This window comes from Mixophyes fleayi, chromosome 3 (assembly GCF_038048845.1).
Source record: "Mixophyes fleayi isolate aMixFle1 chromosome 3, aMixFle1.hap1, whole genome shotgun sequence".
NCBI lineage: Eukaryota > Metazoa > Chordata > Amphibia > Anura > Limnodynastidae > Mixophyes > Mixophyes fleayi.
In genome coordinates this window covers 23,867,364-24,011,542 of record NC_134404.1, presented here as the reverse complement: position 1 = coordinate 24,011,542, position 144,179 = coordinate 23,867,364, and the positions used below count along the sequence as shown (strand labels likewise).

General features: G+C 42.1%; 1 protein-coding gene and 1 long non-coding RNA gene across 2 annotated transcripts; one reads left to right on the top strand and one right to left on the bottom strand.

The window, feature by feature from the left end:
* Positions 1-59,550: 59,550 nt before the first annotated feature.
* Positions 59,551-94,110, bottom strand: LOC142143085 (fibrocystin-like). The gene is made up of 14 exons (XM_075200800.1): positions 94,035-94,110; positions 90,674-90,751; positions 89,676-89,820; positions 88,851-88,935; positions 86,322-86,379; positions 84,507-84,585; positions 79,575-79,649; positions 74,122-74,186; positions 67,367-67,406; positions 64,851-64,921; positions 62,151-62,252; positions 61,044-61,133; positions 59,668-59,809; positions 59,551-59,563 (listed from the first exon to the last, which is right to left on the bottom strand). The coding sequence occupies exons 1-14, from the start codon at positions 94,108-94,110 to the stop codon at positions 59,551-59,553; spliced, it is 1,119 nt and encodes a 372-aa protein (XP_075056901.1).
* Positions 94,111-106,090: 11,980 nt separating this feature from the next.
* LOC142142611 (uncharacterized) lies at positions 106,091-127,005 on the top strand. Its single transcript, XR_012689239.1, has 5 exons — positions 106,091-106,175; positions 116,665-116,725; positions 125,518-125,658; positions 126,485-126,582; positions 126,685-127,005. It is a non-coding gene; the product is annotated as an uncharacterized LOC142142611 (long non-coding RNA).
* Positions 127,006-144,179: the final 17,174 nt, after the last annotated feature.

Below are 144,179 nucleotides of genomic sequence, written 5' to 3'. Positions count from 1 at the left end.
GTTACATTATAGTAACATGATGCGAAATGTTAACACAAACTGCACTATACTATATAATCTCACTTATACTATATAATTTCACTTCCAGCAATAAGCAACATCTGACACAGCCTATTTCTGCATTACTTGTCTTTCTATTTGGAACACTGCAAAGAGGTAATTCTTTAAAATCCCCTAAGTTTTTGACTTTAACTCCTTTTATCACAATGTGGAACAAATTGCTTTTCTTGGTCTCTTTTCATGGCATGATCTTTGGAACTGTGTAATCTTTCACCCCTCCACCAACACAAACATTTGTTCATATTGCACCTGCATTACTCCACTCACCTCTAGTGAACACCCATGAACTGCTGTCCTATTTATTTTCTCTAACAAGCACAACCTCCACTTGTCGCCAGAAAATAAAAAGTCACACATCTTACAATCACCTTGCCTATCTTTCTCTCACTCTGCTTCTATTAGCTGGTGATATATCACCTAATCCAGGTCCCCCACACTCCTCACACACACATACATCAGAGCACTACCGTTCTATAGCAAACCTCAAACACATCACCTGTCTCCCCTCTCTTCCATAGTCCTTTAAATGTACCCTTTGGAATGCACGCTCTGTTTGTAACAAACTTACCTCTATTCATGATCTCTTCCTCTCAAAAAACCTCAACCTTCTGGCAATAACAGAAACATGGCTCATGCAATCAGACACTGCCTCACCTGCAGCACTTTCACATGGTGGCCTCCATCTCACCCACACCTCCAGACCTGAAGGCAGTCAAGGAGGTGGGGTTGGACTACTTCTCTCCCCACAGTGCACGTTTACAGTTCTACCAAATGTCCCATCACTCACGTTCATATCTTTTGAAGTACATGCTATTCGCATCTTTAATCCACTCTCTCTACGTGTTGCGGTGATCTATTGTCCCCCTGGAGCACACCAACAATTTATTGAGGATTTCTCTGCATGGTTCCCTCACTTCTTATCTTCAGACATCCCCACCATCATCATGGGTGATTTCAACATCCCCATTGATAACCCACCTTCCAAAGCTGCTTCCAAACTACTCTCTCTAACCTCCTCACTTGATCTCTCCCAGTGGATTGAATCTGCTACTCATAAGGATGGCCACTGCCTTGATCTTGTTTTCGCTAGACTATGCTCAGTTTCTAATTTTCTTAACACACCCTTCCCCCTCTCGGATCATCACCTTATCAGCTACTCACTCACCCCCACTGCTCTAACCTCTCTACTGTCTAACTCTACCAAGCCTCTTCATACCCGCAGAAAACTGAATTCTATTGATCTTCAACAATTTTCCACCTCTCTCCAACACCTTCTATCCCCTATCTCTACATTCTCATCCCCTGAGATGGCAGTAGACCATTTTCACCAAACCTTAGCAACGGCCCTTGATAAAGTGGCTCCAGCTACACTACATACTAAACGTCGACTTCGATGTCAGCCGTGGCACACTAAAGCAACACGAAATCTTCAAAAACTGTCCCGTAAAGCAGAACATCACTGGCGTAAATCTCGCACCTCTAATGACTTCTTCACATATACTTCTGTCTACCACTCCTATTGAAATGCTCTGGACACTGCAAAACAAACATACTTCCAATCTCTTATCTATGCTCAGGCTTCTAACCCCAAACGCCTTTTCAATACATTTAAATATCTTCTCAATCCTCCCACCCCGAACCCTCCATCTACTATCAGTGCTCAGGATCTTGCTTCCTACTTCAAGGACAAGATTGACAAGATCAGACTAGAAATGATATTCTCTTCCTCGACAAGCAATCAGATCAATTCCTTCCCACTACCCTCTGACACCCTCTCTTCATTTGACCCCACAAATGAAGAGGAAATTTCTACGCTCTTCTTATCTTCCTACTCTACCTCCTGTCCTCTTGATCCTATTCCCTCGCAAATTGGTAGATCCCTGTCTTCTGTGCTTATTTCACCTCTAACTCAAATCTGTAATCTCTCGCTCTCTACTGGCATCTTTCCATCACTATACAAGCATGCAGTGATTACTCCTATTCTAAAAAAACAAGATTCCGACCCAAACTCTCTATCAAATTACCGTCCCATCTCTCAGCTGCCGTGCCCCTCCAAGCTTCTAGAGAGACTTGCCTACACTCGCCTCACATGCTTCCTTTCCGCTAAAAACCTGTTGGATCCTGTTCAGTCTAGCTTTCGTTCTCAACACTCCACAGAGACTGCTTTGACCAAGGTTGTCAATGATCTGATCACTGCTAAAACTGAACACCATTACTCTCTCCTAATTCTCCTGGATCTCTCGGCTGCATTTGACACTGTTGACCACTCTCTTCTCCTACAAACGCTGCAATCCCTAGGTCTTCAAGACACTGTTCTATCCTGGTTCTCATCCTACCTTTCTAATCGCTCTTTCACTGTTAGTTTCTCTGGAGCCACCTCTGCTCCGCTTCCCCTATCAGTTGGAGTACCACAAGGCTTGGTGCTAGGTCCTCTGCTGTTCTCTATCTATACCGCTTCTCTTGGAAATCTAATAAGTTCCTTTGGCTTTCAGTATCATCTCTATGCGGATGATACCCAAATCTATCTATCCTCTCCTGATCTCTCGACATCTGTGTTGTCCAGTGTAACTGACTGTCTTTCTGCCATTTCATCTTGGATGTCCTCTCGCCAACTCAAATTTAATCTTTCTAAAACAGAGTTAATAATATTCCCACCCACCAACAAGAGCATACCTGACATTTCTATCTCTGTTGATAACATGACCATAAATCCCACCCCACAAGCTCGCTGCCTAGGTGTAATCCTTGACACACACCTATCCTTTGTTCCCCACATTGACTCTATATCTAAATCCTGCCACTTACATCTAAAGAACATTTCCAGAATTCGCACATATTTCACGCAAGACACTGCAAAAACCTTAATTCATGCACTCATCATCTCCCGCATTGACTATTGCAATTCCCTCCTTACTGGTCTTCCCAAGAACAGGCTCAAACCTCTATAATCTATTTTGCACGCTGCGGCAAGACTGATCTTCCTTGCAAATCGTTCTTCCTCTGTTGAATCACTCTGTATGACTCTACACTGGCTGCCTGTTTTGTACTGAATCCAATATAAAATACTTTTACTAACCTACAAGGCCATCAACAAAGCTGCACCAACATACATCTCCTCTCTTGTCTCAAAATATCTCCCAACTCGGCAAATCCGTTCTACACAAGATCTGCGTCTCTCATCCACCCTCATTACATCCTCCCATTCCCGGTTACAGGACTTTTTTCGGCCTGCACCCACTCTATGGAATGCTCTCCCTCGCACAGTAAGACTCTCCTCTGGTCTACAAACTTTCAAGCGTTCTCTGAAAACCTACCTCTTCAGACAAGCTTATAATATTCCTCAGCCACCCTCTTAACCTCGCTACCTTTAGCCTGTTACACAATATCACACAAGACAACTATCCCCTGACCAACATTGTTGTGTGACGGGATCATTTAGCTTATGAGTCACTTTTACCTTTGTAGTCTGGCTGGGCCAAAATGCATAATGTAGACTTAACCTCATGTGCCAATCTCCCATTGTCCCATAGATTGTAAGCTTGCGAGCAGGGCCTTCTCACCTCTTTGTCTGTTTTACCCAGTTTGTTTATTAGTTTATTATGTTTGTCCCCAATTGTAAAGCGCTGCGGAATATGTTGGCGCTATATAAATAAATGATGATGATGATGATGATGATGATAATCTAATATATATAAGCCTAGCGGCGTGTGTTAGTGTGTGTGTGTGTGTGTGTGTGTGTGTAAAAAACTATTTTCTCAGAAAGGGCTCATCCAATTGACCTGAAATTTGGTATACTGACATTATTTGACAAAAAAATTATAATAGTGAAGTCAGTTAACTTCCATCATCCCCCCTTCCCCCTGTGGGAGGGGTAGTAAAGGCTAAATTTACCAGTTGAGGGCTCAAACTCTTGACCGTGTGGGTATTTATTTACCAGAGCCTGTGTTTGGTCATGGACAATTGTATGTCGCATTTTCACGAGTACGGAGAAGCAGTGATGTGAAAGTGCAGGTTATGAATACTGCCCTTCAAGGAAGACTGATTGAGCACAGCGATAAAGTGTTTAGCAGAAACGTTGTATATCGAGAGGATTTAGAACAGTAAGACAATGGAGATTAAGGATGTGGCGATGAAGATGAAGAGGTGATGGAGAAGAATGATGAGGTGGTGACATGTGGACAAAACCACGTTAAAAAAGGGCGCTTACGTTGGGAAGTAACGCTCTTCCCCTGAGGAGGCCTGGCCTAGCCCCAAATGCATGACAAGAACCTTTTTAATACCTTAAGTAGCTTGATTTGACTAGAATGCATGAGTATCATGCACTGGTTAACTTGTGTAAGATATTTATATATACTGTAAGATTATAAACTACATGACAAACATTTACTCACCAATGTTATTCCTCAAAGAAGTGATGGTAAGTTGAAATGCAATGGTGATATTAGACATGGCCCATCCCCTTTCAATATCAAGACATTTGATCTCATAGTTCCCAACTGGTAGTTGAGGGACAGAGCATTGTACCACCGAGGTGTTTCCAGAAACAATTGTACAATTGTAATCTCCAACTGTGATGTGCACATAGTCTACAGCTGTGATTCCAGACACATCAATCACTAACATAGAATCTCTTTGAAGGACAGAATGCACCACAGGTGTATATAGTCCTCCTAAATAAACATTACCAGCAGTATAGTTGTAATTATCCACTTGTATTGTTACACTCAGTGTTCCATTTCCTGGTGGGACAATACATTTGATCATGGTGTAATTAGCACCGGTCATAGCACAGTGGTGGAGATTTCCGACTAGGACTAAGGTAGAGTTGAGGCCTACTAGACCTGTCCCCTCTATTTTTAAACAACCACCTCCATTAATACCAAAATACAGAGGATACAACTCTGTTATTTGTGGCTCTATGAAAAATCTGAACGGTTTAAGCGATAGACATATATGTCCATCTCCTGCAGTTGGAAAAGTCACTGTATGATTCCCAGGAAGAATCGTGTCTTCAAGGTGACATTCTGCCATTGTTTCATTCCAAGAGGTCACACTGCATTCTAGGTTACTGTCCACCACAATATGGAGCTTCTTATTTAACCATTGCCCAAGAATGTAGAGAACAAAGTTTGCCCCTTTTAGTTTTGGAAGTATTTCACTAACCACAGGAACCTGTTCTGGAATCATGTGGAAAGTGCAGTTTGTTTTGCAGATTCCAGGAACTCCATTAATAATGACTGCAACATGGACATAAGCAGGACATGAGATATTTAGGTTGCTCCCAACCTTGAGAACACATGTAATTGTGGTACTATTAACACTTACAACAGGGCAAGCATAATCACTTGTTAGTGTTACAATTGTCTTATTTTCAGTGGATTTATAAAAAGATCCAGATATTGTCAGAAGGGTTCCACCACACGATGGACCTTCTACTGGAGATAAGGAGAACACATATGGTACAATCTCAAATATCTGCTTCTCTGATGTGATGTTAGCAAATCCAAGTTTCTCATTGTAGACCTTTATCTTGTATTTCCCGACATTAAAATTAGAAAGAGGTATTTCAAAGACAGAGTTATGCAGTTCTGTATCGTACTTTTCATACTCAACTTCTTTCTGAACATTTTCAAAGAGAATTACGGAGTTTGTTAAATTGAATCCTGTAAGGAGTAACCAAAAGCTTCCATTTTCTATATACCAAGATAGATTTGAGACAGTTGGTGTGAAGTCTTTATGGTATGTAAAGATAAGGCCAGTGGTGTTTGCGTAATCTGGGATTACATTCTCAGTTGTTATATTTCCAATCAAAACCTTAAGTGGAATGGTGACGTTTTCGTCCTCTGTGCTCAGAGAGGGATAGGGTGGTGTTTGGCACGTAATTATGTCTTCAGTTGATGATAGAAGTGTACAGGATTGTCCTCCAATAATTACTGATATTAGTGATGTATTGGTGCTAAATCCTCTACCAAATATGTTTATAATAGTCCCACCTAAAAACAAATACAAATGATAAACATTACTTTTGTACATGAATGGACTGGGTCAGTTTTTAAGCTTCCTGTACTACAAACTACATGAGTCTGACTGATGACTTTAGAAGAAAGGAATGACATATGGTAGATTATAAAGGTTACTTTTGAACCATAAAATATGGGGACTCCCAATGTTTCTTATATGAGCCTGGCCTGGGGTAGCACGGTGGCGTAGTGGTTAGCACTTCTGCCTTACAGCACTGGGGTCGTGAGTTCAATTCCCGACCATGGCCTTATCTGTAAGGAGTTTGTATGTTCTCCCCGTGTTTGCGTGGGTTTCCTCCGGGTGCTTCGGTTTCCTCCCACACTTCAAAAAAACATACTGGTAGGTTAATTAGTTGCTAACAAATTGACCCTAGTCTGTATGTGTGTGTTAGGGAATTTAGACTGTAAGCTCCAATGGGGCAGGGACTGATGTGATTGAGTTCTCTGTACAGCGCTGCGGAATTAGTAGCGCTATATAAATAAATGGTGATGATGATGATGGCCTGGTTGACAGTCTTTGAAAACAGCCTTATTAAATAATTCTCCATCTAGTTTTGCGGGTTTGAAATGCGTTGGGTGGAAACCAAAAACTTCAAGGTTTGTCCTACTATTACTTTAGGAGCACTCACTTTATTCATTTACACTATTCAGTTTTCCTCCCGAAATCCTTCTCGGTTTTGCCTAATTTTATAAATTAGGAGAATGAAGAGAAATCGGGACTGTTACATGTGTCAGTTTTGGGTTTGTGAAGGTTTTTATTTTACATTGGTCGAAGAGCGCGTAGAAACGTACGTGGCAGCAAAAGCGCAAATGTCCAAAGTGTGTCCAATTCAGGGGCAGCCTGAGCTGGGAGGCCGGTCCCATAGAGGGCTATCTTGGGCTGGGTCAATGGGCCACCAGCATTTTTTGTCCTATAGGCTGCTGAGTTTAGTCTTGCTCCCTGGGCTGAACTTTGCCAGTCCTCCCCTGGTCCAATTATAAGTACAGGCACAAGACCTTCTCTCTGGGAACTCAGAGGTGGCAGGAAATTCAATTCCAAATGTTTTGCCTCCTGTAAATGCCTCATCTAAACTCCATCTGGCTTAAATAATCACATCTGAATGGAATCTCATCTCTGCACTTCAGTGCAAAATCAGGTGCACTACTGTCTTTGATCTCCACTTAGCAAGGGATATACTTATTCCATTAATGGGCTGGGGCAAACTTTTGCACCTCCGCATATGCCACCATATTGGCCCATAACTCTAGATGTGCCTAGGCATATGTGTATAAGAGTATTATAGTATCAACGGCATCATAATGGACACTACCGTGGAGGAAAGGGATCTAGGAGTCACTATTTCAGGTGACATAAAGGCAGGTAAGCAATGTAACAAAGCAATGAGGAAGGCAAGTCAGATGCTGGTTGTATAGGGAGAGGAATCAGTAGCAGTAAGAAAGAAGTAATAATACCACTGTATAAGTCATTGGTACGGCCTCATCTAGAATACTGTGTTCAATTCTGGAGGCCATATCTCCAGAAGAATATTAAAACATTAGAGACTGTATAATGAAGGGCAACTAAAATGGTGCACGGCCTACAGCACAAAACTTACCCGGAAAGACTAAAAGATCTGAATATGTATAGTTTGGAGCAGAGAAGGGAAAGGGGGACATGGCATGACATGACTGAAACTTTGAAATATATCAAGGGTTTTAACAAGGTACAGGAGGGAAACACTCTACAAAGGAAGAGAAGTATTAGAACACAAGGACATGTACTGACACTGGGGGGAAGTAGGTTCAGAGGAAATCTGAGGAAAGACTACTTCACATAAAAAGTAGTTTATAAATGGAATAGCCTCCCATCAGAGGTGGTAGAGGCTAATACAGTAGAGCCATTTAAATATATAAGGATATCCTTACAAATAACTAATGGGGGTTTGGGGTTAGCATAGGTTAAAAAATGCGCAGACTAAATGGGCCAAGTCATTTTTATCTGCTGTCAATTTTTTCTTGCTAAGAGCAGACACTTGCAGTACGTTTTTTCACTTTGCGGTTTCTAAATGACCCTTCAAAAAAAGAAAAAATCTCCATAGTGTATCAGGGGTATTAATAGCATTCAGGTAGGCAGTATAACACAGGAAGATTGCTAGGACAATAGGACCTGCAATCAGAATGGAAGACCAAAGGTTAACATTTTTATTTTACAGAATAAGCATTATATTCATAAAATATTGATGGGAATTCACAAAGTTAGCATATTCAAGTATGACGGGACAATCATAAGGCAAAAGTAAATAGAATACATGTAAGATGACATATTAGGATTAAACATACAGTAAAAACAAAAGTCAAAAGTATACAAGAAAAGGAAGACATTGCAATATGAAATAATAATAATAATAATAATAATAATAATAATAATAATAAATAATATGGATCTGTAGGTTCTTTGCAGCAGTTAAATGAACTGTTTTGCTCAGGTAAGTGTCGTTGTTGAATTAAACACTGTGTAATTACCCAGGAATGAGCCACAGCAAGGTTCCAAGTTGTATGTGTCCAGGATGTACTGGATAATTGGCTGAGACCTGTAAAACAATCAATCAGAGAACACGTGAAAGAAACTTCTCTCCGCTAACTTTGTTGGCTTCCTGTGAATGATAATTGTATCTGGAAATATGATGTCACTTATCTCCGGGACACGTTGCTCCTTGCAGAAACAGCGCCCTTGCCAACAGCTACAATGCTAGTAGCATACCACGGGATACTCTTTTCATCGTAGACTCAAACAGCTTTTCAAAGCTGATTAATTCCAACAATTATTCGAATAACGTTACAGAGGATAATTAAGAGCATGAAAGTGTTACGACAGCACTGGGTCCACATGATAAAGCAAAGTGATCTATGCCATAGTGAAGAGACTGCGGCTTTTGTATTTTAATGGCCTCATGGTGCTTTGAAAACAAAACATAACAGGCAATAATAAACCATTGCCAAATAACAAAGATTGCTTCTCCGAGGACAATGTACAGAAGCATGGTAAAGGTTATGTAAAGCAAGGCCATGATGTGTTTTGGAAGAACGTGCCATACAAGGGTATCCTAACTATTATAGTTTATTTATAAGGCACCACAAAACTGTGCAGCGTAATACAGTGGGTAAGGACATAGGAGACCAACAGGCAAAGGGATGGACATACACAAAGCATAATTATGTGCACAAGATATAATACGCAAGGTATATAACAGTTGTCGTAAAGAGCAGGAGGCAAGAGACAAGGACAGGTGGACGAGGTGGGAACAGACAAGAAGACAACAAAGGAAGTCCCTGGTCATGAGAGCTTACAATCTAAACTACATATAATATACACAGCTCTTATCGCTGATGGGCTCATCTATTCATGTTATACTATATAGATCATGGCTCAGTTGGTCTATCATGCTGGTCACAAACAGTCTGACAATACAATGCATGTGGAGTGAAAATATTCACCTAGCTCCGATAATAACCCAAACTACTAACGGGCATGTAGGTAAATGTGGATGGAAGACGACCACAATTGGAGGCAACTTCCAATCACACTAATAGGCACTAACGATGCTGCAATTAATACAACAGCTTGGCTCTATAGGCTGAATGGCCAGATCTTGTCCATGTTGCCCACCTCCGCGTGGATTGGAAGATTGGTCCAATTTAAACTTTGGAACTGTGCTTGAGCTGAACAACGTCCATTGCAGATTTTGCACTTGGGTTCCAAATACTGCTCATCATCATCGGGGGCTAAATATAGAAATAGGTACACCTAAATTATAGGACAGCTAAATATCTGGGCATGTGACAGCTGTTACAGCCAATACCGTGTGGGGAACTAGACAAGATCCAAGGTTTAAAATGCTAATTAAAAAGGGGAGTATGCTCACAAATTTATTTCAGCAAAATATTATCCTTGGTGCAATGTTTTGGTACACGCCAGACCCAAGATTGCTCTACATTTCTCTAGGCCGCCACCTGGTGGCAGCAGCTGTTGGTTATTAAAGAGAACTTCTTGGATTGTTAGAAGCAGGTTCCAGGTAATAGGCTGACTTCCCTACTGCAACCTCCTGCCAGAGACTGCCCCAATGTAACATCACAGGGAAGAAAAAGTTTATTGTCCCATTAACTGCTTAACCCTTTCCTGCCACTTTCTAAACATTCGTTGTCCCCATTCCCCATGTCCTCATTTGGATGTGTTTCAAGCTGTAGTTCAATTAAACTTAAAATTATAATGACACCTCGTTTGGGAGGTGAAATGGAGAAAACCTTCTGAGTAGTTTCCAGCACCGTGTGAGAGCCCCGGATGTGCACTATTAGCCTGGCCCAGGGACAACAGTTACAAAGCATCCATTTCCCCACATCCTGGCGAGCACCCGTTTGGTAAATACAGTATGTTGTTTGAGGATTCCCCAACTTTAATTATGTAGCGGCTACAGACTTTTTGCTTTATACAGGTAGACAGAGATTGTATTCTCAATGCCACAGATGAACATACATTGCAAGAAATATAGATCCGATGAGCGTGCATTCACATGTAGCTGCACCGGCAGAGTCTTCTAGAGCTGGAGAAATACAAGCATTACGTTACAGACCGTGTTCTGTAAAGACGGTGAAATTCATGTGACTATATGGCAAACAAAGATAAGTAAATGTAGCCTAGATCTTACACTGCTTACTTCTGAAAGCCTACAAAATAAACAGGGAACCTTTACTGCCACTTCACTTATTAATCAATTCTAATGCATAATCCATTAAAGAAATATTGTTATATATTTCAATAATCTGCCCCCATATATGTGCATTAGTGTATTTAGATAGTATGATTGATGTAAATGATTATGGCCTCACTTAGATTGGGCCACAAATAGAAGTACACATTTACAGCTGCAAAACTGTGACCTAACGTGTGCACATCTTCAGATACACTGTGAGCAAAGGTCCGCAACAGGATAAGCTCTAAGCCTGTGGAAGCCAAACTTTTTCAGTTCAAGGCACGCTTAGGGACTCCATAATTTTTTCAAGGCACCCCTAAGCCAAAATTATTACCAAGTAGTCCCCCGCCTTGCTTACCACTGGTCCTGGCCGAAGCCCCCCTGTGGGATCGCTGAGACACCCCAGGGAGCCTAGGTGCACAGTTTGGGAACCACTTCTCTAAGCAAAGAGAGTAAATTGATGCAGTTTATCCATTTAGGATCCCTTCAGAACAGAAGACTCCATACAAATTTAGGAGAATAATAAATGGTAAATGAGGCATTTGGTTGAAACAACAATTGGTGTCTGAGAGGTTTTTTACTATTAGGTATGTTTGTGGAGTTACAGGCTCCATTGGGCCTTGGCTTCCAGGGCATCCTGGTACTTGTAGTTCCACATTGGAAGCTATGGGCATGCTGGTATTTGTATGTGAGGGTCCAGATGTTTTTTTACCAGCCCAACTCCCGTAAGGAGTCCCACCCCACGCTGACCAGACTGGGCTGATATCTCATTATGGGGCCTGTTTATGAAGCACTAAAGGATGCTGAAACTGCTTTTTCTGCATAGTTTAGACATATATGTGCAAAATGTTTATTTAAGAACAGCCTAACGCAGGATATATCAGAGATATCTCCTGCATTAGGCAATTTACAGCATAAAATTGCAGTCCTCATAATACTTAATGGGAAATGCGGTCTTGGCATTGTTATGAAGCTCCTAAAGGTTGAGTGTTTTGGAACTTGACCCCGATGGCATTAACCAATTTATCCAATGGGGAGAACATCACGAGAGAGGGATCTCGGATCCCTTTAAGGCAGCGTTGCTGCTCTCTCCTGCGCTCTTTACTGCAAATGGTCGTGTAAAGACTCCAGGGGGTAAATGTATCAAGCTGCAATTTTCCAGCGGCGTTTGTAAAGTGGAGATGTTGCCTATAGCAACCAATCAGATACTAACTGTCATTTTGTAGAATGTACTAAATGATATCTAGAATTTGATTGGTTGCTATAGGAAACATCTCCACTTTACAAACCCCGCTGGAAACTCGCAGCTTGATACCTTTATTCCCAGGTCAGATCCCAGAGTCTTTATTAAGGCTATAGCACTACTGTTGGTCAGTTATTTTGGGTGAGGGGTTCATTGTTTATTTACTTATTTTTTATTGATCATTATCAGCATGTATCTTTACCGCAGAGCTTTGGAAGGCGCAAATGATACATCTCCCAACTGGAGATACAGCTTAATCGGCCCCTTTTCCAGGGGGGATGCTATATAAACTGCACTTTGCATTTGTTACTATGTATCACCTCTGTATAAAGTCTTGTGTTATTTATTCATATTTTGCCTGATGAAGCTGCAAAACCCCCAAAATGTTGTGTTGTTCTATCTGATCCACAATAAATATGCTCTGAACTACAGCATCAAAACACATCCAAATGTGCAGTTTATCCTCATTTCAATTTTGCACTGCTTCCTGCATAACGTAGAAACTTTTCCCCTTGCTGCATTGGGCCCTTATGTAACAAAACATAGTTCCTACATGTTGTACATTTTGGGGTGAGAAGAGGACTATCCGAAAGCAGGCTGCCACTGGGAGAGTCTCTTGTTTTAGCTGGAAACCGATTCAAGTAACCAGTATCCAGTTCTGCACACATAGCGTTCTATTACAGAAAACTGTATTATGTACTGTGTACTATGTTGTAACATGAGCTTAGTCAATGTTAGATTATGGATTACCATGCTGTAACCGAAGCTCAGTCAATGTTAGAATATGGGTTATAATGCTGTAACATGAGCTTAGTCAATGTTAGAGTATGGGTTACCATGTTGTAGCGTGAGCTTAGTCAATTTTAGAGTATGGGCTACCATGCTGTAACCTAAGCTTAAATGCCAGAAACTTCAATAAAGAAAAAGTTTGAAAAATAAAAAGTTGGAGTGATTTTGAAAGGTAGGATTCCTGTAAATGGGATTCACCGAAGGACAAGGCTTGGAGCAATTAGGAAGAGGATATAGGAGAAGAGGTGATCGTAACTGGAAAGCAGAAGACGTGCAGGAAAGTATTTAAGGCTCTAGTCAGTGATATAAGGTGTAGTCATAAAGGCCTTTGCGAATAAGGAACATCACAAAATTTAATCCTGAAAGAGATTTGTAGTTCATGGCACATAGCAGACAAAAGGAGAAGAGTCTTTCTACTAGAAAGGCCGGTGAACAGGGTGTTACAGTACTTAATGTTGGATATTATGAAAAAGTATATTGTGTGTAAGAAAGTGAAGTATACTGTATAGTTAAATATGAATCAGGGCTGATTCACATGTAGATGACCCTTTTGCGTAGCAATTTCACACTGCGTATGACCAGAAACCAAACTTACCTTCATGCAATTGTACAGAGATCATATCTGCACACATCTGACACTTATGACCCTTTACAACGTGAGAGACGGAACAGGGGAGGAAAGGGAAGGACGCATGTGGTCAATGTAGAGTAAGGGCATGCTAACGCTAGTATGCCTGTTCTCAGCTGTGTCTTCTGCACTTGCTACAGGGCAGGTGTACATGCCAGATGATTGTGATGACCGACGCGGCATTGTCTGTTGTTACCTTTCACGCATGCGTCTCAGTAGCTATCACAGAACAACTTTACACATTGAATAGTTGTTTATTTAGTCAGTTGTTTTAAAATATTTTATACAAATATTCTCAAGTACATGGATCATATAGAGAAACATTATAGTTAAATTTGTAAATTTCCACAAATGGCAGCATTTGGCTCAGCCCCCGGTGAGAAGTGAAGCAAATGCATCGCAACTTGCGGCAGGTGGGGGGGTCGTGGGCCAAAATGACACTATTCTCTGCTCCCCGCCCCACTCCTCATTTACACTTCACCTCTGGAATCTCTTGGAGGGGTAAAAAAAAATAATATCGCCAAGTATGCAGTACGTGTGCCTACACTTACAGAGAGCATGTGCTGTTTATACAGAGCGCACTTCTATCCAGACATGTAACTTAGCATAAGAAACGCTTTGAATTGATACAAGCGGAATTGGGCTTGTTCTTTTTTAGAGTTGCGGGGTCTTTCTGGTGGTCGTGGGTTGCAAGTTTTTGGGCTTCAAAACACTTCTTTTTTTTTTAAAACTTTATTGCCTTTTGTATAATAACGTTTCAGTGTAAGGACGCAGCTGGTCACTTAAGTGGGCGTGACCTCAGGTGTTAGTAGGTATACGAGAGATAATGGAAGCTGCCTCGAGTTTACAGCTGCAAGAAGACCAGCCTTCTGCCTAACTGCGCTGGTACTGCCTTGGGTACAATGACACTTTTATCATCTGTCTCTCATCCTGCACCTCCTTCTGAATCAGTGATATCCTCTGACCCATCCTTCTGTCTTAGAAGATTAAACCATCATTGCTTTCAGCAAACTTCAGCGTTGGCCCCTCCTGGGGGAACCTGTCTGTGTTGTATGCAGTAGATATGGAGAGTAGATGCATTTAGGCAGCATGGTGGCTCAGTGGTCTTCTGCCCACTGCTGTAAGGCACTTCTGCCTTACAGCACTGGGGTCATGAGCTCAATTCCTGTCCATGGCCTTATCTGTGAGGAGTTTGTATGTTCTCCCCGTGTTTGTGTGGGTTTCCTCCGGGTGCTCCGGTTTCCTCCCGCGCTCCAAAAACATACTGGTAGGGTAACTGGCTGCTAACAAATTGACCCTAGTCTGTGTCTGTGTCTGTGTGTATGTTAGGGAATTGAGACTGTAAGTCCCAATGGGGCAGGGACTGATGTGAGTTCTCTGTACAGCGCTGCAGAATTAGTGGCGCTATATAAATAAATGATGAAGATATATGTGACCAGACAGAACATGATGTGTGTAGTTATGAGTGTAAGGCTAGGAATATATTGTAGTGTACAAAGAAAACAAACCCCTACAGTGCAGCAATAACTCCTGAATCTTCATCTTTAGTTACTGTAACTGCAGAAAATACTACAGATCCCATTACTATTAATCTTGTCTTGATATTTGTATCCTAAATAAGAAATAATTAAAGTTTGGCTTTTTAGGATTGTTTGGGCTTGTTTTTCATTTCAGAGTTGGCAACCCTGACTGCATGCTGCACACACCTACTAACCAGCTCTATTGTTACACTGAACTCTAGAAACGGGCGCTCTCAGAGCTCTAAAACACGTCGTGCATTTTACATTTTCCCCTGTGGAACACAAGATGTCCAGAATTGTTAAAGAATTGTATTTTTCTCACACATGTCAGCACATAGAATACAGTAACGGTTATTTATGAACCATGAAACATCGGGGTCCCCACTGAGTGTGTCTTCAAACACTGCTATTTTCACACGTAATCATGGGCTGGCTGGCCTGGGGGACAGGGGAGCATATGCTCGGTTCCATAGTGGGCTACCTTGGGCTGGGTTAATGGGCTACTTGTATTTTTTTCCCCCTTAATATGTTGCTAATAGGCTGCTGAGTCTCACAACCCCGGGCTAAAATTTGCCAGCCAGCCCCTGCATGTAATACCATTGATTAAAATTGGGAACATTGGGACCCGCATTTTGTTCGTTTGTAAATGATCCTTAATATGTAGATGGGCTCAAAATTGGCTTACCCATTAGTTGTGAGCGGGATCCCATTAATTACAACGGAGACATTGTATAAACCAGCCGAGAGTTGGGGCAGAATCACTTCTATGCCTTGTGATGTTACACTTAGAATCTTGGCAACAGTTTTGTGTACTGCTACCTGTATCTCCAAGTGGGTATTGTTGTCAAAGTTTGACAGGTTAATAAAAGAGATCTGGTCACCTAAATGAAAAATAGAAGAATTTTGTTATTTACCATAAATCTCATAGACAACAAGTTCAACTGTTAAAGCGACTTACAATAAATCTAGACGGGCCTGATTCATTAAGGAATGCAATGTTAAGCAATTTGTGCTTTTTTACTTGGACCGTAATAGCATGAAGGTACTCCCATGTTCAAGTACAAGTGGATCTGAAGAAATGTTTCCTGTTGAATACGGGATAAGTACACTCTGCCTATATCACACTTGCCGTATGCAGACAGACACAACACACTGAGGACACACACAATGCATATGTATATAAAGTCCCATCATAACGCAGAGATAAAAAATAATTAAATACTTTAACACCTGTAAATAACATAACCATTAATAAAAATACATTGAACTACACGACCGTCATCACTAACAATCAGCACCTACACCTGTTCTGTAGCTGGTGCACTTGATGCGGCTAAAAACCATGTACTTCAGAGAAGCCCAGAGCTTGAATCGGATAAATGTGAGTGGACTCGACCTTAGCATGCCCTTACTGTACATTGCCTACATGCATACTCCCCCCCTTTCCTTCTCCGATCCGCCCTTGAAATCGTGCCATTTGCATTTGAAGATGAATTGCATGCACTTGCATTCACTGGCATAAGGTCCATTTCTGAACATATGCAGAGCAATTTTACACAAATTATGCCATGTATCGGGATTTACGTTCCTTAATGAATCAGGCCCAACATGTTTTTGTAACTAAAGGTCAAGTATTGTTGTTTTTGTTAAGTGGATATTTTTAAATGACAATTATAGAAAAATGTAAATCAAGCACTGAAGATCAAGTCCTTTTGCTAAACAAATCCTCCCCATCTATACACTCTATATTCTACACTCCTTAGGTGACGCTGGGTACACACTACACAGTTTTCGTCCAATAATCGGCTGAATCAGCCGACATACGACCGCTCATTCAGAAGTCGGGTCAGTGTGTGCAGTGACACAATGGTCGAAAGTCTGCCCAAATGGACGATTGTCGCCTCATTTGGTTGGTCGTACCGTTTAATATTTTCATTCCAATCTCGTTTCCGTTGTGTAGTGTGTATAAACTTCCGACCGATCCACAACAGTGAGTACGAAATTACAGTTATTGCTCACGACAACATGGCTGTTAAAAAGTAGCTAAAGGGACGTCCGCTTTTCCCTTTATAGTCCTAAACAAGGCTAGTGTGTATGCAGTCCATGGACCGAGCGATCGGACCATCGATCGCATGTAAAATCGATCGGCATAAAAAGTTGGTCGAAATTTCTGTAGTGTGTACCCAGCTTTAGTTCCTGCTTTATCAGCCTTCTATTTTAGGTCTTATTTCAGATCTAGAGATATATCAGAGGCATCTAGAGATATATCAGATGCATCCACTTTATGTTAGAATATCCAGTATACATAGGCAAAGTAAATATTTTGATTTCAGATTAACACATCCAAACAGAGGAACATAAAGGAGCATAACACAGGAACAAAATGCATAAAGCTGGGTTACATATAACACATTGATTACAGATTATCTAGCATCCATTTTCCCTACCTGCAGTAATACGTTATATGTAAAAATATCATAATCAATTGTTTTTCTTCTAAAGAAAATATTTTCAATTTTCAATTCTAATTTGTGTAAACATGATAAACTGTTCAATTGGTCATATATTTTATTTTTACATTTGTGGTAATTGTCCTTTAACGGCAAACGCCACAATTTAGAAAAAAAATCATCAACCACCTCAAAGCAGCTGGCTGATTGGCTGGTGTATGGGTAAACTGCTGTGATTAGCTGTTGCTGTATTGACTTCCAGGCCAATTAAGTTATATCATTTTGTTGTGGCTCCGCTTGGAGTATGTACTATCATTCTTTTATGTTTGTTTTTATTTTTAATAACTATGGACTACTTCAGGAATGAAGAACGAAGATTCCTTATTGATTTAGGCATTGAATACAAAGAAAAACAAGGGGATTGAGAGCAATTTTATTGTTAATAAAATATTTTTTCGATGGTGTGTGTGTATTCCTAGAAACTATTGTGTAAGTACATGTTCCAGCACACCCTGACAACCATGAGTATGCTGGAGCTTGTTGTTCCATGACACCCATAGGGGAGGAGGACAGCTGCAATTAAAGCTATGGGGGAGGAGGAGGCTACAAGGTTGAGAATTTGCACCAGCTATAAAGAGGGGACTGCAACAAGAGAGACTCGGAGGGGGCTGCAATGGGAGAGACTCGGAGGGGGCTGCAACGGGAGAGACTCGGAGGGGGCTGCAACGGGAGAGACTCGGAGGGGGCTGCAACAAGACAGAATCGGAGGGGTCTGCAGCGGGAGAGACTCAGAGGGGTCTGCAGCGGGAGAGACCCGGAAGGGGCTGCAATGGGAGAGACTCGGAGGGGGCTGCAACGGGAGAGACTCGGAGGGGGCTGCAACGGGAGAGACTCGGAGGGGGCTGCAACAAGAGAGACTCAGAGGGGGCTGCAACAAGAGAGACTCAGAGGGGGCTGCAACAAGAGAGACTCGGAGGGGGCTGCAACAAGAGAGACTCGGAGGGGACTGCAACGGGAGAGACTCGGAGGGGATTGCAACGGGAGAGACTCGGAGGGGATTGCAACGGGAGAGACTCGGAGGGGGCTGCAACAAGAGAGACTCGGAGGGGGCTTCAACAGGAGAGACATGGAGGGGGCTGCAATGGGAGAGACTGGGAAGGGGCTGCAATATGAGCGACATGTAAAGGGCTGCAATGAAACAGATGTGAGGGTACCAATAACATAATTTTTCTTACTTGTGAGTGATCATACTATTTAATTTTAGACAATAGGGACCCCAATGCCTTATTCCAGTTCTGTTTGCAATTATAAGTTTACGCTTCTGTATATTATAATTTGCAGTTTGTTACAATTTCTTCTTCTGTCTCTTTATGAATATTACTGATGTTTTTAACAATTCTTATATGCTGCTGAATTCTGTGACTCAAGTGACTTTGAAAAGGTCCTGGCATAAAATGTCACATCAACCCACCCTTCCCTGTTAACTACATCAGAATTAAGTTTTTAAGACAGTTGTATGTTTTTTTCCTTTGTTGAAACAATGTTGTAGCACTTTGTAAAGAAGCACTGCAAAAACACATTTCTGAATATTAAATTACTTAAAAACTGTTAATTAGTCCTTTACTAATGACAGTATTACCTGCTGTGCTGCTCACATTTGGACTGAATGATACAATGACTGGATTTAAGAAAGGATTGAATGTGATCAGCTCTGGAAAAGAGATCCTCTGTGGCCCAATTTTCATTCTAATATTTTTCTCACTTAGATTGTCACCCTGGAAAAGAAGGAAAGAGAACATCATAAATAGATACTTGAACATATCAATATGGAGTAATCAGTAGCTGATTACATTTAGTGAAAAAATCTCTGACAGTAGGCTTGTGATACTGGGAGTTTTGGGGGTTCAGGCCAGTGTCGGAGCTTCCGTCAGATCAGGGGGTGTGGCTACTGCTGGCCTGGAGGTGAGGGAGAGCAGAAGAGCAGAGAGTAGAAGAGCAGGGCCCTTGGCAAGAAGGGCAAAATTGACGGAGTCCTCCCCAAAATTATACTATGGGGTCAGGCAAGGGAAAGCTGGCAAAATTTAGCCCGGGGGGCAAGACTTGACTCAGCATCTAATTTTAAAGTAAAGAAATGCAGGTGGCCCAGTGACCCAGCCCAAGGTAGCTCACTATGGGACCGGCCCGGGGGCAGATGGCCCCCTTCCCAGCCTGCCCCTGGTGTCAGGGGCAGGTTGGGCTGGGGGCAGGAGGACATCTGCCCCTCAGCCGGATCCATAGGGGCCCACCTTTGGCAGGCTCACTGGGCTACTCTGTATTTTTTTCCCTTTAAAATGTTCCTAATAGGTTGCTGGACTGAATCTCGCCCTCCCGAGCTAAAATTTTCCAGCCAGCACCCTTATGGGGCCCAACAATGTTCTGGCCTGGGCTCAGACAGACCTTATGTTGTAAACGGAAATGTGAGAAGTTTGATTATATTTAATAAAATCATGAAAGAGGACATGATTAGTTGTATGATCACCGCCTTCTATTCTCCAGTCTTTACTAGTTTTCAAAAGATTTAAAGTTTCCATGAAAACCCGACTGGGAGAGTAACTACACGTTGATGTCATTGAGATCTATACACAATCAGATTTGTTTTTCAACCATGTTTTCACTACAATGAAAAATTATGGGCACTTACATTATTTATTTTGTTACCTGTATCAGACAGCCAGCTTTTTTTTAAATTACTTGGCATTATTCCGTAGAGGGATATTTCATGCAAAGCAAGCGCAACACGAGATGTTTACTACGCTTCAATAGAGCACTACGGACCAGCTTCCATTAAAGCTATTGAAGATTTACGCACAGACTGAGTTCTTGGATGTCAAGAACCACAGCCAGAGCCTTCTCTGCGATTCAGCCAACACCAAGGTCAGTATTGGTTTGGAAGGGTTTAATAAAATCTCAAGGCTGACGCTTCTGGTAGTGACTCTGCATTACTTTACAGATCTTTTAATGGTTTTGGGTGTTTGGTGGTTGAGCACCTAGGCATTCTATATTTTGGTTAAAAAAAAAAAAGTGTTTGCTGTTGTAGCTTTCTAAGACATCAGAAAGTACATAAGTGCATGATATATTGGTGGAGACTGTAGACACTTGTGCTCTTGTTTGCTTAACAGTTAATGTTTGGAGAAAGCCACAGTACTATTTTAATAAACAATCAAGGGGTAAATGTATCAAGCTGAGAGTTTTCTGGTGGGTTTGAAAAACCAATCAGATTCTAGCTATCATTTATTTAGTACATTTTGCAAAATGATAGCTAGAATCTGATTGGTTGCTATAGGCAACATCTCCATTTTTCAAACCCGCCAGAAAACTCTCAGCTTGATACATTTACCCCCAGATCATAAATTATTACATGAAAATAGCATTGCTCTAACGACACAGTGCTCTACATCAGCTTATGCTATAACTTTAAGTTTTCTTTTTAATTAGAATGTTTTTTGTGTAGCACACACATATAGTATAGCGCTGTGTGTACATACCTGGGATGGTGCATAGCATGTGACTGTAGTAGAATTACTTGTATACACTTGACATTGCCGAGACCCAAATGCCACCATTCTGACGTCATCAAAGCAGACACCTCTTACAGTTATCAGATGTCCTCCTAAAGATTAATAATAACAGATGAGAACATTACTGAGAAGATGGACATGTCTCCTGCATTATGTGTAAGGAGGATGTCACTCCAAGCTGTGGAATTGGTGTCTACTTGGATTGATTCCTGTTGACCATCCCTCACTTCCAGCTTTCAGATTTTTTCTATAAGGATATACTGTAGCCCACGTTCAAATTCTTTCTTATCTAGAGGATTGGAATTGTCCTCTGGGAAGAGCCTGCCACCACTAGGGACCCTGGTGAGGTTATTGGTACAGACTCCTTCTCTGGTCATGTTAGTTAGCAGGTTGAGGAAGAAGTCACACATCAATCTGATTACATGGTGCTATCAATGAAACTTGATTCCATATGACCTAACCACATAGGGCACATAGGGCTATATTTACTAAGCTGCGGGTTTGAAAAAGTGGGGATGTTGTCTATAGCAACCAATCAGATTCTAGCTGTCATTTTGTAGAAGGTACTAAGTAAATGAAAGCTAGAATCTGATTGGTTGCTATAGGCAACATCCCAACTTTTTCAAACTCGCAGCTTAGTAAATATAGCCCTAAGTCTGGTACATCAGCCAAACCAGGGCCTGAGAACAGTTTTAACAGGCCCCAGTGATTTATCTCATTTTGAAAATATTTTTTTAATAATCACTGACACCTTGTTATAAACATGAACTTTGTGTGGCATATTCATAACATTGTTGTTGTTTTTTTTAGCCCTATGCAGTTGTCGAAGTGAACATATAGAAGCTTTCGGTGTAAGGAATTACTCTGATATTTGCACCTCCGACCACTAGAGGACTCTGTATTGATAACGTGCCCCTAGATTTGCCCTTATCCAAGATGGCCAGAATGGCATCAAGGAGAAACCATTCTTGGATCCTGTTTTCTGTTTGGGTCTATAATAGGCACTTCCTGGATCAGACATGTGCTTGAGTATTCTGTTTGCTCCGCTCCTGCTACTTGCTACTTTTCCTTGTGTTTGTGACTACCTGCCTGTGTACCGACCCGGCAAACATCTGACTACTGGCTTGTGTACCGACCCGACAAACGTCTGACTACCTTCTTGTGTACCGACCCGACAAACGTCTGACTACCTTCTTGTGTGCCAAACTGGCAAACGTCTGACTACTCCCTGGATGTCTACTCGGTTATTAAGCTTCAGATAATACCACCAGTATCGTTACAGGTGGTAGAAAAACTAGAACTGACGGTATGAAAAATGTAATGGGAACGTAAGTGAAAGGTACTTAATAGTTTTACAATAAAGGCGTAAGATGAAGTGGCAGTATGACATACCCAGTATATTCCCCCAGCTTCACCACTGTGTATATGTATTGTGACTGGAATGTGATAGTAGATGAAGCGGCGGTATGACATACCCCTATATACCATCCACTTCCACCAATGGTACTATTTATAAAAGTAGATTTTATTTTGTTTTACAATAAGTATGTCCTGAAAAGCCCACATGATCAGATCAAGATTTTATGTTTATTATAGATACATTTTAAACTAATATTTTAATAGCATTTCACATTAGTAGAAAAAACAGAAATTTGCTATTCATGTGAAAACTGAAAAAATGGTTGAGAGGCAAATCATATTTCGTGATTCTGTGCTCCTTGATATGGGCTGGTGCCTAAAATATAATTTTGCAGGGCAAGATTATTGAGATGAGGTAAAGAGGTAGAAGGGGTTCATTAGCGGTATACATTGCTGTGTAAAAGGGCGCACAATCATTTCCCCTCCACAAAAACACTTTTGCACCAGCTTTGAGATGGTAAAGATCGGGTCTCGTCCCAAAAAATGTTGCACCTTCCAATCGCACTTTGATAGGAGTCTCTTCTAGGTGCACTTTTACGAGTGTAAAACAAAAGCTTTAAACACACAAAAGTACCACATATAATAAAGACACTCCCGATGTCTCCTCACTCTCGTGATTAGAGATGTGTGAACTGGCCACGTGTCGTTTCTCAAATCGATTCATTGAATTGAACAAAAACTCAAACATTATGCAGAAATTTCTTACATTTTTAATCAATTAAAAAAACAGATAAATTCAAGAAAGTGGAATAGGTTCGACGATGTTGGGGCTGCTTCGCACATGTAGGATTATGAGAAATGCAAAATATAAATGTTGAATGTCAACATTGGTGACTGTACTGTAAACATTATGTATTGCTGTGCAAAATTTTGGAGCATCTTTACTATTGATTAATTGATGCCATATATGGGGATAAACTGAGCAGTATTTTAGGAGAACAACTAAAAAGTTTTATTTAGTGAAAGTTATAGTTGACAAATAGTGGGAGGTCGGACATTTACCTGACGTTTGTGTTAGTTGGACATTTACCTGACGTTTGTGTTGGTCGGACATTTACCTGACGTTTGTGTTGGTCGGACATTTACCTGACGTTTGTGTTGGTTGGACATTTACCTGACGGTTGTGTTGGTAGGGAGTGCTATGCTCAGTCTCCTGGATCCCCGGTGGTCTAGTGGGAAAGGAACTTGGGCAATAACGTGACTGTCCGCATGGCGCTATTGCGCATGCGTGAATCAGAAGTGTAGTCCCTTCCGTGATATATGATGAAGCAGCATTACTAGCTGCGTAAGCCTGAGACATTAATAAAAGGGAGCCTGTTCTGTTGATGCTACTGAACGGAGGTGCAGAGTTTAATCAATATAATCTGTATATGTATAAAACATATTGCTAAGTACATAACCTGCATAGGACTGCTGTACTACGTGTATCCTGCTGCAGCCATTAACTATGTGAGTACTTGGTTAAGTTTAAACGTATGTGGATAACATCTCTATCTAAAACTGCTGACACCTTACAAATACCTAAGTTTCTGCCAATAGGTTGCACTGTGCGCCTCTTGATATTTCTTGTCTAGCTTACATATGCATCTCCCGTTATCGAAGAGTAGACCAGCGCGGCCCATGAAAACACACGTGTCCATATCAAGGCACCACTAAAGGGAATTTTGTGCTGTGTCTTTCTCATTTTTCACTACATAAATGAGGAACACATATGGGGTGGTGAAAGATATCTGCAGCTACTATATACCAAGAAAAGTGCCAATATATTGCATCGTGTTCACTCACCAATTTGTGGAATGACAGATGGGATAACAGCAGAGATTCTGGGTGTAATTTGTAGAGAAACAGAGCTCCCACTTTGGTTTACTGCAAAACCCAGAGATTTGACAAGTACTCGGACCTGGTGTTCTCCCAGAGGCAGAAATGTTTTAATACAACACACTATGCTGGAATTGTTCACATCAATGACTTCACAGTCTGTCTGATTGATCTTCACATCCATTTCCAATAGGCTTCCATGAAAACCAGATCCAGTGATACTGACAATGAAGTCGCATCCAGTACCTTTGTAAATATCAAGGTTACAGCAAGGTATTATTATTATAATTATTATTATTATTACTATTATTTATTTATTCATTTATTTATTTACAAGGCGCCACAGACTCCGAAGTGCCGGATATAGATGCAAGTAACAAATAATTGAGGTTATACACATAAGTAGCACAGATGAGTGTAAGTAATGCTATGGGAATTCATCCATACAGAGTACAGCAAACGACATGACAGGACGTACGAGGGAGTCAGAAAAGAGATATACATGGGACAATAGGTAGAGAGGACCCTGCCTGCGAGAGCTTATATTCTAGAGGGAGGGGTGGTGAGAGACAGTAGGACCAACTGGGAAATGTAGATGACAAGCGAAGGAAGAGGAGATGATGGATAAGATAGTCAGGAGGTGGTAGGATACGCAAGTTTGAAAAGGTGAATTTTTGAGTTGGTGGAGAGTCCAGTGAGGCTGGGGCCAAATATGGGGGGCAGCACAGCAGAAGTCTTGAAGGCGAGCATGGGAGGAAGTAATGAGAGGTGAATTGAAGCAGAGGTCACAGCGGAGTGGCCCGATGGTATGTACCTCAAGACAAGGTTAGAGATGTAAGGGGGAGAAGCGTTGGTGTGGTTTGTAAGTGATTGTAAGGAGCTTTAACTGAATTCTGAAATGCTTAGGGAGGTAATAAGGGATTTAAGCAGAGAAGTAGTGGAAGAGAAGTGACGAGAGAGGAAGATGAGCTGAGCCACAGCATTCGGAATGGATTGAAGGTCAAGAAAGTGAGAAACAAGAAGGCCAGTGAGGAGGAGGTTGCAGTAATCACAATGAGAAATGAGCGAATAGACCAGTATATTGGTTTCTTCCTTAGAGATGATTTTAGAGATGTTACGAAGAAGGAAGTGGCATGATTTGGTGCGGGACTAAATATGAGGGGTAAAGTTGAGAGCATAGTCAAAATTGACTCCAAGGCAGCAGGCTTGCATGACAGGAGAGAGAGTTATGTTATCAACCAAGAGGAAAACATTGGAAAGGATAGCAACATTGGCAAAGATGAAAGGAAAGAGGATGAGCCCGAATTTGGAGATGTTGAGTCCGAGGAAACATTGTGACATCCAAATAGTGATAGCAGACAGCTAGATACTTGGGATAGGAAGGAGAGAGAGAGGTCAAAGGAGGAAAAACAGCTTAGCTCACCTTAGAGATGGTATTGGAGGCCAAATGATTGAAAAAGTTTGCCGAGAGAGGTGGTGTTGAGAGAAAAGTGCAGAGGGCCAAGAACAGAGACTTGGAGCACACATGGAGCACCATTTCTGCTGCAAACCTTCAGCTGCACTACATTCAGAGACAAGAGTTTGTGAATGAATGCAGCTTATGCTCCCTTTTTTCAGCATTTGTCAGAAAGACGATTGCTCCTTAAGTATGACAATGTATCTCATGTTAAATAGATGACATGGTAACTCTGCTTACAAAGGGCACTGGTGTAAGAGTTTTACTTGGACCAGGTATTGTATGCTCATGTGAAGTTATTATATCTAAACATAAACCCAGAGATATATGCGATGGTGATGATTGTGATGATGGTGTTGATGGTGGTGATTGTGATGATGGTGATGATGGTGGTGATTGTGATAATGGTGATGATGGTGGTGATTGTGATGATGATGGTGATTGTGATGATGATTGTGATGATGGTGATGATTGTGGTGATGGTGGTGATTGTGATGATGGTGATGATGGTGGTGATTATTATGATGATGGTGGTGATTGTGATGATGGTGGTGATTGTGATGATGGTGATGATTGTGATGATGGTGGTGATGATTATGATGATGGTGGTGATTGTGATGATGGTGATGATGGTGGTGATTGTGGTGATGATGGTGATGATGGTGGTGATTGTGATGATGGTGATGATGGTGGTGATTGTGATGATGGTGATGATGGTGGCGATTGTGATGATGGTGGTGATTGTGGTGATTGTGATGACGGTGATGATGATTATAAATACCTGCTGAGTACTGAATGTCCATCACAACAGGAGTAACATTCAGAAGATGCTGAAAAGCACAAGAGCCTGAACATTGGGCTGGAATATCATTTACATGAACAGTGACCTGCGGAGAGAGGAGATTCCAAAAATCAAAATTAAAATCATCATGAAAAGAACTCGTAGGTAAGTTGTGTGATAGTAATTAGTGTAGTCTGCTTATTGTCAATGGAGCGCGGTCACTTACACCACTGACTACACTGTGGATCTCTTCCTATCTGCCAATTAATTTACTTCCAAGTCTATTATTTTTTACATGATCACAGTCACTAAACATGTTCCATCACAGAGTGCCTGGAAAACCTGAAACTAGCGGCGATCCTATAATGAGACCGGCTGAGGCAAGTGTCTCAGACACTAACAGTTTTGGGACAGCGCAATGAAGGAAATCCAATCTAACAACTTTAAGACTAAAAGGGTTTTGTTCCCTGATGACCAGGCCAATGTTAACAATTTAGCAGTTTGCCATCTTCATCAGGAATAACATTTTATCCCCATTTCTTAGTCAACCAAAAGTTATTTTTAGTTTATTTTTCCAGGACAGGTATGGAATTTTTTGGACGCTTGTTAAAAAATATTTTCATTTAAAGGACATTTTCCCATGATTTTTCCGCCTTCATTTAGGAATTCTTACTCATTTTGTTATTTATTTAGTTATTTTTCGATCAGCTGCCTCTCCAGAGTATAGAGATAATGAATATATATACTTAATAATATAAGATATGTATCATTGTATGTCCAAGGACAAAGGTATATATTGAACTTTTCGCATGTTGCAACCGCCCATGGATACAACGTACCTGTGTTAACAATTAAGGTCGATAAGTGTCACGTTAGAAAGGAAACATGTTGTAGGGCTTGCACCATTTAGTCATTTTTGGGGTGACCTTTATACACCGTGGACGAGTGGGTAGCTCTGAAGAAGACTGTGGGGCATATTCAATTGTTAACTTTTTCCGCCACAGAAAAAGTATTACCGTTATTATGGTAATTCCTAGTCAGATTTCAGCTCGCAGCTCCCTGAGCCGCGAGCTGAAATCCAGTAAGAAAACTACCGTAATAACGGTATTTACGCGCACTATTACCGTAATAACGGTAATAGTGCGAGCGCCACGAGAATTTTGGCTATAACGCCAACAATTGAATATGCCCCATTGTGTCTCATACTCACATGTACGATTTTCAATGTAGTCTGGTTGTAATGTTTTATTTCCCTAACTTGCGTTAGTATTTATTTGATTTTTTTGTTATTTTTTTATTGTTTAAAAAATATAATTTTTTGAACTTTGTCAAGACCCTTTTGGATAATCGGAGGTCTTTTATTACCCATATTAACTAGCAGTTTGCATGTAAGTTGCTGTTCACTCTAGCTCACAATAGAACTAGTAGTGTATGTAGGAGATCCGGTCAGAACTTTCCATGGACTTCCATCGGACTCCCGAAATTTCAGGTAATCCTTGTGATGTAACTGGGTTTTCCAATACCCTACCTCACAGTGCCACATCTACATTCAACTCACATTGACGCTTATATTATAGCAAGCCGAGGTCAGGAGCTGAACCAACTGATTCCGGTCACCTCACTAAATCCTCAGGCTTTCATTGACGGCTTGGATCCAATGATGGCTACATGTATGGACTTGAGTGTGCACTATTACAAACCATTGTGTCTCTATATCAGTACACTATGATTTGTGGACTCTGCTGACTTATATATGTGGCTACTGGTCGGGAATGGGTTATAGAGAAATAAGGACACTATTTTAGTTTAGTTATTTACACCTTCTTGCTGTCTCCTTTCGTTCCAGGGAGCCTCTCTGCCTAGGATACCGGCACCTGGGGGGCTGGGACTGGAGCAAATGGCGGCAGCTCTGGGGCCCCGACATCTTGGTAGTGGCGGCAGACATGTTGCCTACAAGGGGGCCCGTTGCCACATCCTTAATTACGCACAGTGGTCTCTCCCCACACCACCTCTCACATCTCAGGAGCACCTGCTACCTCCCTTAATTCACTGCAGAGGCCCCCTCCTCTAATAAATTTATTTGTACCCACGCCTGGTGGGGCCCCACTCTGCTGTTGGGCCCCACACTGCTGTACTCCCTGTACCCCCCTGATTGCCAACATAAAATAAGTAAAGGGATAGGACGGTAGCACTGACCTGTGGAAGAGGGTTTGATGAAGCGAGCATGTCTCCAAATATTGGCCATATAAACACTCCACCATCAAAAACAACCCTTGTTTTAATAGAAGGGTCCAAGCCTGTTAGATTCTCTGCATATACCTGTGTAGAGACAAAAAGTTCATATTAATATAATTTTAAATAATTAATGGTGTTAGAATTCTATGGAGTCACTCCATCCTTTATATAAAATACAGCTTTAAGACAGCAAACGTGTTCAGGGGTTTTTCTTTAAGTCTAGTAGCCGGTCATTGCTACCCATAATATTATAAACATGTTAAAGAATGATTAAGCAAGTGCAATGGAAAGGTCAAAGGATACAGGCTTGTGTATGATTCTAAAAGAACTACCTTTTGCTTTATTGAGATATTGCATTTTACTCCTTTGTCATTTTTGTGAATTTATTCAAAACATTTTCTAAACAGATAAAATAATTTTTTACTTTATTTATATACTCTTACTTCAAAAGTGACCCGAATAACAACTTCACATGTTCATTGTATGATCATCTGCTTTTCTGACATATTTACTAAGCTTATAAATATACTAGAGGTCATTAGCAAAGTGCAGCACAAAATGTATTGATTTTGCAGACATGCGCTTAGATGGCTCGGCAAATTCACACTTCTAGGGGTATAATTACTAAACTGCGGGTTTGAAAAGGTGGAGATGTTGCCTATAGCAACCAATCAGATTCTAGTTATCACTTATTTAGTACATTCTACAAAATGACAGCTAGAATCTGATTGGTTGCTATAGGCAACATCTCCACTTTTTCAAACCCACAGTTTAGTAAATAAACCCCTTAGTGTGCAAAAATGTCTATGTCACAGTAAAAATCCAGCCTCCTAAACTATAAACATTTTCATCCTTTTGCGATTTGTTGATGGCTTCAGAGTAAGAGGACGTTGGTCCTGTCTTTAGTACATGTATATATTTGAAGCTTTCTTTTGTGTCGGTCAACGTGTGCTAGAAATATGCTTCTCCCCTAAGGTGCATCGAGAAGGCTCAAGTTCTTTCCCCATTGAAAGTATAATATCATCATTATCATCTGTTTATTTATATAGCACCACTAATTCTGCAGCGCTGTACAGAGAACTCACTCACATCAGTCCCTGCCCCATTGGAGCTTACAGTTTAAATCCCCTAACACACATACACAGACCAAGAAAGACTAAGGGAAATTTTTGATAGCAGCCAATTAACCTACCAGTATGTTTTTGGAGTGTGGGAGGAAACCGAAGCACCTGGAGGAAACCCACGCAAACATGGGGAAAACATACAAACTCCACACAGATAAGGCCATGGTCGGGAATCGAACTCATGACTCCAGTGCTTTGAGGCAGAAGTGCTAACCACTGAGCCACCGTGCTGCCCTCTATAATATGAGACCCTACCTTCGCCAGAGTTTATGCACAAATCAAGTCCTTTTGTCGGGTGGAAATAGCCATACGTCCCTAAAGAACCCCACTAATAGGTGTGCTCTTCCCGACTTTATCAATAATCTCACTCTGAAAAATCTCATTTTTGCACAGCTCACAGGTGAGGTGGAGGGGGGAAAACTGGGTTACATGGGATATAGTAAGTAATTAGCACGTGGATGGTTTGGAAGTAATGTTGGTTGGCCTTGAGCAGGAGTTGAGGAGAGAAGGGAGAACATACAACAGTGCAAGTCTTTTATAAAGTGCAAAATAGGTCGAAAGCGCAGTCACAAATGGCATGTAGAGTTACTGAAATCTGTATTCCTCGATCTGTGGAGGTGCGTCTAGATTTCTGGCAAAATGCATGAGTTTGCAGAGAAAGATGGCTATGTTTGTATAGGACAGTTGCAGGTATTGGAGAATGAGAAGAGATTGGCTGAGTGAGGGATTTACTTGCTAAATAAGGATAGGGCATACCGGGGCATTATTTTATGGAGGGAGTCTAATAAAAATAATATGAAGAAGCACATTTTAGGGCTGTACCATGCTGTGAAGAGTTAGGGGAGATCTTATCCTATAATTTTAATGGGATATATTATACATCTTACAATTGCACATGGGGGAGAGTAAGTGTGCTCCCTGAACTGCATTGGTTGGAGCATCTATATACACTACTGCAAAACCAACGCGTTTTACATTGCACCTCCTGTGAGCTTTGTAGCTCTCCTGGGACTGCACTTTACATTAAGAAATAATAATACATTGCAGTTAAGGTCTTTTTTTAAGCATAGTATTTGGAAAACATATTAAAAAATATTTTGTGGGTGTAGTTCCCCCTCAAATGAACACCTACTAATTTGGCGGGTGCATTATTGATTTTCTGTTGGAGAAGTAGAGTTAAAATTAAAAAAAAAAAAAGTATTTTGCTAGTGTAAGTAGTTGCATTGAGTGTACATTGTATGACATTATAATTAAAACTTTAAACATATTAATGAAACAGTGGAATACATTATAAATACAGTGGGTACAGGAAAATTGCTTGTATCAGGTGATCCTTAAATGTGCCTATAAGTGCACAAGTGTTAGTTCCTACCAGGGCAAAGCACACCTAAAAATAGTCACTGTAAGTAAACGTAGATATAATACACAATTGTAGAAGCAAGGACATACCAGGATGAAATTGGGCAAGTCCCCAGTCATATTCGTCCAGGTTAATGTCCAAACAATTTGGTTACATGTGCTCAGTTCCTTGGTGACAGTAAAGTCGCTGACATTAATATACTGACCAGTGGCATTGTCTGTATTATTGATTAATATGTCTCGGAGGTGTGCGGGAGAGACATGCACCGGAATTCCTACAAAAACAAAACACAACATCAGGGGAAAGGTCATAAATCCAAATTCTATAATCAATCAACTAAAGTACTATATAATAGAGGCAGCTCTGGTTCCTAATATTATTTGTATGTATTTATAGACGTATTACTTAATGTAATACATTGTTAGTCAATGCATGTTCCATAGCAGGATGTTTTTTATTAGCTAAAAGGAATTCCAATATACAACTTTACTACTCGTAGGACCATATCCATCACAGCACCAAACACCCAATCACCTTCCTCCATCCTCCTTCAGCAAACGTTAGATAAAATGGGCATCTTGGTTTTTCATTTGACAATTATAAGATCCTTATACCAAACATGAGCTCAGCATCCAATACAGTGGTTAACACACAACTAAAGAGAGTAGTGCACAAAATTTGCCCCAAGCACCAGTGTACAATCTACCTACCCAACCTCTGGGTGCAGCTATTGTAGCAGAGAGCCACAGATAGTGAGCAGACCTAGGTGAGGGAGGGTAAGAAGTCAGGAAATGAAGTTCAAGAGGCCATTGAGTAGAGGTACATTGTAAAACAAGGAGGGCAGGAAAATGTTCAACTACACCAGGGACATATGTCTCATTTCTACTAAGTCATAAAGGAAATCAGACAGGATCCATGTTCCAATGTAAGATTGCAGTAAAATAAGCAAGGGCAAGTGTAGGATTGTCTTGGGAAGAAAAGGGATCCAGAGGTGTCATAGAATAAAATATGGTAGCAGCATAGAATTTCATGGACTCCGTTCCAACCTCCGTCAACAGTCTTTTCACCTTTTATTTTATATATGTCTAGCATACATAGAATGTATATACAGGTATGATATACATGCAAACCAGGCTTGATCTGTTCCCTGGTGGAAATAGCATAGCCTGTGTTAGATGGTGTTACAGAAGGAACTACAATTTCCATAATTCCCTGGGACTGGGTGGTCCACCAGAGGAACACAAAGTAGGAGATGGGCGGCCATCTTTCACCCTTTTAGACCAACCAGCAAAAGGAGAGGAGCTGCTGGAGGAGCCATCATTCTGGGTAGGTCAGGTGCCTGCACGAAACAAAGATTGCTGTAACAGTCAGGAGAGTGAAAGACCCTAGTTCATCTGAGATTGGACCTGTCTTCAATTTTGTTTCATTGAGTCCAGTTGTTCACTATCCAACCAGAGGAGGGGAGTATGACAATTAGAACACTCCACTGAAAACAACCCCTGCCCATTGTTCCCACAGTGAGGGTCGAGTCCCCTATTGATCTGATTTACTTTAACTGTCAAACCACAAAGAAGAGGTCAACAACTAGAACAAACAAGATACTTCCTAGTTGAAGAGGATTCCAATGAAGACTGAGTGGCAGCTGGAAATGCCTGAAACAAGAGTACCCAAAGTTAAGCCACCAGTTCAAAGAAAAGCAACTGTAGAGATTGTTAGGATTCTGCTTCTGTTATCTATTTCAGTTGCTGTTTCCCTGAGGTTTGCTTCTAGTGGTAGCATCCTGATTCCTGTGCTGTGTTATCCTGTGCATGCTTTCAGGTTCTGATCCCTGGCTACGTCCTACTACAATTCTGGTTCTGATCCCTGGCTACGTCTGACTATGGTTCTGGTTCTGATTCCTGGCTATGTCTGACTATGGTTCTGGTTCTGATCCCTGGCTACGTCTGACTATGATTCTGGTTCTGATTCCTGGCTATGTCTGACTATGATTCTGGTTCTGATCCTTGGCTACCTCTGACTATGATTCTAGTTCTGATCCCTGGCTACCTCTGACTATGGTTCTGGTTCCGATCCCTGGCTACGTCTGACTATGATTCTGGTTCTGATCCCTGACTACATCCGACTCTGATTCTGGTTCTGATTCCTGGCTATGTCTGACTATGGTTCTGGTTCTGATTCCTGGCTACGTCTGACTATGGTTCTGGTTCTGATTCCTGGCTACATCTGACTATGATTCTGGTTCTGATTCCTGGCTACGTCTGACTATGGTTCTGGTTCTGATCCCTGGCTACGTCTGACTATGGTTTTTGTTCTGATCCCTTCTATGTCTGACTATGGTTCTGGTTCAGTGTGGGATCTATATTATCTATCTTAACTATCTTCCTTATACACAAACACACAGTGCTAGCAACAATACCACTATGCTGTATTAGGAAAAAGACAGCCTCAGATTCCACGTCACACCTTCCCTTATCCATCACTCTTGTTCATATAGCGTCTCTTACAGGTTTACACCCTAGATTATCAAATATAAAAAAAAATATGCTGTCTGGCTTTTATATGCTGCTGATTTTGTGGTATTTTGCAAAGGCCAAATCACCCTTGACAAACTCAATCATCTGACTGTTCCTGCACAAGACCCTTGAACCTCCTAAACATGCCACTGGAAGGCTAAAACATGTAACTGTTGGGAAATTAATTTCCTACCTGGAATGACTGTGTCTGATAAATGGATAGAAAAAGTTCCTCCAATTGGTGGGCTTGCTGCTTGCAGTCTTGTAACTACTAATGCAATTGTTCCATTCCCGATTCTTAGCATTTGTGTATGTTGATCATCTCTTGACAATTCCACAGAGGCCCCGCTGCGTGTAACAGAATATTCACATTATCATCAAGGGACAGTACACTGACCTGTGACCTAGAACTCAGGCTGGATTAATCCAGAAACCACCTTACCATAACTCGATAAGAGGAAGATTAATGCCACAGTTGGCTACCAAGGCAGTCAAGTTGTATGACGGGTAAATCCCGGTAACACTCATGGTGTTGAGCAAATGACCACCTGGTCGAGCTGGTTCAGGATCCACAAAAACTACTGTACACAGACAAAAACATAGACTTACATTCATATGTTGTTCCTTAACTCTGTCATATTCTATTTTGAATAGTAGTAAAAAATAATCGTTAAAAAAAAAAGGTTGTAGTTTGGTGGTCAGAGATTACCCAATCTGTTGCTTTATTTACACTATATGTGCTCTCTTGTTGTTTCATTTTTTTAGAATAATCCACTAATAGTTACAGATTGCCACAAAAAGAAGCTGCTATCAATCTTCATATTATGTATTGTAAGACTGAACTTTGATATGAGTGAGTTGGTAGTTCGAGTGCTGTTTCAGGAATATTAACTTCTGTGTTGGCTGCATAGCTGGTGTGTTTAGTTCAAAAGTGTGTTAGTTACAAGTGTATTAGGATTAATATAGCATAATTCAGTTATACTGGAGTTAAACAGGAGATAAAAAGGAGAAGAACACTTTGATACCACTGCTACGGGAGGGCAAACCCATCACTCCAGTGAGTCTGGTTACCTTCCACCTCAAGCACCTGTGTCAGACACTCCTTACTGATCTGCTAGCATTGGTGATAAGATCAATTCTGATTTAATGAACCACTTGCAAACCTTGTCTCTCATTTACATTCTCAGTATGTCTTACCTGTTCATCTGTATTACCATGTAGTTCTACCCACAATATGCTAACTGCTTTCAATGTCTATTCACACAGCACCATCTTCCTCTCCACTCTTCCCTCCTTCCTCTCCTCCCTTGTTCCCCTTGTCCCCATTCTCCCAGCCCAACATCCTTACCTACTTCAACCTACTCTATCGCCACTTCAACCCACCCTCCTGCTAGTTCAACTGTGTAGCCTCCACCTCCTCTGCTACCCACTTGGATTGCTAAAATGAATGTCCCTTTAGCTCCTGTTTTCATACTATCCCCTCCCTCTAGAATGTAAACTCTCATGGGCAGGGTTCTCTATCCAATATCTTGTGTCCAGTCTATCTTCCTTGTTTGTCCCTGTAATGTCTGATGCTAAATTGTGTTTGTATGCCATGCGATTTGTTCTCTTAATTGCATCCATGCATTAATTATTCTGCTCTATACCCATGTAATTATAAGTAATAACAATATAAATGGACATAAATGGACAAAAAGAAATAATTACTACTATTTGGAAATCAAGTGACAGTGGAAGAGAAGTCCCTCCTCTTACAGACACTGTGAGGAGCACTGCTTAAGAATGTAATGAGGTGGAGAATGATGGGTAACACTGGGCAAGACAAGAGTACTTTTCTTAATGTGATTTTGTATATTTTGGCATGGTACTCCTAATGGCAGTAAAATCTTTATCCAGAAAATCTTAACTCAATCACAAGCATTCTGGATCCATAAATCAGATACCTCTATAAGTGAATGAATAGTTATTTGTTAAGGTGTGAAATATTTGCAGTTACTTTAACCTTACAAAGTACAGCTTACGTGAGACAATTGAACAATTAATTTCTGTGAGACAATTGACCAATATTGTGACTGTAGACATAACTACATGTTGACAGTCCCAACATCAACACTTTAACCATGTCGACATACTGAACATGTCGACAGTCTGTCAGCAATTTTGTGTCGACAATATGACTGTCAACAGATTCAGTGTCGACAGAATAACTACATGCCCGGGCGCTACTGCCCAGCAAAAGGAGAGCTTGAGTGGCATCACCCGTCTTACCAGCTGAAGACTTGGGATTTCAATATTTGGGGTCTCGTAAGCAGAAAGCTGTCATGGAGATGATCTATGCGGGACAGGGGAGGACAGTTCTCTTTTTGGGCTCATTTACATCTGGTTATTGTTCGCATTGTGTCAGTGCAGCACTTAATTCCAGTGTTAAAACTCTGATGTTGCTATTTAAGTCACAACATGGGTTTATGTTACGCCTATTGAAAAAGCAGCAAGCATCAATGATCCTGTTTGGTCCTCATAGGAACTTAAGGGGTATTGCCAGAGTAATTTTGCCCCCTTAGGCCCATTTCTATGTGACCTTTCCACAAATCCAGTCTAGCATGATGGGATTAAACTGCATTTACAATTCATTAAAACAGATCTAAATAAGCTATTGAAGGTTTCAATAAGGAACATTAAAATGAAGGGACATTTAAAAACATGGAAACATCCTCTTACACTTGTAGGGGAGAATAATGTCACAAAATATAAGTTGAATGAATTATAGAATAGCTGACACTAGTCACAGACATCTAGCCAATGTGGAGTATACACATTGCATTAAAATCTGCTTCAGAGAGATACAGCTCTATCCTAAAGATAAACACTCTTTATGGAGAGAATCCATGGACCAATTGTTCGTTACAATACTGTACAACACTATGTATCAAATGTGATACAAAAAAAAGCACACACAACAAGTCATAGTGAAATGACTTTAGGTTGGCACAATTAGCATTGGTAATAAATTAACACTAAATATAGTTTTGTGTATCCAGAAAGGGTGTATTTCAGTGATAGTCAGTAAGAGTCTCCCAATGATAAAAGGATGACTGTTAACAAGTTTCCTAAGAATAAGAAGGTGAATGTTACATATAGAACGAGTACCTGTTGTGCTTCTATTTGCAATAATGAGCTCATCAATAAAATACCAATTCCTTTCATTATTTTCCATTTGTAACAGTAGAATCTGATCAACATATATTGATGATTGTGGATGAACATCGTCTAGTGAATCTCGTAGACAGGTCCAGAGATTAGTACAACCGAAATTCCAACTAACACATGAGATAAAGGCTGAATTAGTCAACTAGGGACATAACATTGTACAATTTGAAAGTAGGTGATTATTAAATAACCCTCCATAGACTGTCTACACCATCCATACACTGTCTGCACCCTCCATACACTGTCTGCACCATCCATACACTGTCTACACCCTCCATACACTGTCTGCACCCTCCATACACTGTCTGCACCCTCCATACACTGTCTGCACCATCCATACACTGTCTGCACCCTCCATAGACTGTCTACACCCTCCATACACTGTCTACACCCTCCATACACTGTCTGCACCCTCCATACACTGTCTGCACCCTCCATACACTGTCTACACCCTTCATACACTGTCTACACTCTCCATACACTGTCTGCACCCTCCATACACTGTCTACACCCTCCATACACTGTCTGCACCCTCCATACACTGTCTACACCCTCCATACACTGTCTACACCCTCCATACACTGTCTGCACACCTTCATATTAAACTGTTAGGTATAAAAAAAATGATGCTAATAATCATGTCGAAAGTGCAGGAACATGCTGGTTTACTAAGTCAGGTTTCTATTTTAGAAGTTCTATCTCAATAGGGTGGCGCAGTAGTTAATATAGGTGGCTCAATGTTTATCCAGACTCCTGTCTGTTTGACGTTGGTATGTTTGCATGGGTTTACGCCCATAGTCCAAGACATACAAATGGAATGTTATGTTCTGACTAATGTGTGTGTGTGTGTTTCACCATCAGGTAGCCAATGATGTGCCTGATTATGTTGGTGATATATAAGAAAATGATAACAATGAAAAATAATTATACAGTTGCGAGTTTCTATTATCACCAACATAGAACTAGCCCTCTGTAAATAATTGGAGCAACATAAAACAGTGATATTTATGTATGAAAGGAATTATCATGTCTAGCACATGTAGTAGATTACTGCAGATATAAAAACATCTTACCTTTCTGCATTAGTGTCATTAAATTTCCATTTGCATGTATAATTGTTCCTCACAGTGCTTAGAGATGTGTTGTTATAGATCAATGAGAACAACAAATAGTCTCCCAAATATCCCTTATATGCAAAACACACCTGTAAGATGGTCAAACAATGGGACGTGTTTAGTGACAAAGATAAGAACAGATATGTTATGTTTACTATATCGTCTATCATGCAGCTACTGAGTATACAGGGAGACAATTTTCCATTATTGGTTTTTGGTGACTGGGCTATAAAGTAAAGTCACAAGAAGCTAACAGAGGGGTTCTGATTAGATGTAAACTGAAGGTGACTATACACACTGAGATATGTCTAATTAGATGCCAACCATCACATTTATGGGCACAGAAAGCCACCAATCCCGATCTACATATGATGGGGATTATGTCAACCGGTTGGATTACTGGATGAGTGGATGGATGGTGTTGAACGGGACAGTCTTACAGTTGGACGATGACTGCATCTGACCTGTATTGTCATATCCATGTAATGTAGCTATGTGCACATGTGACCAAATCTGATGGCGATCCTACGTCCCAGCGGTCAGTCTGAACTGATGGATAAGCCAGTGTATGGCCGGGTCTGGGCTCTCTGTGACGCTTTTTTAAACTTTCAATTACATAACCTTAGCTAACATGAACCTAAGAGAAAAGCACTGAAATTTAAGATGTATGGCAGCACGGTGGTTCAGTGGTTAGAACTTCTGCCTTACAGCACTGGGGTCATGAGTTCAATTCCCGACCATGGCCTTATCTGTGTATGTTCTCCCTGTGTTTGCGTGGGTTTCCTCCAGGTGCTCTGGTTTCCTCCCACACTCTAAAAACATACTGGTAGGTTAATTGGCTGCTAACAAATTGACCCTATTCTGTCTGTGTCTGTGTGTGAGTGTTGGGGAATTTAGACTGTAAGCTCAAATGGGGCAGGGACTGATGTGAGTGAGTTCTCTGTACAGCGCTGCGGAATTGGTGGCGCTATAAAAATAAATGGTGATGATGATGGTGGAAAAGCCATGAGCTTTAAATGTTTTTCTTCAAAGTTACCCATTAATGACAACACATTTATGCTATGTTTGTTTTATTTTATTTTTTTATTTTAATGACCCCAATTTTTTTTATAATTGTATATTTCTATATTTTTATAATATTTGTGGTGTTAACAGACACTGCCACTTTCTCCTACACTCCTTTCCTTTTTGTGCATCGTTGACTCCTCAAACTAAGCAGTAGACGTGATACTGACCCTCACATAGAGGGAAAGGTGAGACCCCGGCAGGAATTAGTGACCCAAAAACCATCTAACCACAGCTGGATATTTTCCCTTATTTTACTAACTTAAAAGGGATTCATTTATTTTACTAACACAACTTTGATCATTTATTTTTAAATTATTTTTTGCTTAGACTAACAAGCAGAGTAAGTCAATATCTTATTGACAATGTAATGTCATAAACCATTTAGTACATAGTTAACATATTTTCCCTATTTACCAAACCCCACATTCGGTAAAAGCCATTGCCGGCTATAGTTGTTGGGTAGCCAGCCCTGGGGGCTCCTGCAATCCTTCCCCATGCAAAGTATGGGTTAGCCTAATTACCAAGGACAGCCTCTGATTGCTTACGTCATCTCAGCATTATTGATAAATAGCGGAGGCTTTCAGTAGATAGTGATCGCAGTTGACTTAATTAGAAGTTCATTGTAATTATGAATGAAAGATAGGTACAGTGAGTCTGATTCATTAAGAAGCGTATGTGACAATTTTGTCATATAATGCGCACAATTACTCTGCGCACGCCCATAACCGGCTCCTACAGACAGAACCCAGCAACGTTCCATTCATCTTCCAGCTCATAGGACACTTATTACAGACTACAATTTTTAAAGGGTGAGAACGTATCCCAATAGTCAATGTACAGTAATGGCGTGCCAAACTCAATAGCACACAGCAGCGTCCGACACAAGATCTGACCATCTCTCAGGTACTTGTTTCTATATTTTGCACCAGCTACAGGTAGCGTTAGTGGCGATTACTAGTGATGACTGCTGTGTATACAGCTAGAACATGTGTTTGCAATCAGTAGCAACTGTAAAAATGTATTTTATGTACAGTAAATATTAATTACATCCTAATAAATGTATTTAATGGAGAAATAAAATACACAAACAAAAACACTTTTTAATATTTTGCCATTAATGACTATCTTATTACCATCTTATTAACAAAGAACATTGCTTGAATAGGTTTTTTTTTTTATTTTCTGTGCATTCTTTTGTGAGTTATGTTACACATATAATTTGGATGTATCCTGCAGTGTATTGTGTAAAATAGAAGAGCAGACCTAGGGCCTGATTTATTAAGGATCTTAACTTGAGAAACTTCTTATTTCAGTCTCCTGGACAAAACCATGTTACAATGCAAGGGGTACAAATTAGTATTCTGTTCTGCACATAAGTTAAATACTACCTGTTTTTTCATGTAACACACAAATACTTGATAGCTTCTTTGTACACTGAAATTTAAAGTTGATATTTGTGTGCTACATGAAAAAACAGTCAGTATTTAACTTATGTGCAAAACAGAATACTAATTTGCACCCCTTGCATTGTAACATGGTTTTGTCCAGGAGACTGAAATAAGAAGTTTCTCAAGTTAAGATCCTTAATGAATCTGGCCCCTAGACCATATTCATCACCACATGTATATTCAGATCCGCTCCTTGTTTAATTCGTACGTGCACAGACCCAATTTACGTGCATTCTAAAACAAACACACATTGTGCTCCGTATGTGTCTCTTACTGAATGACCCCCAGTGTATAAATCTGCCGTAACTTACTAACACTGGGCTCCTCGCAGTGTAATTGGCAGTTCTTAGCAGCGAGAACTTGCAGTCTTGATCATGTTGAAATTAAAATAATCATTCAGGGCAGAGGCAAGTCTGTGGATTGTGGAGGCCGGGACTGAGGTGAGAGACTGCAGGTTCTCACTGCTAAAAACTGCTAGTTACACTGTGAGGAGCCCAGAGTTGGTCACACTGGATGCAATTGTTGCAATGGATCTCAGGAGATACAAAGACATCTGTTTAGGTGAGTTCTTAGTCTGATCTGCTGTTATAGGTCACTGCACAGTTTAATTATACACCAATCTTAGTAACAGATCCCCCACTGTCAGAATATACTTACATAGCTGTACTTAGCTAACTCATATCTTGTTTGCAATGACTGAGAGCCTTTTAGAATATACTTTGGTCTGAAGTTGCTGAACCTCCCGCAGAACGGCTCAGTCCATCCAGCTCTCTCTCCTTCTGTACTTGTTTTATTAGTCTCTGATAGACGCAAACAAGAAATATAAAAACGTGAAAAAAGAATCATAAATCCATTACTAAAATGTATTCTTATAATTTGTGCCATTTCCATAACCTTTTAATTATACAAATTTCAATTTACAATACAATAAAAAAAAACAATGATATACGAACATAAAATACAAGAAGGGAACAAAAGTAAATGGAGAATGAGCAAAACAATTACAATATAATGCGGAAGATTCTTAAGTTTTGTTACTATGAGTATGGAAATGACAAGTAATTTATTCAATTAGGGCTTGATTTAGAGATGGACGTAAGTTCAAATGCAGTACCGACCCGGCTTGTCAATTAACCCTTCTCCTGCTGAATCCCTGGCTTATCTGCATCAACTGACCTACTGTGTACCGACCCGGCTTGTCAATTAACCCTTCTCCTGCTGAATCCCTGGCTTATCTGCATCAACTGACCTACTGTGTACCGACCCGGCTTGTCAATTAACCCTTCTCCTGCTGAATCCCTGGCTTATCTGCACCAACTGATCTACTGTGTACCGACCCGGCTTGTCAATTAACCCTTCTCCTGCTGAATCCCTGGCTTATCTGCATCAACTGACCTACTGTGTACCGACCCGGCTTGTTAATTAACCCTTCTCCTGCTGAATCCCTGGCTTATCTGCATCAATTGACCTACTGTGTACCGACCCGGCTTGTCAATTAACCCTTCTCCTGCTGAATCCCTGGCTTATCTGCACCAACTGATCTACTGTGTACCGACCCGGCTTGTCAGTTAACCCTTCTCCTGCTGAATCCCTGGCTTATCTGCATCAACTGATCTACTGTGTACCGACCCGGCTTGTCAATTAACCCTTCTCCTGCTGAGTCCCTGGCTTATCTGCATCAACTGACCTACTGTGTACCGACCCGGCTTGTCAATTAACCCTTCTCCTGCTGAATCCCTGGCTTATCTGCACCAACTGATCTACTGTGTACCGACCCGGCTTGTCAGTTAACCCTTCTCCTGCTGAATCCCTGGCTTATCTACATCAACTGATCTACTGTGTACCGACCCGGCTTGTCAGTTAACCCTTCTCCTGCTGAATCCCTGGCTTATCTGCATCAACTGATCTACTGTGTACCGACCCGGCTTGTCAGTTAACCCTTCCCCTGCTGAATCCCTGGCTTATCTACATCAACTGATCTACTGTGTACCGACCCGGCTTGTCAATTAACCCTTCTCCTGCTGAATCCCTGGCTTAACTGCATCAACTGCATATAAAACATTATTTTATATGCCGTTATTTTGTTTTTCCTGATTGTACATTTACAAGTTTCTACTTTTTACCTGTTATTATTCTACTATTTATATGCCTTTATCTTGTTTTTCCTGATTTTATATTTACCAGCAACTAGTTTTACCTGTTATTATTCTTGCCTATTTCCATTGTCCTTATTACCTCTCCTTCTATTATTCTTTGCCTTCCACGCCCTAATTGGTTATTGTCCTCCATTTTGCTATTGTCTCCCTGCTTATTCTTACCTGTTATCCGCTGTCCTTATTATCTTACTGTTCTGCTATCATTCTTACCTGTCTTCATTGTCCTTATTATCTCACTGTACTGTTGTTCCATGCCCTCCATGCCCTAATTCGTTATTATCTTCTACCTTTTCATTGTCTTCCTGCCTTTGTTCTTACCTGTTTTTCACTGTCCCCACTATCTCACTGTTCTGTTACTCTCTCTCCCTACTATGCCTCCCCGCTCTCACTCCATACCCATACTCTCCCCCCGCCCTACCTCTCCCGTTCCTCCCCGCCATCCCCCGCGCGCTGCTCATCTTGCTAACCTCATCCCCATTTCCCCCCTCTCCTCCCCCCCTTTCTTCTGTGCCCTCTGGAATGCCAGATCCGTCCGCAACAAGCTGACTGCTATCCACGACCTCTTTCTATCCAACTCCTTTAACCTTCTTGCCGTTACTGAAACCTGGCTCTCCGATTCTGATACTGCTTCCCCCGCTGCCCTCTCCTATGGTGGCCTCTCCTTCACCCACTCCCCCAGGCCTGGTGCCCGCCCTGGCGGTGGAGTTGGCCTCCTCCTCTCCTCCACCTGTACTTTTCGTGTCATTCCCCCTGAACCCTCCCTCTCCTTCTCCTCTTTTGAAGCTCACTCCATCCGCCTCTTCTACCCCATCCATCTCCGCGTCACTGTCATCTACCGCCCCCCTGGCCCCACCTCCCTCTTCCTTGACAACTTTGCTAGCTGGCTTCCTCACTACCTCTCCTCCGATCTCCCCTCGATCATTCTCGGTGACTTTAATATCCCCATCGACAACCCCACCTACCCTGCTTCCAGCAAACTGCTCACCCCCTCTTCCTCCCTTGGTCTCACCCAATGGACCTCCTCCTCTACCCACTGCCTTGGTCACTCCCTTGATCTTGTCTTCTCCTACCTATGTAATCTCTCCGACTTCTCCATCTCTCCCTTTACTCTATCCGACCACCATCTCCTCTCCTTCTCTCTCTCCTCTTCTCCTGCTCCCCTCCCCCTGCCCAAACCTACTCTGTCCATACGCAACCTCGATGCTCTTGACCCTGCCTCTCTGTCCTCCTCTCTCGATACCCTCCTTTCTCCCCTTTCCTCCCAGGCCTGCCCCAACCAGGTGGTCTCCCTCTACAATCACACCCTCACCTCCGCTCTGGACGCGGTCGCCCCTGCCCACTCCGTCCACCCCCGCTGCTCCAAACCCCAACCCTGGCACTCCAAATTTACCCGCTTCCTCCAAAAATGCTCCCGTTCTGCCGAACGTCACTGGAGAAAATCCCGCTCCCTGGCTGACTTCCTCCACTTTAAATTCATCCATTCATTCTACAGCTCTGCCCTCTCACTCGATAAACAATCTTTCTTTAAATCCCTCATCTCTTCCCAGTCCTCTAACCCCCGCCGCCTCTTTGCCACCTTCAGCACTCTCCTGGCCCCCTCCCCTCCCCCAACCCCCTCCTTCCTGACTGCCTCTGATTTCGCCTCCTTCTTCTCCTCTAAAATCGAGGCCATCCGACTTGAAATCTCCTCCTCCACTCTCTCTTCCACCCCTCCCACTCTTCTGTCCTCCCCCCCCAACCACCTTCCCCTCCACTCCTTCCGTCCCACCACCGGCGAGGAAGTCCACTCTCTCATTTTATCCTCCCCCCACTACCTGCCCCCTGGATCCCATCCCCTCCCACCTTCTTCGCTCCCTTTCCCCCACCACCTGCTCCCACCTCGCTCACCTCTTTAATCTCTCCCTCTCCACTGGCATCTTCCACTCCTCCTTCAAACATGCTCTCGTATCCCCCATTCTTAAGAAACCTAATCTCGACCCCACTTCTCTCTCGAACTATCGCCCCATATCTCTTCTCCCTTTTGCCTCCAAAATTCTCGAGAGGCTCGTCTGCAGCCGTCTCACCTCCTACCTTTCTGAATACTCCCTCCTTGATCCTCTCCAGTCTGGTTTCCGCCCCCTCCACTCCACTGAAACTGCCCTGGCTAAAGTCACCAATGACCTCCTCTCTGCAAAAGCCAGGGGCCACTTCTCCCTTCTCATCCTCCTTGACCTCTCTGCAGCCTTTGACACCGTTGACCACCCCCTCCTCCTTCACACCCTCCAGTCTTTCGGCCTCTCCGGCCCAGTCCTGTCCTGGTTCACCTCTTACCTTACTCACCGTTCCTTCTCTGTCACCACCTCTGGGTCTCTCTCCCCCCCATCCACCCTTCCAGTCGGGGTCCCTCAGGGCTCTGTTCTGGGACCCTTACTCTTCTCTCTATACACCTCCTCCCTGGGTGAACTCATCAGCTCCTTCAGCTTCAGCTACCACCTTTACGCTGACGAAACTCAACTATACCTCTCCTCTCCTGATCTCTCTCCCTCCCTCCTCTCTAGGGTGTCCGCCTGCCTCTCTGCCATCTCCTCCTGGATGACCTCTCGATTCCTCAAACTTAACCTTGCCAAAACTGAGCTCATAGTTTTTCCTCCCTCTCATACCCCATCCCCTTCTGACCTCTCCATCACTGTCGACAACACCTCTATCTCCCCTGTCCCCCAACTTCGCTGCCTTGGTGTCATCCTCGACTCCTCTCTCTCCTTTGGCCCCCACATCCTCTCTCTTGCTAAATCCTGCCGCTTCCAGCTGCGCAACATCGCTCGCATCCGGCCCTTCCTCTCCCGAAATGCCACCAAATGCCTTATCCACTCTCTGATCATCTCCCGCCTGGACTACTGCAACCTCCTCCTCACTGGCCTCCCCCACTCTCATCTCGATCCCCTTCGATCCGTCCTTAACGCTGCAGCTAGGCTTATTTTCCTCTCTCGCCGCTCCTCTTTTGTCTCCCCCCTCTACCTAGCTCTTCACTGGCTCCCATTCCCCTTCAGAATCCTCTTTAAGCTCCTCACACTCACCTACAAGGCCCTCGCCAACTCCACTGCGCCCTACATCTCCACCCTCCTCTCTATTCATGCTCCATCCCGCCCTCTCCGTTCTGCCTCTGACCGTCGCCTCTCTTCCCCCCTTATAACCTCCTCCCATGCGCGTATCCAAGACTTCGTCCGCGCTGCCCCCCTCCACTGGAACAAGCTCCCTCCCTCCATCAGAACTTCCCCTAATCTGTCCAGCTTCAAACGGGCCCTAAAAACCCACCTTTTTCTTAAAGCCTTTCTGTCTCCCACTTAACTTCCTACCTTATCTTCTGCCTCTGTCCCCTTATCTCCCTCTCTCCCCTGCGTCTCTCTGTCTGTCCACCCCTCCCCTTAGATTGTACGCTCCTCTGAGCAGGGCCATCTCTCCTCCTGTTTCCACCACTTCTAACTCTGCTCTCCAGCTACTTAGCCCTCCTCCTCGAGGGTCCTCCACCCCACGTCCACTTTCGCTCCCTCCTCCCCCCTGGGGGTCTCCCTGTCTTCCGCGCCCTCCTTCTTGGGCCCTGTCGTTTGCGGATCCTCCCTCCCCCTTCCCCGCCCTCTCTAGCTGTGCATTGAGCTTACGGAGTTGCTGTGTTTACTGTACTGTGCTGTCTCCCATTGTATTGTGATTTTGTTTGTCTCTGTACGGCGCTGCGGATGCCTTGTGGTGCCTTATAAATAAATATTAATAATAATAATAATGCAGTATGAAGAAATGCGCTTTGCTGTATTTGCATACGAAAAATGATTGTGAAGGTTTTGTTATCCCACACAGGGGCAAACGCAGGATTTGTAGAGTGGGGTTTCCACACCACACCACCAGTGGGCGTGACCAGTATGCATGGGGGTGTGGCTATAATTTTAGACAGTGCTTGGCTGCTCTCCAACTCTCCCTATCCTCATAATATACATGGGCAATGCTGCATAGGTGCACGCAGCTCTCCATTTTCAAGCAGAGCCATGTGAAGCGGGGGCAGGGACAAGTCACCTCAATAATACAGTGCCCCAGGCTTGGTGGGGGGTTTCCAGGCACTAGAAAACCTCCCATCGGTTTGCCTATGCCACAGTTGTGTGTTATCAGATTCTTCTCCCACTTGTGTGACATCAATCAGTTTACTTAAAATAAGCAGATGTTTGCAGCAGCATAGCAAAATATCTCTGGGCCCCTGTGAAAAGCCAGAGCGATATTTATACACATATGAAGAGCGAAGGGGTTCTCAATAACTTCTTTATTTGTTCATTAACTGTCTGTCTACAACACGGCCCAAAAACAAATCCCATCTTGAATGTCTCACAGCATCCATAAAGCTGTGTACACACTAATGCAATTATAGTCCCGATCATACGATAAATGACTGTTTGGTCAGATATTGCAAGAGTGCGTACAATCCCACGATCTTGTTTTATCGTACTAAAAATAATATTGTATCATTGATTTCTAAACTTCCCAAAAATCACAATTAACGATGGAATGGTGACAGGCAATGTGGAAGTGCGTACACATTCACGACCAGCCACGATATCAGTAGAGTGTGCAGAGTCACGATCTTTTCAGTAGATGGTTATGACAGATGAAGATCACAGATCTGAAGGTAAATCGTGTAGGTGTGTACACATGAATGGGCATGCTCATCGGGACTTTCAGTCGTTGGTAAAATTGTTACAGAAATTGCATCTAAAGTAAGATTGCATTAGTGTGTACCCAGCTTAACACCTCACAATCTCATTCCTAGTGTTTCACCTTCAAATCCAGTGTGCAGGAATATATCCTCCGAGGACAGGTCTGTAGCACAATGCACTGACAGCATGTCTTCTATGACTGCCTCTATCTGTAAGAAATAGGATGATTTGCTTCAGATAGGTGACCGTGTTCCAATAAAGGGACAGTTAGAAGAAATAAGTTTTAATTATTTCTTATTTCTTAGTTATTTCTTTTGCAGTTATTGTGCTTTAGTCTGGTACTCACTTGGTCAGCGGTGCTGTTTATATGAATTGGTTTACTCCAAACATTGTCCCAACAAAACTGCACCAGTCCTTTTCCAGAAAACTCCATCATCTGAAGAAGAAAGCAATAGTATGCAATAAGTGACATATAGCTGAATATAGTATTGACAGGCTGGTTATCTTAACGCTAAGGAGATAGCTTCATTGGAAAAGCATAAAGCGCCAACATATTTCACAGTGCTGTAAAGGAAATGTTTATTTACTGCACCATAGGGCTTACTGGAATACTCATTCCCTGACCTAGTAGGCGTATATTTGAGTACAATTAATTTCCATAGCACAGGCTCAAGTATACACACTCAATAAGAACAATTAAGTCTGTGGCCAATGAATTTACCAGTATATTTTTGACTTTATTTTCAATAAGTTTTCATAGAGGATTCTCACTTATGTTTTATAAACTTTGGGGTACAGATAGGGAAGCTTAGGGCAGGAGGGGTGTTCATAATCCAGTACCAGATGAACCTGACTGCCCATTCCGGAGATTGGCATTGCAGTTGGAGAGATATAGATTGGTCTTGCCAGGTATGACATCCCCATCTAAATAGAGGAGCATCAGATGTGTAGGAAAACGAGAATGAAATGGATGAATCAAAGGATGGAGGTGGGTTTCAATTTATTCCAGAGGTGGCCTAGACCAGGCCCGGCCAACCTGTGGCTCTCCAGATGTTGAGAGACTACAAGCCCAAGCATGTCCTATCAGCAATTGGCTGACCATCTACTGGCAAAGCATACTGGAGCTTGTAGTTTCACAACATCTGGAGAGCCACAGGTTGGCCGAGCCTGGTCTAGGCCATCTCTGGAATAAATTGAAACCCACCTCCATCCTTTGATTCATCCAAGCCTGGCCTAGACAAAATGAAGATGATAGACACCTAAATTGTATGTTTCCCTCTGAATATTACTATTAGTTTAGTCATTATCTTACCTATGGTTGGGGTAATTATTTGGTGCACCGTGTTTGGGCAATTGCTGCTATGGTGGGCCCTAGTATATGTCCCAAAATATATTTGTTTTCTTTGGAAAACAAAAGGGGGAATGTATAAAGTAAAATCATAATTGGACTAAGAGTTTCTTTAGTCTTAAGCACAGTTTGGAACAAGGTTTGTATCTCTTTCTGAGAATAAATTGCTTGGCAAGACCAATAGATGTGATGAAAGGAAAAGAATAAACTGGGTATAGTCTATTTGTAAAATCTAATTTCTTCAATGTATGTCTTGAAGATGGGTATAACCAGCCCAAAATTCTTAATTGTACGGTAAATAAGTTTCAATTCCTCTAACTGGTCATATTCGATTTCTACCTAGTTTGAATAATTTGGGCATCTCTAGTTGAGACATTGTTGAATGTCTCTGTTGTAAGCAATACAACAATACTGTTATTTATAGTGTATGGGACATGTACCTTACTGTTATAAGACCATTAGAAGCACCCAAGATGCCCCATGACCATTTACTGTATATTCGTCAGGCCATTGTTCGTCAAAATGTATCTAAATAACGGACTTGGACACAGGAAAGGTCATGTATACATTTCACAATAAACTACCAACTATTCTATACAGAAGTACCCCTCTACCTTATATTGTACAAGGCCAGGTAGTGATAGAGGTCTTTCACTTCTAACGTTTTTTAATTCATAAGTCATAAACAATTGTTTGGCTATACTAGATCTCATCAGTTTGGGCTACAGTAAGGATTCTGGCATTTGCTAGGTAGGGATTAAAATGTGTTAGCTATATGACGAACCTGAGAAGTCATGTTCCTTACCTGAATATCAGGGACATGGGAAGACTGAGCCACTATCTGATGTTTCTCTCGTTGATAAGTATTCACCAACTCTGGGTTCAGCCATGTGTTGTGAATCTGAACCCCGATTTTCATGCCGGACTTTGGTCCTGTTCCTTGTTGTAACATTTCTATGTAGTATTTCCTGCCACCGAGAAGTTCCATTTTGGGAGATTTCTGTTTGCAACGCCCATCCCAGTCCAGTTCCCAGTGGTCAGACCATGTTGTAATGCCATGTGGAATGGAGGCTATCTCCACCTGCAATCCAAAACACATTATACCATACTGTACTAGTTCTTTCCTTTGCAAATATGGAATAACTCATTTAGCTACAATACAATTTTAAGAAATGGTGTAATTTGTCTAACCCCTTGTTAACCGTACCAAACTTGCCTTAATTGAACACAATGGTATTATTTGCACCAAAACGCTGTAAAATGTTGCTGATGATGGGTCATGTTACCCACAGTTGCTATGAGTTACAACACCTTTTCATCTCTGCTATCTGAGATATAGATTTCATAAATGTTTTCCTATTGAGTCTTATATATAAAGTTTATTGGCCTGTTTGTTAGTTTGTTTGCCTGTCCGGATATGCATTCGGACACCACTGCACCGATTGGGATGAAACCAATGCAAGGTGGTCCAGTTGGATCCTGGCCAGGTTATAGGGGAGTTAGGGTCCCAGTTGGACCTCCCATTGGCGTACGCTGGGCAGAACTCTGACCCAGGGATCCTGTTCTGAGCCTGCATTTGGACACCACTTCACTGATTCGGGGTGAAACCAATGTGAGGTGATCCAGTTGGATCCGCGCTAGGTTTTAGGGGGGGGGGTAGGGTCCCCGTGGCACCTCTCGTTGGTGTCCGCTGGGCAGAACTTTGACCCTAGCCTGTTCTTGGCCTTCCACTGGATGGATTTGGATGACATTTAATATAAAAACAAAAACAACACTGGGCAGCCACCTCATGGATGTGTTGGATGAGCTGCTAAGCTGCTAATTATTTTTAAAAGGTTGACAGTTACATACAGCTTGTTGATAACTTAATAACTTGAAGTTTTAAACCCGGGCAACGCGGGGTACTTCAGCTAGTTCTTAGTAGTTCTACTAGCTGTCAGTGGTTACTGTTATAAGTTACGAATGCGTTTGTGTCTCATATTGCACTTATTTAAAATAAGTGGTGCATTTGACAAGGGTCTGACATATTTTTGCATTCAATCGTCTTCTCCTGCATGCCAGGGGTGCACAGGCAAGAGTGGCAGTGGGGGTACTTGCCTCCGGAGCGTCTCCCCAATTGGTATTGAGGGTCGCTAAAGTAATTCCAGTTTTATCCTAGTCCAGTAATATAGTTACTGTGGGAAATAATAGGTTATTGTGGAAAGGAATGCAGAGGTGGTATTATAACGGACCACCACTGGTATCATCCTAGGGCATAGTCCGACCATTTCCATTTATGTGAGCAGTAAAGGAAGCCCTATCAAGAACCAATCATTATCTGTAAAAACAAGAGTGACCAGGGGGCCATTACCCTCTTGCCAGCCCTTTCTGGATAAGGCCCAATCTGGAAACATCACTTATATAGAGGGAACACAGAACTGAAACTACATATGAGGTAATCCCTGCAGGATACTAGGCCAAAGAACTAGGTAACTGTAATTAATTGTTTTACTTTTTAATTTAATCTTGGTAGCAGTATCCCATGAATGGCAAAGGTTCTAGCTATGGTACTCATCATCATTATTATCAATTAGCCTAAAATACAAATTCCTCACAGATAAGGCCATGGTTGGGAATTGAACTCTTGACCCCAGTGCTGTGAGGCAGAAGTGCTAACCACTTAGCCATTGTGCTGCCCAAAAAATTGGGCTCGTCTGGGATTTGAACCCGGGACCTCTCGCCCCCAAAGCGAAAATCATACCCCTAGACCAACAAGCCAACTGTGGTACTCCTGTTATTCTACTAGCTATCGGTGGTTAATTTTATAGGTTACAAATGGGTTTGTGTCTCATATTGTACTTATTTAAAATAAGTGGTGAACTTTGCAGTTCCTTACGGTTCTGCCATGCTAACTGCACAGTTGCCCACATACCCTAATTGGCAGGGACTGTCTCAGGATTTAATGATTTGTCTTTGGAAAGATTTTGTCCCTGTCAATAAAGCTCATATAGGAAAACGCAGAAGATGTGGGCTTGCAGAGCGGTTCTATTTGCACAAATGCATCAATTTGTGGGTCTCAATAGTTCATAGAAGGGCGCCCACATTCCCTTTCTTTGCAGGGCCGGATTAATTTGGGCCTGATGGGGCTGCAGCCCCAGGCCTCTCCATAGAAATAGGCCCAGGCTAGCCAGGAGTAAAAAATAAAAAACATTATTTTTTTTTGTGATGGCACCTACACTGTCTATTGTATGTACCTAAAGAGGATCAATATAGATATATACAATAGACAGTGCATTTATATATATTTATACAAAGATTCAAGTTTTATTTTTTTTTATTCATTTTTCTTTAGCTTCCAGCACCCTCTACTTTGTTCAATGTTAAAAACCTGTAAATGAGCATTTTTCATGTATGTTTCTGTTAAACACTTTATAAATAGAAATAATAAACCATTGTTTGTATTTTTGTCTTCAATGATCAATAAAATTACTACCTTTACCTGTCAACTGTCCTGATTCCATCAGGATAGTCCTGATTTAAGGGGACTATCCTGATCAGCCAGGAGCTTGTCCCAGCATGCGGGACAGCTGGGACATATTTCCGCTCCTCACTTTACATACATGCTGTGTGAACCATTTAGTGGTGCACTCTTTATATAAGGGAGGATTGGAGGGAGATGTAGGTGGCTGGAGAGAAGTGCAAACTATGCCCTTCATGGTGCTGACCACGCCCACACATAGCTGGTCACACCCACACATCACTGGCCACACCTCCGGTGGGACGGCACTTCTCGCAATAGGCCCTTTATCATTTTCAGCCCCAGGCCCATGTGGCCCTAAATCTGGCCCTGCTTTTTTGGGTGCTGCCCCTATGTCTACTTCACAGTATTGCAGGTCTGGCTGGGAATAGGGACATTGGAAATAGTGGCAGAGTCACTCCAAAGCCGCTATACTCCCCCATTAGGACCACTTGCTTCTTTAGCTTTATCTTTCCATTTTTCTCCTAAATTATTGAATGATTTAGTCTTGTGTGCCTTATATTAATCAAGATAATGAGGGGACATCGGGATTGACTTTTTTATGTTTGAATGTTTTGATTACATTGGTGGAAACGCACCAACCAGGAAGGAGCAAAAGTATAGTCACTCTTAGTATGTATTATTATGCTTTATTTATAAAGCACAACATATTATTCAGCAATGTACATTGAGGGGATTAAAATAAAAATAAATAACTGAATGTAAAGATGGCCTGAACTAATGAGCTTACAATGTAAGAACTGAGAAAAAATAAAATTATGAAAAGCACTGACAAATGAAAAAATAACAATAACAAATGTATTAAATGAATAATAAAACCAATAAAATGGCTCAGCGTATCTGTTATAGCATATAATACCTGAGCTTTGAAAACATATATAAAGATCAACAACTTGCATGTATCCAGCATATAAATATGCCTATTGTCTACAGTCTTCCCAATTCTGGGGTAATTATTTCACATAACCTCAGACAAATCAGATGGTGGCTGCAAAACAGTTTATTAAAAAATCTTCCCAATTTGAAAATGTACTTAGCTGCTATTTGATTCATCCACTGGTGAAGGGAAAGATACTCAACACAACTGGAATGTGAAGTGGACCTCCGTATCTGCAGCATATTGTCCTGCTCGTGTTGATACAGCTCTAGACAACAATCCCGTGGATCCAAAAGGGGAAATTGTGTCTGTAGCAGACAAAGGAATTGGCAAATCCATTTGGTGTTAGAATGACTCTACAGGGTCTCTAGTGAACGTACGGGTAGTGTGATTCTTGTGAGTATGCTGACGCATTTCTCCACTCCTTTAGTATCTAAAATATATGGGGAACAATTAATATATTTGGTAGTGGAATAACCATTGTCGATGTTGTGGAGGAATATGTGGCTACTGGAAGGCAGTGGCATTATCAGCCACGGAAATAAAGCAGCCATTGGCAACTGGGGTTTCTGTGTTGTACCTGTGGTGTGGTATGGTTGGAATAAGGAGAGATGGAGAAATGAAACATAAAATAATAATTATGGAAATGTTAAGACAGGCATCTGCTGGTAACCATGACCATCCTCCATAACTGAACCGCTTTCCTCTTCAGGTTCTGGAAAGGCTCCTTCTCTTGTTCCTTATGGGCCTTCCTGTGATCATCTGCCAGCTCCGACTAGTTGGGTGCCTGGTAATTTTCTTTGCCGTTGTGCTCATAAAACATATGATGGCAGATTCTGCTACTAAGGCCACGGAGGTCGCCAAAGGGACCAGAGATGACAGCAGCAAGGAGAGCTTCACTCACAAGATCCAGCAGATGAACTGAGATGGTATTCCAGAAGATCTTCTAAACCTGTCCTTGGTGTGATGACTCCTTGGCACCACCTTGTAATACCCCACTGCCTTCACAAACACTTAAGTCTTTTATATTTGCGAGAAGATGGTTATGTGGCAGTTAGGGCACAGAGCTGCTATAAAGTACAACCATCTCTAATGTATAATATCCAAGTACTCTTTTGCGGAGAAAAGTGCTCTGCAGTCCACCACATCAAGAAACACCCTTCACCCCTTGAATCTCATTAACTAATCTTGTCCACAAAAAAATTAATTCTGTGGGTGTATAACTAGGGACATTCATTTGCTGAGTCCCCTCTCAGCAAGGGACAGTCGGCAATGCCATCACCTTGATCCATAAATCCATGAGCTTATCCATAAAAACTGGCGCATTAAAAAATCCTTGTTAAAATTTGTGATATCGGCTGCCAAAGCAGTTATAGAGTATTATAGGACTGTCACTCACCGGACTGTGAGTGCTTCTTCCCGGACATTTAGGAACCGTGGCCGTCCTCCATCCTGAGGGTCTGCGCATGCGCAGCCCTTTCCTATACTTCAGTGTATGTCCCTTTAACTCAATTGGCAGATCAGGCAACACTCCCTATATTAAGCACCTGTGGTCAACACCACGTTGCCTGATCTTGGAGTCTCATTTCCCATGAGTCTCTGAAGGTGTTCCTATGTTTCCTCGTGTATTCAGCGCTGCTGATTCCTGTGGTTTCCAAACCACTTCTACCTCTGTGGTTTCCAAACCACTTCTACTACTGTGGTTCCCATACCACTTCTACCATCAACTGTATCATCGTGACTGTTTGCTGATTCCTATCCGCTGCCTCCGTGCACTACAGTCTTCTATACCACTTCAACGCTATCATATTCCATTGTGACTGTTTGCTGATTCCTATCCGCTGCCTCCGTGCACTACAGCCTTCTCTCCACATCCACTCACCTGTTCATCATCAAGTCTGTGAGCTGATTCTTATCCGCTGCCTCCGTGCACTACAGTCTCCAGCTTGCAACTCGTCTGTGTTCATCATCGTGACTGTTAGCTGATTCCTATCCGCTGCCTCCGTGCACTACAGTCTCCAGCTTGCAACTCGCCTGTGTTCATCATCGTGACTGTTAGCTGATTCCTATCCGCTGCCTCCGTGCACTACAGTCTCCAGCTTGCAACTCGCCTGTGTTCACCATCGTGACTGTTAGCTGATTCCTATCCGCTGCTCCTGTGCACCTCAGCCTGATCTCATCGCTTCCGTGTTTCCTCGAGACTGCTGCTATTATTTACCATCTGCTTCTCTTCGTGATCAACAGCTCCTGGTCTACTCTGCTCTCCCGTGTTCCATCGCTATTGGTACCGGTTGGTTGCTACTGGTTACCTCCGTGTGTCCGCAGAGCCCTGCTGCTGCTGTCAGCGCTATCGTCCATCCGCTGCTGATCCGCTCTCCACGCCTTCCTGTGTCCTGCTGGTCTCCACCCTCCTGTCAGCATTGGATTCGTATCTCATCAGCTACTCCTCTGCTAGATCATCTCCATTCTCCTGGGTCCTCCATGAGTCCAGTTCCACGTTCTACTGATTCCTGTGGATTCGTGTCCCTGTTGGTCTACTTACCTGTGCGCTGCACCTACTAGACTCTTCCTCATCCATCCAGGGACTACTCATCCTGCCGGCCTCCTGCCGCTCAGGTATCGCTGCACTCCTATCTGACTGCCTACTTCTGAACCACGGTATGCATACTTCTCATTGACTGTGCTGGTGTATTGCATACCTTGCTGGACTGTGTTGGTTCTCCTCTGGAGTCTGCTATCCGCTGAGTCTATTGCCATCATTGACTGTGTTATCTTGTGCTGGATTACTTCAAGAGACTTTCTATATTTGCAGACCTGTTCAGTCATTTATATATATTGTGCATATTATTGTGGATCGTGTTTAAGGTGCCCGTGTACATCCTGTGTTGCAGTCTCTCCCCGTACACCTCCTTACATATATATTCAGTGGTACAACTTGCTGAAGGCAGACCACTGATCCCTGTTTCCTGTATCACCTGTTCCAGTATCCTCTCACATAGCAGTGGTACAACTTGCTATCGCAGACCACTGACTACCCGGATACCTCCACTTGGATTCCATTCCTTCACTCAGACAGCGGTACCACTTGCTATCCGCAGACCGCTGACTCTCATCACCTCCTCGTTGCTGTTGGACATTCCTCCTCACTATAGCAGTGGTATAACTTGCTATCGCAGACCACTGACTACCTTTCATGTGTCCTTGTCCATACAGTTCCTCGTGTATTAATACTTCCATATTACCAGTGCTGCTAGTCATAGCCTTTCCTGAGCATCTCATCATCTACCATTGCCTGTTCCGTGATCACCCTGCTACCAGAGTACTCTATTACCATCTACATTGCTCTGGTAAGCCTACCACCTGGTGATCCCTGGGTAAAGACTCCTAGTGCCCGTGACAAGGTCTATGGAGGAGTTACATCTGTCAACTACGGATTCTTTTGCAACATATTATATTATTTGGGGCCCTTGGTTGAACTTTATTGATTCTCCAGAGTTCGCAGCCTTATATATATCCACCTGAACTATGTATATGTAGATACAAAGATATACTGGACCCCCTATGGTTGTTGGATTAGGTTATTCTTCAAACTTGTTTTATCTAAGATTTAGATATATCTTAATCCATTAGCTGAGGCTGGAATGGATATGTTGTTATGAGGGGCTCTCATTATGCTATCCTCCCACCCTTTCCTTATGTCTTACTCTTTACCCCCTCCCCACCCCTGTGTTTGTCTTTGTTTTTTATGTACTAGGTTATCAACAGCTTTCCTTATGCGGTTGGATATGTTTGTTCTTTTTGATACATTTATTCTTCCTTGGCCTGATACCATGAGGTTGTATTTATTTATTTATTTATTTATTTTTTATAATTTACCAACCAGAACAAATACTGTTGAAAATGTTTGTATAACCTTTTTATGTTCTTAAATCTCAATAAAAACTTATTTAGAAAAAAAATAAAAAAATAAACTGGCACATTCCAAAGTATTCTTGAGATGGTACGTGGTCCAAACCAAGCTCCACTTCTCCCAACTACATCAGACAGGTGCTGGCGAGGCTGTGGTGGTCAGAGTACTTACCTGCACATTTGGTGGGAATGTCCCATTATTTAATCACTTTGGGATATCGCATTGACCCTTCTCCATCAACTCACAGTTGTTCACTTTCCTAGGGACCCCACAATATTTTTACTCAACAATCCTCTTCCCTCCATAAGCAAGTCAACGGACCATCTGGCACTTCAAATTAGTCAAGCCTGCAAATTATTATATATTACAGCCCGAGCTTAAAAAAAAACTCTTCTCACTACCAGACCTGAACTGATAAACAGGTTATCCATGGAGTATATCACAGGCCTCCTTAATGACTCACTCCCTGAATTTCATGAGACATGGAACCCATGGTACAGTCTACATGGCTTCCCTGTCCCGGGCAACAGGTAACTGAGAACTTCCCTAATGTTCAATAGTCATCTATTAAACAGCTCTTCTGCTCTTTTCTATATTGAATGTCATTTCCAGTATATTTCCGTATTCTGCAGGATTTTAAATGAACATCTATCTAAGATTATTTTAAATACAATAAAATGATGACCATACAAACCTAAAAACACCACATAAATAGGGCATAGAATTGACCAACTAAGTTGAAATCTGGATGGCAAAAACAGAACAAAAGTATTGTATTTTCAGAATAAGCCATTTATTAATGAATTCATATTTTTCTTTTTTTTTTTAATTAAATAAATTATATTTTTAAACTATAATAATATTGTTTTTTTGTTTCTACATTAGTGGAACAGAAACCCCAAATCTGGGCTGGCCTGAGCCAAATCCATTGACCTCACACATGTGCACCTACCGAGATTGGCCTGGTGTAGCAGTAAGTTAACTCTTACCTCCCTAGGGGAAGGGTTCTTACTACAAAGCATTGCAGTGCCCCCTAGTGGAGGGGCACATTAAGAGTGGTAAGCTCACAGCTTTTTAGAACCATCATACCTTTGTTTCCGCCTCCTCCGATTGGCTAATGAAGAGATGAGATTCACTGTCTGATTGTATCCAAAATGTGTAGTTGTTTGTCTCAGGAGATACAAAGAAACCACTCAGTCTCGCACTGTGTAGAAAGGGACATTTCATTATTAATAAATAAAAACAGACATTGCAGTCTACTTTGAAGAATAGATTCTATTATACATATATTATTTAAAGGATAGGCCTACTTTTTGTTTAGGGGTCAAAAGTGTAAAATATATCCAGGGGTCTGTGTATTTTTTACTTTATACATGTCAAAATGATAACAATTTTATTTCAGAGTTTATATTATGTTGTGCCTATCGGAGAGACTCAAGTCTTCTCAAAAGCTTCCAATTGTTATTGATATTTGGTACAATAATGGATCTGTTGTATGAATGAAATTATATCCGGCACCCAGATCTGAGCTGATCTGTCTACGTAAATAGGGGCAATGAAAATAAACAAAATATTCCCTGGTGGCACTATATAAATAAATGATAATAATTATAATCTGTCTGGTTCTCTAAATGGGGACCTTGAGCTTGATTCATTAAGGATCTTAACTTAAGAAACTTCTTATTTCAGTCTCCTGGACAAAACCATGTTACAATGCAAGGGGTGCCAATTAGTATTCTGTTTTGCACATAAGTTAAATACTGACTGTTTTTTCATGTAGCACACAAATATTAACTTTAAATTTCAGTGTACAAATAAGCTATCAAGTATTTGTGTGCTACATGAAAAAACAGTCAGTATTTAACTTATGTGCAAAACAGAATACTAATTTGCACCCCTTGCATTGTAACATAGTTTTGTCCAGGAGACTTAAATAAGAAGTTTCTTAAGTTAACATCCTTAATGAATCAGGCCCATCTCATCTTTACAGTACATGCAGTAATATTTATGTTCACTAGGTGGCGATCAAGAAAGTTTATTATCATGCAATGCAGTTTGAGGCTGCATTTTCAGCATCATTTAGTATTTGTTTAATCCCATTAAGCCATCTAAAAAATTGTGATTGCGTAAATAGTTTATTTCATTCATACTCTAACATCTTTGGCCAAGAAATAAAGAAAAGAGTGATGGTTATAAAAGACAGTGCAAATAACTTGTTTTGATCCTGGAATTCACAAACCATTTTTTACAGCCTTGATCGTTTTTGTTTTTTCAAATCAATATCCTAAAATGTAGGGGTGGATTAATATTTGCAAGAACAATGTGAATAACAAAAGCTAGAGAAAAAAAATTGTCGTTTAAGATGTTGGGTTGGGACACTTTAAAAAGATATATTCGCAAAAAAAAAAAAAAAAAAAAGAGTAACGCCAAAAATAAAACTTTGGAGAATTTGCCTCATTGTCTGATATATCTGATTAAGTTATCATACAAAGTATTATTGCTGAAAGTAATAAAAAACAAAAACAACTTCGTTAGCCATCAACCCTGGACAGATGAACCATTTAGACATAAAAACATTAAACAGATAGAACTAAGATTAAAATATGCACAATTCTGACTTTAAGGCTCCTGACTACCTTTCTCGTTACCTGAAAGGCTGCTCTGGTGCCAGCAGGATGTCTAATGGGGAACTTGCATTGGGAACCACTGCACGTTGGTGAAGCGAAGGCTGGTCATTCATATCCACATGTTGTGAACCCCCCCAGAGTTCATAGACGAGCCCCCGGTTCCCTAGAGTTCAGATACAAAATATTTTAATTAATACAAATAAAATGCAGCATTTAGGACTCATTCTTGGTCTTTAAAAGATGGATATATTTTTCTTTGCACATGTGAATGTGATGTTTCTGTCCTTTTGTTGCAAAATAAAGCTATCCTGGTTCATGTATTAGACCTTTTACCATGGAAAACATTCAAAATGCATCATGTGACACAAGTGGGTGTGGCCTGTTTTTTTTTAAAGTACAAATGGCCATTTGTTCATTGGGAAAATTGGGAAAATACCTACATCTGAGAATGTTTTTGATGAATTTTCCATTTCTGCCTCTATTATCATCAGCAGCAGCTATTTATATAAGCTATTTATATAGCGCCACTAATTCCGTAGCGCTGTACAGAGAACTCACTCACATCAGTCCCTGCCCCATTGGAGCGTACATTCCCTAACAATTTTTGATAGCAGCCAATTAACCTACCAGTATGTTTTTGGAGTGTGGGAGGAAACCGGAGCACCCGGAGGAAACCAACACAAACACAGGGAGAACATACAAACTCCACACAGATAAGGTCATGGTCAGGTAAGGAGCAGCACAGTTACTGTATCAGGGGCAAATAATTTCCCCTTTTTTTTACTCATGAATTACAATGGCTTGGAAGCAGTGAGCTTCAGTGGTATTTTAGGTGGATAAAAGGAAGCGCTCTCAGACAGGACAGTACACAATAAATTGATAAAACAATGGAGTTGGACTTGAGACTGCTTGGACTGCTCTAAATAAAACTATAGTCGTAAACAGTATACTCGTTTAAGAGCTGCAGCATAATCAAAACTGTTTCATTCTAGCAAAATATTTGAAATGTGAAATAATGTTCTATTTTACACAGTATGACGATAGATGATACGGCTTGCATCCCACATCAAACCAGTTTGGATCACGGGGAAAAAAACGAACCATTTGCTAATTAGCATCCACTGAGATAAAATTATGTTTGGGAATTGTAACATTTGCAAACTATCTAGTTCCGGAGATGTACAGAACATTGCCCAGTATATTCAGTTACAGATACATAGCTCCATTCCATGGAAATCCACAGTTCTAGAGGCAACACCCTCCTTATAAGAGTTCAGACCCCAGTGATCTCTAACCTATTTAACACCTTCTAGAACACATAGGACATAATATATATATATATATAGCTGGTCAACCCATATACAGAAGCAGATAATAGTGAAATAATAAACCAGTACCTGGATGGGGGGACGTCTGGCTCTGTCTCGGAGGGGCAGTTGTACATCTTATGACTCTTGGTGACAAGTATTTGACCGTACAAGGGTTTCCTGACATAATGCAAACAATGAAAATGTTAGTTCAATAAAATTATCTATTTATTTCCCCCCATAGTTTCTCCCCTACACTAAGGGGTCAAATGCCCATGAACCCTTTAGTTTGGTAGATAATATTTATTTTCCCCACCACCCCGACACCAGGTCCCTTTCTAACCAATATTCCTTCTGCTGCCATTAGTGGGAAAATTATTAATTTTAGTGCTTTTGACACATCAGGATTTGTAACTCTTCACTGATTGGACCTCACAACTAGCCTCTCTCACAGTCCTGCCGCCTCCACCCCTGAAACGTTGCCAGAATACGCCCTTTTCTTACCCAAGATACAGCCAAAACTGTTATACATTCTGTCATCATTTTCTGCATCCACAACTGCAACCTCCTGCTATCTGACACTCCCCACATCCATCTATCCCCACTTCACATCAACCTAAATCCTGCACCAAGACGGGTCTTCTTCTCTCATGACTCCACATCCACCGCACCACTCTACAAATCCTTACACTGACTGAGTAAAATGACTCAACTTCACATGCAATGCCCTCAATAATACCACTCCTATAATCCTCTCAAAGCTCACATTTCCTCACACCCTCTTAGATCTTCCTCTGACCTGTGCCATGCCTGGTAACCACCTCTCATTCCCTCCTACAATACCTCACACTCTTCTCCCCACTTATGGACTGTCCCACAGCCTTCAAATCTTTAGATGTTCTCTGAAAACCCATCTCTTTATTAGAGTTAACCCTACTCCCACCTATACTATTCACACTAATGCACACCCCCAACTGTCCTAATCTCCACTCTGAGCCACACCTGGCCCTATTGTCTCAGCTCTGCACTAGATTATAAACTCCTCCTTCCTTTGTTTTCATGTCTACATTTATTTTGTCTACCTCCTATGTCCCATTTATATACAAGCTCTATTTTCCACACTAATCTGGTCTTGCAGAGCACTGCAGTGCTTTACAAATCAATAATAATACTAATAATAATAAATAAATACTGTACCTGCAACGCTGACTTTAGCCGGATGCATAAAGAAATCTCCTATAATAGTAATGTCTGTTCCTCCTGCTGTGCTCCCTGAGACTGGATTTACGTATAGTATCTCTAAACAAAGAGGTGCAAAATCACACCGATCAGTAGAACTAAATGTGTCGCAACATTCCGTTCAAAACACAAACAGAAAAGCGAAACGGGCCATTTGGCAGAGGTGCAAAGTTCTGAGCGTACAATAGTTGAGATTAGCTTTTGCTTGGCCTTTCCACGTCATATATGTAAATTTGTATGTTGCTGAATTTTTTAAATGGGACAACAACAGTCAGTTAATTAGACTGTTTCAATGTCCCAAATTTACCTAGAAGTTGGGCACCGTCCCTCCCCAACATTGACATAAGGGTAATCACAACTTAAGTACACGGCAGATGAAGCAATTGCCTAATGGGTTTCAGTCCGCTGCTTTGTGTTTGGTTGGTAGGAACCTGAAGCCACAGAAAAGAGGACACAGTTCTACGTGGAAGTATCTGTTCTTAGAAGATAGATAAAGGGATGACTGAGGAGGAATAGCACATTGTGAAATATGTGATCTGGGTATGAGGGGTAATCCTCAGATGCTGAGCTGAGCCCACACCATTTACCAATATCCCCGGGGACTCTTGACATTTGCGAAGTCAATGCAATATTTTTTTTTTTTTTTTTTAAAGAGGGTAACAAAATCTAGTTGGGTTACAAAAGGAATGTTGAACACGTTATACAGTACGTGGAGGAAGGAACAGTTGTGTATGACCTTCACTCCTCTTGTAAACTGGCTGGTTTGTGGATAAAGATATATTGAATGACATCCCTGGCCAGCGTCTTATCTTTTTCTATTGAAAGAAACATCTCTGCATTAAAAAAATGGTGAATCCCACAGGCTTTTTCGAACCATAGTCTAGTTGTGTTATGGGCTCTCCTGTGACAGTAAGGTTAAGGGGTCTATATAGTATTGTACCACTCATTATGTATTACTTGCTGCAATACATAGCGCAGTAACTCTGGTATTTACTATGCTGGGACTACACAGAGAGCTCTGACAAAGAGCCCCCTACTACATAAAGTGTTTTATGTCTTCGCCGGAAGCCTAACACTGCCGGGAAATGCAGAATCTAAACTGTGGTTACATGGCTAAAGTTTGCTCATGTGCATAGGATTTGACCTGGCGGGGGACTTACAACTTCAGTGAACCCCATTGCGACAGTAAACTAACACCATCCCCTGAGAAGCCTGAATGCTTATTGCTGCTTAGTAAATGACTAACATTGCAGTCCTCCTAGAGTTCTATGGGAAGTGCGGTAACCCATGCAAAATAGGTGAATGCAGGAGACATCTCTGACTCTAACCCCTTCATTGTGCCGTGGCCATTCTCTGGTGAAATCAGCTGCTTTATCAGTTTGCTAATAGACCCCTAAGTCATTATTTAAAAACTAAATGGCATATACACAGTATAGCGAAGAACGTCTTTAAAACCTGTTTGGGAAAAATAGGTTTGGGAAGGTGGGGAGTACTTGTTTTCTACAGGAAAGGGGTAAGGGTGGATTCTAAGTACTAATGTATGTCATGTATGTACAACTGCACAGGTAAAATGTATTTGATTATATAAGGGAAAAGTTTTGAATTTACATGATTTAAACCAACATATTGCACATTACTTGTTGAAGTTATTATTTGTATATTTTTTGGTCATAATGATAGATAGATAAATCGATAGATAGTAGAAAGATAGATAGGAGATAGATAGGAGATAGATAGATAGATAGATAGATATGAGATAGATAAATAGATAGATAGATAGATAGATAGATATGAGATAGATAGATATGAGATAGATAGATAGATAGATAGAGAGATAGATAGGAGATAGATAGATAAATAGATGGATAGATAGATTGATATGCAATAGATAGACACAGGGGCGCACAGAGAGTTTTTCAGGGGGAGTTTCCCCTCCACCCCCGAAAAAAACAAACAAACCTCGTTTCGGCAGCACTGTACTATACAACAGCCGCGGCGCTGTCAAAGAAGCGTCTACGGCGGTGCTGTATACAATACAGCACCGCTGCGGGCGCTTCTTTGACAGCGCCGCGGCTGTTGTATAGTACAGTGCCGCTATGTAGGGCACTTTTTTAGTGGAGGGGAGGAGTCCCAGAAACCCCCCCTGCGTGCGCCACTGAGATAGATATGAGATAGATACGTAGATACATTCATAGATATGAGATAGATATACTGTATATGCGATAGGTGTGAGATAGATATGAAAGAGATAGATACGTATATAGGTAGATAGATAGATAGATATTAGATAGATAGATCATACTTGCCAACTCTCCCGGAATGTCCGGGAGACTCTCGCGAAATGCGGGAGTCTCCCGGACATTCCGGGAGAGTTGGCAATCTCCCTGATCTGCCCACTTCCTAGTGAAGTGGGCAGAAATCGGTTCAAACGCCGCAATTCACTGTGTCATTTTACAGGGGGCGGGGCCAAATGCTGCAACGTTTATTAACGTTCATTACTTCACGGGGGCGGGGCCAAAATGACACCATTTTGGGAGCCCCGCCCCTGCACGCCCACCTCCCCCCGGCAGCTCCTGGAAGCCAAATCTATATGTTGGCAACGATGGGATGGGATGGGATGGATAGACAGATAAGACTGATAACCAATCTATACTATACCTGGGTGTGTTTGATACAGGAACAATTGATGTTTGGCACTGATCCGCCAGGCATCTTTGCTCACTACCGCCCTATTCAGAGAGCACAGAGACAATCAGCTACATGTAGTAGTACAACATCCTTGTTCTTTTACAACACACTGAGCTCTGGAGTCACCTACATGTGTTTGTGATTTATTTAATGGTTTTATTGTCTTCTACTGTCCTCCATAAGTGACTGTGTGCCATTCACAAGGTTTATATCGGTAGCGCTCTCATATAACAGCAATGTGTTATTTTAGTTTTTGTTTTAATATAGGTAACATATAAATGCCCAGTTTATAAAAAAAAACCTCATTATTAGTGTTAAATAAATGAAGATAATAATAATATTAATAATAATAATAATAATAATAATTAAGGGCCAATAAATCTAAGCAGAAGTTGCATTATAGGGGGAAAATAACACAAATAAATACTTATTTCCAAACTGTCCCAATTAAGGGACTACCCCCCTGATTACCAGGAGTTTTGTCCCAACTCGGGAGACAATGGAGAGATACGTTCCATTGAATGATGCCCCTTCAATGTTGCGTGTACCATTGGAGTTGAATTGGTGTTTTAAGGGGAGGGAAAGTGGTCTAGAGTCAGATCGTGGATTATATTTACACATAGATACATTTTTTGAATGTTATTAAAAGCAACTTGTATTGCATCAATCCCATGAAAAAGCAAATATTTGCAGGGTTTTTGTTTACATAAATGATTTAAATGATTTTTGATTCTAGACTACCAAGGCAACCACAGTCACAGGACACATTATATAGCAGAGAGGCTCTGAGCTCTGTCAGCACTGAGACATCCTACCTCTCCCCCCTGTGCCATCACATGATGTGCAGAGAGCTGTGAGCCTGTATCTTTGCCCTCCTGATAGATTTTGAAAAGGAGATAATGATATGTGGGAGGACAGCTAAGAAAATTGGTTACCAGATGCATGCATAAAAGGTACTTAGCTTGCTATTTAAAAATAAAGAATAGTCTATGTGAGATTGCTGCTTCAAGTTTAAAAGACAAAAATAGAAAAAAAATAGTAATAGATGAAAAAATATTTTTGTGATTTAGAAATTACTTTGTAAAATATGATTAAAATACAAAATTATTCTATTTTATATTTTTCTAGAAAAAACATTTTAGCAGATTATCTTGCTTTATTACAGTTTAGAGCCCTCTTCAACCTCTCTGAACAACAAATTTCACATGGTGGCTTCAAGCGTGCCCTTATTCAAGTCTATCATTCCTCCTCCTAACTCTCTCCCCCAGTTAGTATCACCCTATTTGTGTCTCCCCCTTTCCTTTAGGATGTAAGCTCTCAGGAGCTGGGCCCTCTTTCCTTTTGTGCTCCTTCTACTATTCCATCACCCTCTGTACCTCTTGGCCTGCTTCCCTAGCCCTGTTTTCTTAAGCTTCGGCCTAGTTCTCGCTGATTTCTACCATCACTTTCACTTTCACACATTGTACCAGTAATAATTTGATTTGCTTTACCATGTTACCTCATACTTGCCAACCTTTTAAAACTTCATTCCGGGATATCCTGGGCAGGGGGGCGCGGTTGGAGGGCCAAAATCACGCAAATCGCGTCATTTTGACAGCAAGCTGCCGTTTGCGGGATACTTACCTGCTCACCCGGGAGTCCAGGAGTCCTACCTGAATTTCGGGAGTCTCCCGGACATTCTTGGAGAGTTGGCAAGTATGTGGTGTCTGTGTATATATTCTAGTTCATTTTTGTTCTTTCTGTATCATGTTATGTCATGTGTCACTGTTTTTGGTATGTTATGCACGGCGCTGCGGACCCTTTCTGGCGCCTTATAAATTAAAGATAATAATAATAATGGTGTTTCATCAGTAGAACTGGCTACACACCGTAATTTAACAGCGATATTAGGCAAATGTCTCAATATAACAGCATGCGACATCAAAATGAGTGATATACAATAATAATCCCATAAAAATCAATATAATTATTATAGGGCATGATGGCAAATCGTGGTCTGGACATGACCAGTCCTGAAATGTGTGACGACCTTCTGGATAGGCCAGGACATAAGTAGGATGTATATTCTATTCCATTTGATGCCCTTAGCTTTGTAGTAGATGAGATCTCTAGCTCCACTATTAGGTGGAGATTGCATTGCCGTTGATGTGGCGCACGGATATCGCACCATGTACATTGCCGTCCATTATGGTAGAAATCTCCGCTCATTTCCCCTCATGTCTCCATAGGGTGCTAGGACTGTTCGGAGCCGAGGAATTGTGTGGCATCTTACAAATAAACGATGATTCTCCCCTGAGTTGTATCCCAGTTCCACGCTTTACATTTTAAATTACAATTTAAATTTTAAAATTTAATTGTCATGTAAAATATTTTCGTTTTTTTACAGTTTTTGACAGCATAAACTTTCAAGTATAAACTATTTTTTTCCCAAAGTTCCCTTTAAAGAAATAGGATAACTTCAAGGTTATAACTGATATCAAACGTACTTTCCTTTGTTGAATATGGAGAATGTAATATTCTGTGAACCTGTCATGGAGAGAAATGTAACCATTAGAGTATTTCACTATAAAATCCGATTAGTATGACCGATTTAGGGCCAGTTCATCTTCTATAAAAACTGCATGGAATTCCCATAAAAAAATATCACTTATATATTGTGGTGCCTGCACTGCGCCACTCGTGTGATATTTCAGGATACTAACGTATTAGATACCTGTAAGTGGATATCTGTTGAGCAAGGAAATGCAGCTTCTCTACCTTATATCACTATTGAATGAGAAAGCAGAGGAGCAAGCAACAATTCCAAGATCTGAGCAACTGACTTGCAGTCTACTAGGTAAAAGAAGTATCAGAGGAGAAAACACCTCAGAGAAATTTAGGCGCAAATATAGCTACAATAAAAAAAAAAAATATCGCTGTTTTAAAATAATAATAATAATAATGCTGCCTCCTGCTCTCCAATAAAAGGAAGTACCAATTTCTCAAGTATATAGAAACAATACATAAAAAGTAGAGCACACAGACCATTAAATATTAAAACCTTTTATACAAGCCTTTTACATATATGTAAATGATATAAACAAACAAGAAAACAAAGAAACTAACGAGTGTGCACATGTTAATACTATCCAGTGCCCACTTTATAGTAACAATATATGTGTCCTACTGATAGAAGTCTATTGTCACATGTAGATTACCCTGATTATCAGTCAGTTGTATGCACAGGACATGTTGCTCCAGAGTCATTTGCCTTTTTTTGGCGTATCGTCCCCACATTCATTGTCTGCATGCTCAGAACCGGACTATACGCCAAGGAACACAGCCGCGTCCAAAACAACATTTACTCCACCCTATAATCTCGATGACGAAACAGGATGTGGAAGGGGTGGATGTACATATTCTATGTACAGTCAGGGCGTTCCAGTGCAGCCACATCCAAGTCAGGTTCAGACGCAGGCAGAAGTAAGCTGGTTTTCTGCCGTATCTTGCTCCAGCTATAGTAAAAGTCCCATACACTAGTGATGACGGCTGAGTATACATGCTAAAACATGTGTTTGCAATCGGGAGCAACTGTAAAAATGTATGTTATGTACAGTAGACATTAAGTACAGCCTAATAATTGTTTTTTCGGGTTTTTTTATTTTATTTTAATTTACAGGCTCTCTCATTAATGCCTATATTAGTTACCGGTAACGTTATTTGAATAGTTTTTTTTCTGTGTGTTCTTTAGCGAGTTTACACTCTACATAGGTATTGTACGTATCAGTGTTCTCCCCCACATCTATTTCCCGGGTGCTCTACCCGGCTCTTTTTACTTCCTACCCCACTCTTGAAGTCCGAAGCAATCCTATTGTAATAGGACAAATCATTGTTTATCCTATTATAATAAGCACTGTGTGGGCACTGCAGCCAGCAGAGTGTGTTAGACCACTGACCACCGGTCTAACCAGTCTGACTAGTCCAGGCGGTCTATTACACTGCCCTAACCTGTGTACTTCTTAATGCCACTCTGCTGGCAATATTCTCTGGGGAGAATACTGTGTTTCCTGCAGTGTCTTGTCTAGTAGACCTACAATAATAGTCAACACCACACAAATCTTCACATCCGCTCCTTGATGACTTTGGGTGTAAGAGATCCAGATAAATATCCTACAATCAGGGTCCTTCTGTATGCTGACAGATCAAGACACTAATAATTCAACCACACAACGGTGACGGGTTAAATACCCATAAGCGGGCCACATTCTAATAACCTCCTATTCAGCACTTCGCAGCTGTCAGATGTTTCTGTCCAGTTCCCTGCTTAATATCAGTAATAATATAATCGTCAGGAATCAGGATATCAGATGTGGCAGCAGTACTCCTAGACCCTACCTGACTCCCAACTCCTGCCTGTATCTTCGCGTTCACCGTGCGGTTTCCTCAGAGAGATGATCTGGTAACAGAAATGTATGAATTGGTAGATTTACTCATTGACACATCAAGTTTGAAGAACAATAAAGGCAGATCTCCCAACATTGTCCAGGTGGAAAGTGGGACAAGCTGTTCATTCCACAAAAAAAGGGTAGCTCAGGTTTGGGACATGGTTACATCATATGATGGCGTGCAGTGTCGGACTGGGGCATGAAGGGCCCACTGGGGGACTGCAACGCTAGGGGCCCACCAGAGTGGGTGTGACCAGCCATCAAAGAGGCGAGACCAGACACTAGAGGGGGAGTGGTCAGCCCATGAAGAACAGCTAGCACCATAGTGTAGTATATAAAGAATGCAGTGTGTATATATAAAGAGTACACAGTCTTGACCTGTCCCTTAGATTGGGCAGAACAGTCACCAAAAATCGGGATTGTCCTACTAGAATCAGAACATTTGACAGACTGTCCTGCTCTCTCCTACCTGTACTTGTCACTTTCACCACCTGTGGCTGCTGGTTTCTTTAGTTTCGGCTTGTCTGGATCCTGGAATGTTGGGGGCCCTATTTGGGAAAAAAATGGCTACATTTAGCCCCGGCGTTAAATCAATAAGACTCACGATTAATACTTAGGCCTTCCTCCAGCCCCAACATTAAAGTAACAGTATTCCCATTTAATACATAAAACTATTTCCCTACCTCCAAACAGCCCCAGCAATAAATTAATAGCATTTACGTATAATAAATATACCTATTTCCCGCAACCGTCACTGCCATTAAATACACGTTTAATAAACAGCCCTTAAGCTCCTCAAACTCTGCCCCTCATACAATTAGTAGCTCCTAAACCACCCCAGCTTAAATTAATAGTCCCCACTATAAAATTAAATTGCCACACCAATACCCCGCAAAGAAAATTGCACCTATTAGCCTCCACCTATCACACACACACACACATTACATTGCCACAAGCCCGCTGTGCCATCACACACAAATTATTGTGCCCCTTCATCACCATGCTGTGCCCCCTTATGATCACACTGTGCCCTCCATGCTGCTTTTGCCCCCCTTCACACTGTGCCATGCTGCCTTTGCTCCTCCTTGCTTCCATTCCTTCACTTACCTTTTTTATCGGCTTCTTTCTTTTCTTCTCTTCTTCTGTCTTCTTGCCGACTCCTCTCTGCACCGCTCCTCACTGAACATCGGGCATGATGACGTCACACCCAGCATTCAGTGCAAATGGAGCAGAGAGGAGGGGCTATCACGTGAGTATTTTTTTTTTTTTTAAAAAGTACCCGCTTCCCCCACCAACGAAGAGGGGAGCAATCAGGGTCAGGGCTTGAAGCATGCCCTTAAAACTAATTTCTTTATTTAAGCCTATCAGCCTCCTCCTAATTCCTTTGCCTCAATTATCATCCCCACTCCCCAAGTCCGTACCAACCTATTTGTGGCTTCCTCGTCCCTTTAGGTTGTAAGCTCTCATGAGCAGGGTCCTCTTTCCTTGTGTTCTCCTTCTACAATTCAATCACCCTCTGTGCCTCTAGACCTGCTTCCTTAACCCCGTCTTCTTGAGCCCAGGTCTAGGTCACATTGGATGTAACCATCATGCACTGTCAGTATTTGTTAGTAGATAGATGGTGTGTATTCATTTGTTTTTCATATATTATGTAATATATTATTAATTGTTGCTGTCTATGTATTTGTATAATACTGTAAATTTAATGTATGGTGCTGCAGAGCTTTTGTCACACCTTATAAATAAAAGAGGATAATAATAATAATAATAACAATTAATGAAGGGACGGCCATAGAAAGACTAAACGTGCATCTAACTGTTAGGAACCCCTCCAGCCGGTACAGCACAACCCAGAGTCTGCTCCGCCAGTCAGGTGTTCACTGGAGCCCCTAGTGGTGGGGACAGACTTGGCCGCAGACTGACAGAGGGTTGTGAAGTGTGTACCGGCTGGGGAGAACCCAGGTAAGCAAAGTGAAGTCCAGGCAAGGGTCAAGGGCCGGCAGCAGACAGCAAATCCAATAAACAGGCCGAGGTCAAGGGTCACAAGCAAACAGGAAGGTCGGTAAACACGCCAGAGATCGGGGTCACAAGAAACACAGGCAGGGTCCAAATCCAGGCAAGGGGTCATACACGGGCAATCCAACACAATATCCAAAGGACAGGAGCTAGGAGCAGAGCAGGTCAGCAGACTGGTAACAGAAACTATAACCGGCAGACTTCACTGCCTTAAATACTAGTAGCCACCAATCAGAGCCTAGCTCTGCAAATGCCCACAGGAGGCACCAATCAAAGGGCCAAGCCCCCTTAGTTAATTAGCCCACAGGCTGTCATTTGTCCGCATGCGCCCGGCTTGCAGCATTGCCGGGACGCAGCGCTACACAGGAGGCATTGCCAAGGCAACGGCCGGGCAGGAAGTGGAAATGTCAATTTGACGACTGGGACGCCAGGGGGAGCCAGAAGCGGCTGTGAGTACCGCCGCGGCTCGTGACACTAACCTTACTGCTAATTTTGGGGATCACTTGCCCATTTTTGTCCATATATTAACTGAATACATAGCCCCATAATTTTTTTCTTTTTTGCCAATGACTGACTCCCACTGATGCTAGAAGTTGACGGCCATATAGATACATAACAATAGGTAGAGTTTATTACACAATTGCCTTATTCTGACACTTTCACATTCCAAGAATACAAAATGTTACATTTGGATTAGATCACACTTAGCCTAATATGATCTACTGGCTTCAGAACAGTATCTCTATAGTAAGTCTTATCAAAGTAGAGATGCTCGGGCTCGGTTTTCTGAAAACCGAGTCCACCCAAACTTAAGGGATCCGAGTAGACTCGCGAGCCGGCTCGGTACTTTTGCACGTCCTCGGATCTGAATTGAGGCAAAACGTCATCGTTGTGTTGTCGGATCTCGCAGGTTTTGGATTCCATAAGTACCGCCCTCCCCAGGAGATCCAGCGCCATTGCTCACACAGAAACAGGGGTAGCAGTGTTCTTGTCACTCTTCAGTCTGCAGTGACATTGCTCAGTGCCATTGCTCACACAGAAACAAGGGTAGCAGTGTTCTTGTCAGTCTCCAGTGACATTGCTCAGTGCCATTGCTCACACAGAAACAAGGGTAGCAGTGTTCTTGTCACTCTCCAGTCTGCAGTGACATTGCTCAGTGCCATTGCTCATACAGAAACAGGGGTAGCAGTGTTCTTGTCAGTCTCCAGTGACATTGCTCAGTGCCATTGCTCACACAGAAACAGGGGTAGCAGTGTTCTTGTCACTCTTCAGTCTGCAGTGACATTGCTCAGTGCCATTGCTAATACAGAAACAGGGGTAGCAGTGTTCTTGTCAGTCTCCAGTGACATTGCTCAGTGCCATTGCTCACACAGAAACAAGGGTAGCAGTGTTCTTGTCACTCTCCAGTCTGCAGTGACATTGCTCAGTGCCATTGCTCATACAGAAACAGGGGTAGCAGTGTTCTTGTCAGTCTCCAGTGACATTGCTCAGTGCCATTGCTCATACAGAAACAGGGGTAGCAGTGTTCTTGTCAGTCTCCAGTGACATTGCTCAGTGACATTGCTCATTGTCACGGTTTGGTATTTTGGACTCTGGATCTGTTCATTGATGTTGTGGGAACAGATCCTCGGGGAGTGAGAATATGGTAGTACACTGGTAAGTGGTAATGATAGCCTGAGGTTCAATAGATGCCAGATGCAGGATAAAAGTATAATCAGTGGTTTAATGATGACTGGATGAATATACAGGAAAGTCTTGATATATGTATATATATACACACTAGGAGCGTAGTACAAGGTGGGCGGAGCCACCGGCAATATCATATGCAATATGAACAATCAGCATATAATTAGAGATATGGTTTTGAATGTACAGTCCAGCAATAAAGTGGAAAGAATAAGGCAGCAGGTATATGGTAACACAGTAGAGCAGCCCACATCAGAGGAGAGATTAACTATCCAGGTAGCAGTATATGCACAATAGATGCGGCAGGAATCAGGAACCAAATAATGCCTTAATGCTTTCAATAATACATTACCAGTTCAGCCAGAGGAAAGAACAACAAGCAGCTTGATGATACAACCTGCGGAGTGTCATACAGCAGAGATAGTTGCAGCATGAGCTGAATAGTCTGTGGAATAGTACACAGCAGAGACACTTGCAGTTTGATCTGTATGGTCTTTTACAGCAACACAGCAAGGCACTGACGATCCAGGTGAGAGCTCACAGAATAGGTAGGAACTTAATCAGACTGGTAACTTGATCAACAGGCCCAGAGGAAAGGGAGGAAGTGCCTTTTCAAGTCTGGAGCCAACGCAGGAACCAATAGGAATCTTAATTAGAAGTAGACAGGTAATCAGTCTGCACCTGTGCAGATCAGAACTTAGAGGTTTGAAGTCTGTTAATGAAACACCTGTGAGTGTCTCAGTCTTTGTCTGTGGAAGCCAAATGAGCAGCGTGTGACACTCATACAGAAATAGGAGGGGTAGCAGTGTTCTTGTCACTTGACAGAAATTGACTAGAAATGACTGGAAATTAATGTTATTTAGGTTAATAATAATGTAGCAACAAAAATAAGAGCCAAAATAGGGATTTTAGAAAAAAATATAGGGATCCAAAACCAATACACGGGAGGGCGGTTTTGCCAAAACCAAAACCAAAACACGAAGTTAATCCAGATCCAAAACCAAAACACGGGGGTCAGTGAACATCTCTATATCAAAGATCTACAACTAAGACGCTTTAATAATGCTATCAATGGTGATCTGTACAAGACAAAGCACAGAGACACTTTTACTCACCAATGTAATCCCCTTCTGTTTTGCATTGCAGTGTCCCCATTTCATCCTTTACATGTATGGGATAACTATGAAGATATGAAAATATTACACTGTCAGCATCGTGCAGATACATTTATATTAGGGATTTGAAAAAGAAGTACATATAATCATTTAAAAAAAAAAAAAACAGCAAGGGATCACTGATCAGTAACTGAGGGAGAACAGACATAACTAACATAAATGTACATGATGGGTATACCAGAAGATACAGATAGTGAATATGACTTAGGCTGGGTACACACTTCAGAGTTTTCACCCGATTATCGGGCCAATCACACGATTAATGACCGTTCGCATTAGTGTGTACACTCCAATGATTATTGTTCCAAAGCTCATTGTATCGTTTGATTTGATTTTTAAACCAGACTAAAAATTTTGTTCAACGATGGAACGATGTTGTTCCAATCCTGCAGTGTGTATACACTCCGGACCGGCAGTGTCCATAGATCTATGGAGTGTGTAGAGTCACCATCTTTTCAGCAGATGGTTATGACAGATGAAGATCACATACCAGAAGGTAAATCGTATACAGGGGCGCACGTAGGATTGTTTCCCCCCCGACCCAAAAAAAAACAAACCGCAAGAGCTGCTGCGCATGCCAGCTCCGTTTTGCCAGCGCTGTCCTATACAGCAGCCGCGGCGCTGTCAAAGAAGCATCCGCGGACTCTTCTTTCACAGCGCCGCGGTTGCTGTAGAGGACAGTGCCACTATGGTGGGCACTTAGATAGCGGAGGGGGGGGGGTTTCTGGAGACCCAGAAACCCCCCTTGCACGCGCCACTGGTATAAAATGTATTTAGTGTGTACACATGAATTGTCATGCTAATCAAGACTTTATTTTTCAGTTGTTGGTAAAATCGTTAATGATATTGCATCGGGAGAAATTTTCTGTAGTGTGTACCCAGCCTTATACTGTAATCTCCTGGGGTGGAGAGGAGAGACATGAAATAGAGATACAATAAACACAACATGTGACCATGGGGAGGGTTCTGCTCCAGTAGCCTAGAGGCCAGGGAGCAAATGGACCTTACATAAAACTGATAATATGTTGATTTGCTTTTTTTACCATTAGTTTATAAGGTACCACAGTACTCCACATCTGCGGATAGTGGGGAAAACAGAGCATACGTAAAATAACAATATATATAGTAGACAAAATAAAAGCGGATGTGGAAACAAAGATTAGTGAGAGCAGGGAGATTGTAGACTCTTAGCTTGGGACAGTAGTGAGTGTGTACCAGTGTCAGTAGGGGAGTCTCTAGTAAAAACAGGTGGGTCTCAGAGATATTGTAAAAATTTGATGGCTGGAGGAGAATATGATCAGGTGTTGTGAGAAATTACATTGATGGTGTCACGTAGTTAGCATTGGAATTACCACTGACTGGTATTAGCGCAACTAAACAGGGAGGCACGGAGTCTAATGCACCCCCCAGTGTTCACCAGGGACCCCCGCAAGGAGGTATGGACTTTGTTGCGTGAGGTGCGCAGGTCATGGTTCTCCCAGATAATCACCAGTGCAGTGGTGAGAGAGAACAATGGTCGGACAGTCAGAATCCAGCTAACAGTAGCACAGTACAACGGAGATAACCAGGAGAGTAGTCAGAAACAAGCCAGGGGTCAAACGAGAACGGGCAGAGCAGTACAAAAGCGGAATCCACAGGGCAGGTCAATAACAAGCCACAATCAGGAACCAGTAGCAAGCAGAACAAGACAGAAACGCTGGAGCAGGGTGAACCAATACTCTGGCACCATTAGGCTGTGCTTTAAATAGGATGAAGGGCCTCCTGATTGGAGCCTGCGGTTTCGGCGGTCAGAACACAGCTGACCACCAACAGGCTTGAGAGAACAGCATGATTTTCACAATAAGGTTTGGGGCAGACTAGAGGTCCTGTGTAAATATCAGGCAGGCAGGCAATTGATCACACAAAAAGGCTAGAGGTTAATGAAGGAGAAATAGATTTGGATGTCGTCAACATAGAGGTGGTAAAGGAGTTTAACTAGCGGAGAGGTGAATAGTGGAAAAAAGCAGTGGGCTAAGACCCCAACAGATAGTGAAAATAGAGAGGAGGATGTCAAAGGTAGAAACACTGAAGGAGCAATTGAGTTACTATTCGCCTCTGGCTGCAGTTCAGCACCTCCCCCTATAGGCTGCTGTGCTTTCATCTGTTCCTGCCTGCAAGAGGTTGAGTTCTCATCATTGAATCTGGATCATGATCAGCTGTGTCTGGCCTTTATAAGACTGCCTTTCCCTGCAAACTGGGCCAGTTCATCAATGGTCACTGCTGCTGTTCTCCCTGTGAAAACTCTTGTGATGTGATCCTGACATGCTTCCTGGTATTTGACTCCTGCTTGTTCCTACGTTTTGCAAATTCCTCTTGTGACCCAGACCACAGCTTTGTTTGACCTTGCTCCTGCTTAATCCCTGGTATTACTGTGGATCTCCAGCTTCTGAACCCTGACTTGCCTGACCCTCCTTTTTGCCCGATTCTTCCATGGATCATTGGGTACCTCCTACCTCCTAGCTAGGCCTGGTAATCCAGTCTCCTTATGCCTGCACTTCATCTGTTATAGATGGACACCAGTATTTCCTGCTCAGTGGCTAAACCTGGTAATCCAGTCTCCTTGTGCCTGCACTTCATCTGTTATAGCAGGACACCAGTATCCTGCATATTCAAAGTGCATATCTTTATGCAAATATCCTGTTGTGCCTAAACCCGGCTATCCTGACAATTTGTACCTGGACTCATCCTGTTGTGTCTGGTCTCCAGCTCCTCAGCTAAACCTGGTTATCCTGACAGCCTGTTAATGCAGCTATTGTGTTGTGTCTGGCCTCCAGCTTCCAAGCTAAACCTGGATATTCTGACAATCTGTACCTTTCGTTATCCTGTTGTGCCTGGTCTCTAGCTCCTCAGCTAAAACTGCTTATTCTGACAAACCTGTACCTGCAGTTAACCTGTTGTGCCAGGTATCCAGTATTCCTGCTCCGCAGCTAACCTGGTAATCCTGGGATCCTGTTTCAACTGTTTCTATGGACTTGTGTTAGCTGCCTTACCAGTTACTGCATCACATGTTTACCTGTAACCTGTGTTTAAAATAAAACCACTTTGTTTTACCTACATTGCTGACCGTGGTGTTCATATTGGGAATCCTGACACAATTAGATAAATAGGAAGGAAAGAACTGTGTGATAAATGACAAATACGTGAATTGTGTGCAGGAGAAGAGAGTGATCAACATCGTTGACAGTTGCAGAAAAGTCTGTGGATGAGTATGAAGAAGCGTAGTGGTTAGCACATCTGCCTTGCAGCACTGGGGTCATGAGTTCAATTCCCGACCATGGCCTTATCTGTGAGGAGTTTGCATGTTCTCCCCGTGTTTGCGTGGGTTTCCTCCGGGTGCTCTGGTTTCCTCCCACACTCCAAAAAACATACTGGTAGGTTAATTGGCTGCTAACAAATTGACCCTAGTCTGTGTCTGTCTGTGTGTGCGTCTCTCTGTCTGTGTGTGTGTGTGTGTGTGTGTGTGTGTGTGTGTGTGTGTGTGTTAGGGATTTTAGACTGTAAGCTCCAATGGGGCAGGGACTGAAGTGAATGAGTTATCTGTACAGCGCTGCGGAATTAGTGGCGCTATATAAATAAATGGTGATGATGATGATGAAGTGACCCTCAGACGTTGGTGTTAGTAGATCGATGATCACTTTTGTGAGGACAGTCTGAGTGGAATGTCAGGGGTAGAGCCTGATTGTAGAGCGTTAAGAAGGAATTAAGAGGAGAGAGATTGTTATATCTTTACTTTTCTGTTATATTATAGTTCTATTTATATTAGATCACATCTAAGCATGCAATATATTATAGTTGTATGTAACCTAGCTACTTGTGAGCTGAAGAATTTAGTTCAGTTTGGAAAGACAGTAGTCTGAGCTCTCAGTTGTCCTTCCCTACTTATTAGCGAGACCGTGGCAGCAAGCCACCAGTACACTTAGGGCCTGATTCATTAGTGATCTTATCTGCCGCTTTCTGCTTATCTTAAGCAAATCCACTCTGTGCATGCCCAGAAAAGGTACATAAGAAGCAAAATCCACTGCTTAAGTGAATAATTTCTAAGATGAAAATCCATCTTAACTTCACTCTTATCTCCCTGTTTCTTCTTAAAATAAGCATCTTAACTTTTGCACAGGATAAGGGGCCTGATTCATTAAGGATCTCAAATGAAGAGGATACTCATTTCTGTCTCCTGGACAAAACCATGTTACAATGGAAGGGGTGCAAATAAGTGTTCTGTTTTGCACACAAGTTAAATACTGCCTGTTTTTTCATGTAACACACAAATATTTGATAGCTTATTTGTACACTGAAATTTAAAGTTGATATTTGTGTGCTACATGAAAAACAGTCAGTATTTAACTTATGTGTAAAACAGAACACTTATTTGCACCCCTTCCATTGTAACATGGTTTTGTCCAGGAGACTGAAATGAGAATCCTCTTCATTTAAGAACCTTAATGAATCAGGCCCAAGATCACTAATGAATCAGGCCCTTAGTTTCTACATTGCTTAAGCGAAACTCATCATTATACATTTTGTTCACAGCTATAATGGAGTAAAAAGATTATAAATATGTTTGCAGATCATAATTATCAATTGGGGAACATGCAATAAAATAACATAGAACGGACATCTCCTTTAAACATCTTTACGGACCTCTAGGGCCTGATTTATCTAGGAACATAAATCCATTTGCGTGCCGTATCTTGCGTGAAAAAGCTCTGCGAGAACGAGACTTACGCAAGTGAACGTAATCACATGCAAATCATGTCTGTACGCAAACGACACTCCCGACTATCTACAATTTGGATGGTGGAACGGGGTGGGAATCGGAGGACAAATGTAGGTAATTTACAGTAAGGGCGCGCCGAGGCCAAGAGAACACACACGGGGCTGATTCAAACTCTGGGCATGACTGAGGTGCGTGTTCTTTAGTCCTATCTCTTGCTCTAGCTTCAGGTCAGGTGTAAGTACCGATTGATAGTGATGACTACACGTGTGCACGCCAGAACATGTGTTTGCAAGTAAGACACACTGTAAAAAATACATTTTATGCCCAGTAGGCATTAAGGACTTCCTGATATATGTAGCTCATGTAGAAAAAAGAAGATTATATTTTTTTCTTTTAACGTATTTTTATTATAATTATAGTATTAAGAGCTGTTCATGTATTTTATCCATGTGTTTGGATAGGACTTAATAAATGCATTGTGCATATCCTGCAGTCTGTTCTAAATGTATATTGGGATTCGCTTGCACTTGAATATAGGCGTGCGAGTTCTGTCCACTTTAAAAAAAAGCAGATTGCGTTCACGTTGCCTTCTTAGATGAATAAGACCCCTAGTGAATTGTTTACACCTTGAATAACTTACATGCTCTCAGAGACCTTGTCTACCAACGTGCAGAGTGAAGACCACCCATCCTCGTCAGACTTTAGAATCACCGGACTGTATGCAAAAACATGAGAAGAATCACAGAACTGTTAGCAGGGGTAAAGGACTGTCTACGGCTGAGTCATCCATCACCTCTCATCCTACAGACACCTAGAGAACATGCTGTCATTTCAGCAAATTATAGTATATAATGTGTAAGTTAACCTGCACGGTCAGTAACACAATCCGTAGGGCTCTTGCTGGGAGCCTCATGGGACATTTATTACAAGCAGCAAATAATAAATAAATGCAAGAAAATTGGTCCAAGCTAAATGTGATATATTTAGGATTGATGAGCTATTTGTTTGTCCATTTACAATTTCTACAATTTGGATTTGGGGGGAAAAAAGCTGCTCTGTTAGTTTTTATTAATACGTCTCTGTATGTTTTTACAGTTTTCTTTTTCCCCCAGTCTGGGCAACATTTTATTGTATAATGTTACATTGCTCTTCACTCCAAGTTCATTAAAACCGCAGGTGTGTGCCAGTGGTGTGCCAGTGGTGTGCCCAGGTACGCCCTAATGCACTGGTGGCCAGCACATGTATCTGAAAATGGGGCTCGGTGAGCAGATTGGCGCATCAGGGACACAAGTCATCTGCTCCTAATCTCACTACAGGCTGACGCAAAGCAGCCAACGTCCTTGTTACGTCAGGAGAGGAGGGGGAGGAGAGCGCAGTGTGCTCTCCCTCCTTCCACTGCATGGGTTCAAGCAGTAAAGGTAAGTGAGGAGGTGTGAGAGGTCTGTAAGGGGCACATGGAAAAGTCTGTAGAGGTCATGCGAAGGGCGGCTGATGGAGAGGTCTGATGGCATGCAGGGAAGTCCTATGGCATGTGGGGAGGTATTATAGCATTTAGGAGGCTGGTAAGCATGTAAGGGACATGTGGGGAGGTCTGATGGGCATGAGGGGAGATCTGATGGCATGTATGAGACATGTGGGGAGGTCTGAATGGCATGTAAGTGTAGGCTGATGGGCATGCAGGGAGGTCTGATGGCATGCAGGGAGGTCTGATGGCATGCAGGCAGGTCTGGTGGGCATGTTTGCCATTTATGACATGTTTTACCACTTCAACAGTTCCCTACACAGAGACTGGGGAATGCGGTAGCTGCGTTACTATCAGGGGCAGGCTGGGCTATGTGGCAGAGAGGCCGGTCCCATAATGGGCTACCTTGGGCTGGGTGGCTGGGCCACCTGGGTCTTTTCCTTTAAAATAGGCTGCCGAGTCGAGTCTTGAAGTTTGCCAGCCCTCCCCTGGTGACTATTAGTAGTCCTTTGAACCCTCCTCCACCGGACACAGCAGTAAAGAATGATGATTATCGTGAACATTTTGGAAATGTCTGATATTTTCAATGCACCCACCACAGAGTATCTCTCTTTAGATTCCCCTGGGTGCACACCCTAATGAAACACAGAGGGCCTAAGTCATTAAGGAGAGCAAATTAAAAAAAAAAAAGAGTAAGTTTGCTCCTGGGCAAACCATGTTACATTGTAAGGGGTGCAAATTAGTTTATTTTGCACATAAGTTAAATTCGAGCCGCTTTTTCATGTAGCACACAAATATTTCATAGTTTTATTTTTATACAGACATTTAAAGTTGATCTAGGACATGCCCTACCCGAACTATAAATCTGTCCCCACATTTTAAATTTACCTCCCTCTCCAATGCGTCATGGTTTTGCCCAGGTGCAAAGTTGCTCCTTTTTTATGCTTTGTAATTTTATTTTCTAATTAATGACTCAGGCCCAGAGATTCATGATCCGTTTTGCAGTTACCAGTGAATCCTTTCTATTTTCTCCTTTGAAGCTGTGTTTTATTAGGGTCTGACCACCTTTTTGCTTGAAGTGGGTGGGGAAAGAACATCAAGCAGCTGAGGAAGGGGGCGGAATCAATCTTTGTGCACTTTTTGTCAATGTAATTAAACAGTTCCTTTAAGAAACTAAGAGGTTTTAGTAAATAAACCTGAGGATAATACCTGTTTGCCTTTTGCATTGTTTATTGTAGTTCAAAAGATATATGGGAGATCACCTAAGGCTAATACAAAGCACCACATTGATTGCATCAAGTTAAGTGGTGTGCAGAAATTCAGACAGTTTTATACCAAGAACATCGAGCAGCAAATTGGATGATCAGAATGTTCCTAGCAGCACAGATTATTTCAGGAGATGAGTGTGCTGATCTCAGGGTAATGACCTGTGTCCACTCTTGTGATTGGTTAAGGGAAGGTCTGCATGTGATGGGGGCAGTATCATGATGAAAAGAGGGGAAAAGAGGCAAACTAGAAGAGTCAGGCTGAGAGATAATGGAAGGTGCAGGGTCCCCCCAGCAGCACAGAGTATATCAGGAGATGAGTGATGTGTTAGTGAGGACAGGGCTGCATGTGACAGGGGCAGTGACACGATGTGAGGAGGGGAATGGAGGCAGCAGGAAGTCACAGACTGAGAGTTATATAGTGGAAGGAGCAGGGTCCCCAGCAGCACAGAGTATATCAGGAGGTGAGTGATGTGTTAGTGAGGACAGGGCTGCATGTGACAGGAGCAGTGACATGATGTGAGGAGGGGAATGGAGGCAGTGGGAAGCCACAGACTGAGAGTTATATAGTGGAAGTAGCAGGGTCCACAGCAGCACAAAGTATATCAGGACATGAGTGATGTGTTAGTGAGGACAGGGCTGCATGTGACTGGGACAGTGACATGATGTGAGGAGGGGAATGGAGGCAGCGGGAAGCCACAAACTGAGAGTTATATAGTGGAAGGAGCAGGGTCCCCAGCAGCACAGAGTATACCAGGAGATGAGTGATGTGTCAGTGAGGACAGAGCTGCATGTGACAGGGGCAGTGACATGATGTGAGCAGGGGAATGGAGTCAGCAGGAAGCCACAGACTGAGAGTTATATAGTGGAAGGAGCAGGGTTCCCCAGCAGCACAGAGTATATCAGGAGACAAGTGATGTGTTAGTGAGGACAGGGATGCATGTGATTGGGACAGTGACATGATGTGAGGAGGGGAATGGAGGCTGCAGGAAGCCACAGACTGAGAGTTATATAGTGTAAGGTGCAGGGTCCCCCAGCAGCACAGAGTATATCTGGAGATGAGTGATGTGTTAGTGAGCACAGGGCTGCATGTGACAGGGGCAGTGACATGATGTGAGCAGGGGAATGGAGTCAGCAGGAAGCCACAGACTGAGAGTTATATAGTGGAAGGAGCAGGGTTCCCCAGCAGCACAGAGTATATCAGGAGACGAGTGATGTGTTAGTGAGGACAGGGATGCATGTGATTGGGACAGTGACATGATGTGAGGAGGAGAATGGAGGCTGCAGGAAGCCAAAGACTGAGAGTTATATAGTGGAAGGTGCAGGGTCCCCCAGCAGCACAGAGTATATCAGGAGATGAGTGATATGTTAGTGAGGACAGGGCTGCATGTGACAGAAGCAGTGACATGATGTGAGGAGGGGAATGGAGGCAGCAGGAAGCCACAGACTGAGAGTTATATAGTGGAAGGAGCAGGGTCCCCAGCAGCACAGAGCATATCACGAGATGAGAGATGTGTTGGTAAGGACAGGGCTGCATGTGACAGGGGCAGTGACATGATGTGAGGAGGGGAATGGAGGCAGCGGGAAGCCACAAACTGAGAGTTATATAGTGGAAGGAGCAGGGTCCCCAGCAGCACAGAGTATATCAGGACATGAGTGATGTGCTAGTGAGGACAGTGCTGCATGTGACAGGGGCAGTGACATGATGTAAAGAGGGGAATGGAGGGACGCAGGAAGTCACAGACTGAGAGTTATATAGTGGAAGGAGCAGGTCCCCAGCAGCACAGAGTATATCAGGAGATTAGTAATGTGTTATTGAGGACAGGTCTGCATGTGACAGGGGAAGTGACATGATGTGAGCAGGGGAATGGAGGCAGCAGGAAGCCACAGACTGAGAGTTATATAGTGGAAGGAGCAGGGTTCCCCAGCAGCACAGAGTATATCAGGAGACGAGTGATGTGTTAGTGAGGACAGGGCTGCATGTGATTGGGACAGTGACATGATGTGAGGAGGGGAATGGAGGCAGCAGGAAGTCACAGACTGAGAGTTATATAGTGGAAGGAGCAGGGATTCCCCAGCAGCACATAGTATATCAGGAGATGAGTGATGTGTCAGTGAGGACAAGGCTGCATGTGACAGGGGCAGTGACATGATGTGAGGAGGGGAATGGAGGCAGCAGGAAGACACAGACTGAGAGTTATATAGTGGAAGGAGCAGGGTCCCCCAGCAGCACATAGTATATCAGTAGATGAGTGATGTGTTGGTGAGGACAGAGCTGCATGTGACAGGGGCAGTGACATGATGTGAGGAGGGGAATGGAGGCAACAGGAAGTCACAGACTGAGATTTATCTAGTGGAAGGAGCAGGGTCTTCCAACAGCTCAGAGTAGTGAGTAGAAATGTTGCTAATGTTGGTGCTTCTGAACTTTTATATAATATTTCATATTTGTAAAATTGTTATGCTTTTTGGTCTATTGTTGTGTTTGCTATATAAAGATTTCGGAATTTGAATAAAAAAACATAAAGACCTAAACATTTAAGAAAATCAAAACAGAAAGATATATGTCCTCATTGCATTATTTTCACAGCTCACTACAAGATTAAGGCCCTAAATTTGCAGAAAATGAGCTTATATGGTATTGCCTACTACCCATCACAATGCCAGTCAATTTCTGTGCGTATCTGCAATGCTGCTATTTGTGCAAGTAAATTGCCATCTTTGCGTCACAAGCAGCCACACAGTACAGAAGTGGGAACGGTGACATCACAAACAGGCAGAGGCGCCTTACCCTTCCCTTTATACATCATAATTAGCTACAAATATTTCACTCTAACCATGAACTTACCCCTCAATAAAGTCAATATTAAAATCATAGTTTTCATAGTTCTCAGTTATGATCCTGCCAGAAATTTCAATGACGCTTCCTGCAAAGACGAGAACGAAGAAATATCATGAAATATTTTTTTCACAAAAACTTTACATTATACAGAAGAACAGTTGTAAAGAAAAGATAATCCCACAGTGCACAGTAAATGTGTAAATAAATGGATAGTATAGGTGTACTTATAACATAATCATCTATTAGTAATCACATTAAAAATAATAAATCAGTGCTCTAATAAAACAATGATAACACTGGTTGAAAATTACTGCACTGATTATCTTTGGGAATTATCTGTGTTTTTTATATCATTATTCTGAAATTTCTGAAGTTGGTCCCCCAAATTCCCATCTTGGCAGCTACACATACGTATATATTACGGAGCAGCGTTGTTTTCTCTAAATCCCATTAATCGAGAAGAACGGTCAAACTGTGCCAAAGTGCCAAAATCTCTCCAAGATTTAAAGGGACTGTAACCTGAATTATATTCTACCTTAACCTGTGTTCTGTGCAGGAAAGAAATAAAATACTAGCTGAAGTACCCAGCGTTGCTCGGGTTTACATCTTCAAGATATAAAGTTATCGATGGGGTGGATGTAACTGTCAACGTTTTAAAAATAATTAGCAGCTCTTCCAATACACCCATGAGGTGGCTGCCCAGTGTCATTTTTGTTTTTATATTAAATGTCATCCAAATCCATCCAGTGGAAGGCCCAGAACAGGTTCCGCGGGTCAAAGTTCTGCCCAACGTACACCAACGGGAAGTCCAACCAGGACCACAACCCCCCTAAAACCTGGACAGGATCCAACTGTACTACCTCGCGTTGGTGTTATCCTAATCAGTGCAGTGGTGTCAGAATGCATAATATATAAAAGAAGAAGTTTGTTTCTTTGTTGACGAATATCTTCGACACCTCTGCACCTATTGGGAAGAAACCAACGCGAGGTGGTCCGGTTGGAGCCTGGCCAGGTTTTAAGGGGGTTAGGGTACAATCGGACCTCTTGTTGGTGTATGCTGGGCAGAGCTTTGACCCGGAGAGCCTGTTCTGAGCCTTCCACTGGATGGATTTGGTTTGTTTGTCTGCATTCGGACACCACTGCACCAATTGGGATGAAACCAATGCTACATGGTCCAACTGGATCCTGGCCAGGTTTTAGGAGATTTCGGGTCCCGGTCAGACCTCCCGTTGGTGTACGCTGGACAGAACTTTGACCAGAGGAGCATGTTCTGGACCTTCCACTGGATGGATTTGGATGATATTTAATATAAAAACAAAAACGACACTGAGCAGCCACCTCATGGGTGTGTTGGAAGAGTTGCTAATTATTTTTAAGATGTTGACAGTTACATCCAACTTACTGTTAACTTAATAACTTGAAGATTTAAACCCAGGCAACACCAAGAACTTGAGCTAGTAATTAGATAAATCAGATGGGAAAATATTCAAAAGTGTGGTCAGCATGCCTTTAAGTATCCTATAAAACATAAATGGTACTGCTAGTGTTTTGTTTTAACTTATACTACAGAGCTTCCAATCTATTTTTTAAACTAACGTCAGATTGCCTTCTTTTAATTTTAGATTTTCTTTCTGCTTGGATAAATCAGCTGTATTGTGTTTCATTATCGTATGACTGATCTTAGGATGTATAAATAATGCAAACTTTCTTGATTGTGATATTGTAATACTTTTATCTGTTTGAGGTTAGTAACAAATAAAACTTTATTGCAAAATGTAAATCGTATAAATTTGTTTTTTTGTGAACATTTTGCTGTATTACCCGGTACTCCAGACGATGGGCTGGTTTCATGGATCACAGGAGACGCCAACTCCGAAAACTGTAAGTAAGTAGCATCATTATACAGTATATAGATAATCATTTATATATGAAAAAAAATATATAAGATTATACTGTACTGTACTTAAAACGACCAAACCTTACATACAATGATGTTCTTAGCTACTGTATCCAAGTGTTAATCTCCAACATGACATGTTCAGTAGATATGATAAAACTGCTTTCCTATATTTTAAATACTCACCTGTAAAAAAAATAATCTTATCTTATATTGCCTATATAGAGGAAATTCATTCAGCAGGGTTAATTGGCTGCTATCAAAATTGACCCTAGTCTCTCTGTCTCTGTCTGTCTGTCTCCCTCTGTGTCTGTGTGAGTGTGTGTCTATATTACGGAATTTAGACTGTAAGCTCCAATGGGGCAGGGACTGATGTGAGTGAGTTCTCTGTACAGCGCTGCGGAATTAGTGGCGCTATATAAATAAATGATGATGATGATGATGAGGGTTCTGAATTTGGTGGACATCATAAAAAAGTCAAAATAACAACACGCTGAGCAGAATTTATTAAAATACATTTTTTTTGAGGATACTCACTAAATAAGGTAATGAATTAAAAAAAATATTTTCTGTCTAAGTTGCTAAATTCAAACTACAGTATATTTTTGTTTAATTATGCAAAGCATGAGCCAGGTGACATTTTAACTGTCACCTCACCTCAAGCAGCAAAACTGACATGCAATGCTTTACTGTTTGAGCTTTTTGACCCTTCTCAGCAGTCATTGAGTCTGTGTGATGTTTCCTTTTGTTATTTTGTTTCACTGTTCCATGACACTCCATTAAACATGTACACCTAATGTTAGGGGGGGGAAATGCTGCCTTTTAAGACTGTTTTAAGGCTCGATCAGAATCATTTCAGATGTTCAAGTTTAAAAAGCCTGATTTTTCCAGAATGCTCTTGATGGAAACAAAACGTGCCTGAAATACCACACAAAATAGTTTCTACTTATCCAAGAGGGAGGTCAGTGGCACAGCAGGGGAACAGAAACTCATTAGGGAGATAAGCAATGACCACTAGCTGGTTGGTAAACTTTCTGTGAGCTGTTCAAACTTGTCAGTGCCTACAGCAAGCCGCAAACTGCTGGCAGGAGCAGAGCCAGCAAACAAAGACAATCATTGTGCTCTTTCCAGTCAGGAATGTGACTCATTAACTTTATTCCCTGGCGATATTTAATCAGAGCTCCGAGAAGATCTTTACGGCATGCAAATACTTCTCACATTAAACAAAAGTGGTTCTAATGCTGTTTAGGCTGGGAGCGTCGCTTCTGCTGCAAGTTTGCTGTGTACTAAATGAACGGCAATCTGCTTAACACTAGAAAGAAGTCAAGGACTTCAATTACTTTAGTTTAACTTTAAATATCAGTAATAGTTGTAGGCTGGAGAGAATTATTAAAGGGACGCTGACAATGGTGTATTATTTAAAATTATATTTAAATATTACATTTAAGCCACTGGCATTAAAAATCATGCTTCTACCAGCGTTTTTTTCATCACTAGTTAAAGAATGCAAAGTGTATGGGAAAGGAATCTAGTTAGGTTACTACAACTCCCAACTGTCCCAATTTTGGCAGGGCAGTCCAAACTGTAGATCCCAAAGGGGACAGGGTCTATACAGAATTGGGTGGAATTGCCCCAAAATGAGGTGGGGTTTTACTTTTGGTAACTCAGGGCAGGGCTTATTTTGTATTAATTTAATTTATTTGAATGTTGGGATGTACGGGTGGGAAGAAAGTATTTTACTTTGCCCATACATGGAACGGTATTCTGCACTGTCTTTGTAAATTCAGTATTTTGTGGTTAGCACTTCTGCCTCACTGCACTGGGGTCATGATAAGATTCCTGACCGTGACCTTATCTGTGTGGAGTTTGTATATTCTCCCTGTGTTTGCGTGGGTTTCCTCCGGGTGTTCCGGTTTCCTCCCACACTCCAAAAACATACTGGTAGGTAAATTAGCTGCTATTAAATTGCCCTAAGCCCGTATGTTAGGGGATTTAGATTGTAAGTTCCAATGGGGCAGGCACTGGTGTGAGTGAGTTCTCTGTACAGCGCTATGGAATTAGTGGCGCTATATAAATAAATAGATGATGATGATGACGATATTCATAAAATCATTCTGCTGGGGGGTGTGGTTGGGGTATAATATGTCCAAGTAGAAGATAAATTATAGGGGAATTCCAAGTGGAATAAAAAAAATGGTAGTTGTGGATTCTACGCGGAACACTTAAGCCCAGATTCCTGCCAGAGAAATGTTCAGAATTCCGCAGTTAAATGCAATAGAAGTCGAGGACTCCCTGATATATGTGAGTCTCTCTGACATTCTAGGAGAATAGACAAGTATGATTTACGCAGACACTGCTCAGATACAACCTACACTTGAAAACGGTTGATTTCTGACAACAACTTTTTTGAATGCAACCTGATTATTCTATTGTAAATGTCTAAAGACTCTTACCTTGAACTGAATCCCTGTAGTCTGATTTATTGGTTGTCCATCATAGAACACTTCAAGCTGATAGGAGGCTTCTTGTCCCAATGGTCTATCAGTTGAGATACTTTGAATTAACACATATTTTGGCTGTGTGGTAAAAACATCCCCAATGCCCACAGGCACATGTCTCCAAGGTTTCAGACATCCATCATAAACCATTAAAACAATCTGTTTGTAAGCTCCTAGCATTTAAAACACGTTACTATGTAATATAGTAACATAGGGCCTGATTCATTAAGGATCTTAACTTAAGAAACTTCTTATTTCAGTCTCCTGGACAAAACCATGTTACAATGCAAGGGGTGCAAATTAGTATTCTGTTTTGCACATAAGTTAAATACTGACTGTTTTTTCATGTAGCACACAAATACTTGATAGCTTATTTTTACACTGAAATGTAAAGTTGATATTTGTGAATGAAACATGAAAAAAACAGTCATTATTTAACTTATGTGCAAAACTGAAAACTAATTTCCACCCCTTGCATTGTAACATGGTTTTGACCAGGAGACTGAAATAAGAAGTTTCTTAAGTTAAGATCCTTAATGAATCAAGCCCGTAGTCTATGTTATCTCTTTCCCTTCACTAAAACCCATTGTCCTATGTTATCGGCAGTTTTAGACTCACATAGTTCCATGTAGAGCCTTTTAACCTGCTCCCCCTTCCAATGATGACATTTGCAGAGTTATACCAAGGAATGTAATTTGTGGAACAATGCAAACGTTATTTTCGTATCTATATAGAGATATTTGATCTGCACATTCAATTTAATGCATTCCCACAGCATACCTTGTTATACATTGAATGGACGATAGTGGTGAGTAAACAAGTTGGAGGTCACAGATGATTGGTGGCCCCTGAGGATTGGTCATGTGTATCTCAAACCGGGGCCCATTTCCAGAGTATTCCATGCATTGGTCGTCCATGCTGCTGCCTGGTTATTGTAACAATGGAAAAATATGCAGGTTAGATGTTGCCCTGGAGTTTGGAGTATCCGACATAAATTCTAGGGGGCGCTACTGAGTATCATCACTGCTAATAGATCTATAACGTCGTTTGCTGAATGACTTTGTAACAGGTGAGTTCTGATGTCAGAACTCACTAATTATAAACTTGTTCTGCACGTTAACCCCTTCCCTACATAGCTGATGAGATATTTCTCATAGCCAGGCTTGTTGCCCTTGAGTTTGGGGTCCTTGTTAGATTAACCCTTTAACTCCATTCCAGATTTATCAGTTTAGCGAGAAAATTGGCCATTTTCTGGTAGCCTCTGTAATAAGAAAAAGGTCATGAGCTTGATAAATAAAGGACATAGTTTTCGGGGATAAGGTGAGTTTTGAGGCATATTGGGTATGGTCTACATTGTCCCGATATTCCAATCTGGAATTTTGCAGGTATGAATGAAAAAGGGTATTTCAGGGGCAAACGCAGGATTTGTAGAGGGGGGGTTTCCACACCACGCCGCCAGTGGGCGGGACCAGTATACATGGGGGCGTGGCTATAATATTAGACAGTGCTTGGCTGCTCTCCAACTCTTTCTATCCCCATAATATACATGGGCAATGCTGCGTGCACTACTGTTAGGTGCACACAGCTCTCCATTTTCAAGCAGAGCCGTGTAGAGTGGGGACAGGGTCCAACCACCTCAATTATATAGTTCCCCAGGCTTGGAGGGGGTTTCCAGGCTCTAGGAAACCCCCCCCCCCTCGGTTTGCCTATGTATTGGTTACATAGTTAGACCCTACCGTGTTAAAATAAACCCAGTTTTATAAGTACCCCCATCTTACCATTAAACGAGATGGTAATCAACGTCCCACCACTGATGCTACCTTCTTTAGGACCTGCAGTGTAGGTCAAGCAATAAGCTAGAATAAACAGATATATAAAGAAAATGAATTCTAGAATACAAATAAATACCTGTACTTTTCAGGGGGAAACGCAATATATTTAATAACAAGGTGTAACCACATAACATGAATACACCTGAGACAGTTTGGGACCGTTGCTCTCCACAACCAGGACTCAAAACAGGGGGCTGCCCAAATCATCCATTAGACTACCCACAAATAACACACACGATTTGTCCTGATTGCCAAATAAGCCTTAACAATATAATCAATATTTAACAGCCAAAAATAAATGGAATACAATATAATGGTAATGATGCGCTCTCTGTTGTAATATATAAGGATATAAACAGTTCCATTACAATATAAACACATAAGGACACAGACATCACTAAACACCAAATACATGGGTATATATTACAGGCGTTATATCAGAGCCGTAACTTAGAATTCTAGTGCCCGGGGCGAGAAAGACAAATGCCGCCCCCCTAGCCCTCAATTTTAACCAAATTAACCTAAAATATTCCTAATTTGCGCCACCCCCCTTCAGCGTTGCGCCCTGGGCGGTCGCCCCGTCGCACAGCCCTAGTTACGGCCCTGGGTTATATATTCATGTCACTCTATGTCACTGTATCAATTTATTTTGTTAAAAAGTAGTCACTTCATTTTCATTATGTTCCTGTAGCTTATTAGTAGTTTTTGTTTTATATATTTGAAATTTTGTAATATGTTGCCGTAGACATTGCTCTGGAGGAGAACTTAAAGCGATATTTTAAAGAAACCCACCAATGTAACAATAATGAACAGAAATGAATTACAATCATACTTGATGTAGGTGTCAATGTAGGCTTAGACACAATGGGGTATATTTACTAAACTGCGGGTTTGAAAAAGTGGAGATGTTGCCTATCATCATCATCATCAACATTTATTTATATAGCGCCAGCAAATTCCGTAGCGCTGTCTATAGCAACCAATCAGATTCTAGCTGTCATTTATTTACTACATTCTACAAAATGACAGCTAGAATCTGATTGGTTGCTATAGGCAACATCTCCACTTTTTCAAACCTGCAGTTTAGTAAAGCTAGCCAAATGTGCCTGATCATTAAGGAACGTAAATGTCGATATGTGCCGTATTATTCATAAAATTGCTCGGCGCCTGCTCAGAACCGAACTATACACCAGTAAACACAAGAACATCCATTTCATATACATTAAAGGACCCTTAGAATAGCCTGCAATTTCCTGGGTAGAACAGGGAAGGGATAGGGCACATGCCCATGCTCAGTGTACAGTAAGGGCGCGTCAAGCTCGAGCGCACGCAGCATCGTCCAATCAAAGTTCTGGGTATCTCTCAAGTACGTGTTTTTCAGTCGTATCACTTGCAGCAGCTACAGGTCGGGTGTAAGCGCTGATTACTAATGAGGACCGCTGTGTATACATGGTAGAACATTTGTTTGTAATCAGGAGCAACTGTAAAAATACATCTTATATAGACTAGGCTTTAATAACATCCCGATATATGTATTTCATGGTAAAAGAAAAATGATTAAAAAAAAATTGTAAATATATTTTTATTAATATTTATACTATTAGCAGGTTTTAAGGTATTTAATATTTTTTTCCCCTGAGCTCTGATGGGACATATATGTGTATCCTGTACTGTGTTCTGTCTACCTGCATACAGCAAATACCGTATAGCCAGAGTGTACTTCTACCTGTATTCAAATGGAATCCTCATATCCGCTTGTACATGAATATGGTCATACGTAGATTGCGTGCCTAAGTGAATCCCAGGATGTTATCATCAACATATGACATAAATGTTTGCTTTTTATCTTTTCAAAACAAATTGACAAATTCCCCTTTGTGAATATGACTTGTGGTGTCACGTGCAACATAGAAGGATTGAGGAGGCAGACTGAGGCTGCGGCTTCTGCTGCTGAAAAATGAAGGGAATTATCTTAACAAATGTTAATTTTCCTGCTGTAAGGGGCATATTCAATTGTTGGCGTTTTCCGCCGCGGAAAAAGTATTACTGTTATTACGGTAATACTAAGCCGGATTTCAGCTCCTTGAGCCGCGAGCTGAAACCCAGCGAGAAAAGTACCGTAATAACCGTATTTACGCACACTATTACCGTAATGACGGTAATAGTTTGCGCACCGCGTTACTTTATGCAGTAACGCCAACAATTGAATATGCCCCTCAATGTCTAAACTAGTGATGGTGACAATTAGTAACAATGTTTATCTCGCATAGCATAGACCACTCCAGGGGCAAATGCAGGATTTGTAGAGGGGGGTTTCCACACTGCGCCGCCAGTGGGAGTTGCCAGTATGCATGGGTGCGTGGCTATAATATTAGACAGTGCTTGGCTGCTCTCCAACTCTTCCTATCCCCATAATATACATGGGCAATGCTGCGTGCACTTTTGTTAGGTGCATGCACCTCTCACTTTTCAAGCAGAGCCATGTTAAGCGTAGGCAGGGTCCAGCCACCTCAAGTATACAGTGCCCCAGGCTTGGAGGGGGGTTTCCAGGTACTAGGAAACCCCCCTCGGTTTGCATATGCACTCATATAAAAAAAATCCGTCATGTGCAAGGGCAGGCTGGGCTGGGGGGCAGGGGGGCATCGCCCCTCGGGCCGGTACCATAGTGGGCTACCTTGGGTTGGTCACTGGCCACCTGCATTTTTTTTTGCTTTAAAATGTTCTTCATTGGCTGCTGAGTCAAGTCTTGTCCCCCGGGCTAAAAAATGTCACCCCTCCCCTGGTTATGTTTATAAGGCATGAGAAGAAAGGTTTTCAGTTACCCCCCCCCCCCCCACCCCTTCCCCCCAGCTACAAGGTACAGTTTGGCTAAGCCCCTTGCTGGGTAAAGATAGAATTGTATGAGGAGCTACATCTTATGGCCTGATTCTTTAAGGAAAGTAAAGCAAAATAAGTATTTTTGCACCTGGGCAAGACCATGTTGCATTGGAGGGGGGGGGGGTAAATTAAAAATGTGGGGACAGATTTATAGTTGGGGTAGAGCATGTCCTAGATCAACTTTAAATTTCAGTGTACAAATAAAGCTATCAAGTATTTGTGTGCTACATGAAAAATCAGCCATTATTTATCTTATGTGCAAAATAATAAACTAATTTGCACCCCTTGCACTGTAACATGGTTTTGTCCAAGATCAAATGTACTCCTTTTTTTTGCTTTGCAATCCTTAATGACTCAGGTCATTAGCGTCTAGCGTCTGTCCTCAGATAACGTCATACTGTGAGTGCAGACCTGCATCTCTATTACTTACCAATGACAGGTAATAATTGTAAGACTGAGAAACAAATCACCACGGAGTTTGGAGAACGTTTCCATAGATTCTTCATTTTTCTTCTTGTATCTAGATGTGATTGAAATAGACAGAAATTATTCTTGAAAATGTGGTTCTGATTTTTCAGCATTTTAATTAACTTTTTTGCAGTATGATTAGCAAAATTTTTATTTCCTTTTTTACCAATAATAACTAATAATACTTTGATATTTATATACTGCATAATTGCCAACTCTCCCGCATCCTGTCCGTCCTGCTCGCTTCCTAGTAAAGTGGTCAGGATGGGAGTTTCCATGATGTGATTCACTGTGGCAAAATGGCAAATTGAACATTGCGTCGAGGGGTGGAGCCTAAATGACGTAATTTGTCGAGTCCCGCCCCTTTACTTCCTGGTACTTCACCTGCCCTCTGGGAATTACCGGAGGGAAGGTGTAAAAAGTTGGTGAGTATAATATAGCTCCTTTCTCTCATTAGGGCTCAAAGTGCCTCACATTGTTGCCAGGGGTGAGGCGGCCATCTTGGGCGCACTCAGCTGCTCTTCTATGACATCATTCACCTCAGTCTCTGCCTTTGGAGCTTACAGTCTAAGTTCTCTACACACACTAGGGTCCATTTTTGGTGGAAGCCAATTATCTTAGCAGTAAGATTTTGAACCGAGTGGAAGGAAACCGGAGCACCCGGAGGAAACCCACACAAACATGCGGAGAACGTACAGCCTCCACACAGATAGGGCGCTGGTCGTAATTGAACTCATGACCCCAGTGCTATGAGGCAGCAATGCTAACCACTGTGCAGCAACAACAACAAAATATACATTCAAAATATAAAAATAAACTTCACTGTAAATACATTTATTATTGCTAATGTCTGCAGCGCATTGCTTCCTAATAGGCTCATAACCATTTTAATTTAAACTTTCCATATGAGTGTATTAGCTTCCTCAGTTCTGTACAGTACAATCTGCTGTGATCACAAATATTTAGATCAGTGGTTCCTGTAGTAAAAGTTTTGAAACTTTTTTTTTTCATGTTTTTCAAAGTATTCCAATATGAGGATACTTTAATAACCAGCTAAAATTACTTATAACAAGAGAACACTTTAGATTAAAGAGCACACGGTAGAAGCAGCCGTTGTTTGAGTATTCAGTTCACTAGGAATCCATGACATCACAGAGGCGTGATATTATTTAGACCTAATGACATACTTGTCAACCATGGCAAGATTGTCTCCGGGAGATCGAGGGTGAGGTGGGCATGTGGGGATGGGGCTAGCCAAATTGTGTAATTGTGTAATTTGGCCCCACCCCTTATGTTGTTGTAACATGTTTTGGCCTATTACAGCAGGGAAAGGAGCAACAATGATGCGCGTCATAAGCCCCACCCTCCACCTCTTAATTTAACAATTGGCCGGGAACCAGGAGGTTGCTCTGCTCTCCCGACAGCCCGGTAGTACTCCTAGAACTTTGGGACAATAACTAAATATTCACGACTCACTAGTTTCTGATTGCTATATAGTTTATAGGTTGGAGTAATGTTTTTGTTCAGGTCAGTAAATGGCTCCGGCATGTGTTGGTTACAGATGTGTTTTAATTGGACACTGTTATCAAAATTGTGCATAAAATTTATTGATTTAAAATGTAAAAAAAAAAAAAAAAATATATAGTCTTAACTGCTTAATCCCTTTTCAATTGGTGAGTGACCCATGTAAGAGGTGGCTTGTCTTGAGCAGCAAAAACAATGGGAGCAATAGGGGCGCACTTCCAGTTACCCAGAACCCCCCTTTCTCTAATCATAGAAACTCCCATTTAGTAGGTATATTATATAAGCTATGACACATTGTTTGCAGCCTATGACACATTTCCATGAGCATCTGCATATGTTATCATGAACATTAGCCTCAACAAAATGGCCGCCATCACTTGTGTCTTTGTATTTTTCAATAGTTTTCTTTCTAGTGCCAAAACCAAAACACAAACAGATCCAAATCCAAAACCAAAACCAGAACACGCGGGTCAGTAAACATCTCTAGTGTTAATATAACGTGTGTGTGTGTGTGAGATTGGGGGTCAGTGTGGGAGGTAGGCTATTTAAGTGCAGGTACGGGCTATATATTTTTGGGTGATGGTGGGGCTATTTAGCTTACTGGTGGGGCCTATTAATTTAAGGTTAGGTGACGGGACCTTTCATTTAATGCTGTGGTGGTTTAGTGATATTAATTAAATATGGGGCTGATTTTGGGGCGGAGGACTATTTATTAAATGTGAATATGAATAATTTAATGCCGGGCATGGTTGTGTAAAATGGTTATATTTGTTAAGTGTAAATGAAATTTAATTTATTGCTGGGGCTGTTTGGAGGGAGGGAAATTGTTTTATATATTAAATGTGATATTATTATTTTAATGTTGTGGCTGGAGGGAGGCCTATTTATAAAACAAGGGTGCTATTGATTTAACACTGGGGCTGGTTGGAGTTTTCTAAATTTAATGTACCCATTTTTTTTCCAAATAGGGCCTCCAATATTCCAGGATCCAGACAACCAGCAAATGAGCTAAAATAACCAGCAGCCACAAGTAGTGAAAGTGACAAGAACAGGTAGGAGAGAGCAGGACAATCTGCCAACTGTCTGGAATGGGGTTGGACAGTCCAGAATTTGGGTGATTGTTTCCCTTAGGACAGCTAGGAAGTATGTCCTCCTTCACTGTGTACTGCTCGTGAAGGCAGAACTGTGTGCACCTAAAAGTAGTGCACACAATATTGCCTGTGTACTTGTCTAGAATGATAACCTTGTTACACCATAGGGTTTACCCCAGAACCTTAATCCAGCTCTGGCCCAGGACAATGCAAAAACATGCCCTTTTGCTTGCAAAAACATTATATATATATATATATATATATATATATATATATATATATATATATATTATGCATTATTTACTTTTTTGTTTAAGACTTATTATTTATAGTAATAAAGTATCGCTGGATTAAGTAACACTAAAATAGCCTCTTTTTAATATTGATAAATATATATTGTACCAAAAACCATCCTTTCAGGATGGGCCGCTACTTATGGGCCATTGCTGCGTGCTTGCTCCCCGGGCTAAAGTCTGCCAGCCATCCCTTGCCTCGAAAGGCTGGCTGTGGCCATGTTTGTTTGTTTTGTTTTTTTGTTTTTTCAAAAAATGAACTTCACCTTTCTTAAACATTTATATTACTGACATATAATATGTAATAATGTAGGCACAGAAATATGAAATATTATATTAAAAAAATTGACTGTATGAAAAATGAAAAACAAACTAGCAGTAGGTAGAGTAGCACAGTGGATAGCATTGCTCACCGCTCTTTGTTTCCAACCAAGGCACTATCTATGTGGAGTTTGTCTGTTCTTCTCATGTTTGCATGGGTTTCCCCCCCACACCCTGAAAACATATTGGTGTCTGATAGGTTATATTGCTTCTTCTATACATTTACTACATAAAACTACAAAAATCTATATACAGGCTACAGAAGACAAGATATTTGTGCATCATTTAGGCAGGTAAAGTTACTTTCTCTCCTAGTTTCCTATCACACACTATAGAAAGCACAATCATACTCTCTCGGAATGTTCAGGAGACTCAAGAATTCCGGGTAGTTCTCCCAGACCGCGGGCAGAGCAGGAAATTCCAAGTAAAGTGGGCGGGACAGGGGCCTCAGTGATGCATTTCCCCGCAGGGGTGGGGTCAAAATAAGGAAAGTTGCAGTACCACGGCTTTCCACCCCCAGCAGTGGCCACTTGTCCTCCCGGAGGGGAGTTTCTAAAAGTTGACAATTGATAGAAAGGGACCATGTGACTACCTGGTGCTGGTTGCTGATTAAATCAAAATAAATATTTTAATAAACCATTGTTATTTCCATGTATTTGAGAATTTGCAGTCTTTATACAATGTGTGAACTATCCACACTAATCTCTGAGAAAGAAATATCAAATGTACACTATGGATGATTTTCCATGGGCCATTAAAGGGTGGGCAAATAGATTTTACAAAATCAGATTTCAAAACACACACACACACACGCACAGACACACATACACACAAACGCACACACACATACACACACACACGCAGACACACACACGCACACACACAGACAAACAAACATAGACAAACAAACACAGACACACACACACGCAGACACACACACGCACACACACAGACAAACAAACACACGCACACAGACACACACGCACACATACCCCTCGCACACCCGAACACACACATTTCAGTTATATATATTGACTGTATAACTGCTTTTTATATCTATTTTGTATCAACTTAAATATATTTACGGTACATCATAGCGCCAGGAAAGCCTGCAAGAAATTGCCGATCCACACATTCATTCCAAAGTGTGTCACTGACTACGATTCCAACCTATCTACTTGTGAATGTGAGATTTCAGCTCATAGGTATCCAGTGATTTTAAAAAGATTAGTAGGCTGAGCTTTCAAACCCCCCTCCTGTCCCTATACACTATAACAGAGGGTGGCAGGGAGCCACCACTACTCTCAGTATTGTTTGTGTTGTTGCCACAATGTTGCAGCTGTCTGTAAAACATTTAACATTAGTGCTGCTGGGAAAGTTTTCAAACACATGACAGCAGGAAAATAAACACAAATGTTAAAATCAAGGGGAAAATGCTTAGCAAGCTACCAGCCTTTTCTGGTGCCATTTGGAAGATTCTAAGAAACAAACTTCTGATTGGTTGCTGTGGGTGACTTGTCTTGGGCAGTTTTCAGAATTGTTCACAGTGAAGATCTGACTGTAAGAGGAGCCTGTGCGCTCATCATTGTCCCCGGACTCCTCTCAGATTGGGGGGAGACCAGTGATGGGGGTGTTCTGTGCCTCCGCCCTTTCCATATACAGGGCCAGTGCTCAAACGTTTCATAGTATCTTATTTAATATTATTCATATCAGACCTCCCATGTCAGTAGATATTATACAATTTTGGTACCAAATTAGGATCTGCATCAAAGCCCAGTGCTCAAAAAAGTATGCCACTGTATGCCCCCATTACAATAAAAACACAGTAATGACTACATAACTCCTCTTGAGGTCTATTTTTGCGTCAACTGCTGTAAATATTATATTTACTCTACATTTTACTCACAGGTCCTATGTTGAAGATAAGCCTAAGAGAAAACGCTGGTCCACACATTAATTCCAAAGTGCGTCACTGAAATCTTCTCCATCATCCGGGATATAAGCACAGAGGGTCAGACTATCTTCACGTTGTCCCATATCAGGGGCAATGGCCAGACTCCGGCGTCTACTCCAGGTGTCTTCCTGTAGCACAATCCCAGTTATACCCAGTATATTGTGTGAGTGAAGTATGGAAGTAGTGAATAAGCTGTCTGGCCGTGTAACTCTGGGACCTGCTACTTGTTGGCTGCATGTCATTAAATCTATGCGGCTGTGTGATCAAGCAGGAGATTAATGCTCATACCTGTACCCAGACCAAGCTTAATCATTTACTGATCTGTAAACCTTTATGCTCAAATATGTAAGAGAAGGAAAAACTCTCAGGGAAAGAAATAAAATTTCAAGTCCTACAGAGGTTAGTTTAATTAACAATTCACAGTCATGTTGGCTTAAAGGTGAACTGCTGTTGCCCTATCAGATTAGACTGTTGACTTTGTCATCATGTGTGGTTTACTCTGATGACAGCTGCAGCTGCTATGGTCCGATTTAGGGAAGAACAATCCATATGCATTGTGAGTCGTTACTACACTTGTCTGCAGAACTCGGCTGAGATCACCGTAAGGGGGCGAAATTTATAGCAGATTTTTCAGAGTAACGTGTTTCTGGGTTTGGTGGGCGTGCACCTTGGAACGCGCTTGGGGGACAAATAGGCGCACTTCTGAGCATTATGAAGCTTTGCAGGTTTGGGGGTAAATGTATCAAGCCACGAGTTTCTGGTGGGTTTGAAAAGTGGAGATGTTGCCTATAGCAACCAATCAGATTCTAGCTGTCATTTTGTAGAATGTACTAAATAAATGATAACTAGTGTCTGGCTGCTATAGGGAACATCTCCACTTTTGAAACCCGCCGGAAACTCGCATTTACCCCCCGGAGTTTTTCATTCAGCCCAAGTTCCTGTTATAGGGAGATAATTGGGAAGATCAGGAGCAGAGCATTTGTTGAAATGGGACATGTTGGGGGACAGAATTTTATTTTAGGCTCTAACCTTTTGTCAGAACAACATCTTATTTCATCATATAGAAAAGGAATTTCATGCAAAACAACACTGAAATCGTATTTGTAAATGCTGAACTTATCATGCCCCAGCACAAGCGCCCCCTGGTGGCAAATATCTCTTTGCATTGTACAGGTACTGGTTCACAGAGTGATTGCCTCATACTCAGAGGCAGGCTGGGCTAGGGGCAGGGGGTCAAGCTGGTATTGGGCTACCTTGGGCTGGGTCACTGGGCCACCTGCATTTTTTTTCCTTGAACATGTTCCTAATAGGCTGCTGAGTCCAGGGCCATCTTAACCCATGGGCATGCTGGGCAGTTGCCCGGGGGCCCCACGAGCATAGGGGCCCCATAGGCTTGCCAACTTTCAGTATATTATTCCGGGAGATTTATTCTGAACCTTCAAATCCTCTTTAGTAAAATGTTTAGATGGACTAATCACCTCAGTATCAGCTGTTATATGTACATGCGATCTTGCTGTTGCGAATATATATCTTGTACTTGACGAAAACAGCGTACACGTACTAATTGTACTGTACAATTAGTACTTGTAGGGCCCCAGTGCACTTCTTTGCCCGGGGGCCTATAATGCAGTTAAGACAGCCCTGGTTGAGTCGACTCTTGCCCCCGGGCTAAAATTTGCCAGCCCTCCCCTCCTCATACGGCAAGCAGCCGGCAGCCTGTAGAATGAGAGCCTGATTATATAGTTTATTATATCTCCCAACTGTCCCAATTTCAGCAGGACACTCCCTAATCACAGACCCCGAAAGGGACATGGTTGGCATGAAAATGGTGAAGGTTCATATCAAAGTGACTGTTTTGGGCGGATTATTGTGTCCTGATTTTGCATGGTTGTATGTTGGGAGGTCTGACTCAGGGGCGGATCTAGACATTTGCCCTACCCGGGGCGATCTTAGGGGGGGCAATTTAGGCCCCGCCCCCTTTCTGCTTTCCAAGGCTGCCGGCGGCTGCACAGTATGTGCAGGTCCATTCGGCAGTGACAATGTGCTGCCCGGCTGCTCTGATTGTGAAAACACAATCAGAGCAGCCGGGCAGCACATTGTCACTGCCGAACGGACCTGCACAGTGTGCAGCTGTTGGCAGCAAGTCTCTGCTAGGGGGGCGAACGCCCCGATCCCCCCCCCCCCTGGATCCGCCACTGGTCTGACTATATACAGCTATCTTCCCTTATCTTGCATTAATTGCCCTTTAATTGGCCGTAATATAGCACAAATCTCTCCCAAAAAAGAACTTTACATTTTTTACACTGATAAAAAGATATTCAATTTTTGGTACCCAGGAGATTTCTGAAACTAGTTCATCTACAACAATCTAAACAAATACACAAATGACCATTAGTGATTTAACTTTCTTTATTAACACAGCAGTTGTCCTTTCCAGTTATAATGTACAATCTGCTGTACAGTGACTGTCGGTGTCATCTCTGCAGATGATAAGTGTGTCACACCAACACATGTCTTGTGAGACAGTAATCCCTGTAACGTGATCCATAAACAAGTGCGTTGTGCCTGGTCACATTCTCCTCGCCTCATATGACCTTCATCTTACAGAGCTTTGTCTTGTTACCCCTGGTGGAGCGGTCACAGGCTGACGGAGCGTCATTCTGTGCTTGGATGTGAAGAAATGAAGACTGAATTAGTCACATTGTGCAGCCCTGAGATTGCACCTGTCACTCACCATGGGGACTCACTGTTCAACAGTAAATAAAAGCTGTATATATCTTGCACACTCTTGTTTCATAAATGTGTGTATATGTGTGTGTGTCTGTATGTGTGTGTGTGTGTCTGTATGTATGTGTGTATGTATGTATGTATGTGTGTGTCTCTGTATGCGTGTATTTGTGTATGTATGTATGTATGTATCTATGTATGTGTGTTCGTGTGTATTTGTGTGTATGTATGCATGTGTGTATGTGTATGTATGTGTGTGTTTGTATGTATGTGTGTATGTATGTATGTATGTATGTATGTATGCGTGTATGTATGTATGTGTGTATGCGTGTATTTGTGTGTCTGTATGTATGTGTGTGTATGTATGTATGAATGTAGCTGTGTATGTATGTATGTATGTATTTATGTATGTGTGTGTATGTATGTGTGTTTGTATGTGTGTATGTATGTATGTATGTATGTATGTGTGTGTGTATGTATGTAGGTGTGTATGCATGTATTTATGTATGTGTGTATGTATGTATTTGTGTTTTTCTGTATGTATGTGTGTATGTATGTATGTATGTATGTATGTGTGTTTGCGTGTATTTGTGTATGTGTGTCTGTATGTATTTGTGTATGTATGTATATATGTGTGTATGTGTGTGTGTTTGTATGTATGTGTGTATGGGTGTATTTGTGTATGTGTGTATGTATGCATGTGTGTATGTATGTGTGTGTGTATACTCTAGTTATTGATGTTAGGGAATAAATAGTCAGAGTGATACCAAACTGTAAAATGCTAATGGACTAGATAGACTAGTTGTAACTGGTTTCTGGGCGGGAGAACCATCTGGAATGTTGACCCTCAGCCTTTGAGGGGGTTGTTTGAACTAGCCTATGACCTGTTTACATTGGACTCACCTCAAGTCTGGACCTATAGAAGCAAGCCACGTCATCTGCATTGTTCTCTCTGTAACACTGAATGTATATAATCATAGCTGTGCTCCCACTAGCTTCAGGCATTCTCTGACCACAGTATTCTAGAATGAACTACTGTCCACTGGTACCCGTGGGAGCGCAGCGAAGCGCATGCGAACGCAGCAGTATGTATGTATCTTTTGGTAATGGCTGTACTGTACTGTATTATATAATAATAATGTATTGAACTGTTAACTTTTTACATCTGCTAAAATAAATTACTTTGTGCGTTGGAAACACAATACAATCGCTTGGGCAATGCTTATTTGAAAACGATAAAATTACTTTAATAGGTGGTAGTGAAAAACTGAGTCATCCAATCAGGAAGGACGGTGTCAGGATCTGCCTGCAAGCCCCTTGCAGTGCATACTGCTTTGCCTGGCAGCTCCTGCCTCCTGGACTATTTGACTTTATTAGTGTGTATTTGCAGCAGTACCTCTGATCACCAGAGGTGCTGCTATTGTGCCTTTCATGTTTGCATAAGGGGTTAACCCGTTCTTCAATTATCTCATGCACCTGGGTGTGTTCTCATTTCCCTTATATATACCTGTCACTCCAAGCACACATTGCTGGTTATTGTTGTCCCTTCCTGTTGTTCCTTTCCTCTGCTGTGCTTATGGTTTCATGCTGCCTGGATCTCTCCATATTACCACTTACCTTCATCTGCCTCTTGCTCGTGAGCCTGTTGTCACTGTGTACGGTCGTGAGCCTGCTGCATCATGAGTCAGAATAGGCTTCTCAAAGTGCTGTCTGCCCTCAGGCTTCTCAAAGTGCTGTCTGCCCTCAGGGTTCTCAAAGTGCTGTCTGCCCTCAGGCTTCTCAAAGTGCTGTCCCTAACGAGGCTTCTCACAGTGCTGTCCCTGCCAGGCCTGCCGCCCAGTCCGGGACTACTGCCAAGCCTGCCGCCCATTCCGGGTCTCCTGTCAAGCCTACTGCCAAGTCTACTGCCCAGTCCGGGCCCGCTGCCAAGTGCAAGTCATCCTTTGCTGAGAGTGCCAAGCCTGAGCTGTTGCCTTTCTTTGAGGGGCACATTTCCCAACTTGGTGCCCTTCTGAGATTTGCTGTTTCTTATATTCCCTCCATACCTGAGCTTGTTAACAACCCTAAGAGACAGGTACTGTTCCTAATTTCGTATTTTAGAGGGGAAGCTTTGGAATGGGCAAACCCATTTATTGAAACGGATCATTCCGTCCTATCGGACTTACAACTGTTTGTTGAGGAAGTAATCAAAAAGTTTTCTACAACCCCTGCAGTGCCATCTTGTGGGTCACCTGTGCTTTCAGCAACACTACCCAGAACTACAGTCCGAGAACTACCTTTGTGTTCCACCCAGTTGGCCCAGGCCCCAATTGCAAAGAAGTCCCGTAAGAGAGGAGGACATAAGAAGAGAGGTGGTTCTGCAGTGCTTGAACTGGCAGCTGGCATGGTCACCTTTGCCTTTCCGCCCATGGACGAGGACTTTTCTGCCGGGCCCCCTATTGTGGACTATGATTCTGACGAATTTAGACATTTTTGGTAATCGGGCATCTGGAATCCGCCCTAAAGGAGGGGGGTACTGTCAGAATCTGCCTGCAAGCCCCTTGCAGTGCATACTGCTTTGCCTGGCAGCTCCTGCCTCCTGGACTATTTGACTTTATTAGTGTGTATTTGCAGCAGTACCTCTGATCACCAGAGGTGCTGCTATCGTGCCTTTCATGTTGGCATTAGGGGTTAACCCGTTCTCCAATTATCTCATGCACCTGGGTGTGTTCTCATTTCCCTTATATATATCTGTCACTCCCAGCACACATTGCTGGTTATTGTTGTACCTTCCTGTTGTTCCTTTCCTCTGCTGTGCTTATGGTTTCATGCTGCCTGGATCTCTCCATATTACCACTTACCTTCATCAGCCATCTACCCGGTATTTATTCCTGCATGTTCCTGTATATTCAGCAATAAACTTCGTGTGTTTTCACTTCATTTCTGGCTCCTGAGCTGCATTTGTATTTGAACCGTGACAGACGGAAGGGGAGGGGCTTAGCTTTTAGAGAGGCTTATAACATATAGGAAAAGGTTTTGACTTCCTCTTACCGTCTGGAGAGTTTACCCACCCACCCATTCCCTATTTCGGTTTAGGTGTGAGTATTCGTTAGTAGTAATATAAGTGATGCATACATTTAATTTGCAAGGGGCGGTAAGCAGCCCAATCAGCGGCCAGTTTGGTTTCATTAAGGTGTAATAGGCATTCTCCCCTTAAATGGATTGGGCAATTAGTCTGAATAGCTCTTCAGGGTTAGGGGGCTCCGCTTAGGCGGGCGGGCCTCGACTAATGGCCAAATGGGGGAGTTTGGCATTCTAACGCCTGGTCGGGTCCAAATTAGTTTGGACGGAATTTACAACTTACTGGTGTGGCCTGGAGGCTGATTGGTCTGCTTAGAGTTGCCACCAATTTTTTCCAGCAGATTCGCCTTTAATAAATTCCTGACCTTTCAAACGCCAATTCAAGTCTCTGTGTCGTTATTTTATCTTGTTAAGCTTAACTCTTGTAAGGGTAAAATATAGTAAGGTATGAGGTCCACCATAAGCGGTTTAGTAGGTGTGTATGTAGGTGTGTATGTATGTGTGTATATACGTATGTGTGTATGTATGTGTATGTAGGACAATAATGCAGGGGCACACGTTTGACAATAATGACCTGATTCATCTTCGGACCTCAGTCCTGGTGCATGCTGCATCTTGCATGAATTCCTCTGTGCATGCTCACAAACTGTCTTTACAACAGTGACCGCAAGCGCATGCAATTGTAGCCCATATGCAAATGACATTTCCTACAGCCTATAATTTGAAGGGCGGAGCGTGGGAGGAAAGGGACGTGTGCTTGTAGGCAATGTACAGTAAAGGACGCCCTGGTAAAGTGTGCACACATTAGTCCGATTCAAGCTCTGGGCATCTCTGAGGTACCTGCGTTTTAGCCGTACTCACACCCAGGCACGCAGAGGGGGGGGTGGGTACGAATTACCGGGGCCTGGGCTGCTTGGGGGGCCCGGGCCGGCTGTCTAGTATTTTTTTACTTTAAAAAAATAAATACAAATTCTACCAGTAGGTGGCGCTAGCGCACTCCCCGCAAATTGGAGGTGTGGGTAATGTTAAGAGAGAGGGAGGGAGGGAGCTGGCAGCAGCTCCCAGTTCCCAGACAGTGTGTGACATCACACACTAACCTAGCAGCAAGGAGGAGGAGCTCCTGCTCAATTTAGGTAAGTGAGCTGGGCTGGGCTGGTGGGGGGTGTTATGATATGTCTTCTGGGTGGGTTAGGATATGTCCTGGGGGGCTTATGATGTGTCTGCTGGGGGGCTTATGATGTGTCTGGGAGGGGTTAGAATATGTCTGAGGGGGCTTATGATGTGTCTGGGGGGCTTATGATGTGTCTGGGGGGCTTATGGTGTGTCTGGGAGGGGTTAGGATATGTCTGAGGGGGCTTATGATGTGTCTGGGGGGGCTTATGATGTGTCTGGGGGGCTTATGGTGTGTCTGGGAGGGGTTAGGATATGTCTGAGGGGGCTTATGATGTGTCTGGGGGGGCTTATGATGTGTCTGGGGGGCTTATGATGTGTCTGAGGGGGCTTATGATGTGTCTGGGGGGCTTATGATGTGTCTGAGGGGGCTTATGATGTGTCTGGGGGGCTTATGATGTGTCTGAGGGGGCTTATGATGTGTCTGGGGAGCTTATGATGTGTCTGGGAGGGGTTAGGATATGTCTGAGGGGGCTTAGGATGTGTCTGGAGGGCTTATGATGTGTCTGGGGGAGCTTATGATGTGTCTGGGGGAGCTTATGATGTGTCTGGGGAGCTTATGATGTGTCTGGGGGAGCTTATGATGTGTCTGGGGAGGCTTATGATGTGTCTGAAGGGGCTTATGATGTGTCTGGGGAGCTTATGATGTGTCTGGCGAGGCTTATGATGTGTCTGGCGAGGCTTATGATGTGTCTGGCGAGGCTTATGATGTGTCTAAAGGGGCTTATGATGTGTCTGGGGGGGTTTATGATGTGTCTGGGGGGGCTTATAATGTGTCTGGGGGGGCTTATGATGTGTCTGGGGGGGCTTATAATGTGAAGATACGTAGTTCCCAAATCACTCAGACACGGTATTAGAGGAAAAATAGAAGGATGATTTATTCTGCAGAAATATTCTGAGGAAATCAGTTCAAATAATTCCAGTGGGATAGGTACAAATCTCTGGCAGAGCATCACTTCCTGGCCAACATGGTGGCTCAGTGGTTAGTACTTCTGCCCCACAGCACTGGGGTCATGAGTTCAATTCCCGACCATGGCCTTATCTGTGAGGAGTTTGTATGTTCTCCCCGTGGTTGTGTAGGCTTCCTCCGGGTGCTCCGGTTTACTCCCACACTCCAAAAACATACTGGTAGGTTAATTGTCTATCAAAAATTGACCCTAGTCTCTCTCTCTCTCTCTCTCTCTCTCTCTGTATATTAGGTAATTTAGACTGTAAGCTCCAATGGGGCAGGGACTGATGTCAGTGAGTTCTCTGTACAGCGCTGCGGAATCAGTGGCGCTATATATATAAATGGTGATGATGATGATTATGATGTGTCTGAGGGGGCTTAGGATGTTTCAGGGGGGGTATGATGTGTCGGGGGGGGTTGTAATGTGGCATAATGTTTTTGTGGGGGTGGCGTGATGTGGCTGGGGGGTAGTGTGTGAAATGTTATGTTTTATTTAGGGATGAGCGCGCTCGGATTTCTGAAATCCGAGCCCACCCGAACGTTGCGGATCCGAGTCGGATCCGAGACAGATCCGGGTATTGGCGCCAAATTCAAAAGTGAAACTGAGGCTCTGACTCATAATCCCGTTGTCGGATCTCGCGATACTCGGATCCTATAAATTCCCCGCTAGTCGCCGCCATCTTCACTCGGGCATTGATCAGGGTAGAGGGAGGGTGTGTTAGGTGGTCCTCTGTGCTGTTTAGTTCTGTGCTGTTTAGTTCTGTGCTGTTTAGTGCTGTGCTGTTTAGTGCTGTGCTGTGCTGTGCTGTGCTGTGTTCTGCAGTATCAGTCCAGTGGTGCTGTGTGCTGTGCTCTGTCCTTCTGAGGTCAGTGGTGCTGCTGGGTCCTGTGCTGTGTCCTGTTCAGTCCAGTGGTGCTGTGTCCTGTGCTCTGTGCTTCTAAGGGCATAGTTATTTCCCCAATATTCCCCTGTGTTTAAAAAAATAAAAAAAAGTTTTTTTTATAAAATACCAAAAACTACTTTAATATTTTTTAATTACCACAAAATTTTCACAACCAATCCTGCAGTATAAGCCCATTGGTACTGCAATATTACCAAGTTCACACATTCAGCAGTAAAAGTCCAGTGGTACTGCAATATTACAAAGTTTACACATTCTGCAGTATCAGTCCAGTGGTGCTGTGTCCTGTGCTCTGTCCTGCTGAGTTCCGTAGTGCTGCTGGGTCCTGTGCCGTGTCCTGTTCAGTCCAGTGGTGCTGTGTCCTGTGCTCTGTGCTTCTAAGGGCATAGTTATTTCCCCATTATTCCCAAGTTTGTAAAAAATAAAAAAAAAGTAAAAAAAAATAAAAAAATTAAAAAAAAAAAAAAATATATAATAATTATAACCAAATTTGCAAAACCAATCCAGCATTATAAGTCCATTGGTACTGCAATATTACCAAGTTCACACATTCAGCAGTAAAAGTCCAGTGGTACTGCAATATTACAAAGTTTACACATTCTGCAGTATCAGTCCAGTGGTGCTGTGTCCTGTGCTCTGTCCTGCTGAGTTCCGTAGTGCTGCTGGGTCCTGTGCCGTGTCCTGTTCAGTCCAGTGGTGCTGTGTCCTGTGCTCTGTGCTTCTAAGGGCATAGTTATTTCCCCATTATTCCCAAGTTTGTAAAAAATAAAAAAAAAGTAAAAAAAAATAAAAAATTAAAAAAAAAAAAAATATATATAATAATTATAACCAAATTTGCAAAACCAATCCAGCATTATAAGTCCATTGGTACTGCAATATTACCAAGTTCACACATTCAGCAGTAAAAGTCCAGTGGTACTGCAATATTACAAAGTTTACACATTCTGCAGTATCAGTCCAGTGGTGCTGTGTCCTGTGCTCTGTCCTGCTGAGTTCCGTAGTGCTGCTGGGTCCTGTGCCGTGTCCTGTTCAGTCCAGTGGTGCTGTGTCCTGTGCTCTGTGCTTCTAAGGGCATAGTTATTTCCCCATTATTCCCAAGTTTGTAAAAAATAAAAAAAAAGTAAAAAAAAATAAAAAATTTAAAAAAAAAAAAATATATATAATAATTATAACCAAATTTGCAAAACCAATCCAGCATTATAAGTCCATTGGTACTGCAATATTACCAAGTTCACACATTCTGCAGTATCTTGTGCTACATATAATGGAGACCAAAAATTTGGAGGATAAAGTAGGGAAAGATCAAGACCCACTTCCTCCTAATGCTGAAGCTGCTGCCACTAGTCATGACATAGACGATGAAATGCCATCAACGTCGTCTTCCAAGCCCGATGCCCAATCTCGTAGTACCGGGCATGTAAAATCCAAAAAGCCCAAGTTAAGAAAAAGTAGCAAAAAGAGAAACTTAAAATCATCTGAGGAGAAACGTAAAGTTGCCAATATGCCATTTACGACACGGAGTGGCAAGGAACGGCTTAGGCCCTGGCCCGTGTTCATGACTAGTGGTTCAGCTTCACCCACGGATCTTAGCCCTCCTCCTCCTCCCCCCCCCCTACAAAAAATTGAAGAGAGTTATGCTGTCAGCAACAAAACAGCAAACAACTCTGCCTTCTAAAGAGAAATTATCACAAATCCCCAAGGCGAGTCCAAGCGTGTTGGTGGTTGTCAAGCCTGACCTTCCCATCACTGTACGGGAAGAGGTGGCTCGGGAGGAGGCTATTGATGATGTAGCTGGCGCTGTGGAGGAACTTGATGATGAGGATGGTGATGTGGTTATTGTAAATGAGGCACCAGGGGGGGAAACAGCTGATGTCCATGGGATGAAAAAGCCCATCGTCATGCCTGGTCAGAAGACCAAAAAATGCACCTCTTCGGTCTGGAGTTATTTTTATCCAAATCCAGACAACCAATGTATGGCAATATGTAGCTTATGTAAAGCTCAAATAAGCAGGGGTAAGGATCTTGCCCACCTAGGAACATCCTCCCTTATACGTCACCTGAATAACCTTCATAGTTCAGTGGTTAGTTCAGGAACTGGGGCTAGGACCCTCATCGGTACAGGGACACCTAAATCCCGTGGTCCAGTTGGATACACACCAGCAACACCCTCCTCGTCAACTTCCTCCACAATCTCCATCAGATTCAGTCCTGCAGCCCAAGTCACCAGCCAGACTGAGTCCTCCTCAATACGGGATTCATCCGAGGAATCCTGCAGCGGTACGCCTACTACTGCCACTGCTGCTGTTGCTGCTGTTAGTCGGTCATCTTCCCAGAGGGGAAGTCGTAAGACCGCTAAGTCTTTCACCAAACAATTGACCGTCCAACAGTCGTTTGCCATGACCACCAAATACGATAGTAGTCACCCTATTGCAAAGCGTATAACTGCGGCTGTAACTGCAATGTTGGTGTTAGACGTGCGCCCGGTGTCCGCCATCAGTGGAGTGGGATTTAGAGGGTTGATGGAGGTATTGTGTCCCCGGTACCAAATCCCCTCGAGATTCCACTTCACTAGGCAGGCGATACCAAAAATGTACAGAGAAGTACGATCAAGTGTCCTCAGTGCTCTTAAAAATGCGGTTGTACCCACTGTCCACTTAACCACGGACATGTGGACAAGTGGTTCTGGGCAAACGAAGGACTATATGACTGTGACAGCCCACTGGGTAGATGCATCCCCTTCCGCAGCAACAGCAACAGCTGCATCAGTAGCAGCATCTACAAAATGGCTGCTCATGCAAAGGCAGGCAACATTGTGCATTACAGGCTTTAATAAGAGGCACAACGCTGCCAACATATTAGAGAAAATGAGGGAAATTATCTCCCAGTGGCTTACCCCACTTAGACTCTCATGGGGATTTGTGGTGTCAGACAATGCCAGTAACATTGTGCGGGCATTAAATATGGGCAATTTCCAGCACGTCCCATGTTTTGCCCACACCATTAATTTGGTGGTGCAGCATTACCTCAAGAGTGACAGGGGTGTGCAGGAGATGCTTGCGGTGGCCCGCAAAATTGCTGGACACTTTCGGCATTCAGCCAGTGCCTACCGCAGACTAGAGGCACATCAGAAAAGCTTGAACCTGCCCTGCCATCACCTCAAACAAGAGGTTGTGACGCGCTGGAACTCCACCCTCTATATGCTGCAGAGGATGGAGGAGCAGCAAAAGGCCATTCAGGCCTACACAGCCACCTACGACATAGGCAAAGGAGTGGGGATGCGCCTGAGTCAAGCGCAGTGGAGACTGATTTCCGTGTTGTGCAAGGTTCTGCAGCCATTTGAACTTGCCACACGAGAAGTCAGTTCCGACACTGCCAGCTTGAGTCAGGTCATTCCCCTGATCAGGCTGTTGCAGAAGCAGCTGGAGAAAGTGAGGGAGGAGCTGGTAAGCCATTGCGATTACAGCAAGCATGTAGCTCTTGTGGATGTAGCCCTTCGTACGCTTTGCCAGGATCCGAGGGTGGTCACTCTTTTAAAGTCAGAGGAATACATTCTGGCCACCGTGCTCGATCCTCGGTTTAAAGCGTATGTTGTGTCTCTGTTTCCGGCGGACACAAATCTAAAGCGGTGCAAAGACCTGCTGGTCAGGAGATTGTCCTCTGAAGAGGACCGTGACATGCCAACAGCTCCACCCTCATTTTCTTCCACATCTATGGCTGCGAGGAAAAAGCTCAGTTTTCCCAAAAGAGGCACTGGCGGGGATGCTGATAACATCTGGTCCGGACTGAAGGACCTGCCAACCATTGCAGACATGTCTACTCTCGCTGCATTGGATGCTGTCACAATAGAAAAAATTGTGGATGATTACTTTGCTGACACCATCCAAGTAGACATGTCAGACAGTCCATATTGTTACTGGCAGGAAAAAAAGGCAGTTTGGAAGCCCCTGTACAAACTGGCTCTATTTTACCTGAGTTGTCCCCCCTCCAGTGTGTACTCGGAAAGAGTTTTTAGTGCAGCGGGGAACCTGGTCAGTGAGCGGCGAAGGAGGTTGCTTCCTCACAACGTTGAAAAAATGATGTTTATAAAAATGAATAATCAATTCCTCAATGAAGTACAGCACTGCCCTCCAGATACTACAGAGGGACCTGTGGTTGTGGAGTCCAGCGGGGACGAATTGATAATGTGTGATGAGGAGGAAGTAGACACTGTAGGGGGAGAGGAATCAGAGGTTGAGGATGAGGACGACATCTTGCCTCAGTAGAGCCTGTTTAGTCTGTACAGGGAGAGATGAATAGCTTTTTTGGTGTGGGGGCCCAAACAAACCAATCATTTCAGTCAAAGTTGTTTGGTAGGCCCTGTCGCTGAAATGATTGGTTTGTTAAAGTGTGCATGTCCTATTTCAACAGCAGACCTCTCAACTGCAGCTCATCCCTCCTCTGCGGGGATAATGTCTCCTGTGCTCTGACACGTCACTCTGTGTACTCTCAGCCTCAGGATCTGACACTACAGCTACCATGCCTCTTGTAGCAGCCCTCACTCCAGGGCCTCTTCCATGTGCAGTGTCCCCCTCTCTCTTGGGTTCACTATAGTGGCATGGAGTTCTCCCCCTCATCCAGGGCACACATTCCTTGCCCTGGCTCAGTCACCACGCTCAGACTTCCAGGCAATGCTGGGGGAGCCTGGGAGCTTCCACCCCAGGTCCCCAGCTACAACTCTCCTCTCCTGTGTCTTCTCTCTCTTTCTGACACTTGAAAGATCGTGCCTTTAAATGAAAAAGTCAGTCTTGATTGCACGACTATGTGCAAGTGCAACAGGGACATTTTTTTGGGTTTACAAAGTCAAACAGTAACACTACGACCCTGTCTGTCTGGGGTCTGTCAATGACGAATTGTCTGGAGCATGTTTTGAGGAGGTATTGTGGCCCCGGTATCAAATTGGGTACCGGGGCCACCCCACTATGCAGTCCAGATACTTGTTTGGTGGAATTCCGACACGTGGAGGGTTTTTTAATTATATTGTGGCCTCGGTACCAAATTGTGTACCGGGGCCACCACACTACGCAGTCAAGATACTTGTTTGGTGGAATTCAGACCAGTTGAGGGTTTTATTATTATATTGTGTGGACCACTCTATCTATACCACACTACAACTCTATACCACTCTATTTCCTACTTTAATTCTATTTAATTCTATTTCCTACTTTAATTCTATTACTAATTAATTACCATAAAGAGGAACCAAAAAAACCAATTTTACCAAAAGTATAATATGACTTAGACTTACAAACACTACACTTGAAAGATCGTGCCTTTAAATGAAAAAGTCAGTCTTGATTGCACGACTATGTGCAACAGGGACAGTTTTTTTCTTTACAAAGTCAACTAATAACACTTGGACCCTGTCTGTCTTTAACATACTTAATGGGATCTCAATGACGAATTGTCTGTAGCATGTTTGGAGGAGGTATTGTGGCCCCGGTATCAAGTTGGGTACCGGGGCCACCCCACTACGCAGTCCAGATACTTGTTTGGTGGAATTCTGACACGTGGAGGGTGTATTTATTTTATTGTGGCCCCGGTATCAAGTTGGGTACCGGGGCCACCCCACTACGCAGTCCAGATACTTGTTTGGTGGAATTCTGACACGTGGAGGGTGTATTTATTTTATTGTGGCCCCGGTATCAAGTTGGGTACCGGGGCCACCCCACTACGCAGTCCAGATACTTGTTTGGTGGAATTCTGACACGTGGAGGGTGTATTTATTTTATTGTGGCCCCGGTATCAAGTTGGGTACCGGGGCCACCCCACTACGCAGTCCAGATACTTGTTTGGTGGAATTCTGACACGTGGAGGGTGTATTTATTTTATTGTGGCCCCGGTATCAAGTTGGGTACCGGGGCCACCCCACTACGCAGTCCAGATACTTGTTTGGTGGAATTCTGACACGTGGAGGGTGTATTTATTTTATTGTGGCCCCGGTATCAAGTTGGGTACCGGGGCCACCCCACTACGCAGTCCAGATACTTGTTTGGTGGAATTCTGACACGTGGAGGGTGTATTTATTTTATTGTGGCCCCGGTACCAAATTGTGTACCGGGGCCACCACACTACGCAGTCAAGATAGATAGATGCGTATCATAGATAAAGTACATTCAGTGGTGTGGGGCAAATTGAAAAATATTCAAAATGCACTGACATTATCAAAAACAAGAGGTTGTCACATGCTAAAACTCCAACATGTATATGATGGAGAGGATGGAGGAGCAGCCGTATGTGTAGTGTAATGCAGACCTGTTGAAGGTTTTTTATATATTTTATTGTGGTGCCCAGTGCCCACTCCTCTACGCAGTCCAGGTACATTTATTGGTGCGAATCAAACAAGTTGATGGTTTTCTTATTATATATATTGTGGTGACCCACTCCTCTACGCAGTCCAGGTACATTTATTGGTGCGAATCAAACAAGTTGATGGTTTTCTTATTATATATATTGTGGTGACCCACTCCTCTACGCAGTCCAGGTACATTTATTGGTGCGATTCATAAAAGTTCAGGGTTTTTAAGATATTGTGGTGACCCACTCCTCTACGCAGTCCAGGTACATTTATTGGTGCGATTCATAAAAGTTCAGGGTTTTTAATATATTGTGGTGACCCACTCCTCTACGCAGTCCAGGTACATTTATTGGTGCGAATCAAACAAGTTGATGGTTTTCTTATTATATATATTGTGGTGACCCACTCCTCTACGCAGTCCAGGTACATTTATTGGTGCGATTCATAAAAGTTCAGGGTTTTTAAGATATTGTGGTGACCCACTCCTCTACGCAGTCCAGGTACATTTATTGGTGCGAATCAAACAAGTTGATGGTTTTCTTATTATATATATTGTGGTGACCCACTCCTCTACGCAGTCCAGGTACATTTATTGGTGCGATTCATAAAAGTTCAGGGTTTTTAATATATTGTGGTGACCCACTCCTCTACGCAGTCCAGGTACATTTATTGGTGCGAATCAAACCAGTTGATGGTTTTCTTATTATATATATTGTGGTGACCCACTCCTCTACGCAGTCCAGGTACATTTATTGGTGCGATTCATAAAAGTTCAGGGTTTTTAATATATTGTGGTGACCCACTCCTCTACGCAGTCCAGGTACATTTATTGGTGCGAATCAAACAAGTTGATGGTTTTCTTATTATATATATTGTGGTGACCCACTCCTCTACGCAGTCCAGGTACATTTATTGGTGCGATTCATAAAAGTTCAGGGTTTTTAAGATATTGTGGTGACCCACTCCTCTACGCAGTCCAGGTACATTTATTGGTGCGAATCAAACAAGTTGATGGTTTTCTTATTATATATATTGTGGTGACCCACTCCTCTACGCAGTCCAGGTACATTTATTGGTGCGATTCATAAAAGTTCAGGGTTTTTAATATATTGTGGTGACCCACTCCTCTACGCAGTCCAGGTACATTTATTGGTGCGAATCAAACCAGTTGATGGTTTTCTTATTATATATATTGTGGTGACCCACTCCTCTACGCAGTCCAGGTACATTTATTGGTGCGATTCATAAAAGTTCAGGGTTTTTAATATATTGTGGTGACCCACTCCTCTACGCAGTCCAGGTACAATTATTGGTGCGAATCATAAAAGTTCAGGGTTTTTAATATATATTGTGGTGACCCACTCCTCTACGCAGTCCAGAAAGATACCTTGTTGCAACGTTTTGGACTAATAACTATATTGTGAGGTGTTCAGAATACACTGTAAATTAGTGGAAATGCTTGTTATTGAATGTTATTGAGGTTAATAATAGCCTAGGAGTGAAAATAAGCCCAAAAACTTGATTTTTAAACTTTTTATGTTTTTTTCAAAAAAAATCCGAATCCAATACCTTAAATCCGAACCGAGACCTTTCGTCAAGTGTTTTGCGAGACAAATCCGAACCTCAAAAATAACGAAAATCCGGATCCAAAACACAAAACACGAGACCTCAAAAGTCGCCGGTGCACATCCCTAGTTTTATTATAATGTATGTTTTATATATTGCATACTAAAAACTAAGAGGCGCTCAAAAACCCTTAAACGCGTGTGTGAGTGAGTGTGAGTGAGTGTGTGTGTGTGTGTTTAATGGTTTTTGAGCACCTCTTAATTTTTATATAAAACATTATAATAAAACATAATTTTATATATATATAGCATCTGTAATTGGCAGCAATGTGCGCAGCGCAATGTCCACGTGCCACATCACCGGAAATTGAACCTCCTCCATATTGTTACTTTATGAATAAATTAGTTTGGGGTTATGTCATTTTCTCTCATCATTATTGAATTTATGTTTAAGGGTTTTTGAGCGCCTTTTAATTTTTATTGTGCGTTTATCTTTGTGTGGGGTTGCAGAGCCCCTAGAGGCAGCCATTTCTCTTATACACTTACAATTGTGTTTCATTATCTGACCATTTCCAAACATATAGATATCTGTGATTATTTTTATCACATATATTTGGCTTGTTACATAATTATATGCTGCAGGATCTGTGCTGTGTACTGGGTTCACTAGTTTTCAATACTTCATGTACATTTTCCGAACAGGTCCCAACATTCCAGGATCCAGACAAGAATCCAGCACCAGCTGTGAAAGCTGCAATAGCAGGTAGGTGAGAGTAACACCATTTTAATACGCAATGGGGGAAAACTCAATTGCCGGTGATGCGGCGCGCGGACATGTCTGTCAAAATCTCCGCCGCAAAGTGTCTCACAGACGTTCCAGAGACACTTCATGGCTAATTGAATTCCCCCCATAATGTCATATGTAAAGAGGTGCAGCCACAGTCCATGTTGGCCACGCCCCACCACTGTGTGACCACGCCCCCTTCGACGGTGCCGCCATGCAGCGACGGCAAACCTCCCTTCTCCTACTATGTGTTAAGGGGGGCCCAGAAAGTTGCTGTACCGGGGCCCCAAGTTCCTCTTGGCAGCCCTGCTCACACCAGCTACCGGGCAGGTGTAAGAGCTGATTGATAATGATGACAGACACGTAGGCGTGCCAGGTGCCAGAACATGTGTTTGCAAGTAAGACAATGCATTTTATGTATAGTAGGTATTAAAAACATCCCGTTATATATATATATATATATTTCAAGTAAAAAAATTACAACTTTTTTAATGTTTTTTAATTGCTGATTACAGTAAAAAAAATGTTCATTTATTTTTACTAATTATGATAATATAAACAGTTGTTAATGTATTTAATATTTTTTCCCATGCTTTCTGATTGGACTTTATATCGCACATATGCATTATGTGTATCCAGCTGTGTGTTGTGTCTGTCTGTATACGGCAAGTATCGTCTATCCAGAGCGGATTTATACCTGTATTTAAACGGAAACGTTTCCTGAGATCTGCTTTTACTTGAATACTGGGCGTATGTGCGTGCAATTTCCGGTCGGATTTTTGAAAACGCAAATTGCTTTCATTTTGCCTTCCAAGATGAATCCGATGTACTAATATTCAACATTTGTGTATTAGCCTTTGTAACATTAATATACAGTATTATATCTGAGATAAATGTGAGGTACTTAGTGCACATCTTCATGACACTTTGGATTTATCATCTACCGCGACAAGGTGACATCATTCAGATGAATACGTTCACTGACTATTCATATCTACAACAGGGTACATACTGTAACTCTCTCCATTATAGGTAATGCTGGTAGGACCTAGGGATGTGCACCGGCGACTTTTGAGGTCTCGTGTTTTGTGTTTTGGATCCGGATTTTCTCGATGTTTTGGGTTCGGATTTGTTTCGCAAAACACCTGCCGAAAGGTTTTGGTTCGGATTTAAGGTTTTGGATTCGGATTTTTTTTGAAAAAAAACTAAAAAGTGTAAAAATCAAGTTTTTGGGCTTATTTTCACTCCTACGCTATTATTAACCTCAATAACATTCAATAACAATCATTTCCACTAATTTAAAGGCTATTCTGAACACCTAACACCTCACAATATTTTTATTTTTTTTAGTACAAAACGTTCCAACGAGGTATCTTTCTGGACTGCGTAGAGGAGTGTTCCCCACAATATAATTAAAAACCCATCAACAGGTCTGCATTACACCCAAAAATAGTATCTGGACTGCGTAGAGTAGTGGGCACTGGGCACCACAATAAAAAATATATAGAAAACCTTCAACAGGTCTGAATTACACCCAAAAATAGTATCTGGACTGCGTAGAGGCTTGGCCACTGGCCACCACAATATAATATATAGAAAACCTTCAACAGGTCTGAATTACACCCAAAAATAGTATCTGGACTGCGTAGAGGACTGGCCACTGGCCACCACAATATAATATATAGAAAACCTTCAACAGGTCTGAATTACACCCAAAAATAGTATCTGGACTGCGTAGAGTAGTGGGCACTGGGCACCACAATAAAAAATATATAGAAATCCTTCAACAGGTCTGAATTACACCCAAAAATAGTATCTGGACTGCGTAGAGGATTGGCCACTGGCCACCACAATATAATATATAGAAAACCTTCAACAGGTCAGAATTACACCCAAAAATAGTATCTGGACTGCGTAGAGTAGTGGGCACTGGGCACCACAATAAAAAATATATAGAAAACCTTCAACAGGTCTGAATTACACCCAAAAATAGTATCTGGACTGCGTAGAGGACTGGCCACTGGCCACCACAATATAATATATAGAAAACCTTCAACAGGTCTGAATTACTCCCAAAAATAGTATCTGGACTGCGTAGAGGACTGGCCACTGGCCACCACAATAAAATATATAAAAAACCTTCAACAGGTCTGCATTACACTGCACATACGGCTGCTCCTCCATCCTCTCCATCATATACATGTTGGAGTTTCAGCATGTGAAAACCTCTTGTTTTTGATAATGTCAGTGCATTTTGAATATTTTTCAATTTGCCCCACAAAACTGAATGTACTTTATCTATGATACGCATCTATCTTTCTTGACTGCGTAGTGTGGTGGCCCCGGTACACAATTTGGTACCGAGGCCACAATATAATTAAAAAACCCTCCACGGGTCAGAATTCCACCAAAAAAGGGTATGGACTGCGTAGTGTGGTGTGCCGGAACACAATTTTTTACAGCGCCAACAATATAATTAAAAAATTGGGCATCAACTGTCACCGTTGTTTAATATCTGATACACCTAAATATGGACTGCACAGTGGAGTGGCCCCGGTAGTAAATTTGGTGCCGGGGCCACAATACCTCCTCTAACTTCCAAGTGTAGTGTTTATAAAGACAGACAGCGTCGAAGTGTTATTAGTTGACTTTCTTAACCCTAAAATTGTCCCTGTTGCAAATATTCGTGCAATGGAGAGTTACTTTTTCATTGAAAGACTCAAGCTTTCAAGTGTAGTGTTTATAAAATATAAACAACAATACAGTAGTTCTAGAGCACGTCAATCCCTCTTGTTTTAAATTATGACAGGGCATTTTACTTTTGGTTTAATTTCCTGAATTTGTTTAAATTTGGTTTTACTTTTTGAACATGGCAAACGACTGTTGATTGGTCATATAATGCAAAAAAAAAGTTCCAAGATGGAATTGTCTTTGGGCCCTCCCGCCCACCCTTATGTTGTTGAAATAGGACATGCACACTTTAACAAACCAATCATTTCAGCGACAGGGCCTACCAAACAACTTTGGCTGAAATGATTGGTTTGTTTGGGCCCCCACACCAATAAAACAATTCATCTCTCCCTGTACAAACTAAACAGGCTCTACTGAGGCAAGATGTCGTCCTCATCCTCAACCTCTGATTCCTCTCCCCCTACAGTGTGTACTTCCTCCTCCTCATACATTTTCAATTCGTCACCGCTGGACTCCACAACCACAGGTCCCTCTGTACTGTCTGGAGGGCAGTGCTGTACTTCATTGAGGAATTGATTATTCATTTTTATAAACATCATTTTTTCAACGTTGTGAGGAAGCAACCTCCTTCGCCGCTCACTGACCAGGTTCCCATCTGCACTAAAAACTCTTTCCGAGTACACACTGGAGGGGGGACAACGCAGTTAAAAAATAGAGCCAGTTTGTACAGGAGCTTCCAAACTGCCTTTTGGAGTTCAACCACGTCACTACCTCTAGTTAATTTAGATTGCAAGGCTTGTAAATATAAATACTTTGAAGATAAAAAAAGCAGGCTGCACAGACTGTGGAGCTAGAAAGTGTAATTAAATGGACCACGTTACTTTGGTGGCTATCTATGCCCCCCCCCCCACCCCCCGCCCTACACTTGTAGTTGAATATAAATAAAGCAGCCTGCATAGACTGTATAACTAGAAATTCAAATATACAAAGAAATGGACAAAGGCAGTTTGGTATCTGTCTGCATCAGATCCCCTCTCCACTAGGAGTAAAACAGAAAACTATTCAGCCGTTATATAATCTAGAATATAAATAGAAATTGAGAAAGGCAATTTGGAATCTGTCTGCATCATAATCATCAACATCCTCCTCAGCGCCAGCTACATCAATATCCTCCTCCCGGTGTACAACATTCACACCTTCATTAGCCAAATCTGTAACTGGACTGTGGGTGATCCTTCCAGCATATGCAGAGGGCGTGCTGCAAATGCTGGATGGAGTCACCTCTTCCCGTACAGTGATGGGAAGGTCAGGGTTCACAACCAACAACACCCTTGGACTCGCCTTGGGGATTTGTGATGTCATCTGTTTAGAAGGCAGAGTTCTTTGCTGTTTTGTTGTTGTTGCTTGAAGTCGGTCTTGATCTTTCCCTACTTTATCCTCCAAATTTTGGTTTTCCATTATATGTAGCACAAGAGAGCGTACCCCTAAGCCACACACACTCGGCAAAGCCTTTAAAAATTATATGCGGCACAGGAGAGTAGCGCTGGACTTATACTGCTGAATCAGTGAACTTTGTAATAGCAGTACCACTGGACTTATACTGCTGAATCAGTGAACTTGGTAATATTGCAGTACCAATGGGCTTATACTGCAGGATTGGTTTTGCAAATTTTGTTGTAATTAATTTTTGATTTTAATTATTTTTTTGTATTTTTTTTTATAACTTTTTTTTTATTTTTTTAAACACTTGGGAATATTGGGGAAATAACTATGCCCTTAGAAGCACAGAGCACAGGACACAGCACCACTGGACTGAACAGGACACAGCACAGGACCCAGCAGCACCACTGACCTCAGAAGGACAGAGCACAGGACACAGCACCACTGGACTGAGCACAGCACAGCACAGCACAGCACTGAACAGCACGAGATATAGCAGGACAGAGGACCACCTAACACACCCTCCCTCTACCCTGATCAATGCCCGAGTGAAGATGGCGGCGACTAGCGGGGAATTTATAGGATTTCTGAGTATCTCGAGATCCGACAACGGGATTATGAGTCAGAGCCTCAGTTTCAGATTTGAATTTGGCGCCAATACCCGGATCTGTCTCGGATCCGACTCGGATCAGCAACGTTCGGGTGGGTTCGGATTTCATAAATCCGAGTGCGCTCATCTCTAGTAGGACCTACCTGAGAGTTACACTAATTAACACACTATCAATACCCTGCAAAGTGACTGTTCCAGCAGTAGCCCCAAACATTACACATTGTGAAGCTCATTTACAAGTGATTACTTTTGTTCTCCAAACTTACGTAGGAAAAGGCACACATAAAAAAATCATACTTCTAATTGTCCCATAGATTGTAAGCTTGTGGGCGGGGCACTCTTACCTCTCAGAGTGTATGTATTACCCAGTCATAATAAAACCGAGGGGGGGGGGGGGTTGCTAGTGCCTGGAAACCCACCACCAAGCCTGGGGCACTGTATAATTGAGGTGGCTGGGCCCTGCTCTTGCTTCACACGGCTCTACTTGAAAAGGGAGAGCTGCGTGCACCTAACAGTAGTGCACGCAGCATTGCCCATGTATATTATGGGAATAGGAAGAGTTGGAGAGCAGCCAAGCACTGTCTAAAATTATAGCCACACCCCCATGCTTGTTGGTCACGTCCACTGGCGGCGTGGTGTGGAAACCCCCCTCTACAAATCCTGCATTTGCCCCTGCCGGTATTGTTTAATTACTGTGTTCCCAACAGTAAAGCACTACGACATATACTGACACTATATAAATTAATGTTCAGAATGATGACACTAGGATTTAGGATTTGCGTTGGGAATCTTCTTTTCTTGCGGTAGATTGAATTGTCAATTAAATAATGCTAATACAGGGCTGTGACGGGATGTAATATAGCTGCACTGGTAATGATTTAAGTAAGTTAGAGGGGTCAATAGTCCATTTATAGGTCTATTATCTTTTCCTTGTGTATAATAATTTGTCATTCCCACACAGTTCAAATACTACAACACATTTCTCTAATGGCTAATAAGGATGGTAAAATAAGTTCAATAAAAAAAACAACATATAAAACCCTAGGCCAATCGCATAGAAACAGAACACTTAGAAATGAATATCTTTTATTAAAATAAAAAGCACCTATCATGTCAATAAGTCCTTATAGTAGTTATTAAGGGAGAGTGTAAAGTTTACCCTTATCACAGAGGGGGGTACAGAGAATTCCCAGAGGTAGGACGATGTGTGGACAGTTGTTCTCTATGTGAGCAGGTGAACAACAACATCTCTCTAAGTACTTTATAAGTGACTGTAACCGGCCAGAAAACACTGTGACAAAGAAAACACTTTGGATGCCAGTTGCTGAGAACAGGTGGATGCTGTGGAGTCATCCCACAGACAGGCCAACACTTTTATTATAATTTGTATTTAAATTTTTTTTTAACTTTTAAAATTGTTAATGAATCACCAGAAATGATTCCATTAAGCGACAAGCTGAGAGCAGACTTCATCCTTGGCCTCAGCCATAAAGGCATGGATTACCATAAAACTTAGATATCTTACTTTGATATATAAATATAGCAGGGCTATGACAGCAAACTGAAATTAAAGATGAACCGAACATTTGTTTTTAAAACTAATGATTTTGATAGTGTTGATAAAAAATATTGTACACATGAACAAACCCTAAAAGGACTAATGGGTAGATTTATTAAAACCTTCTAAAAGGGAACAGTGGAGGAGTTGCCTATAGCAACCAATCAGATTCTAGCTATCGAATTCATTGCTATGGGCAACGCCTCCTCTTTTCCTTTTCAGAAGTTTTGATAAATCTATCCCTAAAATTCTAATATGATGCAACATGGAATTACTAATTCACTAGTTCCTACGGAGTTCATTAAATGCATCCCCAGGATTCTTGGTTCAGCCATTTAATTCAACTATTAATAGGAGGATTTCTTGAAAAACACATTGCAATCAATTCAATTTGATCAATATAACCAGTTTATTTACGTCAATTGGTTTATTTTATTATAGGAATCTGTCTTATGATTGTTAATGTTTATATCAGGCCTGGTCAAGCTGTGGTCCTCCAGGTGTTGTGAAACTACAAGTCCCAGCATGCCCTACCAGCTATCGTCTGGATATCTACTGGTTGGCCAGGCCTGGTTTATATTATTGCTTAATTGTTTTATTGCCTGACTAAATGTAACTCCATATTTATAGTGTTGTCATTACTCTTCAAAAATTCTCAACAGGTTCATCTACATGTTATTATGTAAAATACACCAGGACATGGATGCCCCTGTAGATGTTTTTGTTCAAGCAAATTATATCTTAATAACCATATTAAATACTGCCTACAGTTCTGATTTTGTGGCACAACGCTAAGAAATTTTGTGTTTGACATTTAATATCTACACCAAGTTTGTCTAATTCTAAAGCCACATAGTAATGATTAATCCTGTAGCCAATCAGATCATCAGAATATGCACAGCAGCACAGAGGGTTTTGAGATTGTGCCGATCTTGTGGGAGAAGACATGACTGATTGTGACCTGGGGCTTATTTTTCCCAGGAGTGTACTGGGAAAGTGATACAAGCTGACAAAGCTCTCGGGCAGTCTTTAACAACGTGAAAAAGTCATATATCCCACACTCCAAAAACATACTGGTAGGTTAATTGGCTGCTATCAAAAATTGACCCTAGTCCCTCTCTCTCTGTCTGTCTGTGTGTGAGTGTGTGTCTATATTAGGGAATTTAGACTGTAAGCTCCAATGGGGCAGGGACTGATGTGAATGAGTTCTCTGTACAGCGCTGCGGAATTAGTGGCGCTATATAAATAAATGATGATGATGATGATGATATACAAATCTTTGGGTTGGTTACGCGATCTCGAATACCTAAATGCCGAATTTTAGCAACATTTTCAAAGAGACAGATGTAATTTCCGAAATGACTAAAGTTAGACGTGTTTAGATACTGACATACCGCAGTGCAGACAAACTGATATCCCGACAGTCACATTCACAACACTTGTAAGGGCTGAGGCTATTAATGGGGCATTGAGAGGACCCGCCAGCTGCATAATATATTTTAGGAGCAGTTCTACATTATACAGCCGGCGGGTCCTGGCATTGCCCCCTTAAGAGTCTCAGCCCTTATCAGGCCCTATATGAACATCCTGCAAGACACACGTTTCTGCTTACATGTCTGCACGATTCTTGAAATCAGGTGCAAAGGTCTTTTCTGAGCTCAGTGTCATCTTCTGGTATATATATTATTCCAATGTATTGTTTAGTGTCTAGACTTACATATCAAACTTCTGTACTGCATAGTGATCTGAGGGATATAAGTTCCCAATAAACATATTTTAACAAATACTCAACAAACTGTTCATTAGTGTCTTTTATGCAGCTGTACCTAATTAACAAAAGGTTAATTGATCAGCGAAGGACTCTATCTCAGGCTCTTGCTCCCCCTTCTCTGACAACGGTGACATAGATAAGGTATACATATACCTCAAATTAGGCTTTACAGCTTCAGTATAATCAGTGCACAAAGCCTACTGTATCCTACACTGTTGACCTAAGCTGGTGATTGCTCGGTACACAACCCTGCAATGGGTTTCTTTTAATGCTTTGAAACATATAGGAGCATTGTGCAATTGATACTACAGTGCAGTGTTGGAACTACCATGGGTGTAAATGGGTTTGTCTGCTATATGGCCCCCCCAAACTATGCTTAGATCTGTTCAGACCACGCCCACATTCTCATAAGGCAACGCCCGTTTCTGAATCCAAGCATGCTCATTGTGCTCCTGAGGAGCATCATGTGACATCATCAAACTGCCAGCTGCACATTGGTTGCAAAGGATCACATGATCTCGGCGTCTGAGAAACTTCTGCCTACACCAACAGCAAATATAAACATTGCCTAAAAGACATTTAGAGCACAGAGAGGGACAAATGGTTTTCTATCTGATTTTTCTCAAAAATAGTATGTGTGTTAGTGTCTTTGCGATGCAATTAGAGTTTTACTCAGGCTGTTTTATATTTTTTTAAATCAGTTGAAGCAGAAGATCAAAGAAAATAAAAGTTATTCCTTCAATGTAACCCATGGACCCAGTGCTCACCTGTATAGGAGAGACGGATCCCAAGAGAGGAGGGAAAAATTATTGGCAGTAGAGGGCTCTCCAGCGCTACCTCAGGTGCCTAAAACACTTCTCAGCATATATATATATATATATATATATATATATATATATATATATATAAGTTAACCCGTGCATGATACTCATGCATTCTAGTCAAATCAAGCTACTTAAGGTGTTAAAAAGGTTCTTGTCATGCATTTGGGCCATAGCCCAGGCCTCCTCAGGGGAAGAGCGTTACTTCCCGACGTAAGCGCCCTTTTTTAATGTGGTTTTGTCCACATGTCACCACCTCATCATTCTTCTCCATCACCTCATCCTTCATTTTCATCGCCACATCTATCCAGATGTCTATCCAGACACAGGGATCTCTCTCAGCGGTCCGGAGTATCACACTCCTCTCACTCTGTCACCCCCGGCAACCACCAACCACTCCCCACTGTCACCCCCGGCAACCACCAACCACTCCCAACTGTCACTTCTCCTTCAAGAAATATATATATATATTTTTTAAATCTTTATAAACACTTTTAACAATTAACAAATTAAATTAACAAATTAAAAACATCTTAGTATACCAAATTTCAGCCCTTTCTGAATTTTTTTTTCCACAAACATTAAGAATTTAGTAGGTCAGTGTATAACTCCACCCAGCAGGTGGCGCTGCAGCTTGGTTTTATTTTTTCCACACACACACACACAGACAGACTAACACACGCCACTAAGCATTTATATTATAGATATTTCCCCACAGAAAATAATATTTCTTCTTTGCAGGCTAAGCAATAGAAACATTTATTTTAAAATGTTTCAGGCTGAATTTATTTTAGGTAGTAATAATTTTCTTTTCTATTTTACAAAACATTTGTGTGGAAAAACACAGACAATTTTAGATGGATTCTGGCATTTATCAGGATCTGAATCTCCTTTGTCTTCTGATGAGGGATTTTGGTAGCCAAGTCATTGTGAAGTTCTACTCGTGTGAGTGTGTTTATTTTACTTTATTGCCAATGTAATTTATCAGCATTGAGCTGTGGAAGCATCTGCATAGATTAATTACATTTTGTTTTGTTTTGTTTTTAGGAGATCCATCGAGCACTTCTTCCAGGTCCTGGATTCTGTTCCAAAATTTACAAAGTTGTTTGTTGCAAAGTACATTTATTCTGGAAATTACAATATTTTCTAGTTTAATATAACAACAAATTAACTCAGTATATAACATTTTTTAGACTGCAAACTTGATAATAAAATAACCATTTTTAAGGTTCTCCGGTGGCACAGGACATTGACGTTCCTAAAACAAAATCTGTGTTAAGTTAAATTATTGCTATACTAAGCCCTAAAATATTGTTAGTTTGGCATTGAGTTTGCTGTGTTTAGACAAGAGAGCTCTAACCCATGAACATTTCCACGGATAAATCTTTAAAACATGGGACTGCTCCTAATTAGGGACAGTTGGCTATTATGTAATAGTATTACTGTTCAGTGGTCTAGTTTGGCGGGACACCTGCACCCTAGGGGCCCCGGATCGCACATTGGGCCTGAGTCCAATCTGAATGCAACTAGGCCGCAGTTTAAAAACTTGTTTAAAAAGAGCACGCAACTTGTGCTTAGTGCCGCCTGTATTTAAATCATAGAGTATTTTAAGATATGTTACGATTTGCATATGGGTGGAAAAATGCTCAATATAAACAGTACTTGCTGTAAGAAGTCATAAATAACAGACTGACACACACAGATATGCAGTTTAAAGGATAAGCGCTGACAACTGTCTTTTTGTTTTGTATACATATATGGGCATTTATATTGCCACACAGCTGGTACCACATACAATATGGGATATACCGAGCGCGGGCTTATTGCCAAGCAGCTGGTACCATATATATTGTGGGATATACCGAGCGCGGGCTTATTTTTCTCTGGTTTTGTTTCGAAATATTGCCTTTTTGTCATAACAGCTGTCCATCAAGCCTATTTAAGGCACATTTGGGTGTGGCTCACAAGCCAGCCCTTGCTAGATGTAAACTCCTATACCTGGGAGGTAAGTGCATCTGATTTTAACTGCATTTTAATGGTGTTTAAAGCATATAGGTCAGTGTAGGACCTGCATATAATGAGGTGCCCTTGACGCTGGGATGCAGGCTTAAGTCTTTTGATCAAAATATGAACTAATACCTCATGTTTTCATTTTGCTAGACACACAAAGATATGCAGTTTAAAGGATAAGCGCTGACACCTGTCTTTTTGTTTTGTATAAATAACAGACTGAAGTATATCATCATCATCATCAATTTATATAGCGCCACTAATTCCGCAGAGAACTCATTCACATCAGTCCCTGCCCCATTGGAGCTTACGGTCTAAATTCCCTAACACACACATAGACAGAGAGAGAGACACTAAGGGCAATTTGATAGCAGCCAATTAACCTACCAGTATGTTTTTGGAGTGTGGGAGGAAACCTACGCAAACACGGGGAGAACATACAAACTCCTCACAGATAAGGCCATGGTCGGGAATTGAACTCATGACCCCAGTGATGTAAGGCAGAAGTGCTAACCACTGAGCCACTGTGCAGCCCATACAATACATACAGCGGTTCTGTGATAGCTACTGAGACGCAGACGTGTAATTTTATAATAGGCGACTATGCCGTGTTGTTCATCACTTTCATCCAGCATTTAGCGTCAGATGCGTGCGGATATGTAGTAACTGCAACTGCACTCATTGACGTAATGTCCGTTTCTGGAAATGCGCAGTGACTAATCACGCCATGATCCACTATGCATGCGGGTGTACGTCCAAAGGGGAATCATTATGTCTAGAATACTATTGTTCCTCATGGGTGCATCATGTGGTAAGTAGGAGAGCCCTATGGTGAGCCAGGAGCTCTCCATGATCTATTGTTTGAATAAATGAGAATTTAAAAGACAATATATCAAACAATATACAAACAACAGAAACAAATTATTATGCATTATAATATTATATATTTTGTTGCATAGTTTTGTTTTCAAGGAAAGAACAAAGCAAGTATAACTATTTACAATAGTTATAAAAATAAGTTTTATTTAAAGAGGCTGGTACCCCCCCCCCCTTCCCCCCTCTCTCTCTCTCTCTCTAATATTTGCTACCAGTGATTGGATGTGATTTGTAGAATGCATCACATGATTGTGCTAAAACATCCAATGAATTTACAGCGATTGTCTTCTTTCTCCAGAAGGGGGTCCAAATCTTTTAAAAATAGAAAAGATTTCCTCTTTAGACCTAAGTAAACAACGCAGCCAATGTGCTGTCTCCATTTAAAGAAATGGGACTGATTTATTTATAGCTGAGATTCCGGCACATCTCGGGTTTTCTTTCTTTAAGGCTCTGGCACTGTGGATGGGTTACAGCAGGCACTAAACAGAGAGGTGAAGAACAGCTGATAAAAGATGCACGGGGTAGGGTGGAAGGAGAAGGCATCTGCTGGACCTCACTATCACTTCCTGAGACTGACAATTAAGCACATGGAGAACTGCTGATTTTTTCCGATGTGAACAACTGTCCCCGAGGATTGACTGAGCTGGATTCCGTTACACAATCTCATATTCCACTGGAGTCTACTACAACAGGGAGAAAGGTCACAGGAGCAGGCTCTGTGTCATGCGTTATACCATACATTATATATAGCTTAGGTGCCATGTATATGATAATGCAGGGAGACCTGTACACTGCTGCCACTGAGGTTTGTTCCTAATTATCCAGTATGTTTAAATTTTGGAGCCTGTGTGAGAGATTAGATTGGTTCCCAGAGATCAGTTAAAGAGGATTCCCACCTTTTGTCTATTTTTTTAAATAGCCTCCCTTACCCATTTTACTAATTTGGTTGGGGGACCCTCCCTTGGTATACTCACTGCTTGTTCTATTGAGTTGGGTTCCATTAATTACATTGAGCCGAGACCTTGGCCAGCTAGCTGTGCTGTATAATGCTCAATCAGCTTCAGAGCAGGGAAGGTTCCGACATAGAGGCCAACAATTAAAGCTGAGTGCTGATTGGTTTGCAGTCTATCCGGAAGACAGCAACATGGCATAAAAGGCAAAATTCTGCTCTTACAAATACACTTTGCTAATCACATATACTCATCACATATACTCATGAACCAATTTTTAACACAATAACCTACTACATCAGACCTGGCCAACTTGTGGCTCTTCAGGCGTTGCGAAACTACAAGCCCAAGTATGTTTGGCCAATAGATAGCCATCTAATAGCTGGCAAAGCATGCTGGGACTTGTAGTTTCACAACACCCGGAGAGCCACAGGTTGTGCAGGCCTGTACTACATATTACTGTTGCTGTGCCTGTCTATGAAAAATAGTGATGTTTACTTTTAGAAAGGAAGAGAAATGTTTATGTCACCCGCTCACTGGAGATAAGCAAAATTTTCAAAACAACTGTTCAAAATATTTGCACATTCTGCATTCAACCGTAAAAGTTTGCATGTGTTGCTAGAATAGTGGCCTTTAAGTACTAACCCATTCATATCGCACAGTACAATGAATTGATGGTCGTTATCTCAGCCCTGTTCATTGACTATATTCAGCGATTGAACGTGCTAATTTACAAATAGAGCGAGGAATGGCAAAGCAACATAGGAAGTAGAAGACTGTACCACTGGAACGTCACATCTCTGCGACATGGCATGTTCCTCAACCAATCTTCCTTAGAATGAATGGTCTCGGAATTTTGTTCATCTCTGTCGCTGGGTCTACGCCAGTGGTTCCCAATCTGTGTGCCTAGGCTCCCTGGGGTGCCTCGGGGATCTCACAGGGGTGCCTCGGCTAGGGCCAGTGGTAAGCAAGGTGGGGGACTAATTGGTAATTATTTTGGCTTATTTGGGTGCCTTCAAAAAATTATGGAGACCCTAATGGTGAACTTGCACTGAAAAAGTTTGGGATCCACTGGTCTATGCAATAAATTCTGTTTATTTAAATGGAAATTATGGATGTATGTAGTTATCATTTCATATAATTTGATTTAATCCTTCCCCTATAAAAGAAAATCCATCACTTCATGTTTCCTTTGTGAACTGAGTTTTGTAAACACATGTAAGTACTTGTAGCTGGATAAAGTGTCTGCCCCACAGTATATTCTACAGCGATACACCTACAATCTGTCTGTTATCGTCCCACATGTACACCTCCTGCCAGAGGGATTTACATTTTAGCTCCTCAAGGCCAATTTCCCTGTGCTCCCCCCAAGGCTATAGTTAGTTATGAAAGCTTATTGGACAGGGTAGCATTAAAACTACATTTTACAGACTAGCCCAGGCTTACCATCTACAATTACAGCTGTGGAACTACAAAGCACAGCAAACCTGTCCTGAATATCCAGGCTAAAGTTCTGTTTCTTAATAGGGTAGGTGCACCTGTCCCCTACACTGACTAAAGGCAGCCATTTTGTGTCCCCTACACTGAGTGAAGGCAGCCATTTTGTGGGCTACACCGATATCCACAAGGGCACGGCCTATCCATTCAATAGAGTTAGTAACATTACTGGATAGACTGCATTCTCGTAAACACTGGATATGCTCACAAAATGGCGGCCTCCACTGTCTGTAGGCAACAGATGCCCTTAATCCTTGCCAGTGATTGGCCACAGTCCTGTACACGCAGGTGTGACATTCCTAGAACGTATAGTTATCCAGGTTAGGATATCCGGTTTCTCCTTTCTGTGGTGCTGACAACTGGTGCAACAAGTAAAGCAGTTTTTTTTAACGTCCATCCACCGACAATAGGAGTTTGGCACAGGCCGAGACTGGCAGAATGGGGAAGGTAAATGGCCCAGATTACTTGTGGACATTCAGAGGATGCCATTCTTTCAATTCTTAGAATACCACCCAGACCTCTCCTAGACAGACTTTTTCCCACCATAGTATCAAAGACAGCAGCTGAGGAAAGGTTATTTTACACATAGGCTAAGATAAAAATGGCGTTACTAGACAGCGGAGACAATTAATCACGCCTGCCATTTCATGTGTGTAACATTCCCAATATAGAACCGATTTGCAGTGTGTAAAATGTATTATTTACATGACTGGTATGTAGGAATTACCCAGAATTAAGTGGGAACTCTTTCGACTTAAATCTGTTTCCACTGTGTACAGGTGTATACTTAGGCCAATAAGTATAGTTTTGTTATTTAGGTAACAACTGTCCCTATGAGACTTAGTGGCCTGTTCCTCATTATGAGCCTCTTCACAGCTAAGAAAATATATCACAGAGGTAACTGAGCAGCACTCTGCAGCCCAAGCGTTGCTGGCCTTGCATGATAAGAGTTTACTTACCGCTTCCCAATCCAGTCTCTGCAGCTGTGCGCAAGTCATTAACGGCAGGTTTGCACACTCACAGTGAAAGTGAGAGACCAGGTTTGGGGTTCAGTCCCACTAATAAAAAAGTAAGATGAAGTATAACAATAAATTTGATTTATTTTAAAAACTAAATATATATTAAAACATTAATGCATTAAAAATGCTTTATTTGTGGTTGGTTTATCTACAACAGCTCACTCACCCAATGATCCCTCACAGGCTTCTAAGATCTACTTTTGTAGCTAAAAAAAAACTTAAACTTCAAAACATTTAAATGGTTCTTAGTATACCTTAACACATAGTTGCCTACTTTCTTGAATGTCCGGGAGACTCCAGAATTTCTGGGAGTCCTCCCGGCCTCCCGGGAGAGCAGGACAACCTCCTGGATCCCGGACAGATCTGTAAGTTAAATAGAGGGGACGGGGCTTAGTGACATGATTCTCCGAACCCCCACATGCCCACCTGCCCCTTGGTCCTCCCAGAAAACAAATTGTCAAGGTTGGCAAGTATGCATTAGCATATTGGAATTGTGGCCCCCAGGGAGTTCCCAATCTTGCGACCCACTCCCTTCCTTCCACTCCGTCCCTGTGACTTGCTTTAATTTTTCCTACCTGTGCCAGTCACAAACACACCCTATTGCTAATATTAACATTACGTTCAAGTGTAAATAACGCTCTGCTTCTGAAACCTAAAAATGAGCAGCATAGTACAAAAACATTTTTTCCTTTTTTTATGATGTTATCCACCTATTTCTGCACTTATATTAGCTCAGACACACCCAGCCTTGTGAGGACAGAATTCAGGTTGTGCAGCGGTACAAGGTGTTCTTAGGACAATAAGGGAATTTGTACCCCTGATGCAGGACAAGACTTCTAAACTGCAAAATATATATGTGCAGAAATGATGTTAATGAGCTACAAAGAGTAGAAAAGGGACAAACCTAAATAAAACTTGTCACATTCAACATTTGTAAACTGCAAAAAAAAATTTTTGGTACATGACCCTATCATCATCATCAGCTATTTATATAGCGCCACTTATTCCGCAGCGCTGTACAGAGAATTCATATCAGTCCCTGCCCCATTGGAGCTTACAGTCTAAATTCCCTAACACACACAGACCGAGAGAGAATAAGGTCAATTTGATAGCAGCCAGCTAACCTACTAGTTTGTTTTTGGAGTGTGGGAGGAAACCGGAGCACCCGGAGGAAACCCACGCAAACACAGGGAGAACATACAAACTCCTCACAGATAAGGCCATGGTTGGGAACTGAGAGAAGACAATCCAGGGCCTGAACCTGACTGTCGGCTTTGGAACTCTCCATATCACAGGATCTCTCCCGGAAAACAGAAGCTGGAGGAACCTCATTGTTTTCACCAATTATATAGTGCACAGGGAACTAAGAGATAAGCACATAATAAGTGTAAGGCTGTGGTTGTAGGGCTTCCTTCTCTTCCAGTTGCTGGAGAGTTTGTGCACAGTGTAAGATTTTCACACCACCCTGGAAGTGACACTATCATCTGCTTTACATGGATTTCCGTCGACTTAATCAAGGAGTATGTGCCCAGTCCTGAAGTAAGGAGTATTCCAATGTGTTTGATATTTAAAACTGTAGAAAAATGCCAATGAAATAAAGACATCTCTAAAGTCTCCTCGTTGTCATTACAAAAAGATTCATGTATAAACAAGTGGGTATACAAGTAGGGACCACCAGGCTCTTTTCAACGCCAAGGGCTGGGAAATTCTAGTCGGGAGGGGGGGGGGGACGTGAACATTATAAAGGAAAATAATTGCAGATTGCCCAGTGACCCAGCTCAAGGTAGCCCAGTATGGGACTTCCCCTGGGCCAGGTGACCCCCAGCCTACTAGCAAACCCTTGTCCAATAACTTACAGAGGAAATCGAGGCCGTAAGGTACAACAGGTGTGCCTAAATATTACCACCAATGTATTCCTCATTACAGCAGGACTACATAGGTGAACATATGCTAAATCCAGGTGCGATGGAGTAAAACAAGCCTCCGAACATTGACATTATCTTCGCTGAGAGGGTCATGTAGAGCTGGATGCAAAATTGAGGCCATATGAAGACTGAGTTGCATCTTGCACCTATGACCACTTGTGACCCCTTACAATGGAAGAGGCAGATCGGGGGGACGGTGGGTCGTATAAGCGCAGACAAAATATATTATGGTCGTGTTGAAGCAAATGCGACTTCTGTAGACTGACACTGAGCTGCACAAACGCCTATCCGGAGACCTGGGGGTAAATGTATCAAGCTGAGAGTTTTCCGGCAGGTTTGAAAAGTGGAGATGTTGCCTATAGCAACCAATCATATTCTCGCTGTCATTTTGTAGTTTTACTAAGTACATGATAGCTAGAAATTGATTGGGTTTTCAAACCCTCCGGAAAACTCTCAGCTTGATACATTTACCCTCTTGTGTAAGTTAAAAACTGACAGTGACGAGTCCAGTTCATATATATACCCGTGTGAAACGCATCTTATTTTTTGGGACGCCATTTACGTCTGTGTTTTAAACTGAAATGACTCTACCCAACGCTCTGAAGTTTTATCGGAAGAGGAAAATCTACTATTCACAAGCAGGATACATTTTCTCTTTATTGAACTTAAAAAATTGAAAGTTTTGGTAAGGCCAATTCTCTACTTTTCTCATGTCGGTGACTTCATACCCCCAAAATGCGAAGAATAAAAACGTTATGAGACCCTGCACTGTATTTATCATCTCCTACAGAATTAGGCAGTAAAGCTCTGTTGCCGTTCCCCTGTATCACAGTTTAAGCACCATAGTTACACATGTTCCATCTCAAACAGTAAATAGATTGGCTTAATTGTCACATTTATTGCAGATCACAGCTGCTTTCAACAGGTTTAAGGGTGATTCTGTTACAGCAGTGAGACCACTTAAAGCCCTGCACGTCCTGCTGAGGGTCAATGTGCTTGTCTGTTGAGTGCTCTTAGCCACCTATATCTCCAGGAGTCAGAGGGTAACTGAGGAACCAGATAATTAGGGGCAAAACATTATTTTATTATTCAGTCATTTAAAAACAAAAGTAAAACTAAACATATTGGATGACGTAGAGTGTGTTTAGGATTTTTTTTAAATTGGTTTATTTTTAAGAAAAAAAATATAGGCTACATTTTTATAATAATAATCACAATAATAATAATAATAATAATAATAATAATAATAATAATTGTTATATAACATAAAGTAAAATAAAACTACAAAAAGGAAAGCATAGATTGTTCAGTTCAATCAATGTAACAATAAAACATACATGATGGAAAGTTATATTTAAAAGACGCTCGCTCTAGTCCAGTGTGGCTGTGCTGGGACACTCTGGTTGGTGGATAGTTTCAGCCATTCACCAATCAGCATGCTAGGAGTGGTCTACTGATTATGACAGCATACCCATTAGCTGTGCAGCTACAACTTGCATGTCCACAGCCTGGGGCTGGCAGGCAAATTCTAGCCAAGTTCTAGGGCAAGACTGGGCTCAGTAGTCTATTAGGAACATTTTAAAGGAAAAAAATGCAGGTAGTCCAGTGATCCAGTCCATGGTACACCATATGGGACCTGCCCGGGGGCAAATGCCTCCCTACCCAGCCAGTCCCTGTCCGCGGTCGAGAGACAGGTCGAGGATCCTCCCTGGCGGTGGCAAATCCATGGTGTTGTTCCAGTCAGCCTGTGGCAAGAGGTGCTCACCCGCAAGGGGGCCGATGAGATCCTACCCCCGAAGCAGCCAACCCCAGAAAAGTCTGAAATAGCCTTTAAGCTTAAAACAATCTGTGATTGGATCACTTATAAATAACTTATTTGTGGCTGGATCATGTAGAAATAATGTATTGTAGAAATGTATTTCAATCAGACACCAATGTATAATTTTAAATGCATTTATGTGTGTTACATTGGCATGTGTTTTGTATGCAAGTGTCATTGTTTGGGTTTGTATCTTTGCTAGAGGGAGTCTGTTTGCTGATTGCAAGAAATGTTAAGTAAGTCTTTATGTGAAGTGACAAAAACCTGTTTAGCCTGTATACCCAGCAGGGGGTCGCTGCCTGGCTGTCTGGCATTACTGGATCTCAGATAATGCATCAAGTTTTAGCACATAACAGAGAAGTGTAAATATTGTTAGCTTTGCATTGCATGTAAATCCATGTTTGGGTAAACAAATTGCATCCTGATTCTAAAAATAGCCGGTGAGGCTGTGTCCAAATTGGTATAAAAATTTCTGTCTTGTAAATGAAAATTGTTCTTATTGCTTCATCTGACCTGCTCCTGGTACCTCCAACCAGTGTGAGCAAATAAACATCACTTGCTTCAAAGACCTGCTTGGAAACTTCTCTTCCTGTGACCTACACATTAGACCCAAAATCTAATCCATTCCCGGCTGTTACTGAAGTTTGGACCAAGCTTTACCGATACCACCGCTCTGCCCGCTACCCAGCAGCTCTGGCTAGTGTGATAGGCCAGGAGGGATCCATCTGCAGCAACCCTGATCAATCGGAAGAGGTCAGGAGTACAAGCCCAGGTACTCCAGTAACGGGGTACATTAGCAGCGTCAGTTAGCCAAAAGAAACCCGGTACTGGATGCCGGTAAGGAGTCCAGTGGTGGCAGCATTTGTAAGCTCCTCCTACTGCGGAAAGAGGGCGCATATGGGATAACGAAAGGGAACGGTGGCAAAGTAAGCCCTGCCGGTTCCCAACAACAGCAAACAGGGTGGCATAGGTGGTCCAATCTTATCCCCTCTATAGTTTGTTCAAGAATTAGAATTATAAGTTATATTTAGAGAGCTAAGAGTCCTATTGCTTGTGAAAACGGGCATTTTCACTGGGGAAAAGCCCCAATATTTATTATTGGGGTTACTGCTAAGTAGAGCTGGCTCATACTGGCAATAGTTCCCCCCATGCTTTGTATAGGGAAGACTATTTATAAAGCAGCGATTGTAGTTTATGATGTCTGTTCTGGTAGCGTTATCTCAGCATGGGGTTACCAGAAGAGAAGCATTAATGAATGCATGAAGCATTATTTCTTTTGAATTATTTCTAAAAAAAACAAATAAAGGCACTGATGCAGAATGGGAGTAAATAATTTTTTTAAAAAAGTACAGAAAAATAGCGTATCTCCACCCCTATGCCGACCTGTAAACATCTCGAGATGTGTCCACCTTCACATGATCATCATCAGTATTTGCACCTGTCCTATAGAAGGTGGAAAAGACACACCTCCTAACAGGCGTAAACACACCTTTACTGCACTTGGTCAATGTTACACCACTCCTTAACTCCCCCCGTCTCGCCTCTCCAGACCTAAGTGGGCATAAGTACCAGAATCGCGCCAGTTTGCTTAGACATCTATATTTGTCATAGGCAAACCGAGGGGGGTTTCCTAGTGCCTGAAATCTCCCCTCCAAGCCTGGGGCACTGTATAATTGAGGTGGCTGGACCCTGCTCCCGCTTCACACGGCTCTGCTTGAAAAGGGAGAGCTGTGTGCACCTAACAGTAGTGCACACAGCATTGCCCATGTATATTATAGGGATAGGAAGAGTTGGAGAGCAGACAATAATATTATAGCCACGCCCCCATGCATGCTGGTCCCGCCCACTGGTGGCATGGTGTGGAAACCCCCCACTACAAATCCTGCATTTGCCCCTGCCTGTGACCACTTTCTGGGCATGTACAGAGTAAATTCATGCAAGAAACGCTACGCAAACTCACATACGTCCCATTCTACAAAAGCTCCAAAGTGTATTAATGTAAGTTAAATAAAATAATATATAAATAGTGGTAGCAGGCTGGATGTGGACTTCATGTTGAGTCCATGTTCTCATGCTTTTCACCATGTATAATTGCAGACCCTTGATCCAGCAAAAGAAGTCACAGCCTTATTTTAAAAAGGCCCAAAACCGACTTTTGGGTGAACCCCTTTGTATACATGAAGCGGATAAATAGGAGTAATTTGACAAAATAAAATGCAGTGCTTGGGTATGATTTTGGAAGTGACCTTTGCTGTCAGTACTGACAATACTTGTTTTAAATTCCTCACAGCCCCTGACAGCGGCTTGTTCTATTTTTGGTTTACCCAGGGTTTGAAAAAAGTAACCACTCCCAATAATGACCATGGGTTCCTCGCAGCGATCTATTTATCACTATTTTTAGATCGGCTCAAACTGCGATCGCCTCCAGGAGAAGGCAACCTAGATCCATCTACTCTAGGCTTATGCAAAACCTCCGCCACAAGCTCATTAACTGTATCTGTAAATCACTTAATACCGCAACAAAAATAAAATGACTGATCCGCACATAAAACAAATTAGTTCATTCTGTGGTTTAGGTCATGTGATGTCAACCTAACAGACCGAATCGTCCATCTGCATTGGGGATTGTTTAAACAGTTGCAATAATTAGAGAGACTTGAATGTTTTAAAAAAAAAATATTAAAGGCTTTTGTTTTGAATCAATACAGTGTCTGAACTGTACTCTGACCACACTCCATATGTTACCCCCCAGACACCTGCATCCTGTAGCCCACCCGTCCTAGACAAAAGAACAGGTGAAATGTCTGATTTCTCTCAACTAATTGTTTATATTCTGTGTTTAGCTTTCTACTGGACAAGAAATTCAGGAACCTGTCATTATTAATCATGCAGGGAGTTAAGTCTGAGAATATTCACTTCACTAACATGTTACACAAAAAGAGAAACATGTTTTATTTCAAGTATGTTTTTCGCCAATTACTTGACATTGATAGATGAACCTACTAAGACCAGCAGCCAGAAGAATTTGCGCTAACAATGTTAGAAATGAAAAATAGAGACACTATGATAGTGGGGGGATCTTAGCCCTCCATGTTTTTAACTATTGGGGGCAAATACAGTCCCAGATCAGTGTAAAGTTCATACAGACCCAGTCATAGGGAGGCAAAACTCCAGGGGATGGCAGAACCCTTTTTCACTTCCTACCGGTGGTGTGTAATTCACTATATTCCTTTAATTTTCTCTCCGTTTTTAAATGTATGTATACTTCTGCTGGTGTGGGGAAGCAGGTGTTCATTTATTTATACATTTTATACAGATAAAATATGGTGAAGGAAGCCATGCTGTGGGTGTCTGGGGGACTACAACAAAATGGCAGGTGGAGACAAACTACATTTGGTCATGGGTTATAGATACATACACTTACAGACGGCAATGTTATGCGAGACAACAGAGAAACTAAAGACTCATTGAAGGTTCAAGCTACTTCTGAGCATTGTTCAATCTGTGGTGAGCAGAACTTACATGAGCAAATAGCATGTCTCCCAAATGCCCAGATTTCGGCAGGATTGTCCTGCAGGGCAGCATGTTTGTCTGGGGGGGGGGGTATGTCCCGCTCACCTTAGTGCCTCTTGTCTGCGCAGCAATTCAAGGTTCTTTTAGGGAGTAGGGAGGGGGACTGGGGGTGGCCAAATGCTTCACAAGTGCTAGCCAAGCCGCCAGGGACATAGCCACACCCACTGCGACATTGACATGCTTCTAACAATTGACCTGCAAGAGAAATTGATTTTATAATAATACACTTGGCACATTTGATTGTTTTATACATAGTTCCTTACTCCGGGAGACTTCCGAATTTCTGGGAATCCTCCTGGAGAGCAGTCAATTCTCCCGAATCCTGTCTGACTCAGTAAATTAAACGGAGGGGCGGGGCTTAGTGACGCCGTCACACATCCTTGTGGCCCATGTTTTTATTGGTCCAGAATATTTATGACCGTTTTGGAGGCGGGGCTAGTGACATGATTTTCTGAGCCCCGCCCTCACACACCCACCTGCCCCCCTGACCTCCCGGGAAACAACCTGTCTATGTTGGCAAGTATGGCTTTATATGATGTGTCAATGTGGCCTGAACACACGTTTTCTTTATACAGCGTCTTATTTTACTACAACGTTAATAAATTGTCTGATGGTTTTTTGATTTTGATAATTGCTAACATGTTGGATTTAAATCAAAAAGGTTTTACTCATTGTGTTTTGATACTTTATTTATTTTTTTTGTTACTTGGATACACACATCTGCACACTGTAATAGTGAGTGTAAATTGTACACGTATAAACATACTATAATAGAGAGCAAAATTTGCACAGACATGTACAGTACATACTATAGTAGGGAACATATATTGCACAGATATATAAATATACTAAAGTAGTGAACATATACTGCACATACATACAGTATGCTATAATAGTGAACATATACTGCACATACATACAGTATGCTATAATAGTGAACATATAATGCACATACATAAAGTATACTATAATAGTGAACATATACTGCACATACATACACATAATTAAATAGTGAACATATATTGCACAAACATACACATACTATAATAGTGAACATATATTAAGACACAAACATTATATAATAATCCATGTACTGTATATTGTACACACATATACATACTATAATAGTGAATATATAATGCACAGACATACATATACTATATTTATTGCACAGACATATACAGCCCGGTGTGAGTGCATCTGCACGCACAGTGAGGCGGAGACTTTTGGAGGATGGCCTGGTGTCAAGAAGGCCAGCAATGAAGCCACTTTTCTTCAGGAAAAACATCAGGGACAGAGTGATATTCTGCAAAAGGTACAGAGATTGGGCTGCTGAGGACTGGGGTAAAGTTACTTTCTCTGATGATTCCCCTTTCAGATTGTTTGGAAAAACACTTGTCCGGAGAAGGAAAGATGAGCGCTACCATCAGTCCTGTGTCATGCCAACAGTAAAGCATCCTGGGACCATTCATGTGTGGGGTTGCTTCTCAGCCAAGGGAGTGGGCTCACTCACAATTTTGCCTAAGAACACAGCCATGACTATAGAATGGTACCAAAACATCCTTCAAGAGCAACTTCTCCCAACCATCCAAGAACAGTTTGGTGATGAACAATGGCTTTTCCAGCATGATGGAGCACCTTGCCATAAGGCAAAAGTGATAACTAAGTGGTTCGGGGATAAAAACATCGAAATTTTGAGTCCATGGCCAGGAAAATTCCCAGAACTTAATCCCACTGAGAACTTGTGGTCAATCCTCAAGAGGTGGGTGGACAAACAAAACAAAACCCCACAAATTCAGACAAACTCCAAGTATTGATTAGGTAAGAATGGGCGGCTATCAGTCAGTATGTGGCCCAGAAGTTGATTGACAGCATGCAAGGACGAATTGTAGAGGTCTTCAAAAAGAAAAGCCAACACTGCAAATATTGACTCTTTGCATAAACTTAATGTAATTGTCAATAAAAGCCTTTGACACTTATGAAATGCTTGTTATCTTACTTCAGTAACCATAGCAACATCTGTAAAAAAAAGATCTAAAAACACTGAAGCAGCAAAGTTTGTGAAAACCAATATTTGTGTCATTCTCAAAAATTTTGTCCATGACTCTACATACTGTGGTATGAGCCACTTGACAATGCTGAAGGAGTTGATGCTGCAATGTCATTGGGTCATTTCAATATAAGGAAATCTCAGTATATAACGTGCGATTTACCCTGACACTTTATGTTGCTGTATAAGACTATCCTGACAAGTAACTTGCAGCCCATCCATAACACTTGTTTGCATTCATGACAAAACCACAGTCAGATGTTACTGTCCTGTGTTTATTGTGAAAGAAATGTGTCACTATTCCTTTTGTCTTCCTGAGCACCTGTTTTATTTGTTGGGCCACCCCTAACCCTTCTCCCAGAATCCCCAGGGATATCATAGTATGGGATGTGCTGTGTCTGTATAACACCCTCCCCCATCTGTCCCCTGACTCACCAACAGCTGTCCAAACCTCCAGGGGAACAACTGGGAGCAGCATAAGAGATGTCCTGTAATCATGGTAAAAGTAAACGCAAAGCCTTGTTGTTTTTGGGATTAATGTAACATGGCTAGAGCTGAGCTATATGTCATCATCAACATTTATTTATATAGCGCCACTGATTCCGCAGCGCTGTACAGAGAACTCACTCACATCAGTCCCTGTCCCATTGGAGCTTACAGTCTAATTTCCCTAACACACACACACAGACTAGGGTCAATTTTGTTAGCAGCCAATTAACCTACTAGTATGTTTTTGGAGTGTGGGAGGAAACCGGAGCACCCAGAGGAAACCCACACAAACGCCTCACAGATAAGGCCATGGTCGGGAATCGAACTCATGACCCCAGTGCTGTGAGGCAGAAGTGCTAACCACTTAGTCACTGTGCTGCCCGTCAAAACATTAATGCCTACAAAGTACAACCCATCCCAGCTTGTGTGGTGCCCCAAAATCTGAGTACCCAGGGGTGTATCTATATGTTTTTAATTTGATAATTTAATTTGTTAATTGTTAAAAGTGTTTATAAAGATTTAAAAAAAAAAATATATATATATTTTCTTGAGGGAGAAGTGACAGTTGGGAGTGGTTGGTGGTTGCCGGGGGTGACAGGAAGGAGGAGTGTGTGGCATAGCAACAAGTCCACTAACTTTGGTAATAACTGTGAACTCCCAGAAGGCAGTGGGAAGAGGAAAGTTCTAGACTTCTGAGGAAGAGAGATCCCTGTGTCTGCATAGACTGAGAGAGATCCCTGTGTCTGCATAGACTGAGAGAGATCCCTGTGTCTGCATAGACTGAGAGAGATCCCTGTGTCTGCATAGACTGAGAGAGAAGAAGAGAGCCAAAGAGAGGTGTGAGTATCATCATCATCATCATCATCATTTATTTATATAGCGCCACTAATTACGCAGCGCTGTACAGAGAACTCATTCACAACAGTCCCTGCCCCATTGGAGCTCACAGTCTAAATTCCCTAATATAGACACACACAGGGAGACAGACAAAGAGGGAGAGACTAGGGTTAATTTTTGATAGCAGCCAATTAACCTACCAGTATGTTGTTGGAGTGTGGGAGGAAACCGGAGCACCCGGAGGAAACCCACGCAAACACAGGGAGAATATACAAACTCCACACAGATAAGGCCATGGTTGGGAATTGAACTCATGACCCCAGTGCTGGGAGGCAGAGGTACTAACCACTACGCCACTGTGCTGCCCAGTATAAAGGAAAGTACTGAAAACAAATAAGCAGTATAGAGATCTGTGACATCACACTAAACAGACTGAGCTATCATCATCATCATCATCATCATCAGTTATTTATATAGCGCCAACATATTCCGTAGCGCTTTACAATTGGGGACAAACGTAATAAACTAATAAACAAACTGGGTAAAACAGACAAAGAGGTGAGAAGGCCCTGCTCGCAAGCTTACAATCTATGGGACAATGGGAGATTGACACATGAGGTTAAGTATACATTTTGCATCTTGGCCCAGCCAGACTGCAAAGGTAGGGTGACTCATAAGCTAAATGATCCTGTCACACAATAATGTTGGTCCGGGGGTAGTTGTCTTGTGTGAAATTGTGTAACAGGCTAAAGGTAGTGAGGTTAAGATGGTGGTTGAGGAATATTATACGCTTGTCTGAATAGGTAGGTTTTCAGAGAACGCTTGAAAGTTTGTAGAACAGAGGAGAGTCTTATTGTGCGAGGGAGAGAGTTCCATAGAGTGGGTGCAGCCCGAAAAAAGTCCTGTAACCGGGAATGGGAGGATGTAATGAGGGTGGATGAGAGACGCAGATCTTTTGCAGAACGGAGTTGCCGAGTTGGGAGATATTTTGAGACAAGAGAGGAGATGTATGTTGGTGCAGCCTTGTTGATGGCCTTGTAGGTTAGTAAAAGTATTTTATATTGGATTCGGTAGAAGACAGGCAGCCAGTGTAGAGACATACAGAGTGATTCAACAGAGGAATAGCTATTTGCAAGAAAAATCAGTCTTGCCGAAGCATGCAAAATAGATTTTAGGGGTTTGAGTCTGTTTTTGGGAAGACCAGTAAGGAGGGAATTGCAATAGTCAATGCGGGAGATGATTAGTGCATGAATTAAGGTTTTAGCAGTGTCTTGTGTGAGATATGTGCGGATTCTGGAAATGTTCTTTAGATGTATGTAACATGATTTAGATATAGAGTCAATGTGGGGAACAAAGGATAGGCGTGAATCAAGGATTACACCTAGGCAGCGAGCTTGTGGGGTGGGATTTATGGTCATGTTATCAACAGAGATAGAAATGTCAGGTATGCTCTTGTTGGCGGGTGGGAATATTATTAACTCTGTTTTAGAAAGATTA

Bases quoted from the DNA above. Each gene is read 5' to 3' on its own strand.
- LOC142143085 (XM_075200800.1), bottom strand. From the start codon at position 94,110: ATGAAGAATCTATGGAAACGTTCTCCAAACTCCGTGGTGATTTGTTTC. The intron at 84,586-86,321 runs GTAATACAGCAA...TCGTCTTTGCAG, and splicing joins CCCATCGTCTGGAGTACCGG to GAAGCGTCATTGAAATTTCT. The intron at 59,810-61,043 runs GTACTGGTTTAT...TCTGAACTCTAG, and splicing joins CCAGACGTCCCCCCATCCAG to GGAACCGGGGGCTCGTCTAT.